A 144,179-nucleotide genomic window follows, 5' to 3' on the forward strand; every position below is an offset into this window, starting at 1 on the left:
AAAATGGTGTCTGGAGCCTGTTTTTACAGGGTGCTGAGAATGTAATAGGGGCAGAGAAGGGTCTCATTGCCTTAACATCTTTGTGCTGGCCTCCACTATTAGCCTGATAGTCTGATGAGTTTCTCTTCTGCATTTCAATGATTCATTCTCAGCAAACATCTGTTGAGCATCTATTCCGTGCCAGGCTGTTAGGTACCATAACTATATAGTGGAATCAGATATCATCCCTGTGCTTGAGCTTGTGATCTGGTGGAGGAAATAGATGCATAAATAGATAATGACAAGAAAATGAAATAAATGCTACAACAGAGAGAAGCACAGAGTGCTCTGGTAGCACAGAGCAAGGGCTCTTGATCCATTAAGATCCAGAAATGTAATTTGCCTGAGGACATACAACTAGGGAGGATTAGAACTCAGACCTATTAGATTTAAAAAGCTATTCTTTTTCCATTGTAGAAAATTGGGAGAAGACAGAAATGACTTTATGATGATGGAAGAAATTTATGTGTGTCTGCTTGGTTAAGCTGCAACTGTATGAGTCTAGGTTAAAGTTGGTTAAAAAAGGATAGTTGCCTGAGATTTGGGAAGCAGAAGTGAATCAGCAGGTGCAACTCTCTGAAGTTGTGGGTCTGAAAGCAGACACGGAGGTGCCAGCAGGTTTTAGCTTGTCTTCACTCTCCTCCACTCCACACCCTGGTCTTCCCACTGCTGACTCTCCTGGCCAATCGTAACTCCAAGTCCACTACCAGACATTTGGCTATGTACCCACAGACTTTCCCCTTAGACGTCTCCATCAGCTCCTCCATCACAGTCCCGTTCTGCAGCTGGGTGTGCTTGGCTTCTTCTAGGATTGGTGACTTCTAGGATTGAATCCGTTGGTGACTCCACTGGTCCACTTTCAGAGCTCCACTATCAGAGCTCCACTGCTCCAACTCCTCCCATATTGTATAAGTTCCAATTCCTATGATAACCCTTATCCCATAATTCAGAGTAGTTGTGCTTTCTTACTTGAACACTTACTGAAATACCGTGCTTTTCCCAAGGATGAAAATAATTGAGTAGATAGAAGAACAGACTAAGATTGAAAGTCTTTTCACCATTATCTCCATAACTCCAATACCTCTGCACTTCACTTAGCAATTCAGTAAATATTTGTTGAACTGGGTTGAATTTTTAGGTTGCTTCCAGTTCATTGGTACAGATATCATTTCAAAGAATAGCTTCTGGGGAAGAGATTTTTTTTTTAATTTTTAATTTTTTTTTTCCTTTTGCTTCTGTTGTTATTTTCCTAGGATCAATGCAAAGGTATGGAGTCCTTTATGGCTCAGGTTCTGACTCAGGACAGCATCTGTTGCATTGGCTGTATATGTTCATTTCCTGGGGTAAAATATATTTTCCTCTGGCTTCAATTTTCCCCTTTCTTCCTCAGTTTCTATCCCTTGCAAAAACAGAGGAAAACGTCACTTTTGTGCACTTTCTCCGAAGAAAGTATTTCACACTCTAATCAGATCAGAAAAAAAAAAAAACCACCCCATATATCGAGTTACCCTTATGGGAATGCTCCTCTGGCAGAGGCTGAGTTGGAAGTGAGAAAAACAAAGACATCTGGAAGTGGAGGGGCTCTGCTCACTTGGGTTGCATGGACAGCAATCAACTCTGAACCACTTAATTGCAGGGGAATTTCCTTCTTGCTACTTAGACCATTCAGCACTGGTTGAGAGGAGACACATTACATGCTCACTTTGCCTCCTGGAAAGCTGGGTTAAATGTTGTTTCAATTAGATAACCATTTATGGAATGTCTGTCCTAAGCAAGTCCCTAATGTAGCTGCTGGAGATATTGCCCTTGAGGCATTTTCAGCCAAAGAGCGAGGGAAACACGATGAGTTATAGCACAAGTTAGTTTATACTAAGTGCTAGAAAATAGGCGTAAACAAAGTACTACTAACAGCTGCTGCTAAGTCACTTCAGTCGTGTCTGACTCTGTGCGACCCCAAAGATGGCAGCCCACCAGGCTCCGCCGTCCCTGGGATTCTCCAGGCAAGAATACTGGAGTGGGTTGCCATTTCCTTTTCCAGTGCATGAAAGGGAAAAGTGAAAGTGAAGTTGCTCAGTCGTGTCCGACTCTTAGCGACCCCATGGACTGTAGCCTACCAGACTCCTCCGTCCATGGGATTTTCTAGGCAAGAGTACTGGAGTGGGGTGCCATTGCCTTCTCCGACTACTAACAGAGGAGGGAGCAATTACACTTGATGAGGGACTCTGGTGAGGGGGTGGGGGTGAGGGAAGCAAGCTAATGGAAACACTAAAGAATGTACTGACAGAGGGACCTACCATTTTTAAAGCACTGAGCTGGGTTTCAGAGAGCTAACAGTTACTGATAATCTATCCTGTGCTGGTCACCGACCTAGGTGCCATATATATGTTATAACATTAAATCTTCCCCAAAACCCATGTGGAGGAAACAAAGGCACAAAGAACTGAGGTGACTCATTCAAGAACTTAAAAGAGGTAGGACTGAATTCAAACCCAGATCTTTTTGATTTCCAAGAACATGCCCTGCTCCCATCTGCTTGGAGAATGATTCTCAAAAGACATGTGAGATGGACAGTAAAGAATAAGAAGGATTTTGATAGGCTTCAAAAGGCAAGGGGCTGCATTGAAGGCATAGGGGAAAAGCATTCCAGGCAGAGAAAGTAGAAAGAGAACAGCCCCAGGACAGAGCATGAAGGTATGAGGCCAGCTTGGCAAACTTTAGGCAGTCTGGGGTGACTGCTGAAAGACATTGCCACATGCGCATACCACTGTCCTTTTGGGTTCAACATGCCATTCAGTATTTCACTCAATAGTGCTGGGAATTTTGAAGTCAAAATCCTCAGTCCTTGCTCTCAAAGAGTCTCCAATTTAAGGAGACTCTGGTGAGATAGCTATCAGCAGATTGCCTTGTACATTTCAGGTAGGATGTGTCTGTGTGTGTGCGCGCGAGCATGTGCACGTGAGCATTTCCTTCCCACAATCATTTCTCACCACGTATATTCCCCAGGCTCTCCATAAGCACGTGTTTCTTTATTACCTCTGCCTTTAGCAAGGATTGGATTTGAACTGCTGGCCTTGACGTGATAAGTTTAAAGCCTGAAGCATCTCAGCAAATGCCCTCTCGACCAATGAGAGACCTGATCTGGTCTTCCACTAGCTCACTTAGAAAATAATGATCAATCTTAGGGTTACAAGGAAAAAAAAACTTTCACCGAAACTGACAAGAAAGCAGACACTTTCTACTATTTCTCTGCAGGCTTCACAAATGCTCAACACTTTTTGAAAGAGAATATGGCTCTGAGGCTTTCGTTCTGCTGGCTGGAGCAGAGTTTTAAAAAATGCATTTCATCTCTGGCAAATCACCGCAGAACATCATAAACAGCTGGAAACTCTCTGAGGTGAAGACAAGTTGAATATTATGTTTGGATTTATAGTCCCCTCCCCCATACCCAATGTAGCTGATTTCCATTTCCGACAGGGTTATTATTTCCATCTTTATGAAATATCTTGGATCTCATCTCAGATAATTACTAATTATCATCAGCTCCTCACCTGAGGCACCTTAGCACTTGGGTGAACCTAATTTTTTTATTTCAAAAATGAACTAGGGAAAACTTAATGTGTGAGATTATGTCTTTATTTCTATTTTCATTTGCAATTCCCTTTGGCTTTCTAATGATCAGGTCATTAATCAGTGTCAAATCACCATCCAGAGCAGACAGTATTCTTGTTACTTGGGCTCCAACATGGATTGAATGGCAGTAACTTGTGTTTTTAGGTCTGGTGCTCTCTTGTGAGGTGATGTGGTGATTATTTAGGGTACAGACAAAATCTCAGAGGCCATCTAAGGTTTTTAGCCAAGAGTGTACATCACAGCCTTCTGAAATTTGATAGAGCTTCTCAAGTTGTTCTGACAGTTACCCCCAGTTGAGGACCACTAACTGGGAATCCAATATCCCTCATTTCATTTCTATGTGTCCTACGCTTCCATGCCTTTGCTTCTCTTATTTCCTCTGCTGTGACACCCTTAATACCCTCTTCTTACTTCTCTGTCTGGTAAAATCCTGTTACTTTGTGAAGCCCAGCTCAAATGCTACCTCTGCTAAGGAGCCTTCTGTGATGGAAATAATCCTTTTCTCCTTGATCCCATAGCACTCATTAAATGCCACAATGTCATCATGGACATTCTGTGTTATTACATTCTCCTATGGTAAATAGAGCTATCTGCATATGTCAACCTTCCCCACTCAACAGTGAGGTCCAGGAGGATAATGGTTATAACTTATTCATCTTCATAATTTCAGGGCCTGACATTCACTCAAAGAATAAATTGATACCCAAAAGAAGTAAACATTGGCCTGCTGAATTTAGCCAGATCTGGGCTTCCTTTGTATTTATTCACTAGGATGCTTACAAAGAAAGATGTGCAAGGATGTGAAAGGGAAGGACCTAAAGGGCCATGATGTTGAGCTTTTAACATTTTTTTAAGAACATCATTTTCCCAACAAATACAATAACTTTTTATCCAAATTAGTAATGTAAGGCTAGATACCTACTAGAAATCGAAGATGTGTTTTCAGAAAAGCAGACAATCTTACCAAAATCCAAATCTTAATTGATTGGTTCAAATGGCAAACTTTTGCATGTGCATATCTATTCATATAATCCCCACTTAGATCAAAATGTAGAACATTTATAGCACACTGGCATGTTCCTACATGCTCCATTCAAATATTTGCTCTCTTCAAAGTATTTCACACTCCTAAAACTATAGATCATATCTGATGGCTTTTGATCTTTATATAAATGGAATTTCACAGTATGACTGCAACCTCCTAGTCTCTGAGCAACCCAGGTCTGCTGTCATAATGGGAAGGAATGAGTGTGTTTTGCATGTGAGAGGGATATGAATTGTTGTGGACATTTTCCAAAAATAGGCACAGCATCATTTCTGGCCCTATATGTTCTTTCAGAACTCTACCACTCTTCCATCAAGCAATGGAATCTATTTCCCACTTTCCCCTTGAATTCAGGTGGGCTTGACTGCTCCGGTCAAGAGTATGACAGAGAAAAGGCTCAGACTTCCATAGCTTGATCATAAAAATGATAGTTTCCTTCTCTTCAGTCACTTGTCCTTCAAATCTGGCCACATGTTGTAAGGATGCCCAGGCCACATGGAGATGCCATATATAGATGTTCCCAAGCATAATTCCAGCAAAGATTCCAGGCAACAACCAACATCAATTGCTGATCATATGAATGAATGAACACTCATATCAAGTTGCCCCAGCTCATGCCCAGATAAGTAGAGATGAGCTGTCCCCACTAAACCCTACTCAAACTTGGAGATTCATGAGCAAAATAAATTGCTCAAGCCAAAGCAAAGGTTTGTTATGCAACCACATATAACTAAGAGTCTGTAGTGTCTGTGTGTTCTTGAGAAGAGTCTTCTGGTGATATCTGACTTCGGACAATTTTTACTCTTTAGGCCATTGTAAATGGAACAATAATTACTACGTTATGGGAATTTTGAGGTTTAAATGAGGTAATACACTCCCAGGTGCTCTTTTTATAATGGGACCCAAACCACCTAAAAGAAAGCAACCTTGCACATTCATCGAAAGGACTGATGCCGAAGCTGCAATACTTTGGCCACTTGATGCCAAGAGCGAACTCACTGGAAAAGATCCTGATGCTGCAAAAGATTGAAGACAAAAGAAGAGGGCGGCAGAAGATGAGCTGGTTAGACGGCATCACTGACTCAAGTAACATGAATTTGAGCAAACTCTAGGATAGTAAAGGACTGGGAAGCTAGGAGTGCTGCAGTCCATGGGGTCGCAGAGTTGCACACGGCTTATCGAATGAACAAAAATGCTACCTAATATTATTTCAACTTAGTTTCATCAAGCTGTTCTAGATTTACTGTTTTGTACCAAGTCCCTTTCATGGTATGTGTCATATACATAAATATAAACCATCATTCTGTATACACATATGCAGGCACATCATAGTACCACAGCTTCTATGTTGCTTAGATCACTTGCTCTGGCGGAATCCAGCCACAATGTCGTAAGGATGCTCATGCAGCCTTATAAGGAGTCCGTGTAGTGAGAAACACAACTCTTCCATCACTAGTTTGCCAACCATGTGAGTGACCTACCTTGGAAGCTGATCCTCCAGCCCTAGTCAGCCTTCAGATGACTGCAACCTCTTAGAGATACAAAGCCAGAACCACCCTCCTAAGCTACTCACAGAAACTGCAAAAACTGTTGAAATTTTAAAAAAATTTTATTGTCACTAAGGTTTGGGATAATGTATTATACACTAATATTTAACTAATTGATCTGTCAACATGGGGAGGGATGCAGGGATGAAACTGATCCACGGTTGAGGGCTGCTTTAGGGTCTATGTGGAAGGACAGAGATAGTTGAATGGACTTGAAAGTGCTGATGAGGTTGAGCTTGAAATAAATCATTTTGGAGTCCAGGGTAGAAAGCAAAATCAGAGGAGGGGACACTTGGAACTGGGAGACTGAACTACAGATTTCACTGAAGTTGAAGAGCAGGCTTGGTGAGGGTAAAGGAGGAAGAAATCTGCAATAAAAGGGTTTTGATTGTGGAATACCTTGCTTAGTGATTTCAAAGGTGGAACAGTTCTGGAGAACAAAGTTCAGGATGGCAATGCTGGGGAAAGGTTTGTATACCTTTCTGGGGAGTACATGGGCCAAGCAATGGGGTAACCTAAGCAGGTATCAGCAGATTATTAAGAGTCTTTCATCCCTAGAGTTACAAAATGAGGGTGGAAAGGAGTTTGAATGGCTTGATGGTAAAAGCCTTAATATAAGAGTAGTTAGCTTTAACACATATGGTAGTGACAAATTACAAGAAAGTCAGCCTTTATTTCTGGTTCAGGATACTGAAGATGGGGGGAGAAGGAAGAACTCCATTTGCAAGCGTTTCAAGGGAAGCAGTGAACTTAAGGAAAATATTAGATTTTAGACAAGATTAAAAGGTGACAGCAGTGTTCTAGGAACAGGTTAGATGAGTAAGGATGTTTCTTTAGTTCAGCATGGGTTTGCTCATAAAAAAGCTAAAACTTTATTCTTTTTTAAAAAATATTTATTTTTATTTTTGGCTGTGCTGGGTCTTTTTTGGCTGAAGTTGCATGGGCTTCTCATTGCAGTATTTCCTCTTGTTGTGGAGCACAGACTCTAGGGCATGTGGGCTTCAAGTTTCGATTCCCAGGCTCTACAGCACAAGTTCAGTAGTTGCTCCTCAGCTTGTGGGATCTTCCTGAATCAGGGAAGTGAACCTGTGTCTCATGCACTGGCAGGTAGATACTTTAACAATGAGCCACCAGGGAAGCTCTACAATTTTATTGTTAGCATTTGTGCATGCTTAGTTGCTCAGTTGTGTCTGACTCTGTGCAACCACATGAACTGTAGCCCACCAGGCTCCTCCATCCATGGGATTCTCCAGGCAAGAACGCTGGAGTGGGTTGCCATTCCCTTCTCCAAGGTTACCTTCCCAACCCAAGAATCAAACCTGGGTCTCCTGTATTACAGGCAGATCCTTTTACCATCTGAGCCACCAGGGAAGCCCGTTGGCCTGTGGGAGCTTCCCAAGTTATATGTAGGTGACTGACATGTTTGAAATTCACAAAACTCACCCTGACTGTAGTGGCTGTATGGTGGATGTAGTGGCAAGGAATATAGAAGTTCCTTTGGAGAAAGAGGGTTGGTAAAAAGGTCCATTCCACACAAGTGATGAGGCATCACCATCAGCCTACTAAAACAATGAGGTCAGCTACTTAGGAAGTAGAGACTATAGAACTGAATGGTTAGCAGGAGAGAGGAATAGAGGCAGTTGACAATGCAAAGGCCAGATCTTTTAATCATTTTTGAACCTGTTCCAGATTGCTCAAGCTGATGCTTCACTGAGCCTGGATATGTATAATAATTGTCAGTTATCTCCAGTTTACTTCCCTTCTTTCTTTTCTGTCTCTCAAATCCACTTATTTTTGATCTACTTGATATTCTACTTTTTTTTTTTTAATTTTGGTCTTGCTATCCCCTTTTAGCACACACCCTGGCCATACCAGTGTGGTAATACAACTTTTTGATGGTAAGAATCTAAAGGTAGTGTGATAAAGTGGAAAGGGCTGGTTTCCAGTCCCACTCCTGCCATGAAATTCCTATATGACTCTGGTTAACTCACTTCACTTCTTTAGACCCCCAACTTTTTTAATTTAGAAAATGAATCTTTAAGGTCTTATCCATTTCAATTTTCCTACCCATACAATATCATAGGAGCTTAACAGATATTTTCATAATAGTGAAATCTACCATCTCCAATATAGTACTGCAAAATTAGAATGGTAGATGGCATGCATCTTGAAGTTTGTTCCAAGAAACATACTTAATCTGCTTTGTCAATAGAGGAGTAAAGTTTGAAATAGGTATTGTACTACAATACATTTCCGCAGACCAGAGGAAGAGGAGAGTGGTTCTCACTTTATTTACCATACATTTCCTGGAGTTAAAGTGCCTTCACTTGAAATCATGGCTTTGCTACTTACTAGCTTGTTACCTTGAGCAAACTATTTGGTATCTCTGTGCCTTAGTCTCTTCATCTATAAAATAGGGGTAATAATATATCTCATAAGGCTACCGTGGAGATTAAATAAGTTTACTACATATGTAACTGCATCTGTAAGAGAAAGCTCTAGATAAGTATTAGCTATTATTATGCGCTAAGCAGAAGAGTACAAACTCTCGTCCCTCTCCTTAAAGAGCTCACTCTGTCAGAAAGATTTTCATACAAATGACCGTAACTCAATGTTCTGAGTTCTGTAACAAGAACTCACTACAATAAGTGGTATAGGAGCAGAGACAAAAAATGCCTCTCTTATCCGAAAGGGAAAGGTAGGGACAGGTTACTTTTCTTGAGAGTAAAGTTTGAGTCTGATCATTAAAAAAGATAATTTAATGTTAGGAATATCTGGGGATATGGAGCAGTGAGAGGCATCGTGGGGAAGGCAGCTTCTTGCTGCGAAAGACAAATAGGTTCCGAGCAAAGGGAGGATGTGTGGTAGAGGGAGTAGTTGATGACAGAACATCATCACTTGAGAGCTTGTTAGAAATACAGGATCTTAGTCCCTACTGAGATCTACTCAATCAAAATCTGTATTTGAATAAGATACTTAGGTGGTTCACTGAACACTGAAGTTTGCGAAGCACTAGCCCAGGGCAGACTCTGGAGCCAAGGTGCTTAGGTTTAAATCCTGGCTTTACCATTTACTTATTATTATTTTTCTGGCTGAGCCACTGCAACACGGGAATTGGTTCCCTGACCAGGGATTGAACCCGTGCCCCGGGCAGAGGAAGCACAGAATCCTAACTGCTGGACTGCCAGGCAAGTCCCACCATTTACTTAGTATGTGTAACTTTAGGCAAGCTATTAACTTCCTATGCCTCAGTTTCCTCATTTGTAGTTAGAGATAAACAGTATCTACCTCATAAAAGTTTTAAGAATGGAATGAATATTTTAAAAGCTTAGATCAGTATTGGCACTTATCAAGCACAAGGATAGGATAAGCTATAATAATTCTTGACTCATACACTAATTATGGTCAGAGTCAGTTTTATAAGCAGCTTGTCTTTCCATTTTTACTCCATTACCTGTCACCTTGACATATGTTATAGAGGAAGACACTTGGAAGTCAGAAGACCTGGGGGAAAACCTAGCTCCCTTTAATTCCTAGCTTTGTGGAATAGGGTGAGTTCTTGTTCTGGGTTTTTCTTGTTCATTGTAGGGAGTAATCTTAATTAGACTTGGCTCACTAAGATGCTATGAGTCTCAAATCAAAGAATATTCAAAATCTTCTATTAAAGTTTCATTTACCATCTTTCCAAGAGTTAAGAAATTGGTCAGGAAACAGGTGATACTTTAATTTAGTAGGAAACAGATGGAAGAGAATGCATTGGAAGATTAGGGATGGGGTGGTGGGAGACTATTTGTGCCACTTCCTGACTTTCTCAAGGGACAGACTTGGGTTCCAACACTATAAAATTTTCCTGGGCCTCAGAGAGGCCCTAATGGACAAATAGTACACACATGTTGTTATTTATTATTTCTACCTGACCTACAATGGAGATCCAAGAACTTTTCTGTACGTTGTGTATCACATCCCAATAGGGTAAAATTAACCTAACATTTGTAAGAAAACTTTGTTAATATCATAAAGCAGATTAAAAACTCCTTTCCATTTGAACATTTTTTCCGGAACAGTCGTTTCCCAAAGAAAAAAATTTGAAAGAGAGGGAAATCACAAAATTTGATTAGATCTTCAACAATAGCAGATACTGGCTTCGATCTTACGGCCACAATTAACTATATATTGGGCTCCTTTTCTCATCCATTAAATAGGGGCAACAATACCCTCTTCACAATTGTTCTGTGATTAAGAACAAAGGCTAAAGGGTGAACCTACCAAGTCGCTGGGCCTCAAATAAATTCCTTCTCCTTCTTGCCTTTGACAGAAATGGCACTATCATTCCCACTTCACGGGCGGAGAAACCCGAAGTCGAGAACGCTCGGGTCCCCCTTCTCTACTTGCAACTCCGCAACCCCAAGTTCGGGTACGCCCAACTGCGGTGTCCACTGTGTCAGGTCTGGCAGCATGGATGCTCTCTCCTCGAGCTGCGTCTGGCGGGGCTGGAGGCCGTGATAATTGCTCCCAATACTCTTGAGGAATCCGAGCCTAATCCTCAACGGCGCTTCTGGGACGAACAAGCTTTCCAACCGTTCCTAACCCCGCCTAGAATAAAGGTCGCAGGGAAGCCCCGGCTCGCGCTACCGACGCCATCTTGGCCGCTACGTGTGACGCCACACGTAGCGGAACACGTAGCGGAGAGCCAGCCCATTGGCTGAAAGACCCGAGGCGAGGCGCGCGAAGCCGGGAGAGGAGGGTATGGAAGAAACTACAATCCCAGCCATCTTTGCGCGTGCCCACCGAGAGCGAAAGAGGAGGGAGTTTGAGTTCAGACCACAATTCCCAGCAATCCTCGCGATGTCTCTCCTTTGCTTTCAAAACGTGGAGGAAAAGAGGGACAGAAGAACGGCGATCTTCTGGTGTCCGTTCTTCGAAAGGCGGGAAGGGCGAACTACACCTCCCGACTGGCAACGCGCGGCTGCGCCTGCGCCCTGATACCTGTCGCCATCTTGCCCGTTCAGAGGCACCGCAAACAAACCCAATTCCTGGTGTCCCCTAGTCTTGGCGGAGGAGCCTTTTAGATGAGCTCAGAAAGGCCGGGCAGGTAGGTGACTCTCAGACAGAGTGCTGGGAAGAGCTGGCAGGATAGCCAGTCTGAAGGACCGCCGGGCCAAGCATTTGGAGCCTGGCTTGGGGCGCCCAGCCCCATCCTCCGTTGTCTCCTAACGGGATCGTGGGGCTCCCCGAGGTGGGCTTAGGGGAACTGGCAGGCCTGGTGCTGGAATTGCGAGGGTCCAGCTCCTGGGGGCCTGCCGGTGAGTCTTGGTCGTCTACCTGGCTGTCCGAGCGTCTCCTCTTTCTCTCTGTTGTCCTCTCCGCTAAGGAGGGAGCGAGGTGCTGATGCCTACCAGAGCCCTTGACTCTGGCTACTGGTCCTTACAGAGCTTGGGTCGCGGGCTTGACATTGGGCGCTGAGCCGCACGGGTGAGGAGGGTGGGCGGGCTACTCTTGTTGTGATGTTGCGAGAGAGTGCGTGTTTGGGGAGGGGGCGGGGCGGGCTAGCCTCCTTGACACTTGAGTAGGGGAAGGATTAGACAGAATTCCGTTTCCCGGAGCGGGCTCCGGCAATCTCTGCCCAGGTTTCCAGTGCGATGCGGCCCCGCAGTAAGGTCCTCTGCGGAGACGCATCGGGATGCCATGACGTGGTGCTTGATTCCGGCGGTCGCCGGGCACCTCCAAGATCCTGTCGGGAGGCGGGGACTGGCTTGTGGAGGGAGCGGATTCCTTTGGCTCTGCCCCTTCTTCCTCTTCCCCACCCCTTTTCTTTATGTCATTCTGCCGACTGGGGCGCGCAGTACGGTTCTCCTTGCTCTGGGTTGGTTCTTAGCTGAGAGGACTATGGGAAGTAGGGGGAGGGGGTTCAACTCCAGGCGTGGAGCTAGAGTTAGCAGCCCTAGCTCTTGGAAAAGAGATGGCAGTTATTACGGATCAATGCCTGACTCCTAGCCTAGACACTGAGTTCGCTCATTCTTACATTCACTCATTCATTCATTCGTGTTACTCTTCTCAGTCACTCATTTATTTAACAGATATTTACAGCAGGTGTGCTGTGGGCTAAGCAGGTATTGTGCAAGGCCCCAGCGCTGTTGTCTTTTTCTAGACCAGGGGATTACCAGTACGAAGTTTCTGACATCTAAACTTTTGGTAAAGGCTTTTGTAAAGACTTCGGGGTGTAAATTCATCTTTCATTGTTAAGGCGAGGAGACAGTTCCATTTACCCACTTAGCATCCTAGGATCTTTACATACTGTATCTCATGTAATTCATAGTGAGAAACCTGGCAGAAGTCAAGTGAATTAATTGCCCAAGATTACATAGGTAGTGGCACCTATTTATTAAATAATGTGCCTGCCACTATGATAAAAACTTCACATACACTGTTATTCAGTCCTCATAACTGGGTGATAAAACTTCTGCTTTATAGTAACACATGTTCAGGTAGACCTGTTTACCCAGGATCACACAGCCAGTAAGTTGTAAGATCTAATTAAAGCCTATAGGTGTCTGATACCTGTGTTCTTTCCATGTGATAGGCTGGAATAGTAGCTCCCAAATGGTTAAGTTCTTCATTTGTCAGAAGTTGGAAAGTGTGGAGGTGAAATAGGATTTTGAGATACTTTTACTGGTTTTGCTTCTTAACGTGTGGATATCCCAGTGAGTGGGCTTTTGAATGTACTTTTGTAATGGGCTTTTGTAATTTGACTTTTTGGTTCTTGCTTTGGTAGGGAAGACAAGCTCTTTGGGGCTACTAAAAAGAAGCAGCAATGCCTGTTGTGTGGCCAACACTTTTGGATCTCAGCAGGGATGAATGCAAAAGGATTCTTCGAAAATTGGGTATGATTTTCATTTTTGATGTTTTGTGCCTCTCTGTGATGCTTTTCGCTTTCTATTTGGATCATGACTGTTTGCATGGATGTCGTATTTCATGCTGTGTTAGAAATCCTTTAGAGGTATATAGTTCTTGTTTTACTCTTTGTTATTTCCTTAGTGCCTAGCGTAGTGCTTTGTACACAGTAGATGCATGAATCATATTAATGATAATAGCAGCTAAGAATTCTTCAGGGCTGCTGGACTGAGTCCTTTACATTCAGCATCTCATTTAATTCTCACTCAAACCATACAGGTATTTTTCTTTTTATGTCCCCATTTTACAGATGACAAAACTGAAGCTTAGAACCCAAACGAATTCTTTAGTAAGTCATGGGGTCAGAATTTCAACCCAGGGAATAGGATTCCAGTCTCACTTTAACATACTTTTAGCCTTCATGAGTGTGTGTGAATTACATGTGTGTGCTTGCATGCTCAGTCGCTCTTTGTATCTGACTCTTTGCATCTGACTCTTTGCGACCCCATGGACTGGTGCCATACTGTTTCTGAATTCTGAATTAATGTAAGCTATGCTGACTTTCCCAAGTTATATTTTATTATCAGTAATAAAACACCATTTACGCTTGTAATGAATTATTTAGTGCTTCTTTTCCTTTAGGGCAGTCTTTCTCAAACAGCATTTAGGGAGAGAATTAAGCCTTAATGCTAAGGCCTTCATTGTATGTAATGAACCAACTTTTCTTCATGCATCTAGAATGGTATGTTATGTATTATCTTTGGGAAAATTGAGAAAAAAAGAGTTACTCAAATCATTTTCTGTATTCTGTGATTCAAATCAGAATCCTTGGTTGAGAAATGTAGCCTTAGACTCTAAGATTCAAGGAGGACATTTTTGTCTTATTTACCACTATAATCTCAGACCAGCACATAGTAAGGACTCAATAAATGAAAAAAATAATTTGGAAAAGAACATTAAATGTTTTGGCAGAGGATAGCAATTATTTAGATATCTGTGATTTTGAAGGGGAAAGTGCAGACTTCGAATTCACATAGATTTAGGATCTTGGTCCTGTTACTAATGACTGACATTCAAAAACAGGTTGTTTAATCTCCCTAAATCTATTGATACTTTTGTAAATGAAGGGTAATAATATCTGCCTCATAAGTTTGTGGGTTAAGTGTATACAAAAAGGGCCTATCACAGTGTCCGACATCTGAGTATAGAGCATTTTAAGGCAGTTGCTTTCAGACATTTATTTATTTGCAGTTGAATCTTTTCTTCACAAGAAATCTTTGTTGGGAATTCCTGTGGATAAATGTGAATCATAGCTAGTCTAGCCTTAGCTGCTAATAACTTTGGCCCTTTTTATTTCCCCTTAGGGGCTACCATGAAGATTTCTATATTTTAAACTATTTCTTAGCATTGTACTTTAGAACCTTGGTTTTTTTTGGTCAATTATTCCTTTATTTTATTTTTTTAAATTTAACTTTATAAGTTAAATTTTTACTACCCATTCAAGGTTTTCTATACACTGATAGGCAATTGGTCTAACTTGCTAGCTACCATTTATAAAGTTGGATTTGTATTTATTTCATAGGTGAAATAGTTATGGAGTTATTGTGATCTGTTCAGATCACAACTGCAGTCAGTTGCTTTAGTTTCTGGGCTTTTGGGACCTCGAATCAAGAGATTATGTTTAAATACAAAAACTGTAAGCTTTAAGTCTTAAATTTATCCTTAATTTTAGTCAGAGCTGTGTAGGTAATGTTGCTGAAGAGCTGCTTCTGTACTGAAGAGAACAGCCTTCCTGTAGGGTAATGTCATCTTCAATGATCCTTCTTTTGGGAGGTGAACTTTGATAGTGATTTGCAGAATGACTTCCTCCTCACCCGTTGGCTCATTATCATAACAGTGAAACCTTTGAATTGCTTTCAGACACTAGCTCTAGATCCAGAGTTTAGAGAAGGTACTGTGTTTAAGAATTAGCTTAAAATATTTTGAGGATTAGCTTTTAAAAGATTCTTTTAAAGCAATTATAAATTATTTTAACATAAGATGCTAAACATTTATATTTTACTTGTGAAAGTGTTAGTTGCTCAGTTGTGTAGCCCACCACGCTCATCATTCCTTGGGATTCTCCAGGCAAGAATACTGGAGTGGGTTGCCATTTCCTTCTCCAGGGGATCTTCCTGACTCAGGGATCAAGCGCGGGTCTCCTTCCTTGGAGGCAGTTTCTTTACTGTCTCAGCCACCAGAGAAGCCCACATAGAAATTGGGATAGGGAATTTCTATTTCTATATGACTCTAACATGGAGCTTTATGAAATACAGTATTCATATTGAATGGTAGGTTTGTTTAAATGGAATGGGTTGAGGCTTTATTAAAAGAGTTCAGCAGATCTTTTGTTTTCTGTGGTTTTTCATGTGTTAATTATTTCATTATACTTAAGTGTCATTAAAGTTAACACTGTAACAGAATGGTATCAAAAATAATACCGGAAGTTCAACTGAGCTTGATATTTGTCAGAATCTTAGGATTCTCATCAAAATGGAAATCCACAAATGTGAGTGAGGTTGGGAAGCTAGCAGATGTTCTTTACAGTGAGTGCATTTCTCATTGAATGAAGGGCAAGTGTGCCTTGGATTGTGTAGCTGTGAGAACTGTGTTCTGAGTTATACAGTTTTGTGTGCGGTTGCCACCTCTTCTATCCATGACTTTTTAGTTAGACTTGGAATGAGACTTGAGATGTCAAAAATCTTTGTCTCTAGTTAATTTCACTTTCTAAAAAATACTGTGAAATAGTGAAATTTTGATCACCATGAATTTCACAGGCCAAAAGTGAACCTTTTCCTCAAATCACTTCTCTCTGACCTCTCCATTTCTTTTTATGGTATTGTCATTCTCCTAAATATCTTGGAAACTGAAAAACCTGGTTATTTTCCTTCTGCCATTCCTTCCACATTTAAGTTTTTGAGTCCTATCAAAAACTTTTTAGACTGGAAATAGTGGCTTTTCTTAGTCTGGCCCCAAATTATTTTTCTATTTTTATCCTTGTTAGATTTTAATCACTTTGAGGGTAGGGACCTTGTTTTGTTTATATAAAGATTTGCCTTGGTACCTTGAAGTAGTAGTAGTGTTCAGTTAGTAGTTAGGTTTGAATTAGTGACTAGCCAAGTACAGACATATTTTTATTTTTCCTAATATAAAACTCTCAAAATAGTGACTATTACTGGATGTTTAACGTCTTTATGAAACATTATATGCTCATTTGCTCTCTGTTCTTTTTGCACATTTACACATCCCCCCGCCTGCCTAGAGCACAGTTCTATTTCTGAGTAAAGCTTATACTTCTAGACTAGATGATATTTTTCCTCTCTGCCTTTACCACTGTATTGTAAACTATATCAGAATTGTCTGATGTCTTGTTTCACTGTACCTTTAGTCTAGAGTTAACTTCTTAAGGGCAGGGTTTAGCATACTATCTCATATATGTAATGGGACTCAATACTGATTTGTTGAATAAAATACTCGATAAATGAGGCATAAACATTTAGAGTATAGTGATTTCTTAAGTTATTCCCAGTGTCTTTCTGAACTCTACTTTGGGTTCTGATAAAAGCTGAAATATGTTTTTTGGAACAAAGTATTTCCAGGAAAGCAGAGTTTGTCCTTCCAGAGGGACCACATGAAACATCTACCTAATATCCAGTGTAGATTGAACATGCAGGATGTTTACACATGGAATAATACAGTTGGACAAGACATGTCTGTTTAATATGGTCAACTCACTTTTCTATATAAATTCTTTTTTTTTTGACAGAACGGTGGATAATATGAACTGAATGAGGCTACTATTTGACTGTTATTGTAGTATCTTGAATGCAGCTATGCATGCCTTAGTTATTTGGCTAACATTCAGCATCTATTCTATGTAAGGCATTGGCAAATACTGGTAGTAAGTTGGATCTATTAAGAAGATAATTGTAGTCTGGATACTTATTTCCCATCATTTTGTTTTGTTCAGGTCTACTTGTCTCATAGTGTTTATGGTTTGAAACAACTGTTTTATTATTTCTCATGATTCTATGGGTCGCTCATCTTGCATGAGCTCGCTCATATGGCTCTCTTCAGCTGGTAGCTCAGCTGGTTAGTTGGGCTCAGCTAAGATGGCTGGGCCGCTCTCTCCATGTGACCTTTCATCCTGTGCTTCTTCACAGCTTGGTGATCTTAAGGTTCCAAGAGAACAAGGCCCTGTGTGCAAGGCTGCTGTTTGCATCATGTATGTGATGTTCCATTGGCCAAAGCAAGTCACATGCCAAGTCCAGAGTCATTGTTGGAGGTACTATAGAAAGGTAGTACATGAGGAAGTACACTGAGAAGCAGGCCTGGTTCATTGGGAGCCATTGAAGGCTTTTTGGTTTTATAGTTTAACCACTACTAGGGACAACAGTTTCATTAAATAATGGTTGTTGCTGTGGAAAGTTAGTGAAATGAAACTGTCTGGAATTAGGTTTCAGTGTATTATGTCCTGATTTCTGTAAGAGCGAAAATTCATGTTTGCTAATCTGCCTTAGTCATTTCGCTGGTGGTTTCAATTTGTTAGTGGTTTCTTCAAGGTACCTTCAAAATGTCTTCTAGGAGACTAGGTAAAGAAACTAGGATCAGAGATGAGAAAGGACTTACCCAAGGTCACACAACTAATGTCAGTGCTGGAGCCAGAATCTGGTCATTTGACTGTTGATCTAGTAGTTTTTCAGTTGCACGCTACTCACAGATGGAATACAGGTTGAATTCTTAGGCAAGCTTAAGGAATTATTTCAAAATTTTATCAGTAAAGCTACCCATCAATAATACTAAGAACTTCTCTTATCAGCCTTATTATACCACTGGGAACCTATTCCCAATTATTGGTAGCATCCGAGTTGAATGTTCTTCAGTGATGATATGTAAAGCAAAATATTCAGACTTTTCTTCCTAAACTTTCACACACGTGACTTCTGTGAGGCAGTAAAAAAGAAAATAAGATTATAAAAGCCACAAACTAAACTAAACTAAACTAAGTAGATAAATTTTTTGAGAGGACATTAATGAAATATTTGCATATTGATTTTTAGGTTTCCTGCCCTGAAGTTTCACTGTATATAGCCATAGTATTAAAATATTGATGGTCTATTTTGATAAAATAATTTTCTTCTTCTAGAATTGGAGGCATATGCTGGAGTTATCAGTGCACTTCGGGCACAGGGAGATCTCACCAAGGAAAAGAAAGATCTTCTTGGAGAACTCTCAAAAGTTCTTAGGTAAATTATCATAAAAGTTTGTGAGACATGACTCTAGAAATTTCATTTTGAGGTATTTTGATACTTTTCACTCTTAGGCTGAAGACAGGTGTTCAAGTTGTTGGTACTTAGAGATCCCATCCCAGTTGTTTGCTTTGTTACAGAAAATTATGTAATTTACCATTTATTCTGTAATCTAATCTAATCAGAAAAGGTTTAAGGCAGGTTATTTTAGCTTTGGGCCAGTTGGAAAAGGGAAATATTTTTAAGCTGAGTAAAGGAAAGAAGAGCTGGCAGTGACTGGATATGAAGATCTAGAGTGGCCAAGTGGCATTTGTTAGGGGGTAGAAGAAGACACTAGGAAGTTGTTGTCTTCGTTTATAGAAATGGGTAGTGATTCCATAGTCATATCATTAGGGACAGTTGATCCCTTCAGCTTCCCACTAGTGTGGGACTTCAATTCATTAAAAAAAAATCTGGTGAAAGGGGTTCTTTGATACTTTGCCTTGATCCATTCTTAACATCTTGAGCTTTCTCAGAAAATTCAGTTCTAACTGAAATTTCCTTTCTACATTTAAGACCATTGTGTCCTATTTTTAAAGTGAAAATAGGGAAGAGATTTTTTTCCCCTGCATTTAATTAACAGTAAAGTAGATATGTTATTAAATCCTGTCTTAATGCCTGCATGCTTAACAATTTATATTTTTTGTTTGTTGTTTATATTGCCTCATAAATTCTGCTTTTAAGCCCCTTAAATATTTTAATCAATGATATAGATTTAGCTTAGCAATAAAGATTACAGTTTCAAGGGTGGTATTCATTTTATTGAGTATTTATGAATGGAATGGGTATAGCCTTTTTTTTTAGCTGTTTGGATTTAACTGTACATATATTTAATCAGAATCAAATCAGAATCAACCTAAGCACATTTTTACCATAGTGGTGACATGATATAATGCAGAAGACACATAGCTTCAGTGTTGAGTAATAAAGGAGTAATATCCTGGCGTCAAGTTTCATAGCATATAGCTATAGGAAACATTATCTTGTCACTTTTATTTCTTTATTATATTCACTGAACATAAAATTTTAGACTCTTAAGCTTTAGAAAGAACTTTCTTTTGAGGGCCAAAATCTCAGTAACCATGATTAGAGGTCATTCGGTGGTTTGTATTTTTAGATAACAGGAACCTCTGCTAATCTTGACTATTTGGACATTAATGACTTCATATCAAACTGAATTTGTCTTTTTGTGATTTGTAATTTGTATAATTTGTACAAATTTATAATTTTTAATTTATAATTAGAATTAGGTACAAATTCTCTCTTCAATTGTAATTCTCTACAATTACACAGAATCAGTCTGAATCCTTTTCTATGACTTTAATTAAAGCATTTGAAGATATATATATTAGACCCTTGTCTTTATCTCTTTTACACATCAATTCCCCTCCTCCCCTACAAACAAAATGTTGGCTTAAGCATTAATAAAAGTATAGAGAAGAGCTGCCTGCTTGGCAGAGTTCTATAATGGCTATTTTTTTTCATAGCATCTCAACAGAACGCCACCGTGCTGAAGTTCGGAGAGCAGTAAACGATGAACGGTTAACAACAATTGCACATAAGTAAGCCATTAGTCATACCACCCCTGATTTTTCACGACATAGTATACCATAGTTTTGAAACAGTCTTCCTATTGTGTAGAGATTCCTGAGTCTTTTATCTTGATAGTAATATCTCTGTACTCAGGTATCCTAACTATAGCTGTGTTAACTGTTTATTCTGGTTATGTTTTGCATTTGGTTAGGCAAGCTTCAAGTACTCAGGTCAAATCCTGTTACAATGTAATCTCTGTGTACCTAAAGGTCTCCACAGTTTAGCAGGTGATTCCTTTACTTGAAACAAAGTTTAATAACAAAGTAGCGTGCTCCCCAAATTTGACAGCCCCTTAGAGGTTCTTTGTAACAGTATTTGATATGTATACATATTGCTTTATAAATAGGCATTATAAATTTTTTGACTAATATTTCATGTATTTTGAGAGTCAGAAAAAAGATTGTAACATATAGCCTGGTTTTAAGAAATATGAATACAGTGTATTTTAATTTACTTAGAAAAGTCAACAAAATAAAATTATAAAGGATTCTTATCAAATTGCTTTCAGATCATTATAACTATTTGATAGATGGGGTGGAGGGTGGTACAAGATAGGGACTGAGCATTAACGGAGTATGTATGGAGAGAGTGCCTCCTGAAAAACAAAAAAGAGCAGAAATTATCCTTTAAATGTTAATGCAAGATGGTAGGAACATTTTATAAAATAAAGTATGTTATAGAATAATTCATTTGCTTTTTATTTTTGTCCTGATGTGAAGTAAAGCTAAAAGAAAAATTTGGGTACCTTTCCATTCTGTAATAAATAGTGCTTTTAGCCCAATTGGCAGTATTAGTATTGACCCTGAAGATCCATTAGCTTCATGTTGTACTTCTCTGTTCCTCATTTTACTTGACTGATAAAATGGGGTGCTACCTTTTTAACTGTGTAGTTTGAAAGATAAGCAGTTTGAATTTGGAGATTTTTCAGTGGTAGATATCTATGCACTGTAGAAATTTGGAAATTTTCCTCTAGTGACATTAAGTATTTACTTGTTAGGCCAACATGGCTGAAACATTTAAATATTAATGTGCTCCTTCTTTTAAATTTCCTTAAACTTTTAAATTAGAATACTCTAAAAATAGTAACTGAGCCTAGATTCTAATTTGAGAACTGGTAATAGGAAACTTATGTGCTAGATAATGAAGTAGTGAATAGTAGTTTGCATTCAGAGGCACTTAGAGACAAAATTAGTACCTTAAAAACATTGGAACAATATTGTGGGGCAATTAGTTATAAGTTGATGCATCAGTTTCATACTTAAAGATAACATTTATTTAGTCTCCTTTTCCTTTTTTCCCCTTTAAAGAATGAATTTATCCTTATATTTGGGTGAAAGACCAAGTTACAGGTATGCAAATAGGTTATTATTATTTCAGGCTTTTTCTTGTATTTATTTCAAAATTAAAGCTCTCAATTATTCAGGGGCACATACGTCATTACGAATTAACCGAGCCCCTTGCTTTTCCTTCTCTTCTCCTCCCCTTCCTCATACTGCCCACCCTTTAGCTATTTTGCTGCTTGAAAGTAGTCAGAGGGTGGGAAGGGAGAGGAGGTGAAAATTTTAATTAGTCATTTTACTACTTGTTAGTTGTTCTGGAAAAGGTTTGATGGAAGAAATTATAAGTATTTGCCAAAGTATTTTTGGTTAATATGTGAGTTTCTTTAATCTGTTTGACCTCTCCCTTTCCCTCCTCTCTCTATTAGCATGGATAATTGAGAGTTGGCTTCTACTACCTGTTTCCTCTTTTTTTCTCTCCTTTTCTGATTTCTTTAATACATGAATTTAATTTTTTGAAAAACGTTTACTTCAGTGTATAATTTTAAGCTTCTCAGGCCTTTCCATACTCCTGTTTTAATATTTTATATTGTGGTTTTAGTTGACCAGATGTTGTATTTACTTGTGGAGCCCAAGGGGCAATGAGTGGGTAATGCTGAGGGAGACATAGATCCCTCATTCTGTCCATCTCCTTTGCCCTCTGTAGCAACAGAACCTAGTTCTAAAGATTATCTATAGGAGGGTTTCATACTCTGAGCCTGAAAAAATAACTTGAGCCAAGGAGGAATGCATCTGAACTGACTGCATTCCCTTTCTGCTCTCCCTTCCCTCCCCCACTCAAAACAGCAGCTTAGGCCAGAAGGAATGTTTGAAAGGTGAAAAGAAAGCCAAGAAGATTGAGCACAAAGGAGGTGGAAACAAAAGGAGTCGAGTGTCTGGGATCAAAGAAAAGCCTTGCTTGAACCATAACACGTTTTTATTATTTGATACTCTAATTCAGTTTTGAAACATGTCAGAATATTATAGTATTAAAGCCTGGAATGTTAAGAGGCCTCACAGTTTTTAATTGGGCCACTCTTGGCAGCGTTGTATCTAAAGTAGCTATCCAGAATTACTGATCTCTTTACTCCTTCCCCATCAGCTAGACATTCATGGATACTGTGTGAGTCTCTCTGTGAGGATTTCGTGCTGGTGCCATGCACACCAAAGGATGCAAGGGCCAAGGTAGTTCTACTAGTGTCAGGCTTCTCAGAAAAGGGGCTTGGAGCAAGGTTTCCACCTGCCTCTTGCTATATTTAGTATAAATAAAGAGATGTTCTCTGAAACTTAGGAATCCTAGGGAAGCCATGGAATAAGATATTTACAGAAACCTGTAAAATTCTTTTTAGATGATTTTGTGCAACTAATGCATATTTACACCCTCATTAATAAGTAAATAGAAATTTTTAATCTAATTCTAACATGATGAGTAATTTTTCACTCACTTAAAAAAATTTGAGCACGTTTGTGTGAGTAGAAATTTGGAAGATTTATAGATCTTTAGTTGCAGTTGTGTTTTTTGCACTGCAGAATCTGTCTTTTCAATAGCATATATATTCATGTGTTTAAATTATTAATCTTCCATAATTTCTGCCACTATTTAACAGTGTACCAGGTAAGTGTAGACATCATTTTATTTGTGTGGTAAACTTTCATCAAGCAAATTTATTAGTGACATTCTAGTAAAATGGTAGCGACATTCTAGTAAAAATAGGAGTAAGCCAAGAAAATACTGAATAGCTTTTAGAATTTTTTCCCTTTGACAATCAGTAACAGCCCTTTTCTGTCTCTTGTTTGTACCATTCTCTGTTTCAAAACTAGCGTCAACTTGGAGATTACATGATAACAGATTTGTGAGGGTTATCGGGGTCTTAGGAACCCCTCTTTCCCGTGTCTTAGGTGGGACTGTGTTAAACCATAGGGGGTTTGCAGATTTCCAACAATAACTCAGTTGGATTCATCAACTCCTAGAAATTCTTTTCTTAACTGAATGTAAATTCTTCTCTAGTTGTAATTTGTTTCATTCATTGAAAGTTTGTAGATTAGACAACAGTGTCTAGTTAGTATAAATCAAAGGCAAAAGTTAGACATGAAACACATTTGAAAATTTTTATACCTTCTACTTGTGGTGTGGCAGTTCATTTCAATAGCACGATGTATGCTTGTTAAAGGAACTGTTTAGTAACTGTGTGACCCTGCTGCTGCTGCTGCTGCTGCTGCTAAGTCGCTTCAGTCGTGTCCAACTCTGTGCGACCCCATAGACGGCAGCCCACCAGGCTCCCCCATCCCTGGGATTCTCCAGGGAAGAACACTGGGGTGGGTTGCCATTTCCTCCTCCAATGCATGAAAGTGAAAAGTGAAAGTGAAGTCGCTCAGTCGTGTCCGACTCTTAGCAACCCCGTGGACTGCAGCCTAGCAGGCTCCTCCGTCCATGGGATTTTCCAGGCAAGAGTACTGGAGTGGGGTGCCATTGCCTTCTCCACTTTGTGACCCTAAGCAAGTTATTTAACCTCTTGGTAACTCAATTTTCCCATCTATAAAATGGATATGATAATATTACCAATTTCACAGGATGGAAAGAATTACATGCGTTAATACAGACAAAATATTTAGAACAATATCTCACATATACTAAGTGCTAATTGATGTTAACTATCATCATCACCACCATCATCATTATTCCACTATCCACTAACAAGGGCTTTTGTGTACTCTGTCAAGAATCAGTGGACATACAGAATCTTAAACTCTAGGCTGGGTTGTAGAATCTTTGGTTTTGAAAAAGGTGCAGAAGTATTTCCAACTTAGTGAAGAAATTGATTGATTCTGGGTGAATTTTAAGCCTCGACAGTCACCATTAGTTAGACCACTGCCTTTATTGAAGCCAAGCAGAGGGAAGCAAAAAGCTGTCTTTTCATGCTTCAACCTCTGTTTGGACTCCTAGGATAAAATTTGCTCAACAAATTTAGAGTAAAATCGAGAATAGTGTCTGCTAAGGAATAGAGTTCAGTTGCCGCAAACATTTCTAAGAGTGAAGATTGATAAAATTAGTAAAATAGTGGCAGATTTCTTCTAGTGTCCTCAGATCTAGTCTATTTTTTTTAATAGAAAGGATAATAGTATAACGCATTGTCAGTGACACCTGCAGTGATATGTACAGCTTCACACCTCCCAGTACCTAGTCTCCCTCGTTTACTGCTTCAGTTTCCCTTGTTTGAGAGCCTTAGAACCTCTGGCCATGCAGGCAGTTAGGATAATTTTGCAAAAATTCAGTGAATTTCATCCTTAATTATTAAGGAAAATCTAATTTTTGAAACTGAGTGATTTTTACCTTTTTAGCCTAATTACAACGTTAAGTTCTAAAAGTTGGTAGAAATACTAGTTTTCATCTTCAATACCAGATTTAAGCTAATGAAAATAATGTTGATGTTATTTGTAACGCATGGGACAGTTTTTCACAGTTTCAGAGATGTTCATTATAAGATTCAGATTATCGAATAAAATGTGCGAAAACCTAAGTGTATGTTAGATTCCTTAAATTCTGATTTTTATTCATAGTTTTGATCTTGCTTAAAATAAAGCCTCTCTTGTTCACTCAGGGTGCTTTTTTATAATTCAAAGAGTTATATTTGAATGTATGTATTTGATTCAGTTTTAGCTATCGAGAACACTTGTAGCAGCATTTTCTTTTTTGTTTAGTATGTCTGGACCTAATAGCTCCTCAGAATGGTCCATTGAAGGTCGTCGATTGGTACCCCTGATGCCCCGGCTGGTTCCCCAAACCGCCTTCACTGTAACAGCTAATGCTGTTGCCAATGCAGCTGTTCAGCACAATGCATCTCTTCCAGTGCCTGCAGAAACAGGAAGCAAGGAAGGTGAGTAAAGAAATGTTTCAGTGTGTAGAGATGACTTTTCTTGGATTCTTCCAAGAAAAGTTATCTTATTTTTCATCTATTTTTGTCCCAGTATTTAGAGGCTGTGAAACGTAGTGAATAACTCTTGTTCTGAAACTAGAAACTGCCACGTTTTTAGTCTCAGCCAAAATTAAATATCCCTTTTGTTCAAAGTGTGAATTACATTAATCACAAAATTGCAAAAAGCCTTGGAATGAATTTTTTTATATGAACCTGTCTTGTTAGAAGTGGATAAAAGGCCTTAATGGGTGACATAGAAAATTAATAAGGCAATAGGAGTCATTTATAATAGCTACTGGAGAAAGATGCTGAACTGATAACTTTAGAAAATAAAATTCTGCTTTTTTCTTCTGGAATCAATGGTATATGCTGCTTCTCTGTTCCAGTCAATGTGTTGAATCTGTTAGGAGTTACATGGCCATTGGAGAAGGCTTTCTTATTGTTATTTAATCTAGTCATTGACACATGCTTTAAAATTCCTTGGAGTCTCCTAAGGTCACCAAGAGTAATATTAAATTTTAGAGTGCATGTTTGAGTTGACTTCAGTAGCTTAGTTTGGTGTTATATGAAAATGACCCTGAAAATAATGCAGTTGTCAGATTATTTTGGGGAATTATCTTTTTTTGACTGTCTGTGGACTGTGGAACAGAATGAGACATTCCTTTCATACATGCCAGACTCTGTTTTACACATAAGGAAGCTATATTTAGGGAGAGACAGTTATCAGTGTGCAAACTTGGCCTTCATTAAATTCCTGTTTTCTTTGTTGCAGGAGAGATATCTTTCTTCTTTGCCCTCTTTTATCTTTTCTGTTTACCACCTCTCTGATTCAGTGGAAAGAATATAGAATTTTTGATGGTTCTAATCTAGGTTTGAGTCCTCATTTGTCATTGCCTTGCTTTGTGACCTCCACCCAGTCTTTTAGCTTCTGTGAGCCTTGGGTTCCTCATCCTTAAAATGAGGATGTGGTATTGTGAGATTAGTGATAATATATGGGAAGTATTTAGCATAATCCATGGTACTTATTCCTGCTTGTTGCTGTTATTCAAGCAGTTAAAATACCGTGTTTTCATGACCTTAGTTATTATTTCACTGTTTAGATGGCAAGTGACTAGTGAGTTGTTTATAAGAGAAACTTACCTTGGTTCTCTCTAGGGGCTAAGTTGGAAATTTCTGTGGTTAGGGAAAAATGATCCATCACTCCATCATTGATACTGCTATTAGTATTAGAAAAGAATATAAGTATATGCTTTTTGTTCATCTCCTGCCGTGAATGAATAATGATTTTCATTTTTTTCAGTTTTGAGCTTGGTTTCTTTGTAACTGTGCTCTTCTCTGTTGTCAATGCCACCTGTAGACAGCTGCTAAATACCTGGGGACAACCTAGTTAAGTGATGATTTTCAGGAAAGGTTATTAAATTTTTTAACCTGTGGACCTAATTCCTAGTATTGGCTGCTAACTTCTGGTTATATGAAAATGTTACAATTGGCCTGCAGTAAAAATTATCTTTGTGTATGCGTGGACAGTTCTGGTGAAAGTTAACAGCAGACTTTTTTATCGTTCCTTCAGTAGTGGTTTGCTATTCCTACACAAGTACCACGTCAACCCCAACCTCTACCCCTGTTCCAAGTGGCAGCATAGCAACGGTTAAGTCTCCAAGACCTGCCAGTCCTGCCTCCAATGTAGTTGTCTTGCCAAGTGGAAGTACTGTTTATGTCAAAAGTAAGTGATATTCTCAGTGTTATCAGGGCCATCTTGGCTAAAAGCTGCAGCATAGGCTCTGATTAGATCTGCCTTCCTGATTAATTCATTGGCCCACTGTCTATTAGCAGTGGTTAGTTTTTGAAGGTTGTAAAGAATTCCTTTCTTTACATGCGACTAGGTATATATTGCTTTTTTAATAATTTATGGGGGTTGACTAATTATTCCTTTTTTGTTTTCTGTGGGGAATCTGCTTTAAACAGTGCTATCCTCTTTAAGTATTCACTTGTTCTGATTTTCATGGAATACAAATGTGAATAGAAACGAAAGAAATGTGCTTGTCATTTATTTAGTGTTTATTCCTATAATTGTAGTCTTTGTAGTGTTTTTAAAAATTATGCAACATATCATCTAATTGTTAAATTTCAGTGAAGCATTCTAGAGCATCTTTCTTTCATATTTCTAGTTGACTGTAATTTTTTGAGGTTTATTTGCAGTTGTTAACCCTTTGATTCTACCCTGTGAAGCACTTTGATGTCCATTTCATTTTTTGCTTTCAGTGTCTGTTATGTCAGTATTGATTTGCTTTTAGTGTTAACTGGAGATCATTACTATTTGACTTTCATTTTTCTCAGTATAGTTATAAACTTAATTTCTTTGTAACTTTTAGAGGTGGACTTTGCTGTTTTAGACAGAAATAATTTTAGGTCATTGTCAGTCTTGGTTAGAGTCTAAAACTTGAAGGTATAAGGAGTTACGTTTTATCGCCAATTCCATGAATCATGCTGCATGCTTTTGTAAATGTCTGCTTTATAAAGATTTCCTATGTATATTGCAAAATTTTATGTTTCTCATTTGATTTTTTTTTTTTTAAGTACAAGACAATTGAGGCTTTAGTACATAAAGAAAAATTTTAAACTTTGGGAGTATTATACCTGATTTCTGTGAATTTAGCCAAAATGGTCTTTTAAAATAACAGTAGAGGTCTATTTTTTAGTTGTTTTTAAATGTTGAAAGTGAATCCCAAACATGAAGAAAGCATTTCACATAATATATAGCTTGAAGTAACTGAAAGTTTATTGCTTTATTCTCAGAAATCACACAGGCAACATTAGTTTGAGATATAATCATTCATTCTCTTAACTTCATATGTGCAAAGCACTGTACCAGGGAAACAAACCAGTAAGACTGAGTTGTTGCGCTTTGAGAGCCCCTTAATAACAGGAGATGTACAGACTGACTGCCACATTGCCATGGGATAAGTGATACCGAAAAGAATGTATGAAGTGCTTTCCAAGCTCAGAGGAGACATGGATTAGCTTTGTTTGGAGTAAGGGAAGGCTTCACTGTGGAAATAGCTTACAGGATGATGATCGCTGGATGATGAAGAGGTCATGATGGTATGTGGTGTTCCCCAAAGAACAAGAGTATATACTCTTGTATATACTCCACATGGAGATTCCACATGGATAGAGTATGTGATAAGTTGGCTTTGGGGAATGGTGAGCATGTCAATTTGCAAGGATTATAGGGTGGGTGGAATAGGGTATTGTGTTCTTAGAAAGATATGGGACATTGAATGAGACAGTAATGATTTTTGTGCCTTGTCTAGTAGGGAGGTAAAACTAAAAGATTTGAGGCAGGACACTGGCATGACTAGATGTGAGATTTTTATAACTTGTAGTAGGTTGAAAGGTAGAATGGAAGTGGAGAAATTAGAAGCATGTACACCTTGTAGGAAGTTGTCGCTGAAATACAGGCAGGAGATGAGGAGGCCTGACATGGCTGTAGGGTTAAAGAAAGTTGGGAAGATATTCAGAGATAGCTCCCCTAAGGGAGGATTGATAGAACTGTCTGATTGGACATGAGGCAAAGGGAGAGGTCAAGGATGATTGATGACACGATGATTTTAAAATGAAGTATAAAATACAAGGTTAGACCGCTATAAAATTTACCAATGTTGTGATTGCCTTACAGGTGTTAGCTGTTCAGATGAAGATGAAAAACCCAGAAAACGAAGGCGAACAAACTCTTCTAGCTCCTCCCCTGTTGTCCTTAAGGAAGTTCCAAAGGCTGTTGTTCCAGTCTCAAAGACGATCACTGTGCCTGTGAGTGGCAGTCCTAAGATGAGCAACATCATGCAGAGCATTGCCAACTCCTTACCACCCCACATGTCTCCTGTGAAAATAACCTTCACCAAACCGTCAACACAGACGACAAACACAACAACACAGAAGGTATGTGGTAGAGGAAATCTCTGTCTGCCAGGTACTGTTTTAATCTCTTTCAGTCAGTGTGATTCAGATTTAGCAAACATGCCCTGAGTGCTTACTATGTGCTTGGCATTATGATGGGAATGTTCACATCTCTTTCTTTAATTCTACATATAAAGCTTTGGGTTAGATATTATTATTTTACTTTTTGTATATGTTTTTGTAGATGAGGCTCAGAGATGCCACATGACTTGCCTGATATGACACAGCTAGCAGATCTTCTAAGACTTCCATTTATTTCACTTTTATGGTTCTATTTGGGAAAAAAAATTAAAATATAGAGGATTCTTTTAACCTGTATTTGGATAACTTTACCTTTAGGAACTCAGTATTTATGTTGCCAGAGTAATGAAGTTGTCAGACCAGAGTTAGGTGTTTAATAGAAGAAAGGAAGGATATGATTAAGTGAATAATTGTTATCAACTTATTTTTTAATTCTTGAAAACTATCATTAATTCATTTCTAAACTCTTCTCTCAGTATGTTCAAGTCATCAGTATTTGGTCAATTTTGTTATTAGAACCCTCTACTTCCCACACTAATCTGGAAACTGGTGGTACCCTAGGCTTGTTGCACACTGCTGTGTCTAAGGTCTCCCTTCACTGTCATTCTGATCTTCCTCTTTCTTGGTTTATTTACAAATTTGCTGAAGTATATCCTCCAGTAGCTTCTTGGTATATGGGTGGGGTTGAAAGTAGAGTTGTTAAGACCTTGTGTGCGTGTGTGTGTGCGTGTGTGCACACACGTGTGCGTATGCTCAAGTTGTGTCCGACTCTGCAACCCTGTGGACTGTAGCCCTCCAGGCCCCTCTGTCCATGGGATTGTCCAGGCAAGCATACTGGAGTGGGTTCTCCTCCAGAGGATCTTCTTGACCAGGGATCGAACCCATGTCTCCCACATCTCCTGCACTGCAAGTGGATTCTTTACCACTGCACCACCTGGGAAGTCTTTGAGACCTTACATGGTAGACTGAAAATTTCTTTATTCTACCCTCCTACTGTCTTGATGTCAGCTTAGCAAGGTAAGTATTCTAGGTGGGAGGTCATTTTTCCTTGAGAATTTTGAAGATGCTGCTTCATTGGCTGTTGGCTTATAGTATTGCTTTTGAGAAGTCCAGTAATGCCATTATAATTCCAGACCCTCTTTTTCTCTTGGAAAGCTCTTAGTAACTGTCAGAGTTCTGAAACTTCAAGGTAATTTTCCGTGGTTGTGGGTCTTCATTTTATCCATTGAATTGTATACTCAGTGGCCTCTGTTATTCTAGTCACTCCTATCCTTCAATTCTGGAAAATTTCTTGAACTATTTCTTTGATTTTTCTCTGTCTTTTTTTGGATCACCTCTTATTCTGGATATTGAATGCCTAGATTGATTCTTTAATTTCAATCTTTCTCATCCCCTATTTCCATTTGTTTGCTTTTTCTATGGTAGTGAAGTACTTAAAAGCCTGGATTTTAGAAGTAGACTTCCTGAATTTTGAATCCCATTTTTTGCTACTTACTAGCTATATGACTTTGGGAAAACTAAACTCTAGATGTAAGTTTTTCTGTTGTAAAATAGTGAGAATAATATATCTATTTTATAGGGTTTTAGGATGTAAATAAATGAGATAATAAATGCAAAGGCATAGGATAGAGCCTAGCATATAGTAAATGCTCTGTAAGTATTATTTTCTTTTTTAACTTTATCCTTCATTACTTGTCTGGAATTTTTCATTTTGGTTTTTCTGTTTAAAATTTCTAGTAACTTTCTTGCTCTCTGAAAGTTCCTTTTTTTTTTTTTTTAAATAGTGTCTTGCTGTTTCATGGTCACTGTGTTCTCTTTTCTAACGATACGATAATTAAAAAGAATTTTTTTTCTTTCATATTTTCTCTCTTACTTGTGAATTTCTTTTACCTATTTGTTTTGATCTCTGTCTTTAATTTCAGTTTCCTTAAATGTTGGCCACATCTATATATGGAAATGGGCACTAAAAAGCTGATGAAAGCTTTGTGAGTTGGATCGGACGTAACTGGCTGGTGACTTTCGTTGTGGGTTGACTTAGCTGGGCTGTTCTGTTCATAAACACTCAGTACCACTTTACCTCCGCCAGTTGTCATTCTCATTAAGGCTTTTTCATGGACTGGACAGATTCTTTAGAGAAGAATCTCCTAGTCTTCACCTACAGTAGTAAGCCTGTCTTGCCAATATTTTGGAAATGGAGGGAGGGAGAGGGCTGGATAGTCTATAATCATTCAGTACGTAGACTTTACTAAACCCCTCTATTTTTCAGCGTATCACTTACTCTCCTCAGCCTTGTATCATCAAATTCCCTTGGATTCAATCTCTCCCTCAAGAGAATAAGTTTCTAGTCTTCCTTTAGGATAGGGGAGGATAGCTGGGGATCTTAATGCCACTTAAACAGGTTTTCAACTGACTTCCATTTTTTTAATCCCTCTGTTACCCCACTTCGGAAGCATCTGATACTCTCAAGTTCCTGAGTCTTTCTGGGATTCTCTGAAAGTTGTCTTATTTTTTGTTTCTCTGCTTGCTGGTCTTAGATGTTCAGTTTTTTGAGTATGCTTGATTGGTTATTACTTCTCTGTTTTCCACTTTTCAAAAACTTGGTAGCTGTTATCTCCTTTCCATTTTAACCTTTTGGATTTATGTGCCTCTTCTGAAAAATCCCTTCATACTCTTTTAGAGGGATTTGGGGGAAGGAGTAGAAGTGAATTCTTGTCTTCAATAGTTGTCTTTCCTACTTTAAAATTTTCAGATCCATGATAACTTTCATTTACAGAAGCTCCTTGAGTTTCTTGGAAAGATGTCATTATATAATATATAAAATTTTAATTTTCTTGATAAACTAGAAATGATAATGAGTTGATCTGTGGAATATAATTTTGTCTTCAGTCTTAGTATGAGGCATTATAGTTTAGTATTAAAAATCAGGTGAGGATTTTTGTAGTCAAAGGGGCCCGAGTTAGAACCCCAGCTCTTCCAGTATGACCTGAGATAAATTAGCCTTTGTAAATCTGTTTATCCATCTGTGAGATGAGGATAATGCCAATTTTATAAGGTTATTGTGAGGGTTAAATGAGACTGGGTACTTTAAAGTACACAAAATGTATGTATTCAGAAAATGTTACGTCCCTTCCCTTGCTGGTGTTTTAATGGAAAGCAGTGTCACCTAACATTAACTTTCTAATCTTTTTTAGTAGACTTACATAAAAATATTTTACTGGAAGAGATAAACCTATAAGTCAAGTCAGTGAACTTTAAAAAAAAATTTTACCTATACTATTGGGAATGAACTGTTCCAAATAATGAATTTATTTCACTAAGCTTCCCCCTTAATATATAGAAATTGACTATTTTTGCTGACTTCTTAAATGTTACACTGAACATAATTTTTGTATTTGTATTTGGTGGCTCCAAGGTAATCTTTCTGAATATCAATTTTTATACATTTTAATTATTGTTTTCTGGGCTAGCTCTATATTAGGTGTCTTTAGCCTGCTATACTCCAAGAGTATTTTAATCTACTTCTGTAAATTTTTACTGCCTTCTTTGCTGGATCCATTTTATCAGTAATTCTCTTCTTGTCTCCCTCTTCTCTTCTCCTCTTTTGATATTTGAGAAATAATGTTGCAAAGTTATAGCTAAAAGAGCACCCACCTCCAGTCCATGTCCTTTTATTTCCTTATTCTGTTTTATTATACTTTTATTCATTATGCTTATGACTAGTTGACATTATGTTACTTACTTGTTTATTTTCTATTTCTCCCATACAGTATAAGTTACTGAAGGTAGAGCCTTGGTCTTATTCAGTACTATTTCCTAGTGTTTAGAACAGTGCCTGACATGCAGTAGTTAGCTAATATTTGTTGAATGAATAAGTATATATGGTTCTAGTAGTTGCTCTCAATCTCTCTTGAGCCTAAGTTTCTTTTAAAAACAAAGATAATAATAGTGCTTACTACTTAATTAATTGAGATGATTCGTGGAAAGTACTTAACATAGTACCTGTGATGAATACTCAGTAAATGTCACCTGAGATTTAAATTAACTTTCCAGTCTTCTTAGTAAACCTATATAAAAATTCTTATAATAGATGAGGGCTCACCTATAAGTGAAATTGGTGAACTTTTTAATATTAATTTTTCCTTTTCTTCTGAATTGTCAATTGAAAATGGATAGCTGAGGTTGTCAGACTTGTAATGCTCATAAGAGGACACATTTATCTCCAAAGTCATGCATGAGTCATCGCATAATATTCCAGGCTTAGAACCTTAGATTTGCCCTACTGTGTTGAAAAACATGTAAAACAAATTAAATTGGCTTTCCTGGTGGCTCAGTGGTAAAGAATCCACCTGCCAGTGCAGGAGACATGGGTTCAATTCCTGCTCCCAGAAGATCCCACATGCCATTTAGCAACTAAGCCCGTGTACCACATCTACTGAACCTGTGCTCTAGAGCCCGGGAGCCATAACTACTGAGTCCACATGCCACACCTGCTGAAGCCTGCATGCCCTGGAGCCTGTGTTCCACAAAAGAAGCCATTGCAATGAGAAGCCCATGCACTGCAACTAGAGTAGCCCCCACTTGCCACATTGAGAAAGCCTGCCCAGCAATGAGGACCCAGCACAGCCAAAAAAAAATAAAAATAAAGACTTATTCATTCCACAAATATTTACTAAGTATCTAGTATCTATTTTGTTTTAGGTGCAAAACTATATTCTTTTACTTCATGTGTATTCAGAGCCATTAATTTTGTTCTTGGAGAAGCTGAATGTGGGTAGGACTAATAGATATGCTGGATTTTTGGTATGTTTTTTGTTTTCCTTTTGCTGGATAATTGGATTTTTTTGAAATCTCTATAAAGCTGTTACCATTATTCTATTCACCTTGGATTTCTCACAAATCCTATGGAAGTCAACTTAGGAATTTACATTAAGTATAATTATTTATGAGTTTGTGAACTTGATTCAAATTCAAATAGGTCATGTATTTTCAGGGTAGACAAATTTCCACCTGTGTTAATGTGGTGCCTTCATTTTAAGTATAACATTGGTACAGCACTTATATAAACAAAGCAACAGAATATAGCTTTATGCTTTCACATGCTTGATTGATATTTTTCATTTTATCCTTAGGGTGCAAGTCCCAGCACTCTTAAGGAGTTTTTGTGAGTGCTAGAAGGTCAGTAATTTGAATTATGGCCTGAGTAAACACTGTTTGGTTCTCTTGGTTTCAAAATCCCTTTGTTTCCCTTATTGTAACACGTAACTGAAGTATAAGTAAATTTTCTTCAAGGTGGATCTCTAATTATGGATAACCCTTTTTCAGATCAGAAATTAGCTTGCAGACTGAAAAAATCTCAAAATATATTTTATCATTTATACCTATAATCTAAAACATGCTTTCAAAGATTCTATATTTATTTTGCTGAAATGTTATTGTCTTAATGTTAGAAGTCTACATGTATACTCTAGTTCTAAAATTAAAAATATTTGACCCAAGTGTGAATGCTTCCCCTTCCCTACCCATGACAGATATTGCCTGTTAAGTGTGGCATACTTTCCTGCCAAGCCTTGGCAAATCCTCATCTGTCACAGAGTCCATCTAAAAACTGTACTCTAGGAAGGTACTGCTATTAGTTTAGAATTGGCAAATATGAAACCTACCATTGCTATTACTACTATTAATTGGCTTGGCTAGTTGGTAGTAACTGTGAGCTCTTTGGATTCTCAGGGGTATCAGAATTTGGGAAAAAGATATATAAAATTTTTTAATGAAACAAAAATAGAGTACATTAAAATAAATTTCCACATTAATTTGATGTTAAAAAATTAATTTCCAGATTGATTTGATCTATAACAGCTTTACTGATATCCTTCTAACATTTATTAAGTAGTAATAATAAGATACTATTAAGTGCCATTTGTAAACTGCCATTTGACCACCTGCTATGTGCCTAGCACTATGTTAGATGCTTCACATCATTATCTCACTTAATCCTTATAATGATTTGTAAGGTAAGTATTATTATCCCTATTTTATAGATGAAAATTGGAACCTAGAGATTTTCACATATCTGGGGCTGTACCATTTGTTAGTAGCAGAGTTCTCTACTCAAAGAGTTCTCAGGTTCATTGACTCTTAACTTTGGGTCTTTTTACCATATTGGTCTACTTCTCAGTTTATATGACGGCTCATGGTTGTGTTTGTAATAGTGCTATGTAGATGTTTGCTGATTGAGTCTATATAGAAGTATGCTGGTCAACTCTATAGAGGTTTTTGCTGGTCAAGACTTGTATGTCTCTCTTGACTCCTCAAATAATCAACAAACTTCTTAAAGTAATAGACACTACTTAGAATTCTCTAACACTGGAATATATAATAATAATGATATGACGTCAAAGCTTCTTTGAGATGTCAGTACTGAGTACAGACGTCAGTAAGTTTGACTGACTGTTTTAATTTCAGACATTCTTTAGGACTGATATAGAAATTAAAAAAAAGAATTTCTCCCTTAAATTCTTTGGGTTTTTCAAAACAATTTTCTGTCCTAGGTAGGTAAAAAGTAATTCTGGTTAAAGAGGAAAAATTCACTCAGTGTCGTTTGGGGTATCACTAAACTACCATTATACTTGCCCAGAATAAAGCTGATACTACAGATTTATAAATGGTTTTGTGTTCTCAACTGTAAAATGGGGATAATAATAGTAATCTCTGTGGTAAGATTGTTGGGAGATTTCCATAAACCAGTGTGTATTAGCTCTAGAAGCTAATCTTGATTCTCTTCGTTTCCTCAACTCTGCCATTTCCATACATCAGCAAGTCCTGTTGACTCTATGTCTTAAAATAATCTGAATCTGATCACTTCTCTTTATTTTAACTACTAACACCCCAGTCCGAGCAGCCTCTACCATTTCTTGCCTAGTCCTACTGCAGTGACTTTACTAGTCTCACTACTTCCACTCTTACCTCTCATCACCTAGCAACTAGAAAGATATTTTAAACTATAAATCAGGTTTTGTTGTTTCTTTACTTAAAATCTTCCCGTGGCTTACCATTTTCCTTAGTATAAAATTTAGATTCTTTACTCTGGTTTGCAAATTTGATCTGGCCTCTGCTTACTTTTGTAACCCTTCCTTGCCCTATATGCTTTTGCTGCACTGGCTCTCTTTTCTGTTTTTAAATACATCAGACTAATTCCTACCTTTGATTTTTGCGCCGTCCTGTTCCCTCTGTCTGAAATGCTTTCTCCTCTGTCATCTACATTTTTCAAGTCCTAGTGGTTAACCTCTATCCTGCCTCTTTTTTTCCTCCATTTTCTGTATCTGTGAGCAAATCCGATTGGTTTTACCTTTAAATATATTCAAAATTTGTTCACTTTTCGTCAGTTCTACTACAGACATTTTGGTCACCATCTTCTCTGCTTGGTTTATTTCAGGAGCCTCCTAATTTGTCTCCCTGTTTCTGCTGTCTCTGCCTGGCTGTACTTTTCACCTAGCAAATTGAGTAATGCTTTTTAAAAAAGTACTTTATTTTTTAGAACAGATTTGGATTTATAGGAAAATTGAAAAAACAGTACAGAGAGTTCGCATATACTCTGCATTCAGTTTCCCCTGTTCTTAACATTTTGTGTTAATATGGTACATTTGCTCCGATTAATAAACCAATATTGATGCATTAATATTAATAAAGTCCATGATTTATTCAGACTTCTTTAGTTTTTACCTATTGTCATTTTCTGTTCCAGGATACCGCATTACATTTTCTTGTCATGTCTTCTTAGACTCCTCTTGGTTGTGAAGGTTTTTCATACTTTCCTTGTGGACCTTGACAGTTTTGAGGACTAGTCAGATATTTTGTAGTATGCCCTACTTCTTCAATTTATCTCATGTTTTTCTTATGGTTAGATTATGGCTATGGGTTTTTAGAAGGAAGACCACAGAGATAAAATGCCATTTTCATCATATCATATCAAGGGTATACATATCAACATGAACTTACATCATCTAGTCCCCTATTACTTTTCTAAGCCAGTCTGCTACTGCTCTCTGTCTTATAAATTCCAATCCTATTTATTAGGTCCTTGAGGTTTCTTGAACATACCAAGCTTGTTTCTCCCTCAGGAGCTTAGTATTTGCTGTTCCCTGTTCCATTGGATGCTCTTCCTCTAGGTAACAGTGTGATTCAACCCCTATGTCTAGTTTCTGCTTAGTTGTCACCTTGTCAGAGAGATCTTCATTGAACATTTTATAAAAAACCGTATACCACTCCCTTTTTCTTTTGTTTTCTACCCTGCTTTATTGTGTCTCCCATTTATCTCAACATGACATATATTTACTTTTCTATTTGTTTACTCTTTTTCTCCCCTTACTGGACTGTAGTTTAATGGAAATTAGAAAATTTTCTGCTTTGTTCATTCCACTAGCCTCAGCCTCTAGAACCATGCCTGGCACATAGTAGATGCTCAACAAATATTTATAAATGAATGACTATCCAAATTATTTTCTAGAAAAATTATGCCAGTTTATACTCCCTGAGCAGTATATTGAAATGCTGCATCTTGTACAGCATTGAATGTTGTCTTTTAAAATGTTTGGTTGGTAAAAGTTGTTTCTTTTAAATATATTTTGATGATCACTAGTAAAGGAAAGTTTTCATATATTTTTAGTTGTAAATTTCTTTTCTTGAATTGCTTCATTGTGTTTCATAAGCTATTTTTAAATTGTATATAACTGTGAGTCTAGATACATTAGTAGTATGATAGGTACATGAAAATAACTTATTTTACCTTCCTTAGGTTATTATAGTGACCACATCACCAAGTTCAACGTTCGTGCCCAACATTCTCTCCAAATCCCATAACTATGCAGCAGTCACTAAGCTTGTACCAACATCAGTCATTGCTTCCACAACCCAGAAGCCACCAGTGGTTATAACTGCTTCACAATCCTCTCTGGTCAGTAGTAGCAGCAGTGGCAGCAGCAGTTCTACACCATCACCTGTTCCTAATACAGTTGCAGTAACAGCTGTGGTTTCTTCCACACCATCTGTGGTCATGTCAACAGTAGCACAAGGTAAGTGGTAATTCATCATGAAATTCTGTCCCTGTAGTGTATGGTATTTTTTTTCATAATATTTTAATTTTATTGGAGTATAATTGATTTACAATGTGTTAGTTTCAGGTGTACAGCAAAGTGATTCAGTTATACATAGATTCATTCTTTTTTAGTTTCTTTTCTCTTACAGATTATCACAGAATATTGAGTAGAGTTCCCTGTGCTATATAGTAGGGCCTTGTTGATTTTCTATTTTATATATAGTAGTGTTCATCCCAAGCTTCTGATTTAATCCCCCCCCCCAACACACACACATTTCCCCTTTGTGAAATTGTTATTTGAGAAAAGAGAGGTATTTCTCTTGTTGTTCAGTAGCCCAGTTGTGTCTGACTCCTTGCGACCCCATGGACTGCAGCATGCCAGGCTTCCCTGTCCTTCATCATCTCCCAGAGTTTGCTCAAACTTGTGTCCATTGAGTTGGAGTTGCTATCCAACCATCTTGTCCTCTGTCGTCCCCTTCTCTTCCCGCCTTCAATCTTTCCCAGCATCAGGGTCTTTTCCAGTGAGTTGGCTCTTTGCATCAGGTGGCATAAGTATTGGAGCTTCAGCTTCAACATCAGTCTTTCCAGTGAATATTCAGGGTTGATTTCCTTTAGGATTGACAGGTTTGACTGGTATTTCTCCTCATTATTATTGAAATAGCTTTAGGCAAAATGAATATTCCATGCTTCCGTTTTTCATTCTTACTTTTCTCCAGGTATTTTCTGAATCTCTTGGGAACCTGTGACTTTGACTTCCCTATTTTCTCCTTTGTTTCTTAGGATCCTGTATCTCTTTGAGCCTTAAATCGTTATAGGGGAGCTAGACAAGACATCTCAGAAATTTCTCCTAAATTCAGTGGAATTCAACAGAGCATGAGAGATATAAAAGTAAACTATCCAAATGTAGATACTCCAAGGAAACTGTATGATTATTTTGAGTTTTTGTTTGAGATATTTAATTTAGATATAAATGCTAAGAAGTTAAGGCATTTTCTTACAAAAAGGTAAATGTTAGCAGAAGTGGTAATATATAAACTGCAATTGTGATTCTGAGTGCAGGGCTTCTTTAGTAGCTTCTTTGTAGGTACCTGGGGCACTGTGGCATTCACTGTCTGCTTCTGTTGGGGCCTAAAGACAAACTGTTTCAGAGCTGATGTATCTGTTTCTGGTTATTCTTCTAGGGGCAGCTGGTGGTGGAGGGGGAAGAGTCTTAGTAACAATAAGACCTGGTGGAGGACTCCATGTTAATAAGTGTAGTTGTTGTTCAGTCGCTAAGTTGTATCTGACTCTTTGTGACCCCATGGACTGCAGCACACCAGGCTTCCCTGTCCTTCACTGTCTCCTGGAGTTTGCTCAAGCTCATGTCCTTCACTGTCTCCTGGAGTTTGCTCAAGCTCATGTCCATTGAGTCAGTAATGCTGTCCAGCCATCTTATCCTCTGTTACTCACTTCTCTTGCCCTCAGTCTTTCCCAGCATCAGGGTCTTTTCCAGTGAGTTGGCTCTTCGAATCACGTGGACAAGGATTGGAGCTTCAACTTCAGCATCAGTCCTTCAAATGAATATTCAGGACTGATTTCCTTTAGGATTGACTGGTTTGATCTCCTTGCAGTCCAAGGGACTCTCAAGAGTGTTCTCCAGCACCACAATTAGAAAGCATCAATTCTTTGGCACTCAGCCTTCTTTATGGTCCAGCTCTCACATCCATACGTGACTACTGGAAAAATCATAGCTTTGACTATGTGGACTTTTGTCAGCAAAGTGATGTCTCTGCTTTTTAATATACTGTGTAGGCTTGTCATAGCTTTTCTTCCAAGGAGCAAGCATCTTTTAATTTTTTGGCTGCAGTCACCATCTGCAGTGATTCTGGAGCCCAGAAAAAGAGTCTGTCACTGTTTCCCCATCTATTTGCCATGAAGTGATGGGATCAAATGCCATGATCTTAGTTTTCTGAATGTTGAGTTTTCAGCCAGCTTTTTCACTTTCCTCTTTTACCTTCATTAAGAAGCTCTTTAGTTCCTCTTTGCTTTCTGCCATTTAAGTGATATCATCTGACTGGCTCTAAAAGTAGAGTGTAGGGGAATTATGTATGGTTGGCTCATGTGTATGGAGAGGAACTACGTATTTGGAATATAAGAAGTCCTAAATTCTACCAATTAGAATGTTTATACTAAGTTGGTCATCTATGAAATAGGATAACTGAAATTTTCTTTTTTGTTATGGAAAATTCCAAGCACATAAGTAGATAGAATAGTAAAATGAACACCCATGTGCCCATTACCCAGCTTCAGAGATGAGCAACACATGGTCAGTCTTGTTTCATTTATAGCTGCTATTTTCCTCTACATATCCCTGACCCGGAATGTTTTGAAGCAAATCCTAAATATCATAATTTCAGTTATAAATACTTCAGTATGTATCACAACATGATTCTTCCCTTTTATCCCCTGTAGTTTTCATACAGTATTTATCAGACTAGAAGTCATAAATAACCTTTTTTATCTTATCTCTTAAATTCATCTGACTCTCTCTCTTTGTTAACTGAAGAATGGACTATTATTTATTACTCAGGTTGATTACTATTATTTTTCTACTTTTTATTGTTTCTCAGATAAATCCTGTTGTCATTGTGTTTTCTCTTACTTTGGTAAGAGAAATTACTTTTGTCTTATTCTTCTAATAATGTTTTATAGACTTGATGAATTACCTTACCCAATATTGTGACAGTCTTCTGCTTTTATTTTCCTCCTTGATTGCACTTCAACCTAAGTACCATGGTACTTCCTATTTTATTGTATCCACTAATACTCCTGTTCTCTTTACTATATTTATTTTTTTAGTCTGGCCCTGAACGCAATTCCCATTTTCCATTTCTGTTTCATGAAATCCTCTTCTTATGAAATTCCCCAACCCTGTCAATTCAAATGTGGTCCTAATAAAAGGATGTAGAGCACACAGATTAGTTAGGAAGTTACTCGTGTGCACAGTTTACCTCAGTTAATACAAGAGTTCATAATGCAATATAAAGGTTAAAGTTTTCAGATAGTTTAAAAATACTGTCTTTCACTTGAATAACACTTTATATTCATTAAGTTTTAAAACGTTGACACTTGAAAGGGGGTCCAGAGATAATCTAGTTTAGTAAAACTAAGCAATATAGCAAACACATTTTACCAAAATCCTAGCAGTCAGGGAGGGATGGAGGTGAGCAGGGTGGGAGAATAATGTGTAAATAAGATGAGTAAGCTCTCCAGCTGATTCTAACTTCATCTTTCTTTTGTCTTCTCTCAAAGTATTCTTCAGTCTGTGGTTTTACCTGATCCATTAAACAACCCTTAGAGAATTATAGTGCAGGGTAAACTCAACATATAGGAAAACTGAGAGAGTCAGAGTGTCTTAAGATTTCTTCTTTGTTTTTATTCTTCTCCAGAAACATTTTACATACAAATGTGATATTTAAATTTTTTTTCTGTAATACCATATAAATGTCATTATAGGGCTGTGGGGGAGGAAGGTGTGAAATAGCCTGTTTGATAATTAAATTTTTATAATTAGGCTATTAATTTATCAGTTTCTCTTCATTACAGATAATAGTCCTATTGTGTTGTTGATGAATTGTAACATTACTGATGAAAAATCTGGGAAAGGGAATAATTTTTCTCAAATTCGTAACATCTGTAGTGAAAATTGTCGGTATTTGCTTCCTGTGCATGCTTGCTAATACTAGCATTGCACTGAAAAATTTCTTAAAATCTCTTATCACGAGACTTTTTGCTATGGATATATTAAATAGTATGCCCACTTGTACCTTTCCACATGATTATTTAATGACTCAGTTCTCAAGAAACAACTGATATTTACTTTATTGGAAATGAGGTACAGAAAAGCTGCTTTGCCATGCTAAATAATTCAAAAGGTGAATGTTTCAGTGTGAATTATTTTGTCTAATGCCATTTTTAAATTGACTCATTAAAACCTGAAAAGCAGTATTTAAAAAACTGTATTCAAAACTTAGTTTGCAAAAAACAAAACCAAACTTAGTTTGCTTTTGTTCTTTTATTCACATTGAGAACCTATATTTTCTAAGAGAAAAACCTATTGAGAGATGTGTGAGAATATGTTGGCTGATGTTTCTTTTGTTTTGACTCTTCACCAAGGGAAAATGAGTTAGGTTTTTGAGTGTTGGAGCAATGATGCCTCTCTTGCAAAGTTTGAGGACTAGATGTCAGATATGTAAAATACTGCATACATTGTATCTGATACTAGGTGTTGAATAATCATTGTTTTTATTGATTTACCTAGTTTTAAACTATTACCTACTATAATAACCAGAAGTAGCTTTAATTATGTTTTACTTTTAAATGTTCTTTTCCTTACTTTTCTATAGGTGTATCTACATCAGCAATCAAAATGGCATCAACCAGACTTCCTTCTCCCAAAAGCTTAGTGGGTGCCCCAACTCAGATTCTTGCACAGTTTCCTAAACAGCATCAGCAGTCTCCTAAGCAGCAGTTACATCAAGTGCAGCAACAGACACAGCAACAGGTGGCCCAGCCTTCTCCAGCATCTCATCAGCAGCAGCCTCAGCAGTCTCCTTTGCCACCTGGTATCAAGCCTACCATTCAAATCAAACAGGAGTCAGGTAAATGGAAAAATGTTTACAGGAGATGGTGATTCTTCCCCAGTCACCAGTTCTCTGAAGCTTGTCATAATATGTATGGATTTACTTCCACACATAGGCTCCTCAAGCACTAGAGTTTTAATTCCAAAGTATATTCTGAGGCCCTTCTGTTGGAGATATTTATATAGAGAGAACTGATGCTTGGGAATAGAGAAGAATGAAAAAGCAGTTTGCACAGCAGGAAGAGGTTTTCTTCAGTGAACTTTGAGGAGAGATAAAGGAAGCAGAGGAAATAAACCAGATTTTATTTTATTTTTTTTATTTTTATTTTTTAATAAATTTATTTATTTTAGTTGGGGGCTAATTACTTTACAATATTGTAGTGGTTTTTGCCATACACTGACATGAATCAGCCATGGGTTTACTTGTGTTCCCCATCCTGAACCCCCCCCCACCTCCCTCCTCATCCCATCCCTCTGGGCCATCCCATTGCCCCAGCCCTGAGCATTTGTCTCATGCATTGAACATGGAATGGTGTTCTGTTTCACATATGATAATATACATGTTTCAATGCTATTCTCCCAGAACGTCCCACCCTCACCTTCTCCCTCAGAGTCCATAAGACTGTTCTATGCATCTGTGTCTCTTATTCTGTCTCACATATAGGGTTATCGTTACCACCTTTCAAATTCCATATATATGCATTAGTATACTGTATTGGTGTTTTTCTTTCTGGCTTACTTCACTCTGTATAACGGGCTCCAGTTTCATCCATCTCAATAGAACCGATTCAAATGTATTTTTTTTTCAATGGCTGAGTAATATTCCATTGTGTATATGTACCACAGCTTCCTTATCCATTCGTCTGCTGATGGACATCTAGGTTGCTTCCATGTCCTGGCTATTGTAAACAGTGCTGCGATGAACATTGGGGTACACGCGTCCCTTTCAATTCTGGTTTCCTCGGTGTGTATGCCCAGCAGTGGGATTGCTGGGTCATATGGCAGTTCTATTCCCAGTTTTTTAAGGAATCTCCACACTGTTCTCCATAGTGGCTGTACTAGTTTGCATTTCCACCAACAGTGTAAGAGGGTGTCCTTTTCTCCACACCCTCTCCAGCATTTATTGCTTGTAGACTTTTGGATAGCAGCCATTCTGACTGGTGTGAAATGGTACCTCATTGTGGTTTTGATTTGCATTTCTCTAATAATGAGTGATGTTGAGCATCTTTTCATGTGTTTGTTAGCCATCTGTATGTCTTCTTTGGAGAAAGGTCTGTGTAGTTCTTTGGCCCATTTTTTGATTGGGTTGTTTATTTTTCTGGAATTCAGCTGCAGGAGTTGCTTGTATATTTTTGAGATTAATTGTCTGTTGCTTCGTTTGCTATTATTTTCTCCCATTCTGAAGGCTGTCTTTTCACCTTGCTTATAGTTTCCTTTGTTGTGCAAAAGCTTTTAATTTTAATTAGGTCCCATTTGTTTATTTTTGCTTTTATTTCCAATATTCTGGGAGGTGGGTCATGGAGGATCCTGCTGTGATTTATGTCGGAGAGTGTTTTGCCTATGTTTTCCTCTAGAAGTTTTATAGTTTCTGGTCTTACGTTTAGATCTTTAATCCATTTTGAGTTTATTTTTGTGTATGGTGTTAGGAAGTGTTCTAGTTTCATTCTTTTACAAGTGGTTGACCAGTTTTCCCAGCACCACTTGTTAAAGAGATTGTCTTTTCTCCATTGTATATTCTTGCCTCCTTTGTCGAAGATAAGGTGTCCATAGGTGCGTGGATTTATCTCTTGGCTTTCTGTTTGGTTCCATTGATCTATATTTCTGTCTTTGTGCCAGTACCATAGTGTCTTGATGACTGTGGCTTTGTAGTAGAGCCTGATGTCAGGCAGGTTGATTCCTCCAGTTCCATTCTTCTTTCTCAAGATTGCTTTGGCTATTCGAGGTTTCTTATATTTCCATACAAATTGTGAAATGATTTGTTCTAGTTCTGTGAAAAATACCATTGGTAGCTTGATAGGGATTGCATTGAATCTATAGATTGCTTTGGGTAGTATACTCACTTTCACTATATTAATTCTTCCAATCCATGAACACAGTGTATTTCTCCATCTGTTTGTGTCCTCTTTGATTTCTTTCATCAGTGTTTTATAGTTATCTATATAAAAGTCTTTTGTTTCTTTAGGTAGATATATTCCTAAGTATTTTATTCTTTTTGTTGCAATGGTGAATGGTATTATTTCCTTAATTTCTCTTTTTGTTTTCTCATTATTGGTGTATAGGAATGCAAGGGATTTCTGTGTGTTAATTTTATATCCTGCAACTTTACTATATTCATTGATCAACTCTAGTAATTTTCTAGTAGAGTCTTTAGGGTTTTCTATGTAGAGGATCATGTCATCTGCAAACAGTGAGAGTTTTACTTCTTCTTTTCCTATCTGTATTCCTTTTATTTCTTTTTCAGCTCTGATTGCTGTGGCCAAAACTTCCAAAACTATGTTGAATAGTAGTTAAACCCAGATTTTAGAACTATACTCTGGAGCCCACTGGGGTTATGAGAAGTGAGCAGTGGAAAAATTAATCTGGGGAGTCTTGTGTTAGAGGTCATATTGTGAACTTGGCATGAGTTGCTAGGTGCTAGGCAGAGGTCTTAAGATTAAAAGACACTGTGTACAGTGAAGAATGTGGCGTAACAGTTTATTGAAATCATCTCTAGCACAGTGGGAACTCAGGGGTAGGAGGCGATAACTATAAGTTAACTGAATCATAAAGGTATTGAATAGAAAGGCAGATAGGATAGAGTCTTAGATTTAAGGAGATTAAAGGCCTCTTAACATAGTTAATATCTTTAAGAAAAGAAAATGGATTTTTGTTTTTCTCCATGGAATCTATATTTTATTTCAGGGTAGAACAGGACTTTGGGATATCCTGATATTTTCAATTTTTTGTTTACTTTTTTGATAGGAACATTTTATTATTTTTTAAGATGTAATTGATATAACATTGTATTAGTTTTATATGTAGCATAATGATTTGATGATATATGTATATATTGCAAAATGATTACCACAGTAAGTTAGCATCATCACCACACATAGTTGCAGTGTTTTTTCTTGTGATGAGAACTTTTAAGATTTACTCTCAGTTCAGTTCAGTTCAGTTGCTCAGTCGTGTCCGACTCTTTGCAACCCCATGAACCGCAGCACGCCAGGCCTCCTTGTCCATCACCAACTCCCGGAGTCCACCCAAACCCATGTCCATTGAGTCAGTGGTGCCATCCAACTGACTGTGTCGTCCCCTTCTCCTCCTGCCCTCAATCTTTCCCAGCATCAGGGTCAGCTCCTCACATCAGGTGGCAAAAGTGTTGGAGTTTCAGCTTCAACATCAGTCCTTCCGATGAACACCCAGAACTGATCTCCTTTAGGGTGGACTGGTTGGATCTCCTTGCAGTCCAGGGGACTCTCAAGAGTCTTTTCCAACAGCAGCTTGCAAATATACAATGCAGTATTGTTAGCTATAGTCATCATGCTATACATTACACCCCCAGCACTTGTGTATCTTTTAACTGTAAGTTTGTACCTTCTGACTGGAAGTTTGTACCATTTGGCCACTGCCTCACAGCTAGTATGAGGTATGGATAGTACAATTTATCAGTAGTCACAGAGAAATTGATCTCTTGTTTTCTTTTTGCCTGCAGTCTCTGTCAAGCTTTAGTTTCAATGGTATATGTGCTTTCAAGAAAGAATTGTAAAGTTTTCCTTTTCAAAATGCTCTGGAATTTTTTTTTAAAAAAGAGCTTTATTGAGAGAGAATTCACCTACCCTTCAATCCATTTATAGTACTATTTAATGGTAGGTAGTATATTCACTTCCTTGGTGGCTCAGATGGTAAAGAATCTGCCTGCTATGTAGGAGACCTGGGTTCAGTTGCTGGGTCAGAAAGATCCCTTGGAGAAGGGAATGGGTACCCACTCCAGTATTCTTGCTGGAGAATTCCATGGACAGAGGAGCCTGGTGGGCTACAGTCCATGGGGTCACAAAGAGTCGGACATGACTGAGCAGCTTTCACTCACTCTGTATGTTCACAGATATGTGCAACCATCATCACAGTTGATTTTTAGAATATTTTCATCACTTTCAAAAGAAGTCCTGCCATGACAACCTCCTAGCCTTAAGGAACCACTAATCTACTTTCTGTCTCTAGATTTCTATATTCCGGGTTTTTATGTGAATGCAGTCATTTAATGTGTGATCTTTTGTGACTGGCTTCTTTTACTTCACAATGATTTCAGGGTTTATTTATGAAATAGCATGTATTAGTATTTCATTCCTTCTTATGGCCAAATAATATTTTCACATTCTGTTTATCCTATTGTCCATTGATAACACTTGTTTGTCCCTGATTTTTTGATTCTGGTAACTGTAGTTTGTGTGAAGTGATATTTCATTGTGGTTTTGATTTGTGTTTCTCTGACGACTAATAGTGTTGAGCGTCTTTTCATGTGGTTATTGGCCCTTTTTATATCTACCTTGGAGAAATGTCTATTTATATCCTTTGCCATTTTTAAATTGAGTTATTTGTCTTTTTATTATTGAATTGAAAGTGGTTTTTTTTGCTATACATATTTTAGATATTAAGCCTTTATTAGATACATGAACTGCCAACATTTCCTCCCATTTTGTGGGTTGTTTTTTCATTTTCTTGATGTTTTTTGAAGCACAAGCGTCTTTAATTTTGGTGATGTACAGTTGATTTTTTTCTTGTGTTGCTTGTACTTTTGGTATCTTATTTAAGAATCTTTTGCCAGATCCTAGGTTATGAAGATTATGCTTATGTTTTTCCTAAGAGATTGGTAATTCTACCTCTTAAATTTATATCTTTGATCTATTTTGATTAATTTTGTAATGGTGTGAAGTAAGGATCCCACTTCATTCTTTGCATATTGAGCTTTGATTATCCCAATACCATTTTTTAGAAAGACTGTTCCCGCTCCATTCGGTGGTCTCAGTACCCTTGTGGAAAATCCACTGAAAACATGTATGACTTTATTTTGAGATTCTCAATTGTCTTCCATTATATGCCTGTCTCTGTGCTGATTTGATTACCATTGGTTTATATTAAGTTTTGAAATCAGGAAGTGTGAATATTCCTGTTCTGTTGTTTTTTAAAAGATGTTTTGGCTGTTCTGAGTCCCTTGCAATTCTGTATGAATTTTGAAATCAGCTTGTCAATTTCTACAAAGGAGAAAGCTGAAAATCTCATGGGTTTGCTTTGAATCTATGGATCAGCTGAGGAGTATTACCATCTTTATAATGTTAAATCTTCTGATCCATGAACATGGGATGTTTCTGTGTTTATTTAGATCTTTAATTTCTTTCAAAACTGTTGAAATGAATGGTTTTCAGTGTATTAACTTTACACTTTTGTTTATTTATTTTTAAGTATTTTATTTTTCTAGTTATTTGGGTTAGTGTAGAGATGCAACTGAATCTATTGATTTTACATCTGCAACTTAGCTAAACTCACTTTTAGTCCTAATAGTTTTTAGTGAATTCCTTACGATTTTCTATATGAATATCAAATCATCTGCAAATAGAGATAGTTTCTTCTGTTATAATCAGGATGCCTTGTGTTTCTTTTTCTTGCCTGATTTCCCTGACTAGAATGGTAAAATTGTGAATATAACTGGCAAGAGTGAATATCATTGCTTTGTCTCTAGCTCCTTCTATTCATAGAACTTCTTTCAGTGTCTGTTGCAAGGTGGTCGGTTAGCAACAAATACACTTCATTTTTAATTTATTTGGTAAAGACTATTTCATCTGCAATATTTGAAAGACAGCTTTGCTGAATATCAGATTCTTGGTTGACGGATTTTCTTTGACACTTTGAACACATATTTCTACTGCCTCCTGGCCTCCATTGTTTCCACTGAAAACTCAGTTTCAAACCTTGATGCAGTTCCCTTGTAAATGGAAAATTGTTGTTCTCTTGATGCTTTGAGGATTTCCTCCATGTCTTTGACTTTCAGCATTTTAAGTATGGTATGCCTGTTTGTGGATCTCTTCGTATTTATCTTCTTTAGTATTTGTCCAGCTTCCTGGATGTGTAAGTTACTGCTTTTCAATAAATTTGGGACATTTTCAGCCATTATTTCTTTGAATGTTCCCTTTTCTCTCTGTTCCTTCCTTTTTGTAGTTACATTACATATGTGTTGTGCACTTAATGGTGTTTCACATTTATGTTCATTTTTTTCATTCTTTTTTCTTTCTATTCTTCAGCTTGCATTATCTGTAACTGATCTATCTTTAAATTTGTTAATTCATTTTTCTGCCAGTTCAAATCTACTCTTAAACCCTTCTAGTGAATTTTTTATTTCAATTACTATACTTTTCAGCTTTACATTTTCCATTTGGTTCTTTTTGTAATTTCTGTTGCTTAATTAATATTCTTTATTTGATGCAACTTTGTTATCATACCTTCCTTTACTTCTGTAATCATGCTTTCCTCTAGTTCTGTGAACATATGTGTAATGGCTGTTTTGAAGCCTTTTTGTTGTTGTTAAATCTGACACGTGGTTGCTCTCACAGTTTCTGTTGACTGCTTTTTTTCCCCTGTGTGGGTCATATTTTCCTGTTTTTTTGCATGCCTCCTGATGTTTTTGTTGAAAACTGGACATTTTAGATATTTACATTGATATTTTAGATTGTATATAAAGATAATAGGCATTGTATGTTGTAACTGGGTACAGGTCTTCCTCTACCCTCATTTGTGATTTGTTACTGTTATTTGCATGGTTATTTGTTGTTTAGTGACTGGATCAATTATTTTGTTGAAGGTAACCTCCACTGTTGTTCCTTAGGGAGGTATAGCTCCAGGTATGCCCAGTCATTCTGAGGTGACGGTGGTATTGGTATGGCTCTTTCTTCTTTTTTCCTGACCACATACAGTTGTTAAACTTCACTAACTGATTTCTCTATTGTATCCAGCAATGCTCTGAAGCATAAGTTGCTCTACAAACTGTTGCAAATTGTGGCTTCTTTGAAGGAATAATTTCAAAGGTCTATTTTTGATACTTGTTCTGACCACAGGAGGGTTCCTCTCAGCTTCCTTAGTATTCGGCTCTCTTCTACAAACTATCTGGCGTATAGTGTATCTTAATTAAATCCATGATTCTACTTATGGAATTGCCTTTCATCACATCTTCCACTGTTTTGAGATACCCTTAGGCTTGAACTTCTCCACTGTTTTTCAGTTGCTAAGTGGAGTCCGACTCTGTGACCCCATGGACTGCAGCATGCCAGGCTTCCCTGTCCTTCACTATCTCCCGGAGTTTGTTGAAACTCATGTCCATTGAGTTGATGATGTCATCAAACCATCTCATCCTCTGTTGCCCTGTTGCAGGAATGGGAAACCCCTTCCAGAGCCCGAAAGTGGTCTCTTGTCTAACACTTGGAAATCAATTGTCCAAGGAGACACATGAGCTGACAAAGCAAGAGATTTTATTGGGAAAGGGGTTGCTTGGCAGAGGGCAGTAGGCTAAGGGAACCCAGGAGAAGTGCTTTGCCATGTGGCTTGCAGTCTCTGGTTTTATGGTGATGGGGTTAGCTTCCTGGTTGTCTTTGGCCAATCATTCTGACTCAGAGTCCTTCCTGGTGGTGCCAAGGATTGCTCAGCCAAGATGGATGCCAGCGAGAAGGATACTGGGAGGTAGTTGGACACATGGGGTCTCCTTTTGACCTTTCCCAAAGTCTTCTGATTAGTGGTGGCTTATTAGCTCCGTGTTCCTTGCGAGGACCTCCTGTCATAAAATAACTCAAACAGATGGTTACTATGGTGCCTGGCCAGGGTGAGTGATTTCAGTCAATGTGCTTCTCCTAACAGCCTTCTTCTCCTCCTTCCCTCAATCTTTCCCAGCATCAAGGTCTTTTCCAATGAGTTGGCTCTTCACATCATGTGACCAAAGGATTGGAACTTCAGCTTTAGTATCAGTCCTTCCAATGAATATTCAGGGTTGATTTCCTTTAGGATTGACTGATTTGATCTCCTTGCAATCCAAGGGACTCCCAAGAGTCTTCTCCAGCACCGCAGTTCAAAAGCATCAATTTTGTGGCACCCAGCCTTCTTTACGGTCCAACTCTCACATTCATAAATGACTACTGGAAAAACCATAGCTTTGATTGGACGGACCTTTGTTGGTGAAGTAATGTCCCTTTTTTTTAATACACTATCTAGGTTTATCAAAGCTTTTCTTCCAAGGAGCAAGCATCTTTTAATTTTATGACTTCAGTCACTGTCTGCAGTGATTTTGGAGCCTAAGAAAATAAAGTCTGTCACTGTTTCCATTGTTTGCCCATCTGTTTGCCATGAAGTGATGGGACTGGATGCCATGATCTTAGTTTTCTGAATGTTGAGTTTTAAGCTAGCTTTTTCACTCTCCTCTTTCACTTTCATCAAGAGGCTCTTTAGTTCTTCACTTTCTGCCATAAGGGTGGTGTCATCTGCATATCTGAGGTTATTGATATTTCTCCTGGCAATTTTGATTTCAACTTGAGCTTCATCCAGCCCCACATTTAGCATGATATACTCTGCATGTAAGTTAAATAAGCAGGGTGACAGTATACAGCCTTGACGTACTCCTTTCCCAATTTGGAACCAGTGTGTTGTTCCATGTGCAGTTCTAACTATTGCTTCTTGACCTGCATACAGATTTCTCAGGAGGCAGGTCAGGTGGTCTGATATTCCCATCTCTTTCAGAATTTTCCAGTTTGTTGTGATCCACACAGTCATAGGCTTTAGCATAGTCAATGAAGCAGAAGTAGGTGTTTTTCTGGAATTCCCTTGCTTTTTCTATGATCCAGTGGATATTGGCAGTTTGATCTCTGGTTCCTCTGCCTTTTCTAAATCCAGTTTGTACATCTGGGAGTTCTTGGTTCATGTACTATTGAAGCCTAGCTTGGAAGATTTTGAGCATTACTTTGCTAGCATGTGAAATGAGTGCAGTTGTGTGGCAGTTTGAACATTCTTTGGCATTGCCCTTCTTTGCAATTGGAATAAAAACTGACCTTTTCCAGTCCTGTGGCTACTGCTAAATTTTCCAAATTTGCTGGCATATTGAGTGAAGCACTTTCACAGCATCATCTTTTGGATTTGAAATAGCTCAGCTGGAATTCCATCACCTTTACTTGCTTTTTCGTATGCTACTTCCTAAGGCCTGTTTGACTTCACACTCTAGGGTGTCTGACTGTAGGTGAGTGATCACATCATCCTGGTTATCTGAGTCATTAAGACACTGTTTTGTATAGTTCTTCTCTGTATTCTTTCTATCTCTTCTTAATATCTTCTGCTTCTGTTAGGTCCATACCATTTCTGTCCTTTATTGTACCCATCTTTGCATGAAATGTTCCCTTGGTATCTAATTTTCTTGAAGAGATCTCTAGTCTTTTTCATCACATCCTCCACTGTTGTTGAGAGCACCCTTAGGTTTGAACTTCTCCATGCTCTGTTACAGATGAGTTCAGTTTCTCTGAGAAGAGGCTAGGGAGCTGTCTGTTTTAAGACCTGTTTTTATCCTCAGGCAGCTCTGGAACTCTGAGGGTAGGGTCATGGCAGGCTTCTCTCTGAATGTTACCCCTGCTCTATGAGCTGAGAGCACTCAGTGAAGTCAAGTGTGGGAGAGTGGGCAAGCAGCCTGAGATCCTCTCGGCTTGCTTTCCCCGGTGGTGGAGCCACTGTCTTACAAGCCAGAGCAGGAGAGGTCACAAGCCCAATATTCTCAGAGGCTTTTTGCCCAAGATAGAGCCATGGATTGGGGGCTGGGCAGAAGGAAGTAGCCACCTCTTAACTGCAGTGGCCTGTGACTTAGCAGTAGGTACCAGGGAGCAGGATGAGATAAGCTGAAGTCCTACTCCTCAGAAGAAAGCCCTCCAACTAGGAGCTGGAGAAGGAGGAAACCCTGTGCCCTTGACTGTGGCAGTCTGGAGGAGTCCTTGCTTCACCTGTAGGGAGGGATGAGGAGGAACAGGTCTTAGTTTAAATACTGTAGATCTCTCCTGTCTTACCAAATATTTGTATGTATTCTTGAATAGATGTTTTTCATTTGGTCTTGGGACTGTTACCAAAGCCTTTCATTGGTTGGTTTTATTTATTTATTTATTTAAAATCATTTTCACCAGTTTCATTGTCAGCAGAGCTCCTCCTGCTTTCTTGTCAGAAATCAATCTCTGCAATGGTTTTTGTCACTTGCTTATTTTAAATTGAGGTATAATTGACATATAACATATTATTAGTTTGAAGTGTATAACATAATGATTGATATATGCATATATTATGAAATGACCCCAATAAGTTTAATTAACATCCCTTAGCGCACATTTGGCTTCCCAGGTGGCTCAGTGGTAAAGAATCTGCCTGCCAGTATAGGAGACACAAAAGATGCAGGTTCCATCCGTGGGTTGGGACGATCCCCTGGAGAAGAAAACAGTAACCCACTCTAGTATTCTTGCCTGAAAAATCCCATGTAGAGAGGAGCCTGGTTGGCTACAGTCCATGTGGTCGCAAAATGTTGGACATAACTGAGCAATTGAGCACACCACACAGTTTGTTTTGTTTTGTTTTTTTTTGGTGATGTTAGGGCCAAAATCTTGGCTTTCTTTGCCCTCTGAAGCCAAATAAAAACATATGAAGACAGAGTTTGGAGGAATTAGAAAGGTGGCTTTAATCCTCAGCCAGCAGAGGGCAGAGGAACCTGGTAGGCTATAGTCCATGGGATCGCTAAGAGTTGGACACAACTGAGCAACTTCACTTTCACTTTTCACTTTCATGCATTGAAGGAAGTGGCAGCCCACTCCAGTGTTCTTGCCTGGAAAATCCCAGGGACGGGGGAGCCTGGTGGGCTGCCGTCTGTGGGGCTGCACAGAGTCGGACACAGCTGAAGTGACTTAGCAGCAGCAGCAGAGGGCGACACAACAGCCTCATGCCTCAAGAACTGTGCCTCCACTTCCTTCAGGAATCTAGGGGCTTATATAAGATGAGGGGTCGCAGTCAGGAGTCAATGATGAGGAAGAAAGGTGTAAGGATCTTGTATTCTTCCTCTTACATTGTTTCAAAAAAAATGATAGGGTGGCATCAGGTAACCCAGTAATTGAATCTGGCAGTTTGGTAGCCCTGTGGCCTTCTTTCTGTAGTGCAAAAAGAGAAGAACTATGAGGGATGGTCTATGAAGCGAGTGTTATAAAGGTGATCACCAGATAGAGGATATAATTCACACAGAGTCAAAGGATAATAGGTGCAAAATGTAGCTCATGTCAAGTTAGGGGGCAGAAAAGCAATCTTAGTTACAGACTAGAGATTAGGATTGATGCTTTTGAATTGCGGTGCTGGAGAAGACTCTTGAGAGTCCCTTGGACAGCAAGGAGATCAAACCAGTCAATCCTAAAAGAAATCAACCCTCAATATTCATTGGAAGGACTGATGCTAAAGCTCCAATCCTTTGGCCACCTGATGGGAAGAGCAGGCTCATTGGTAAAGACCTTGATGCTGGGAAAGATTGAGGGCAAGAGGAAAAGGGGCTGACAGAGGATGAGATGGTTGTATGGCATCACTGACTCAATGGACATGAGTTTGAGCAAACTCTAGGAAATAGTGAAGTACAGGGAAGCCTGGCATGCTGCAGTCCACGGGGTCGCAAATAGTCGAACATGACTGAGTGACTGAACAGCAACAACAGATTAGGAACAGTTAAAGTAAAAAGTAGGAATGATCAGGCCTGCTCACTGTTCTCTTTATCTTCTTTTTTCAGGAAAGGGAAAGAAAAAACTTAATTCCTCTTTTTTCCTGTTCACTGCAACAATGAGAGTAATGGTTTTAAAAGCATGGGAGTTATCTTCTTTATGTACCTTAAGCATTGTTGTAATTCATTAATGAGATAGTACTAGAAATCATTTTTCCCCTACAGCTTTATAGTTTATGATTTATTATAATCAGAATTTGTTTATACAGTAGTAATACTTTTTTTATTGAATCCTTGCTATGTATTAGGCAATTCACAATTTTCCCATAATTAATCTTCACAACAATCCTAGAAGGTATATATATTAATATTATCTTTATTTTATGAATGGAAAGCTGAGTCATAAAGATCATTAAATAATTTAACTAATTATGCCTAGATGTTATTATTTTAACTTATTTGTTGGGTATAAATATTTTATAATTATTTAAGGCTATTAAATAAATATATTTGTTTGCTACCTCATATCTTAACCTAAATCACCATCCAAAAAAGTAGTAAAAATTTTAGTTGTCTATTGAAGTATATTCTGTTCCATGAGTTATTTCAGTGAAATTTAGTGGGGAAGAAGTGCTACCAAAATTTTCCTTCCTTAGTTAGCAGCTGTTAGGACTTAAATTTATTGTTAGCATGAGAGATTTCTTTTAAATAGACATGAAATTTGGAAAGTCAATGTAACAGTAACATTTAAATAAATTTGAAAAATGTATAAAAAATATAATATCACCACCCAAATATTTTAATTTTATTTTTATATATTGTTTTCAAATTCTTGTCCACATGTATATTTTATGTAGGTTCAATAACAGCATATTCTTTACTTTTGACAAAGTGAGCTATTTAAATACTTTAAAATAAGTCAGTTTAAAAATAAAAGGTTCAAAAAGAAAATGTTCTTGCTTTTTGTACTCTTAAGAGGTTAGAAAAATCTTTGATAGAGTAGAGAATATATAAAAGCTACATTAACTTTTATTTTTGTCTTCTTATCCTAATCCTTTCATCCCAAGTATTTGCATGGAACACAGATTGTCTGTGAAAGTTAAGATCAATGGCTAATTTGGTTTGAAAGCTCTCATATGATGTAATCATAAATAAAAGTCAGTTTTCATTAAGAACTTGTTAAATGGTTTTTGTAGTATTTTAATTATATTCTTGAATCAAAGAAATTTGGAAAGATAGGAGTCTGAGGGATTAAAGTTAAAAGAGTATAATTCATCAGTATGAAAGAAAGCTTCTTTTTAGTCAAGACTCAGTAAATGTGTATAACTGCTGCCCTCTTGGGTTGATATAAAGCACGTTATTAAAAAGTAATTTGTATTGAGATTTATCTTTCTTCTTTCAAAGGTGTTAAAATCATCACACAACAAGTTCAGCCAAGTAAAATCTTACCCAAACCAGTGACAGCAACTCTGCCTACCAGTAGCAATTCCCCTATTATGGTGGTTAGCAGTAATGGTGCAATTATGACAACTAAACTGGTAACCACTCCTACTGGTAAGTTATCTTGAGCATCAGTCCATTCATTCATCATACTCACTGAGTAATTTCTCTGACCCAGTAATTTGCTTAACATTGGGAATATAGAAATTCAGGAGACAATTCTTCAAAGAGGGCTCTCTTGACTCTTCCCTCCTCCCAACTCAAATTAGCTCTCAGCTGTTGTCATGATTGTCTTCTTTTCTTTGGTAACACATACTACAATTTCTAATTACTTAGGTACTTTTTTGTCAATTTGCTTGATGTTAATCACTTTATTAGCTCATGAGCTCCATGAGGATAAGGGACCATGTCTGTTTTATTCAGAGCTGATCTGTAAGTAGGTGTTCAGTTAGGATTTGTTGAGTGAATGAAAACAGTCCCAGCCCAAGAAAATCTCACCCTGATGAGGCTGAGAGTCTTTGTTACATTGTTGTATGGTAAGTGTTGGTCTGACTAAGAGAAGCATTGGATGCCATTTTACCCAGTTATGAGAGCATCCAGACTATGGCCCAAGGAAGTGACAGTATAGAACAGTTTAAATAGTACCATCCTTTGTGACTTTGACTAGTTTAATTCCTCTCAGTCTTTTCCGTTGTCTATTTCAATGTGATCATAATACCTTTACTAAATCTGGTATGTTAAGTCCCCAGGAGAGTGCTTTACTAGCCATTACTATAATAGCCATTACTATAAATTAATGTTAGAGTTAGTATTATCCATTGCTGTTATTTTAAATTTGTGTAACTCTTACCAGACTCTTTGAAGAGGGCCAAATTTAGATGATGAGATTGTTGGATGGCATCACTGACTCAATGGACATGAGTTTGAGCAAACTCCAGGAGATAGTGAAGGACAGGGAAACCTGGCATCTTGTAGTCCATGGGGTTGCAAAGAGTCGGACATGACTTAGCAACTAAACAACAACAAATTTAGATGATAGAATCTGAAGAGTATAAAATAATTCCTTTCTCAAGTTAATAAGCTATCACCTATTGGCCATTATGTAAAAGTGTGTATAAACATTACCCTTAATCTCCCTTAGGCTTTAATGTCTCCATTTTCAGAGACAAAACAGAGACTTAATGTTAAGCAGCATCACACGGCCACACAGTCTATAAAAGACAGAACTGGAATTTGAATCCAGGTCTGTTTGACTCCCAAAACTTTTTTAAAAAAGGTTGTGATAAAATATAGATAACATGAAATTTATCATTTTCACCATTTTTAAGTGTACAGTTCATTGGCATTAAGTACATTAATGTTGTTTTGCAACCATTACAACCATCTAGCTCCAGAACTTTTTTTGTCTTCCCAAACTGAAACTCTCCCCATTAAACAATAACTCTCCATTCCCACCTTCTTCCAGTCCCTGACAACTGCCATTCTATAATACTTAATCTTCTTGCAAAGCCTATGCCTTAAAAACACTGTTTTTCTTGTATTGAATCTATCATTCTTCACCCAAAACTTTTCTCCATTTGGTACAAAGATATGATTCCTTATGTTAGGGAAAGGTAGAGAAAAATAATGTATGCTTATGTATCTATATTAGACTAAGTATTTCTGCAAAGTTTAAAACAAAAGCTAAAGTTGAAATATTTTCCAGTTATAATTAATTCAAGCTATGTATCTTCATAGCATATTTATTTTGTACTAGATTTATTTTTCTGATTTAGATGTATGTTTGTAATCAATTTAAACTAATTCTACTTAATGTTCCTCCGCTTCTTCCTTTTTTTGGGAAGTGATTGTATTTTAAAATGGTAAATACTAACTGGATAAAACCAATTTTAGGGAGGTTTTGAAAATGATTATTGCAGTGACTTCTGAACCTAATTATGAAAAAAATGTTTTCAGTTGAAGAAAGTGTTACCTGAATTATCTTCTTTCTCCCCAAAACTAACTGTTCTTAGGATCAGTTTTAGAAACTTAGGAATAGTGTTTCTGAGTTAACAGATGTGTAAGAAGCTACAGTAGGCTAATCTGGTTAATTTTTAGTTCCTGTTTGGAGCAAGAAAAAGTCCTAGAAATAGTGGAGAAGAGTGTAAAATCTTTTGAGAGATATGAAGAAAAATATTCTAACAGGTCAGTTAAAGTTGAGGAAATATGTAAATAGTGAATTTTCTCGGTAAAAAAATATTCCTGGAAACTCTTGGCAGCTACAACTTTAATCTCTAGTAAAATGATGGAATAACTCTTTAATGATAGAAATGTATTTAGAGGGTAGCAGAGTACAAAACAGTAAGAGTTTATAAAGTTTTAGGAAAACAATATACTGCCTTATTTGCAGAGTGCTGAAATTGGGTTTGGCACTGAGACAGCATAAAACAGATGCAGAGACCTTGAAATCTATAACAGAAATATCTAAAATGCTCTGGCAGGAAAGATGATTAAATTTAAGTTTGTTTTGGCACCAAGCTAGTGGAAGAAGGGTAGTAGAAGAAGGGAACAGAGTTAGTTATACTTTTTCTTGAGGTTAGTAATTTGATGCAACACATCACAAAATTTTATGTGTAAAGTTAATTCAAATTGAGTTGGCTGTAGTTCTTGCTATGTGCATTGAAAACTGGCTGTAAATTGTTACTTAATGGCTTGACACCTTGAAATTCCATTTTCAAGTTGAAGCAATGTAGATTACATTGAATTACAGTTAAACTGTATAAATTGTCATTCTTCTAAAAGTGATGACAAGTTTTTTTCTTGGCTTTTCCCTTTTTATAGGCACACAGGCAACCTATACTCGGCCAACAGTGAGCCCATCTATAGGTCGGATGGCTGCAACCCCTGGAGCTGCAACCTACGTGAAAACTACCAGTGGTAGCATTATTACAGTAGTACCCAAATCATTAGCTACCTTGGGGGGCAAGATAATTAGCAGTAATATAGTTTCTGGTAGGTATATCTGAAATATGTTAAAGGTATAGGTGACCAATAAGGGGAAAAAACATTTCACTGTCAAAGGATACTGTTTGATCTCAGTTTTCTGCTTAGGAATCTAGAACTTTGTTTTTAGTCCTTATGTCTAGTGATTAAGTATAGTTTTTTAGTTCCAGTATAAAATCTTTACATGTTAAGCTTTTGAGAGTTTTAAAATAGAAAGGACATTTAGTTGCTCTTAATCAGAATGGAAGGATTATAGTTTACATTTGCATAGAGATGTTTCATTTACAAAACATTGTCCCATCTATCAATTCATTTCTACCTCAAAACTCTGAAATAGTTGGTATCATCTCCAGTTTATAGCTATAGATGTGTTTTACATTTTGAGAGATGAACTTGACTTGTACAAAGCCACATAAACTAGACAGTGAAAGAACTAGTATTTATTTGTCTAAATATGTTTGCGGGATCATAATCTCCTAGTTTCAATTACTAATGTCACTTTAGCTTATTAAAAATAAAAATACTTGAATATTTTTATTTGCTTTTCACCATTTATATTGGCTATTTACTTTTTAAAAATATTTAACTCAGATAATGAAAGCTAATATTTATTGGTATTTTAGAACCTTACCTGGTTTTTAATGGCTAATTTATTCCTGCAATATTTGAGTTGTGTACCCTGAAGTGGAATGTTAACATGGTATCTATTTTCATTGATTATTATTTTTTAATTAAAATGATGTGAATAATCTCTGACCAGGCAAGCCCTGTGGACTTTTACTGTCACCATTTTTGTAGAGTAGCTGTATTTTGTATGCCCCCGGTGAATTGTTCTGACATTTTAAAGTGAAGGAATTGAAGTTCCTGGCAGTAATATGATGTTGCTGATAACTCAAGGAGTGAAAAAAAAACAAGGCAGGACGTGGTATTGGCATAAAGCTCTATATTTAAAGCTGCTAATTTTGGCTCTACTTTTTAAGTGTAAGTGAGAAACTTTGATGTTTGCCAAACTAAGGAGGGTGAAACCAGTTGGGCAAGAATCATCATACTCCAGCTTTTAAGAGGATATTTTAAATAACACAGTTAAAACTCAGATTGTAATTTATTACCTGACAATATCTTTAAATAGTATAGAGCACAGACTTAAACATTTTTCAAAAAGTAATCATGTTTTTTATTAGTATATAACTTTTTATGACCATAGGGTATTTCTTTACTTAGGTATAAGTTCTTAATACCATATAGCTTGAAGGAATGTTGTGAAGCCTCTTGTTTTCAAACCTTATTTATGATTTAGCTGCTTTGTGTGAGGTTAGAGCGGGATACACAAGCACATTTTCCTAGAAGCAAAGAGGCAGTGAGGTATATACCCTACACTTGGAAACATATCATCTACCTTTGTTCTAAAATATAAAGTAACTGGTTTATATTGCTATTTAGTTGCTATTTCAAGTGTATAGATATATAGAGGAAGAGTTCTTAAACTTTTTCAGCACTGTAGGATATAATGGACTCAGAGTTGAAATAGCTTTATTCATTGCATGGAGCTCATTTTGCCTCTACCTCTACTTCGCTATTTGACACTTTCATTCTAAAGAACTTCTCTCATTTCTGAGTGCTTTAAGCTAATCCTTATGTTACGTGTCAGTGTTTCTTCTTATATTCTTGTTCCATGATACTGAGATTATTGGTCAGTTTATTTAATTTTCAGTCCCTATCTTTTCACAGTAAACCAACAAGCCAGGTTGAATGAATTTAGACAGTTTTCTATCTTCATCCATGATCAGATGCTGGATGCTAGAGTCAATGCCCTCACCACCCCCACAACAAAAAAGAAATACTTTTCTTAAAATACACTCATACATCTGGCTTCACCCCCACAACAAAAAAGAAATACTTTTCTTAAAATACACTCATACATCTGGCTTTAAGAATAGAAGGCTTTAAAAAAAAATAATACTTTTTTGTTTATTGTGGGGAATTTGGAAAATACAGAACGGTATACAAAGAAAACTAAAAACCTATAATTTTTGACATCTAGGGAAATAATCTGTGTATATTTCTGTTTATTCCTTTTTCTATTTAGATTTCTATTTAGATTTAAATGTTTTTGTGCATATATGTCTATTTTAAAAATTAAATTTAGATCTATATAATCAGTTTTAATCTTTTTTCATATAATAATATCATTTTGTCATTCCGTTAAATGTATTTTGATACCTCACACCCCAGATTAATGACTATACAATATTATCTCCTATAATGCACCATAATTTAACTGTTTATTCATTGCTTAATGTTTTAGGTTACTTAACAGTTTTTTTCTCATTGATAATCCTCTGAAGAAATTATTATACATAAATTATTATATGAAATTCTGATTTCCTTTGTATAATATCCTGGAAGGCAAATTCATTCTTCCAAAGTACTTTCTAGAAAGATCAAGTTTTTATTTTTATTAAAATAAGCAGTTAAGTTGAAGGCATGACTTTTTTGCAGTTATTTAATTTATATCTTATGCAGTCAAATATTTACTTATATGTATATATATATATAGAGAGAGAATTATCAGATATGTAAGTCTATTGGTGAGCTTTGTTGAAGGTTGGTTGAAAAATCGTGTCTATTTCATGCAGAAGATGGATCCTTTAGAGGTAAACTCATTATCTTGAATCTAAGGACATTATGAGAACCTGTGACAATGGCAGGACTTGATTTTGATTCCCCTTATCTTTAGTACAATGTCCAGGCAAGGGGCTAGTGTTTGTATATTAGTTCATTCATTCATTTATTTGCTCATTCTTTGAGCAGAGTAACATATAAAAAATTACCCCCAAAACCAAAATTGCCAGAGTGATTTAAGAATGAGTGAATAATAAAATCTAGGCCAATTAATTTGTGTTCTTTAGGCCTACATTCCATAATGCTCAAAGTTTTACAGGCATCTTATTTTTGAATAGGAATCTCTGGAATGCATCAGTGTCATAGCCTATGATCCAAATGTGATTCACAGTTACTTGCACCTATTGTATTTTGACTCTTTATAAGTAAAGACTGTATGTCTAGGTGAGTTCTCTAATATACTGTGAGCTAGATGTGGGGTTGGGTGCTGTGATATGCAGTGATGTACACAAGGGACATTCTGTGCCCTACAGAATGCTAAACAAGTGAACTTTATACATTCTCTTGTAACATGAGAATTATAGGCTGAATACTCTGAAAGCATAGAGGAAGACTTTTTTTTAATGAGTAATACTTCTTCAATATAGTAGATATCACCTGAGATACAAAAATATACTATTAGAATTTTAAATTTTCATAATTTGATAGTTCTAGTTATAAATCGTATTCTATCTTAATATAATGCTTTTCCTTATGTTATGCCTTTTTCTTCAGTTTTCTAACACCTCACGTCCCATTTTGTTAAGCTAGTGAACTTGGTTTGCAGCTGTCTCAAAATTGATACATCTGTAATAGAAAGGATTTGATATTTTCATAGTTATAAAGATAATTCATTTGTTAAGTAAGTTTTGTCAAAAATGTGAACCTTATACTTTGCTATAAAGTTAAAGCTTGGTTTACATTTCCTTGAGCTAGTATTTAATGCTTACTTTCTAAAAACACGTTTTTATTAACCAAATATTTGGTGAGGGAACATTGTCAGAGAAGGCATCATAGTCAATCACATATGAGGATTGGAGTTAATAAGAGTTAAAGTTGATATAAGTAAATAATAGGCAGCTTGGGTTTTGTGGCTTTTAACAGCTTACTATTCACAAGACCACAGATAAAGGAAAAAATATTTGTGAAACTGGCCCATGGACAAAAGTGCTTTTTTACGTAACCTGAGCATATTACCTCAAACTGATGAGGTATTAGATAATGGCAAGTGTATTATATTGTAACAAGATTGCCAAAAATTGACACATAACTAGAACATTCTTAATATTATCAATCTTATTTTTAAAACGAGTAGAGAATGCTAAGGTTTCCCAGTAGAAAAGAATAAAATTTTAATTTTTCTTCTCAAGAGTGTATTAATCAGTCATGTATTTAATGTGTATCCATTCTGTGCTTAGTCATTTGATAAATGATGTGCAAGCCTGTAGAAGAAAAATATGACTTGACTGTTTGCATAGCCAGAGGAAATTATAGGTACAAAGGGCACATTGGGTCTAGTATGCTCAAGGACTGATGTGGAAATCAGCACACTGAAGAAGAGATATATGTTGGGTAATCCTGAAAATTAAAGTCTGATGGAACCTGGAGGGCTAAGCTAAAGAGTTTGGTCTTTGTGTGGTAGATAATAGGAAGCCATAATAAAAGAAATTACTCGTTAAACTATAGAGTTTATGGTGTACATTGTGCAGTGGGAACAAAAAAGATCAAATTATAAAGGATTTTGAAACCCAAGAAGGGAAGTTGAAACTAAATACAGTGGGGATTTGGAAGGTTTTTGACCAGTTTCACATGTTGTTGGTTCATGACATGATGAAATAAAGTGGTGTTTGTTTTTTTTTAAGAATGTTTGCTATGGCAGGATACATCAGAGCTATTTGCATGACAGAGAAACTTGAAATAGGGAGAAGATATGGGAAAGCAAAAGAGATGTGGGCCTGTCGAGCTGACATTGATAACATTTTGAAAGAAGACATTTGTTATGACAAATTTAGTTCATTCATACACTCATTGAATGATAACTTGAGTAATTGCAATATGGTGTGTGCTAAATGCTGAGGAGTCAGTGGTATAAAAAGATACAGCTGGAGCTAAGGGGCTTCATTTTGTTAGAGGATGCAGAGTGAAGACAAGGCAAGAATCAAAGATTTGCACCAGAATTTCCAATTTGAACAATTAGAAGAATATAGGGTATGAATATGATAGGAAGATAAATTTGATAGAAGAGAAACAGATTGTGGAAGGATGTGGGGCAGAGGGTAAGATACTAATATGTTTAGATCGGTAGATATATATCTACTATATAGATCTTAATAATTAAAAATATAAATTTATATATTTAAGTATATAAATTAGGGTTTCATCCTCAGACTTTTCAGAGTGTTATAAGAGTACACGTTTCATCTGACTTGGTCTGTGACTAGTGTTTATTTTTCTTTTTGTTCACATAAAAATCAATGACATTTCTTTTTCACAAATTTTCTCTACAGTCTAGTGTTATATGAGAATTTTGATATACATTTACCCTTTTTTATGTTCTTTTTTTGAAGCGTTTTCCTATCATACTAGTCACATAGGTAATACTATTGAGTTTGGGAGAAATGTCTGTCATGAAATAGTCTAATTTGTTTCAGTTAACTAGTCAGAAGAAGAATATCGATAGGGAAGCAGATTGTGATATATTTAGATTCTGAGTTTGCTATGTAGGTCTTCAGATTCCAAAAAGATGAATGCTGTAAGAATCAATTCTTAATATTCTTTAATTCTAGGGCAACTTGTAATTTATTATTCCAAGGCCTTCATTTTCATCCTCATGACAGCTTTGACATCATCTGGGGTGACACTGACTACATGTATTTAATTGTGTACAACATAAATAGAAATAACCAAATATCACTAGTCCTTAACTCAGGCCTCCTTTTCTCCCCTCTTCTCTAAGGAACGACTACCAAAATCACTACAATCCCCATGACTTCTAAGCCCAATGTGATTGTTGTGCAAAAGACTACAGGAAAAGGAACGACCATTCAAGGCCTCCCGGGCAAAAACGTTGTCACAACGTTGCTTAATGCTGGAGTAAGTAAGAGCTTGAACTGCAGACTCAGCAGTCCGCTAAGGATTTTAAAGACCAGCTATATAAATATTTGTCTAGGGACTTGAGAACTCACAATGGCTAGAATGGCTTGATTTACTCCTACTGTGATGTAAAAAACACCACCTACTGATGCCATTTTTTATAGTAATTTCTAAAACATGTTACTCATAGCTATGTTGCTTATGACCATGATTTCTATCTTAGCTTGGTTCAGATGGAAGATTCTACCAGCTTAACTCAGAGGGAGCTCTGTCAGTGGACAGTTTTATTCCTGCTTATGGCCAGTAGATACCAGTCTAGTATTGGACGTAGGCTAGGCAAAGAGAAATATTTGCTGCTAAGACTAAATTAATGACAAGGATTTGTTACTTTCATTTTTACTTCTTTGAGCTAGTGGGAAAAAAAATCAAGTAAATTAGAGATGCATTTATAGTTCTGAAGGCAATTGTTACGAGGTTAAGAGATTTGAAGTTAGCCAAACTTAGGCTTTGTCTCTGAGTATCATAGGTGTTTGGCTAACTTATTCAACTTCTCTCATCCATAATTTCCTCATTTGTACATTGGGGATGATGATCTCTACCAGTGAGTTTGTTGAGTAATGAGTATCTAACTGGTAACTGTTTTAAAAGTGCTTAGAACAGTACCTGGCACATAAGTCCTCAATAAATTGTTTTTTCTTACTGTTATTACTCTTTGTACTTAACTATAGAGGCTTGGTAGTATCTCTACTTTGTTAGAAAAAAGAATACTATACTTCATTGTAGTTGATCTCTAGTGACTTCCTTGGCATCGTAGTCTTTACAGTGCTGGTGGGTGTCTAGTATTAGATTTTTTCATCACATAGGAAAGCGTAGTTCCTAGCCTCAGTTCACATAGTAAGCCAAAAATAAAGCCAGAATTAGAATATAGATTTTCAGAAATTACATGGTTTGTACTTTCACGGAACTTGATATTAAAAGAGAGGGGTACCATGTAATCTAGGTCCTATGGTCATATAGATCTAAAAATAGTATGTGTGAGTACTAGCTGCCATATATATCTAATAGCAAAAAGTTTGACACAAGAAATGGTAGTCAAACAAGAAGATCAGGGTATAAGACCATTCTCTTCACCACATACATACATGCACCTATACTCATAACTTGCTTACCTGTGCATGTACACACACACACACACAACCAGAAGAGCTTTTTCAAAAAATAAGCCTGCTAGTTTGTTTTGAATGGGTCTTTATAATTATACTTGGACAGGGCCCATTGAGCTTCTTAGTAGAAGGGCACACCCACTTGCAAACTAGCAGCTCTTGGCAAATACTATAGAGCTCTTTCCAGAGATGCTGCCATGAAGGGTGTGTTATGTATTAAAATAAGTAATCACATGGTTGGCAGACACTCCATGTTTTCCTTAGACTATTGCCGCAGATATTTAAACTTGTGAAGTTTGTAATCATTTAACCTAAATTCACAGAGTGATTACCTTTTTGCCAGTTCACCTAGGTGTTTTGTTTTTACTGGCTGCTAAATTTCAGTGGCCACACATTTAGGTGATGGTGACTGAAAAGAAAAACTGATAAGGTGAAAAAATTTTAGATATTTTCCTTTTTAATTTTATGGATTTTAATTTTTAAAATTTTAGTACTTTAGTAAAATGACTGTATTTGAATTTAATTTGTTAAGCTCAAGTATTGACTCCATAAATGATCAGAAAATAGTACTTAAGAATAAAGCAATGAAAATGTAGAAAATGGTGAAAAGTTAATGGGCTTAAACTATCTAGTTAGTAGACTAAAGTGATATTAGTAACATGCTAATGTGGGAAATGTCCTGAGTTTTTTCTTTGTATTTTCCAGTGTAACCTCAGAAAAGTTAATATCGCTGCTGATTATATTTCTTGCCCATACCATTATTTCACATAGACATTCTGCTATATAGCCTTATATCTTCATATTTGGGAAACTTAGTTTATTTTGTATGTGAACATTTAGCTATTGGTAGAATACACAGTAATTTTTTTATTACATATATGTTTATTTCATATAAACTGTCACATAAAGATGAATATTGAGGGAGCACGACCTGTAGTTTCAACACTTAGAGATAACCATTGTTAACATTTTAGTATTCTATAATTTTTGGCTCTTAGTATGTACATTCTGTGAATGACAGAGAATACTAAGTATTCTTAAATAAGGTGATTTTTAAAATTCACTCACCAAGAAATATTTACTGCCTTGTTTGGACAGAAGGTTGGTCAGATGACTTCTAAAATCATTTCAACTAGGTCTAACATTTTTGATCACCGGGAAGCCTATACTTTGTTGCACAATTTGCAACCCTTTCCCCATCATCCTGGTAAAAGTTTTCTATGATTTTTCAGTAAAAGGACTTTTTTTTCCCATTTAAATGTATGTAAATCTCATGTATTTACTGACTTCAATTTAGGGAGAAAAGACTATTCAGACGGTGCCAACAGGAGCAAAGCCAGCTATTATCACTGCTACAAGACCCATCACCAAAATGATTGTAACTCAGCCAAAAGGTATAGGTTCCACAGTTCAACCAGCAGCTAAAATCATCCCAACAAAAATTGTTTATGGGCAGCAAGGGAAAACACAGGTATGCTAAGATATGGTGATTTTTCTTGACTCTGGTATATTTCAAATTCCTAAAATTCCAAGGTAGAAATCTGAACAAAAAGATGAGTAACATTTAAAGAACCAGATTATTAAAAGTTATGATTGAATGTTTATAACCATCTGTTTTCAAAACCTGTGTTTCTCTTTTCAGTACTTAAAATAAATTAAATATTTGTGTCATGTCATGAGCAAAATTTAGAGAATAGAATCCCCGTGGAGTAAAGTTTGCTGAAGGTGTTTGTTGTTATTTGAGAAGTAGATGGTTGACAGAGGATGGTAGTTATTCATAATCTGTCAAAGAATATTTTTGTATAAGCTTATATGACCTCTGAAAGCACTTTAGATATTTACTTATAAAATTTTATTTCCTTGAAACCTAAATAATGGAGAAAGTAGAGATCTGTTCATTTTTCAACCAGTAAATGATAAGGGAGCTTTTCTAGAAATTTACCTGGGAAATTGAGGCTCAGGATTTAATCTTGTGTTGCTGGGCTACTGTTTATTTTGCAAGTACTTTACTTTTTTGAGAATATCAAAGGAAATGATGTCAGCTTTGGTTGAAAAATGCTATTTTAGAATTTTTGTAAAAGATAATAATTTATCTATAAACTAATAGTTTGCCTTTAGAATCAGTTCCCTCAATATTATAGCCAAATAGTTTATATATCAAAACCATTAGTTTTGTGATTTTCTAATAAGGTCAAATTGCTTTAAATTTCAGTGGTAACAGTTACATTTGCTCCATCATCTTTGTCATAACCCATGTTTTCATTCTTGAATTTTTGGAAATGGGTGACTTAATTGAGTCTGAAAGACTTAGATTCTTATAAATGGAGAGGTAAAAAATAATTGTGGTGAAGTAACATTTTCATTCCATGTACCCAATTGAAGTTAACTCCTGGAGTCCACACTTTGAATTGAATGGTTCAGTGTGAAACTTTCTTCCCATTTCACTTGTTCTACTATCTGTGGTTTTTACCTTTGCCAAGAGTTGATCTCTCACATGTTCCATATTGACTATTGTAGTTGTCTAAATTGTGGCTCAGCAGTAAAGAATCTGCCTGCAATGCAGGAGATGCAGGAGACGCAGGTTCAATCCCTGGGTGGGGAAGATCCCCTGGAGGAGGGAATGGCAACCCACTCCAGTATTGTTGTGTGGAGATTCCCGTGGAGAGAGGAGCCTGGTGGGCTACAGTCTATAGGGTTGCAAAGAGTCGGACACGACTGAGCATGCACGCACACCCAGTTGTCTAAATTAGTGTTCCTTTGGAGATTTCTTAAAAGATGACTTAGGTCCTAAGCAAGATTACTTTGTGCAGGTGTGTTAATTAGAAATTTCATTTGTTTGCTAAAAAGAAACCTGAAGAACAGTGGCTTAAACAAATTAGAGTTTTATTTTTATTATATTGATAAATATTTAGAGGAAGGAAATCCTGGATTGTTATTGTGACTCAAAAATTCTCCTAGGAAATCTTTCCTCTTATGCTGACTATGTATAGTATACCTAAATACTTAAATTCTATCCCACACACAGACACACACACTTTCCCTGGGAATCTAGGCTCCTTGTGTCATTCTGTTCTGCCGTCCTTAGCTTGTGACTATCATTCTACTATATAACTGCAGATTGTAAAGTGACTCCGGAAGTCATTATAGGCAAGAAAAAACAGGGCAAAGGCTCTTGTCAAGATTGTAGTTGTTGTAGCATGAAATGTATATGTGGCCTGGTGTAATTGATTCATAGGTTGAATTTGTCTGTGATGATCAATGCTATGCCCAAAGTATAATAAATAGAGTACTGTTTTCCATGTCAGGAAAATATTTGTTTTATTATGATCTAGAAGTTAAACATACTTTAAATGCTCAAAAATTTATACAGATTGTATTTCCACTTGTCTTCTAGGTTCTTATTAAACCCAAACCAGTGACATTTCAGGCCACAGTTGTTAGTGAACAAACAAGGCAACTGGTCACAGAAACATTACAACAAGCATCCAGGGTGGCAGAGGCTGGTAATTCATCTATTCAAGAAGGAAAGGAAGAACCACAGAGTTATACAGATAGTAGTTCCTCTTCTACAGAGTCCTCCCAGAGTTCCCAAGGTAAGACCCATTTTACTTCTGATTTGTATAATTATTGCTGAGATAATGCCCTAGTTCTAAAATAGTTGAATCTAAGGATCTCAAACAAACATGTATACTTTGACTTGTCAGTTCTTTTTATTGTCTTTTGTTTGATGTGAGCAGAAGTTTGGTTTTTGGTAAGGCTTACCATTCTTTCTTGCCTTGCATATGTTCATCAAATAATTCATAAACTAGATGATGATTTTGGCAGATAGGTATTATCAAACTGGATAGAGCTGTGATTCCTTTGGTTTGCTTTGAGTAAGTAGAAGTGTGCAAGAAAGTGAGTGTGCCTTTTGAAATGTTTTTTGCTGAACCTTGAGAAAGGATCATGGTGGCCAGAGATGGGCCTATAAGTGGGCTGTATGTGGGTGTTTATACATTGCAGTTTGCATGGGATAAGTCTTAGTTTATTTCTGTTCTAGAATAATAATAGCATTTTCTTTCACTCTCATAGGTGTTCCAGTTTAGATGATAATTGTGTGGTTGTCCTAATTATAAGAAGGTGATATGAAGCCAGGCTGCACAGTAGGGAAACTAGTTATAGTTAGTGCTATTTTAATTATGTTGTTCTAGGGAGTCAATTGAAATAAACTCAATGATCGTAAGCTTTGAGATTTTCTACAAATCTAGTACCTGTGTCTGTCAGTTACCTTAACCACTCATATTGATCATAAACTTTGAGACTTTGTACAAATCTAGACCCTGATGCTGGGAAAGATTGAGGACAAGAGGAGAAGAGGGCAACAGAGGATGAGATGGTTGGATGGCATCACTGACTAAATGGACATGAATTTGAGCAAACTCAGGGAGATAGTGAAGGACAGGGAGACTTGGAGTGCTGCAGTTCATGGAGTTGCAAAGAGTTGGACATGACTGAGCAACTGAACAACAACAAATCTAGTACCCGTGTGTGTGTCAGTTACCTTAACCACCCAGGTAGTATATTTATGCCTGTACTTATAAGCTCTGATATATCGAAACAGAACTGTTTATCTTTCTTTGATCATTCCTCACTCACTCTGTTTCCTCTCCTCACGTCCACATTATTCTCTCTGGAATGCTCTCTTAGCACCTTCACTTTTTCAATACAGTTTCTTCATATTGTACAGGCATTATTATTTTAACTCTTTAGTGGAATCATCCCAGATTAGTCTTACTAATGATTCATATTGCTAATTATTCCATTAATTCAATTTGAACATGTATTTTTGAATTTATACTATGTAGTAAACTTTATGAGAAAGCTTCATGAAGGAGGTAGCATTTGAAATGGTCTTTGAAAACTCGTTGATAAAAAAATAAATTAAAATATTGATTTTAGCAAACAGTATGGCTCTCATTTTAGAAAATGGATAATTTTCTTCAGCATATTATCAGTAATAGTAATACTTTCTGAATCAATTTGCTAAGGTTTAATTTATCATTCTATATTGGTTATGAATCAGTTTATGTCTGGTTACAGTGGGGTGATATTTACTCTATTTCTTTTAGACTTACAGATTTGATGTGTATAGATTCTGTTCTTAAACTAACAATAAGATTCTTTTTTCCTCTTTTATTTCTAAGTCTGTACTTACTTGAATAATTCCAGCTCTTTTTTCCTTTGAGAAATATTTTCATAAAAGGCAGGTAAAATGTTTAGGTTATGAATTGGTGCTGAAATGGGAACCTGAACAGTAATGTCTATATATGCACAATCTCAGGTTACCTTTGAAATTGCTGTTTTTTTCCTAAGGGAGCTATAAGCCAGTCATTACTTCCCTAACATGCCATTTCATTAGGGAGCCTTTAGTTTTCATTCTAAGAAAGGGACAAAAGTTTGACTATTTTTGGAAGTGATTGAGTGTAAAGTTTCTTGCTCTTTGATCTGTTATTATATGTGGCATCATTTATTTTTACTTTTGTTATTTATCTTTCATTGCATATTACTTCTTTTTAAAATATTTTATAATACAGAAAAAATCACCAAAGAGGAATATCTAATATAGTTAACTATAAAGCCAGTTTTAAAAAATATTTCTTTATTTGCTTTTTCTTTGGCTGTCCTAGGTCTTAATTTTGTCATGCAGAATATTCATTGTGCTGCATAACTCTCTAGTTCTGACACACAGGCTCCAGAGCGTGTGGGCTCAGTAGTTGTGACATGCAGGTTTAGTTGCTCCACAGCATGTAGGATCATAGTTCCCCGACCAGAGATCAAACCCATGTCCCCTGCCTTGCAAGGTGGTTTCTTAACTACTGGGCCACCAGGGAGGTCCCTAAAGCCAATTTTTATAATCTTCATTTACTCCTCTTCCCATTTCACTGTATAGTTTCTTAGTGCATTCTCCAAAGACAAAGGACTAGGAATATATATGCTGTGTTATAAGAGAAAGGGATAAAGGTTTTGCTAAGTCTAAGACTCAAGTTTGGTTTTCATACCTACTGGGAATATAAGCACTATGTAACAGTCTATTTTTTTCTTTATATTGTTTTTGTAGTTTTTAGCCCACCTCTGTTTAGTACTTTTAATGTAATTTCAAATTTATAAAAAGTTGCAGGAATAAAAAGAACTTCTGTGTATAGTCTTTTACTAGATTCACCACTTATTTATATTTTGCCCTATTTACTTTGTTGTTGATTCTCTTTCTATGCCGCCCCCTGTGTGTTTATAATTTTTGAATTTTTTAACCGTTTGAGAACGAGTTGTAGATGTCATGCCCTTTATCTCTAAATACTTATATTTGTCGGCTTATATTTCTTAAGGGTGAGTCTCTTCATAACTAAAATACAGTTATCAAAACCACAATTTAAAGTTTTAGTTCTATAATGTACAATCCATTCAGATGTCGTCAACTGTCCAGTCATGGTCTTTGTAGTTTTGCCACTACAACAACCTACCCCCACCAGTCCACATCAATATTATGCATTACATTTAGTTGCATTTAATTGTCATGACTCTTTATTTTCCTTATATTTGGATTATCTCCCGGCCTTTCTTTGTGCTCTTGATCTTGACTTTTTTTTTTTTTTTTTTTAAGATTATTTATTTATTTGGCTGCGTGGAGTCTTAGTTGCAACATGTGGGCTCTAGTTCCCTGACCAGGGATCAAACCCCGGCCCCTTGCATTGGGAGCTCAGAGGCTTAGCCACCGGGCCACCAGGGAAGTCCCTGATCTTGACATTTTTGAAGGAAATAGATCATTTACTTTGTAGAATAGTCTTCAATTTAAAATTGTCTGATGTTTTTCATTTGATTCAGCATGAATTCCACATATGTGGTGTATCTTTAGCTTTATCTTATCAGGAGGCACTGATGTCAGTTTGTCCCAATATTGATGATGTTAATGTTGATCTCTTGGTTAATGCTGTCCCTTTTTTTTTTTTTTTTACATTATGAAATTACCTTATTTCCCTTTGAGATTAATGGTAATATATTGGGAGATGGTTTGAAACTATATATCATATCCCTCATCTTTATCTACTGGTTTTAGCATCCAGTGATAATTTTCTAAAGTCTATTATTTGTTACCTAGTTTATAGTTGGCATCCTACTGTAAGAATAGATGAACTTTTCTTGACTTCGTATCCTTTTTCTAGTGACTTCCTTTATACAAATCTTAGAATAAAGATGTCTTTTTATGCCAAAGGATTCCCTGATTCTTTTTTTTTTTTTTTTACGGTCATAATAAAATTTTATTGAGAACCAGTACATTAAATCCTTTATAGAACATAGAAATACGTACAATTCCAGCCCTTTCCAATAAATGGCAATGTAACATTGGCATAGGATTCCTGAATATCCCAAACGCTTTGTTTTGTACCTGTAGGAGAGAAACAGTTCTTCTACCGCTTAACAACACAGAAGTGGGGTGCTCTGACCTATTTAGGGTGGGCAGCACCGGAGACAGAATTCGGCATGAATAAAGAAGGACTACAAATGAGTTCAAGTAGCTGAAGGAGCAGATGAATAAATGTTCACTCTTCTCATTTTGTATTTCAAACTCAGTCAAGAGAAGGCAAGGCATTATAAAATCAGACACAAATTAACTCGAGGACATGAGCAAAGCATATCTCTCAATTAAGTTATGCTGCTGCTGCTACTGCTAAGTCGCTTCAGTCGTGTCCGACTCTGTGCGACCCCAGAGACGGCCGCCCACCAGGCTCCCCCGTCCCTGGGATTCTCCAGGCAAGAGTACAGGAATGGGTTGCCATTTCCTTCTCCAGATTCCCTGATTCTACTCGTGGTTTCTAAACTTCCCCACCATTCCCTGCCTGAAAGGAAAAGCAGTTTGGGCCTTATACCTTAATTTCTGAACTCTCCTCACAGGCTAGAATAGAGACCTTCATCTTCACCTTGTTATGGCACTTTCCTTAATCGCCCTGGGAGGGTTCATTACTCCTTCTCTACTAGGCTTCCAAAATTGCTTTGTACTACCAGCTAGTTTATCATTGATCATTTTATTTTGTACTTTTTTTGTTTGTTTAATATAATTATTTTCTTTTCCACTAGGCTACTAACTTCTCAGAGGCAAGCATCATACTCATCTCTGTATATTCAGAATTTAGTGAAGAGGTTAGCTAGCTCTAAGTAGACACTCAGTAAAAGTTTCTCTGAATGAACAAACAAAACAGCAACTGTAACAGCAACTGTGACACAGAGTTAAGCTTCAGCCTTATAAATTCATTTTTGTTGCCTGAGTCCAAAACATATTTTCCTTTCCGGGGTTTCTCCTAACCTAGTGGGTGGGCCTTTTAAGTTCTATACACCTGAAGTATTTTTACATACTGATAGACAGCTAGATGACCAACTCTAATAGTTCAGGGTCATACTTGCCTAGGTCGCTAAATGAAAATTGGGCCACATGCCTTCCACAAGTCTTCAGCTTTCCTTCCTATTTGGATCTTCTTTTTTTCCCTTTTTCACTTGGGAACCAGGTTATTGGGCTTATTGGTTTGCATATTTTTTTAAAAAGAAAGAAAAAAATGTTGAAAGAAAAATTTTATTTCCAAAAACGGTTTTAAGTAGACTAGCTAGAATACAAGATTATGTGAAGTAAAATGGAAGAGAAAAAGGAGACAAAACCAAGGGTATGGATTTAAGATAGAACATGTATGAGGCAAATACAAAAATGCATCCTGTAAAGGCATTGTTTTAAGTAACTTGGTTTCTAGGATGATCAGCAGGTGATGGTGAAGGTAAGGAATGAATGAAGGTTAAGCAAAACATACCAATACTTATTGCAGAACTTTTGAGAGTCATTATGTGGTGATATATATTGTGAAAGATGAAGAGTGGTGTATATAATATAAAATGCCCCCCAACTTTTTTGAGCATGGAACCTTTCTTTTGCAAAACATCTTAAAGAACTAATGTTCTTTAAGGAACATTTGAGAGAAAGCTGTGTAAGCAGTTAAATACTGTGAAGGTCTTGTTTTTTATGACAGTATTTCAGAGGGAAGATACCTATTACATCATGGAAAAGATACAGACAGCTTGGGTTTAGTATAGAATAGATGGATTAGATGCATGCAGCATCTGGGAATCATTTTTATGAAGAACTGTAGGTGGAGACAGGACATTTATCATAGAGAAGAGAAGATGAAGATTGGGTTGGGTTGTGGGGGACACAGGAACTGTTGTCAGTTATCTTAAGGACTGTGACATAGAAGAGGGAAAAGAATTGGTCTTTGGTAGGTACATGGGCTGGAGAAGGCAATGGCACCCCACTCCAGTACTCTTGCCTGACACGACTGACGCGACTTAGCAGCAGCAGCAGCAGGTACATGGGCAGAACTAGAACCGTTGAGTAGCAATCAGAAGACCTGTTTCCACCCCATATAAGAAAATTTTCAAATTGTCATAACTGTGCAAAGATGGAAGGAAACTGCCTTGGAAAACAGTGAGTTCTCTAGTGCTAGATTCCTGGACTGGTGGTGATATTTTGAAGATTTTAACATAGGATCGATGATAGTATTAAACATACATTTAGATTTTATTTTTTCTAGCTGAGAGATCTCACATGAAAGTTGAAAGTAGCTCAGTCGTGTCCGACTCTTTGCAACCCCATGGACTAATATATAGTCCTTGGAATTCTCCAGGCCAGAATACTGGAATGGGTAGCCATTCCCTTCTCCAGGGGATCTTCCCAACCCAGGGATCAAACCCAGGTCACCCGCATTGCAGGTGGATTCTTCACCAGTTGAGCTACCAGGGAAGCCTGAGAGGTCTTACAATTCTATGCAAATGTGATAGAAGCTTTTTATAGTAAAGACATAAGAGACATTCTTCCATAGAGATGCCTGAATCTGCCTTTGGATGTAACAGTATAGTGTATATCTCTAGTACATAACATGTAGTATATGCCCAGTAAATATTTGTTAAGTGAAAGTGAAGTCGCTCAGTCGTGTCCGACTCCTAGCGACGCCATAGACTGTAGCCTACCATGCTGCTCTGTCTATGGCATTTTCCAGGCAAGAGTACTGGAGTGGGTTGCCATTTCCTTCTCCAGAGGATCTTCCCAACCCAGGGATCGAACCTGGGTCTCCCGCCATTGTAGGCAGATGTTTTACCATCTGAGCCACCCGGGAAGTGGTAAATGACCTATGGGGAAAGATCTGTGGGTCAGTAGGCCACCATCACCAAGAGAGATAGGGAAGCCTGGATGGATGCACACTGCGTAATCAAATGGAACTGTTGTATCAGGCTCCTGCTGTCTCAGTCATTGCACTCTGACCTCAGCATCAGATTTGGTAGGCAGTAGATTTATCTAGTCTAAGTGAGAGCCAAAAGTAGAGAGCAAAATCACTCAAGGAATGTTTTTCACGCTTAGGTTCACGCTCATTCTGTGTCACAGCTGTTGGGGTTGCTGCAATGATGCTTTGTATGATCAGCTGCACTTTCTGTGTATGGGCAAAAAGAGAAAAAACAGTCTTCCCAGTCCCTATGGGATGATGTTATGTGGGGTGATGTTTCTGATTACGTGCTCCTTGTAGAAATGTGTTTTCTTTTTCCAGTCTTATTTTACCTTATCTCTCTACCAATGCAGTTTTTGCTTTCTTCTGGGTATTTAATATGTGTGTTTGACAGAGTTGGGTTGCAAATTCATTCTTTGCCTATAGGTCCTTTCCCCTAACCAAGGGGTACTTATAGCATCATGAGAGATCCTTGAAATTGAGAACTAAGTTTATATAAAATGAATGGTTCCCTAATATAATCAGTTCTCTTTAAGTTTTATTTCTTATATATGCTCTTAGAATTAGTAAAGAAAAACTGCTATAGGCCTCACGTGGCATTTGATATTACTACATGATGTTGTTCTTCAATCATCTAGATTTTTTTTTGAAAGTTTAATGGAAATTCTATATTCCTGGTGTGGCATATAGTCTATGTAGAGTTTAGAGGATAAGGTAGGGAGCGTAAATACAGTTTTGTTTTTATGGTAAATAAAAATTCCAGATATTTTGTATATTGATTTTGTTTTTTGGGAAAGATAGGTATTTTTGGTTTTGTTTTTGAAGAGTCATTCCTGCTGCTTCAACCTTTTTGAACAACTTTGTGGTTTTTAAAAATATAAAATTCATAGCAGGGTGAACTGAAGTTGTACTTATTCTTAGTTTTGGGGCTGAATGAATTATTTTCTGTGATACTTTCACTGACCATTCCAATTCATAGTAGTCTTTTTCTTTCTATTGTATAATTGCCCTAATCATTTGGCTTTATCCCAGGATACAAAGCTATACACACACATTTTATGTCTCCTCCATTAGAATCTAAACTTGGGAGGAGTCATGCTTTTATAGCCTATGTAATTTCTATGTTGTATCTTGGACCAAGGAGTTTAGGAACTTAACAATAGTGTAGTATACTACACTTATACTACTTATTCCATCTACTTATTCTGTAGATGGAAAACTCAAATAATTTATTGTTTGATTTGATGTGTCTTAATATTTACATGCATACTTATATAGCATGAATATAATAAGCCTTGAGTTAGTTAGGGCTATAATTTCTTTTGAAACTAACAAAAAGGCTTAGAATTGAGAAATTTTCAGGCCACAACCAGAACAATAACAACAAAAATAAAACATTTCCATTGTCCTTCATAGTTTATAAAGCTCTTTTACGTATATTATTTCATTATATCCTCAGAAATCCTGTGAGGTAGAGAGGTAATTTTAGTGTTGCCATTTTAGAAATAATGATACTAAGACCCAAAGAATCAACTTGCTGGTAATTGATAGAGCTGGGACTGTAACCTAAGACTTTGAATTCTGAATGTTATACGTGTCCTATTATATCATGCTGCTTCTAGATCATTTATCCATTTTTCTTGTCAGTGGACAGGGTTTCCTTTCAGTAACTCTAATAAGTGTTGACTGAATGCTCAGGTTGTAATACAGAACACATTTTTAGGTGCATTGGGGAAAATAAGACTCATATAGCATTTCGTTCTTATGGTGCATGGACATGCACCCACCTACAGAAATGCACACCTATTTATTATAGCAGTTATAACATTGAACTGTAATTTGTCTCTTTACATGTCTGTCTCTCCAACCAGATTGTGTGCTTCTTGAGCATCCTTTGATTATTTTGTGAGCTCCGTTATATCCTCAGTGCCAAATGTAGACTGGCACATAGGTGCCCAGTCTGTTGAATCAATGAATGAATGAATAAGTGAATACAGACATGAAAGACAGTATGCCCTCTGGGAGCTTACAGTCTTTTGGGGGAGATAAAGCATGAATTTTGTAGTAAAACAAAGATTTTTTAAAAAGAACAAATTGTTTTTTTTTTTTTTAAGAGAAACTTTGTTTATAGGGTTTTTTTTTTTTAACTAATATAAAACAGATTCCCAGCCTGTAGTTCATGTAATTGCTTCCCGGCGTCAGGATTGGTCAGAACATGAGATTGCAATGGAGACTAGCCCCACCATAATTTATCAGGATGTATCCAGTGAATCACAATCAGCTACTTCAACAATCAAAGCTCTGTTAGAACTCCAACAGACAACAGGTATGAATTCACATGCTCAGCTGAATGAAGCATGTTTTCTCTGGAGATGGGTTGTGCTAAACTACTACTACTGTTATATTTTCTTTGTTATGATTTGAGCACATTTCCCCCCTCTGGACTTGTCTATAATCATTGGTTCAGTCTGTTTACTTGTCAGTTCATTAAGATGTTCACAGGAGTGCTGAAGGATAGATAAACTGTAGTCTATTGTTTCTATCAGAAGAAAGAAGAAAAAACAGCACAGTTCTTTTCTTCTCTCTCTCCTGCTTAAAATGGACAATCCTGTTGCCTTTTGTCACCAGAAAGGAGTAGGTCTATTGATTTCTAAGCGCAAAGATAAATGCAGTACATTTGCCAGTTCTGTTCAGGAATAGTAGAAGACAAATTGGAGGGCCCCTGCCATCCTGCTTGATATTGGTGGAGCAGTTTTGTGGTCATAAAACATTAAGGGCCTTGCTAACATTCTGATTTGTTTTTTTATCTTCATACTTCTTTGTATAATTTAACAACCCAAGCTTCCATGCAAAGCTGTTCTCATTTAGCAAGATCCAATCAGTATTTCCAGTTACTAAATATCTTCTATAAACTCTAGGCAAAACTATGTTAGTTATACTGACTTTTCTATTATCATAGATGAGATATTGTCAGAGTTCTTAGGGGACCTTAGTGATGATCTTGTCCAACCATTTCATTATGGATAAACATACTGAGACCTAGAGAGGTTATACAGTTGGCTAGTGGCAGAGTGAGATTCCATGTCTTTTGATGCCCAGTTCAGTGTCCTCTCTACTTGTGGGGTGACTTTTGTATTCCTTTGGTTTTCTTTTACTTTCTTTAAATGATTATCTTGATTTTATCACATTTTATGCTTGGTGAGAATAATCTGAATGATTGCTTACTGGACTTAATTACTGGTTACTTTTTGTTGTAATATCCACTCTACACTACCCAAAGAATACTAGCATTTATTTTAAGTCTTTGATTTTTTTATTGGTGTTATTTTTGGCTTTAGGCATTTCCTTAGCTCCTTATCTTTGACATACTCAACTATTTCCGTTAATGCCTTATAGAGGGTGGAAACCAAATAATTTTGTAGAAAAAGTGATAATTTAGAAAGTTATTCTATCCATGGAAACCATTCTTGATTCCAGACCATTCCATAGACATTTTTTCAAGAACAGAGAGACCATATTTTCCTAACAATGAATATTTTTATTCTTCAAGAGTCATAAAAATGTAACATTTCTTTGGGAATTATCTTGAATTTTTAATAGATCAAATTAAACTGGTCACTGTGTTGTGCTCTTCTGGGCAGTTATGTCCTGGAGCAAATAATGCTGTGTACTGCTTACTCACCCTTTGTTTCCAGGTTGGTGAACTCAAGAATACCAGGTACTGCCTTGACTAAGGGTAAAGGAAATGTTCTAAAGGGAGTATGTACAAGGGAAACAGATCCAGTTGTTTGACCTGGTGATAATAGGGGGGAGATTTTAGTCTGAATGCATATGAGTTCTTGCTATGCTACTGAGTACGGTTGTACAAGTTGTGCACTCTATAGCCATACAGTAGTCTGCTCTTTTGTTTTCAACTTCCTGTCTTCTTAGTCACTGCCCATGTGGCACCCCAGAGGTCTTGTTCATTTTTCCATGGACAACTCTGGTTTTAGTACTTGTTTGTAATAAGGTTAATTTTTCCCCTGACTTTTTTATACAGTGAAGGAAAAATTGGAATCTAAACCAAGACAACCCACTATTGACCTGAGTCAAATGGCAGTGCCTATTCAGATGACCCAGGAAAAGAGACATTCTCCTGAAAGTCCATCAATTGCGGTGGTAGAGTCAGAACTAGTTGCTGAATACATCACTACTGGTAGGTGTCCTTTTAAAAAGTAGTATTAAGGTAGGAGTGCTACCTTTCTGGATTTCATGGGATGGGTGTTTGGGGGAAAACATATTTTTTATATTTCTTGATCTTTTCCAGTTTTCTCTGAGAGCAGAGTCACATTGTCTTTGGGATTTACCCTGTCTTTAATGATTAGGGGGAGAAAATTGATAGATTTTACAAAGTTTGCAAGTAATATAAAACTGTAGTTGGCCTTAAATAATATCTGTGAACATCAGGCAGCACTGGTAGTGAGAGGATAGAATATCTTTTATATGGGAATAAATACTCATATGCATTTGAATTTTTTAGTTTTGGGGAAGGGGAGGTGGGTCAAGGGAGAAAGAATGTATAAAATCCAATCCCCTCCCCCTTTTTAATGTAAAGAAAAAAATATGGAAAATTTTAAATCCTTGTAAATAGTTAACAGTTGTGATGGAAAGCACATTAGGTATTTATGTGGTCTGGCAGCAAAACACTGATGATACTTTTGGATGGCATATGTAGAGAAGTGGAGCAGGAAGTATAATAGATTCTTTTATATCCTGGTGAGACCACACCTGGAATACTGTTTTCTGTCTTGGGTACTCTATTACTTCGAGATTTGGAGGAGTTCAGAGAGTAGTAACATGAATAATTAGGGCTTAGGAGAGATGACTTATGAGGCAGAATATGAAGAACACCTGTCTTCTGTTTTCTTAAGCATAAGAGAACATAAAGTTGCAAATATTTGAAGGATGAAAATACCAAAGTGGAAAAGGAATTTTTTGGCATAATTCTAGGAGATATTGTTAAGACTAGTGGAATAAAATTGCCAAAAGGGAAAATCCAATTAAAAATTATGTAAAGCTATCTAGCATGTTTCTTTAGAGATACTTAGCAAAAAGCAGAGGGCAGTATGTTGGGAAAATCAATAATAACCTCTGGGGATAGACTAGATTATCAAACGGTAAATAGATAAAAAGACCTATGATATCTTCCCTTACTTATCCTTTTCAGAACGCACTGATGAGGGGACAGAGGTTGCTTTTCCCCTTCTAGGTAAGTGGTGTGCATCCATTTATAGTAAAAGTAACTGAAGGTAAAAGATGATTGTTTTGGGGGCAAACCACTTTAATGGATGCGCTCTACTCTGATCTGGTAGAGGAAAGGTAAGCTCTACTCAGTAAAAGGGAGAGAGACTTTCCTTTTGCAGGGTAGTGGGATTCTTTCTCAGAAATGAGCAGTTTGACATTGGAAAAATAAGAGTTGTTTAAAGAAATAAGTGACAGTTTTATGGTGTTTGCATGGCCCAGTTAAAGGTCACTTCAGCTGTTTTCCAAATATCTACTCTGTGACCTCCCTTCTATAATCTTCTCCCATCATATCATCAGCCTTACTGAGTGGTTTTTTTTTTTTTTACTTCAAAGCCAACTTCTGACCCTCTTGTATTATTCTGCAGTGGATGTTATTTTTCTTTAACTTACCTGCACTCCGGGGAGTTACTATGAAGAGATTTATAGTATCTTGAGGATTATTCTTAAATGGTTTCAGTAGATCATCTATGAAATCCACTTCATTTCTTAATAAATGTAATAAGTATGAAGATTAGTGTGGGCAGCAAAAATGTCCCATATAATCTGATAATTTCGTCAGAAATTATATTTATTATTTTTCAAATGTCATTCATTTCTGATGATGCTTCTGTCAGTAAAAAGCTTCATTGATTTGCTTGCTTAGTTTTAATATTATTAATATGATTTGTTTTTTCTCTTACTCAGTTATATTGTAAATGATTTCAGTATTTGTTATTTTAATACAAACCATGACTCCCTTTTTTCCAGTTTCGTTGAGCACATATGAAATATTTTATTAACTCATGTAATTTAAAATGTATACATAAACTTATTGTGAAATGCAGTAAGATATTATAGTGCATTTATAAAACAGTACTAGTGGTGCTGCCTGTAACCTCATATCACATGTAGGCGTATATATAGCAACAATAGAAAAACTGCATTTGTGGGACTTCCTTGGTGGTCCAGTGGCAAACACTCTGAGCTTCCAATGTAGGAGGCCTGAGTTTAACCCCTGGTCAGGGAACTAGATCCCACATGCTGCAACGACGATCAAGGATCCTGCATGCAGTACTGGGACCCAGTACAGCCAAATAAATAAATATTAGAAAAATGTTAAAAAAAAAAAGAAAAATGGCATTTTTGAGTATAAGTAAAATGTGTTATAAAAATGAAGCTTATTCATATTTCACTGGATAGTTTTAAAGTTCTATACTCACAATGGCACTTTCACATTGATTTTATAGTGATCATCTTATCCTTGGGCATTTGACTATGACTTTTCTAAGTATGGAACCACTGCTACTTGAAATTGTAGATCAAGATATATGAGAATTAGAACCATGGATTATTGAGAGGTTTTAATATTCTCAAAATCCTTAGCTAATTTTACAGATTTATTTTTATCTGTTTCTGATTCAAAAAGTTGGTTTCCAGTAACTATAAACATTTTTAAAGCTCCGTAGAATAAGAAATGTTGAGTGTTTATACTGTTTAAAAAGTTGAAATTGAAGCTGATTAAAAGTGATAGTTTGGCATCAACATAGATGTGTAATTTAAATGTATAGTTTACTCCATGGGACCTTCCAGCAAGAGACTAAGAGGTGGAGTTATTTCCTGAACTGTACTCTTACTCATTTGTTTTGGATGAGCTGAATTTGAGAAGATGAAAGAACACTGACTTTTCTGTTACTTTGTTAACTCTATACTTTACTTAACAATCTAAGGACCATTTTCAATTCATTACTTCATTTGGTCCTCTTCTAAGAAATAAAATTTTATCCCAATAAAAAACAAAAATAAACAAAATAAAACCTCCAAACTTTAGAGATTAATAACATAGAGTTTAAGTGACCTCTTCAAATTCACATAGCTGATTGGTGGCAGAGTGGGACAGAATCCAGTTGTGACTGTTGATCCAGTTCTCTTTCTGCAGTATCACCTTGACCTCCTAAATCTTTAGAATATGAGAGAGTGTCTTTTGTATATAAAGGAGTGAATGCTTCTGGTTTTTGTGTTACATTTAGAACTAGGATCAAGAGGTTAAAAACTTGTACTGTCTCACTATCCTTAAAAATATTAGTCTAGGATTTGATTGCAGAAATTGATTGTTGTTTTGTTACCTTAATGGGGTAAAGGTCACTGGAGAAAGAGTACAAATCACAGGAGGATATAGCTTTAAGGGATTTGTTCCTCCTTTGTGATAATAGTTTTCACAGTGCTTCCACATACATTTCTCATCTCATCCTTATAATAGCTCTGTTATTCCCATTTTACAGATGAGGACACAGAGTCTCAGAGAAGATAAGTGACTTTCTCAGAGTTTTACAGCTCATAAATGGGCAGGCTCTGGTCTTCTGCCTCCTAGTACCACACTTTCTCTCTGTGATGCAATCTCACAGACAATTGTTTAAAATGACTACTGGTTACAGATGCTGTGGTGATTTCTGGAGAAATATCATCACCTCCTCTATTTTCAGTCAGCCACCGCTCCCAGCCTCAACAGCCCTCCCAGCCTCAGCGGACCCTTCTCCAGCATGTGGCTCAGTCACAGACTGCAACACAGACATCCGTGGTGGTGAAGTCCATCCCAGCTTCTTCCCCTGGAGCAATCACCCACATTATGCAGCAGGTTGTATTTCTTTTTCCTTCTACCTTCTGTAGCTGCTTCCTTCCCAAAATAAGATTCAGTTTCATCTCCTATTAGAAGAGGGGAAATAACTGAGTTAAAGAGTGTTAGTGTAGTTCTTTCATCTGTGAGGGGTGAGTAAAGGAAATGAACTGATAGTCTTAACACCAGAAAGTAATTAAGAAATAGTATTCTTGGATCTTATGTGAACTCTTAAGATTTCAAAAGGATAAAGCTGGTCTAGATGAATCTGTGACATCAGAATTGGTCACTGTTTCCATGTATTTTCTTGTTATGGAAGGGTTTATCACTGAGGCAAGATTTTCAAATGAAATAGAAGTTGGCTTGTTTAAGCTGTTTGATGCTGAGTTTTTCATTTGTTTTACTTTTTGCTTTCATAATGAATCCTTATGGGAACATTAAAAATAACTAGGTAGATATTATTGGACTTCTTTTACTGAATGTGACCAATTGAGGAAGAGACTGAACAGGAAGGAAAAATGAATTAACATAAAACAGAAAATGTGGTACCAAGGGTAGTGGGGAAAAGGTAAAAAACACATTGATATATTGATTTTGTGCCAGATACTGTGCTTTGAGCTTTAAATGCTTTAACTTATTTAATTCTTGCTATGAGCCTGCAAGGTGATTGTATCATCCCTCTTACAAATGAGGAAACTCATGCCCATAGAAATTAAATAACCTTTTCTGGATGGCAGAACCAGGATTTAAATCTAAAGAATCCTGCCTCTATTATAAAGTGATATCATAAATATCAGATTTAAGCGTGACTTATCATTAGTAGCCACATAAATTATCATTACTCAACTGGTAGCAGTTGACCCTAATTACAGGCAAACTACTGGAAAGGCGTGAAGAAATTGTTGTATTACAAACCTGTATGTGTAAGGTCATTATGAGATAGGGGAGTTTCAATTGAATCTCAAAGTTTTAAAGTTTAAGTAGATGTGTAGCATTTGACAAAGCAGTGGGAAGGATGGGATTGGGATAGATCTTCTGAGGGAAACCAGATGGCCAGAGATTTTGCTGGGTGTCAGCTGTCAGCCTGGAGTCTGGCCCTCATCTGGCTGTCCTGACATTGACTTTTCTCAAGACACCCAGGGAGGTTGGACAGCTGGCTCTAACCATGTCACTCAAGATCACTGCTGCCTCCCAACACTATTATAACTGATATCAGGCCATCTCTGTTTCTCCTAACAGGAGTGCTCTTATTGCTGCCACAGTTTCCTACCTTCCTGGGAGGGAGCCGGGTGTCTGAAAGCCTTCCCTGGTGGACGTGGAACCTGGGCGAGGAGGGTTGGGGTAGAGGGCAGATCACTCAGACCTTGGTAGGCCTGGCCACCCGTCTCCACCCTTAGCAAAGAGGCCCTCTGCAGAGACTGGGATGGGCACGGCCCTCAGACAATGCCTACCTTCTGGACTGTGCTCAATTGGGTGCACAGCACAAGTGGGCTTCTCTGAACCTTGGATTTTCTCTGGATACCTCATGTCTGGGTTGCTGCGTTCTTCCTTTGGGCAGATGAACAGCTCTGATGTCCAGGCCAAAGAGCTGTGTCCTGAGCCAGGGAACCTTTTCTTTTCCCATCTTGTGCTGTGCTTGCAGAGCATCCTTATTTTTCTTACCTTTAAGTTCTGGGCCCTCTGAGACTTTTCTTAACTACAGTACATTTGCCAGTTTTTGCAGTACTTAATGTCTAAGAGTTGAAGTTTTAAGAATCTCAATCTAAGGCTGCCTTTAGATTTAGAAACCTTGAGGGTTTTTTGGTCTTCTTAGGTTCTCCCTTCTGAAAATTTTGAATGATTCTCATAATCAAGTCTCTTCCAATTTGAGGGAAATGTAGCAATATAGGTGTTTTTCTTATTTCATTCTTACTTTGTGCCTTTTTTACTTAGGCATTAAGCAGTCACACTGCTTTTACCAAACACAGCGAGGAACTTGGAACTGAGGAGGGAGAGGTTGAAGAGATGGACACTTTAGACCCTCAGACAGGTCTGTTTTATCGATCTGCCCTGACTCAGTCACAGTCAGCTAAACCGCAGAAACTTAGCCAGCCACAGCTGGAACAGACTCAGCTGCAAGTGAAAACTCTGCAGTGCTTCCAGACTAAACAGAAGCAGACCATCCACCTGCAGGCAGACCAGCTCCAGCACAAACTCCCGCAAATGCCCCAGCTTTCCATCAGGCATCAAAAACTCACCCCTCTCCAGCAAGAACAAGCACAGCCCAAGCCAGATGTACAGCACACACAGCATCCCATGGTGGCCAAAGACAGGCAGCTTCCTACCTTAATGGCACAGCCCCCACAGACTGTAGTACAGGTGCTTGCAGTGAAAACCACGCAGCAGCTCCCTAAACTGCAGCAGGCTCCGAACCAACCAAAAATCTACGTGCAACCCCAAACCCCCCAGAGCCAAATGCCGCTCCCAGCCTCTTCAGAGAAACAGCCGGCAAGCCAGGTAACGGAATATTGATAGCATGCAAAGTTAAACTTCTCTGTTCACGGAAAAAAATGAAAACATCACGACCCTATCGTGATTAGCGGTGCATTCTCCTGGGAAGAGGAAGCTCAAAAGCCTCATTATGCTGGTATTACTTTACTCCATCAGAAGGTTGACACTAGGGAAGAAATGTACGCATTAATATAGGAAGAAAAAAAGCATAGCACTCAGAACTTGAATTTCCAGGCAGTTTTTAATGAAATAACTTCAGCATTGATCAACAATGCATAGATATACCTAAATTATTTTTATTTTTTAGGCATAAAGTATTTTATTTCCATGCCTGTAAACTCTTTTATTTCTGTTGAAATAATGCTAATAAGCAAACTACAGTCTTTTAAGGAGCTTCATTGACCGTCTTCCTTTTTAGTTTACACCACCATTTGGTTAATAAATTTATCTTCTAGATTTCAGAGGATTAACTGTGAATATTGAAAAGAAAAATTATATTAGGGAAAATTAGTGGCTTTGGAGTGATGTATGTGTATATGTGTGTATTATAAATACATATATATAGAGAGAGAATATGTTTGTATAAACGTATTTTGAAGCAAAAGATTGAAAAAACCCTACTTTTATTTTAAAAAGCTGAAGATTATTTGAAATGATTTGAGATGGGTTTAAGGTATACTGTGTGGGTATGTAAATCCCAAGGAAAACAAGGCTGCTGTGACTTTTTCCTTGACTGCTATGAACCTTGGCTGGCTGAACAAAGGTTCTTTTGACCCCTCCTCTTTCGCTAGGTTTCTTAAAGGTAACCAGATACTTTCCCATCAGCCCTCTTATTGAAACACCAAGCTTCAAAATATCTTCCTAGTATACCGCACAAATGTTTCTTTTGCCATTATTGTCTGGGGTGTTTGATAGGTTTTCTCAAAGATATGTAGCTGTAACACACACAACCCCAATTTGTTTTCAGGTGGAGCAGCCAATTATAACCCAAGGATCCTCTGTTACAAAGATAACTTTTGAGGGGCGCCAGCCTCCCACTGTTACAAAGATAACTGGTGGCAGTTCTGTGCCTAAGTTGACATCACCAGTTACAAGCATATCTCCCATTCAGGCCTCTGAGAAGACAGCAGTGTCAGACATTTTGAAAATGTCTTTGATGGAAGCTCAGATTGATACAAATGTAGAGCATTTGGTAGTGGATCCCCCAAAGAAGGCTCTTGCCACTAGTGTGCTCACTGGTGAAGCAGGATCATTACCCTCCACCCATGTGGTGGTGGCAGGGATGGCGAATTCCACTCCCCAGCAACAGAAATGTAGAGAGTCCTGTTCAAGTCCATCTGCTGTTGGCCCTCCCCTAACGACAAGGAAAATCGATGCACCAGGAGTGCCTGCGACAGGCCAGTTCATGCGTATTCAGAATGTAGGCCAAAAGAAAGCTGAAGAGAGCCCAGCAGAAATTATCATCCAGGTAAGAATCAGAAGGAACACAAGAAATCTTGGGTGTCTTGAGGGTTGTGGTTTGGTGTGTTTTGGGATGTCACAGGAAGAGTAAAGCCAAAATGGCGAAGAGATTATCAAATTTGGTTTATTACCTATTACAAATATACAAATTTATAATTATTTTCTGAAACAAGAGTCCTAGAAAATTGATAGATATTGTCACAACAGTATACCTTAGAGACAGTCAAGGGCCCTGAGCCCCTGTGTCCACTTGATTCATAGATGCAAGCCACACTTGCCAGTGTTGACTCAGCAGTCAACCTACAAGATCAGCAACTTTCCAGGTCAAATTTTGGGCTTCTCAGTCTTTGCCCAGAGTATAAGTAGTTTGTACTCCTTGGATATAACTGGATTGTACTCCTATTTCAAGTTAATTTCAGAGACCCTTGTAGAAACACAGTTCTTGATCTTGATCCAAATTTATGGTTTTCAGGACTGTAAAACCTTAATTAACTGAAATGTCTAGAGAACCATGTTGTAAGAGAATGTTTCTCAGTAATTTAATTTTATAACTAACTAGGGATTAACCATAAAGCTTTGCTTTTTATTTCAATCATTATATTATTGAAAAACCTTATTATGATTACTCTCCTGCCTTGGTAAGTACAGGCTAGTGAACATGATGGATTATTCATTGACAGTAGATTTTCCTATGCCTCACATTCCCTTCATTCTAAAACTCATCTGTCATCATATATAATCCAGACTGAAGAGTTACTGGGTCCAGACTAGCTTTTAGAAGTTGTGTTTTATTTCCCTCTTTGCTTGCAAGGCTTTAGGTTGTTTTCTTGACATTTGTCCTTTTTTGCTTGGAAGGTATCAGAGCAGCATATTTTAGATAATTGAGAATTTGGATTTATTGAAATGTGGATAATCTAGTATTTACTATGGATGGTAGTATTTATTGTACTATATTGTGTGACTTAGACGATTCTGTAGTAAATTTTGCCTTTCCTGTGATCCCAAGCCATGAAAGAATGCAAATTGACCGATATTAACCTAGATAGGATTTACCTTAGTATAGGGGAAATGCTTAAACGCAAATAGATCTGGCCATTGAATTATTCAAGCATTTTGTTCCTGTCAAAACAGTGAACTAAATAATCGTTGACCAAATGGATTTGTTACGTGTTTTTTCCCCCTTGAAGAGGTAGTATGCGTGCTAAGTCAATTCAGTCGTGTCCAACTTTTTGCAACCCTATGGACTGCACCAGTCTCCTCTGTCCGTGGGATTCTCCAGGCAAGAATACTGGAGTGGGTTGCCATGCCCTTCTCCACTGAAGAGGTAGGGTTTGGTGGAAAAGGAAGTTTCATGGCTCTGCTATTCACTGTGTGACTTTGGGCAAGACTACTTAACCTCACTGTGCCTTAGTTTCCTCATCAGTAAAATGGGAATAAGGAATGCCTACTTTACGTGATTGACATAAGGATTATATAAAATTGAGATGAAGCACGTAGCACAGTACCTGGCTTGTAGTGATTGCCTAATATATGGTAGCTATTCCTATTTTTACTAAAATTTACTGTGGCTCCTGAGAGTTTAAGTTCTTCAAGTTCGTATACTTACTAAATTGAAAATTATTTTGAATAGCTTATGTGGAAATTATTTTCTGTACTTAATGAACAGCGGTGAAAATGCAATTTGCTTCATGTATCAAAGATGATAGCTAATGAATAGGTTCTCTGCAAGAATACTGAGCTAATTTTTAGCATGTACTGTATGCTGGGTTGATGTGTCACTGTGTCAGAGGGAAGAGCAGCATTAAGGACCAAGCTTTTGGAGTCAGAAATATCTAGATTTGAATCCTGCCTGTAATCCTTACCTACTTTGTGGCTTTGAGCAACAGTTAACCTCTGTCCCTGTGATGAAGGGGAAACAATAACAGCGCAAAGAGTTGTTTTGAGGATTGAGTAAATATCTGGTTAAGTGTCCTATATAGAGTAATACTCAATAAGGATAGCTCCTGTTGTTATAATCATCACTAACAGATTGTTAGAACATTTATTTTCAGGTCTCACTAGTTATGCCTAGCTTTGACCCAAAGTATTGGTTTTTACTCATTCAGTAAAATACCTACTGGCTTGAGTGAAGGAAGTCTACAGAAGTTCTTTGATTTCTTGAAAAATGTTCTGTAAAAATTCAGCGTGTTTAGTATTAAGTGCTTTGTAGACAGATAATCCATATTTCTTTTATTCATTCATTCATTCATTCATTCATTCCACATGGATTATTTGACCTCTGTGTTCCAGGCACTGTGCTAGGTGTAAGGATAGAGGAGTAAACAAGATGAATGTATCTTCTGTTTTGAAGGAGTCTATATGTATATGGAATTCATAGAATTTAGATCTGTAGGGATATTTAAAGCATATCTTTTCCAATTATCTTATTTTACACAAAATTAAACTAAAGCTTAAGAAGGGAAGTGACTTATTCATAGTGCCACAGCAAGTCACAGCTAGAGCTGAACTAAAATTCTGTCCCCACCAGAGACTTTTTCACAGTGATCAGCTGTATGGAACAAGGGCAGGAGGGTGAGGGAAGACAAAAAACTTTACCACTTTAGAATCAATGCCTAGGCATCTTACACTGTTTTCTTGATAGTATTAAAACTAAATTTGCATCTCCCCTCAGTAGAAGGTTGTTTTGGTTAGGTATATTTTCAAAATGCTTATATTCAACTTTGCTCCTGGGTTCTTTATGTTAAAGACACATTATTCATTGGGAAAATTAAGAATCCGCTGGCAATGTAGGAGACCTGAGTTCAGTCCCTGGGTTGGGAAGATCCCCTCCAGAAGGGGAAGGCTGCCCACTCCAATTTCTGGCCCAGAGAATTCCATGGACTGTATAGTCCCTGGGGTCGCAAAGAGTCGGACACGACTGAGTGACTTTCAGTTTCAGAGTGTGCCAGACCCTGTTCAAAGTTCTGGGTATCTAGCAATGAAAAAGATAGTCAGGATCTGTGCTCTGGTTCAAACTGTCTTGGATCTTACATTCTAAGGATGAGAAGAAAACAAAGAGGTGATAAATCAATGAAGAAAATGTTACAGAACATAATAGGGGTTAGGGGTGGGATCGACCCAGCACTCTGGTTTCCTTTCATAGAAGGAAGGCTTCTCAAAGCCTTTTACTTGAAGCATTTGAGCTAAGATGCAGATGATAAAAATGGAACCAGCCATGTAAAGATTTGGAGGAAGGATATTCCAGGAAGAGGGGAAGAACTAGGGCACACACCCTATGGTACAAGTGAATTTGGCATAAGGCTGGAGACATAATAAGGTTTTTGATTTATAGCAAGAACAATAGGAAACAATTGTAGAATTTTAAGTAGGGGTATGATATGAACTGATAATACCTTTTAAGAAGGTATATAATAAAGTTAAGAAAGAATCTGACAAGGCAATATTGCCTAATATGTGTTTATCTTTTGGTGCTTTTATTGTTTAAAAGACTGTCCTCTCTAGCTTTATTTTCAATAAAGATTGTTACTATGTGACCCAAACAAATAAGTTCACCTTTGAACTACCAAAGGGCTTAAAAATATTGTGGTATCAGTGGGTTAATCATTCATCTTGCAGAAGCGAAATCTGATGCATTTACATTTAAAATTTGCTTAATGACCAAATTAAAATATCCTCAGAGTCTGTCTCGAATTAGGCATGGACTTCAGCTTCCTTTGTTAGAAGAGGCACCATCAAGGAGTGGAGAGATCACTCCTTGTAGAGGACTTGGATTTGAATCCTGGCATCCTAGCATTAACCCTGACCAACTGTGTGACCTTGATTAAGTCACTTACTATCTTAGTTTCCTCATTTGTAAAATGGGAATAATATTAAGCATCTAGCATAGTGCCTGGCATCTAGTAGTTGTCCAGTTAATGTCAGTTTCCTTATTTCCTTCCTTGTTATATTGTTGAGGACATCCTTCTGTTATCTTTTTTTTTTTAACCATGAAGCTTCTCTCCTCTGTCTTCTCTTCCAGGCCATTCCCCAGTATGCTATTCCTTGCCACTCAAGCTCCAACGTGGTCGTAGAGCCCAGCGGGCTCCTTGAACTGAACAATTTCACCAGTCAGCAGTTGGATGATGATGAGACAGCCATGGAGCAGGACATAGACAGTAGCACAGAGGATGGAACTGAACCCAGCCCCTCTCAGAGTTCTGCTGAGCGATCCTAGTGTTTTGGACACAGGAGTGCACTTTAAAACCTACTTGGTTACCAAGTGTCCAGGGAAGCCGTTGTATTTTGATGTCTAAAGAGAGCACTTTGCCCATGCTTAGACTGTGGACCCTGAAACAGCAGTGTTTCAACAAGAATTGCTGCAGGAGTAGCATTTTAAAACAAGATAAAACTCACAGGGGAATGTACTTTTTTTTAGAAAAAGAAAAAAGATGCACATCTACAGTGACATAAGACCTGATATTCTTTCTCTATTGGACCATGGCTAATGGAAAACTTTGTCTTGCAGTGGAAAGAGACTTTTCCTGTGAATGTTCCTCAACTGGTTTCTACTGAGCAAGCACCATCAAAAAAGGAGAATGTGAATAGTTTGTATTTTGAAACAGTGTGTCAGGAACAGTTTTTTTGTTTTTTTTTTTAATCTTGTATGTTTTTGCAAGTCCCTGCAAGTGCTGAATTGGTTAACATTTTTACATCTCCTCAGTTTATATTTTATAAAATAATTCTTTGATACTGGCATTAAAGAATCCTTGTTAGATGGTGGAAATCAGGTCCCTAACCAGTGGGAAGTGCTTTTTTGGGTGGCTTGTACATTCTCACCAGTTGTATGCTAATTTATTGTGTTGTCATTCCTTTGTGCTCTAGGCAGCACACTTGCTTTCTATTTATTTAAATGTAAACATTTCAAAGCAGGCCATATTCCTTCTGACAAATTTCCTGTAAGCCAGGATTGTCTACCCTTTCCACCTCCCACCTCCCACGCCCCCTTTCTCCTTTAAGAAAACTTATGAGAAAATGTTTCATTGTGAAACAGAGGAAAAGAAATATTTTCTAGTCCAAAGGAAATGTTCAGTTATGTTCAGGAAAACAAATTATTCATATGATGCTATCTTAACACTGAAATTGCACATTCATGTTGGACTGAGACTTTGAAAATAACTTTTACATACCTTTGTTTAACCCCCTTTGAAATGTATAAACAGTTCATTTACAGTTCTAAATGTAATGTTTTTAAGTATTCTACCTTTTTAGGACATGATTTGTTTAAGCAATATGTTTGGGTCTTGTGATCACTGTCTGTCACAAGTAGAGTGAAGAGTAAGAGGGTGGGAACGGGTAAGAGTCAGTTTTGACAAGTTGTGGCAAAGGAAACTATACTTTTCATTTTTTAAAAAAATGTAAATAGAAAAGTTTTTAACGGTTTTATATAGATTTCACTATAAATAAGCATTTTAAGACTGACAAATGTTGAACTGTATATACATATATCAGCATAACTGCCCAATTTTTTGGTGCTGAAGTACTGTAAAGTAGAATTCATCAATGGCCTCCTAATTTTTACATCTATATCTGGAAAAAAAAACAAAACTGTGATCCTATAGTTAATAAATTCCCACTAGAGTGACACTGAAGATTTAAACACAGGCATTCACAGATGCACTGATTTCTCGTAGTTGTCATTATTTCTGCTACATGATAATGACTTATACCCATAGATGGAGCTGTTGGGTATTATTTTATTGTACAAATTCCTGTTTAAAAGACTTTGTGACTGTTTCTAGTTAAGTAATTTTTTTAACCTTTTGGGTCGTAGACTTCTTTGAAAATCTTAATGACACTTTGAACTCTCACCAAAAAGAGTAAAAACTCTCACATGCCAATATACATGTTAGGTTTTGCAATTTTTAGGGGTTCATGGGCCTCGAAGCCTATCTATGTGTTCCAGGTTAAGCCCTCTGTTAACGGTCAGTCTATTACTTACAGATGTAAGTTTTTATAAAATAAAATATCTTTTAAATATTCGTGGATCGGGTAACAGCAAACTTGAATAAAGTCATTATGTTCTACTTCTGCATATTCCGGCACCATAGCATACCTGTGTCCCTTTGAGAATTTAGCCTTAATATGTTTCAGCAACTGAAATGGCAAATGAAATTTCCATAGTGTACATTTTTAAAAATTAGTATATATTTTAACAAATTATCAAATGAGGGATTTAATTTTTTTTCTTTTAAAAGCTGTTAATCTCAGGACAGCATGAATTTCAGTTTATTTGACAAATACTAATTAAACATCTTCCATGTGCTAGATGCTAGTCTAAGCACCAGGTATGTACCACAGTGAATAAATAGAAAATCCTTCCCTTATGGAGTTGACAAGCAGGGTTACCGGCTGATGAAATGGATATGAAAGCTAAAGGAAAGAAGAAACAAGAGTGGCTCTTAGGTTTCTTAATTTAATGGGTGGATGGTAATGCCATTCATTAATCTCTAGGCGTCCTTTTACTGAAAATCTTAGCATTAGATCTTTTACTATTTCATATGTTTAAGTTCATAAGTTTAAGTTTATGTCATCCATGTGAAAGATATTCCAAGATTACAATGCAAATGCTACAAAATTAATAAAACCCTAACAATTGTTACAAGCAGTGATAAGAAAAATCTGTTTGGTTTAAAGGAAACTGATAAATGCTTCGTACTAGCAGTTGCAGTTTATAGTGAAATTACAGAACTTAAAAAAAATAAGCAGTTTTACTGAGATTACTTCATGTCATACCATTCACTCATTTAAAGTATTACAGTTCAGTGGGGTTTTTTTAGTATATTTAGAGTTGGGCAGTCATCACAACAGTCAATTTTAGAGCATTGTATAACCCCCCAGAGAAACCCTGTATGCCTGAAACCACCACCACCCTGGCCCTAGATATCCTCTAATCATTTCTGTCCCTGTGGATTTATCTGTTCTGGACATTTCATATAAATGGAATCATATAATATGTGGTCTTTTATGACTGTCCTCTTTCACTTAATGTAGTGTTTTCAAGGTTCATTCATGTTGTAGCGTGTATCAGTGCTCCATTCCTTTTTTATGGCTCAGTAATAGTCCACTGTGTAGATATACCACATTTTGTCCATCCATCAGTTGATGGGCATTTGGGTTGTTTCTACTTTGAGGCTCTTATGAATGATGCTATTATGAACATTTGTATACAAGTTTTATGTAAGTTTTCAATTTTCTTGTGTAAATAGGAGTACAATGTCTGGATCGTGTGGTAAGTATTTTTAACAGTTTGAAGAACTGCCAAACTCTTTTCTACAGTGACTGCACATTTTATATTCTTGCCAGCAGTGTCAGAGAGCTCCAATTTCTCTGTGTCTTGGCCAACAATGGCTGTAATTTTAATTGTAGCTATGCTAACATATGAAGGGTCCTGATACATATTTCCCTGATGGCTAGTGATGAGGATTTTTTTCATGTGTTTATTGGCCATTCATACATCTGTGGAGAAATGTTCTTTGCCTATTTCTTAATTGAATTATTTTCTATTTTATTATTTAAATTGAGAACTTTTGAAGTATAGAAATATTACTACTCTTAAAAATAAGTTGTTTTCTGGAAATTAATTCATCACCCTTAAAATCTTAATCAGGTTCTTGTTCTTCATCTCTAATGTGGCAAAGTACTTAACATTCTTAAAAAGTGTATGGAGCTTAATAGTTGAAAATGTTTTTAAATACATTTCAATACACTGCTGTGATAGGAGACCTCAGTAGCACCTGGGATGATGCAAAGGAAATAGTGGTTAGGTTTTGAGTTCCAGGCTCCTCTGTTTATTCATCATATGAACTTGCTGCTGTTGCTGCTAAGTCACTTCAGTCGTGTCCGACTCTGTGCGACCCCATAGACGGCAGCCCACCAGGCTCCTCCGTCCCCGGGATTCTCCAGGCAAGAACACTGGAGTGGGTTGCCATTTCCTTCTCCAGTGCATGAAAGGGAAAAGTGAAAGTGAAGTCGCTCAGTCGTGTCCGACTCTTCGCGACCCCATGGACTGTAGCCTACCAGGCTCCTCCGTCCATGGGACTTTCCAGGCAAGAGTACTTGAGGAAGTCACATTTTCCATAATTCTGATCCCGTAGAATTATTGTGAAGATTGAATGAAATTGTTTATGTGAAAATGCCAGGCACAGTTGTGCTCTCTTTTGTAAGTCTAAGTTTGGTGATCTGTTTTTTTAAGTCTAGTATTTGTACCACTGCTGCTGCTGCTGCTAAGTCGCTTCAGTCGTGTCCGACTCTGTGCGACCCCATAGACGGCAGCTCACCAGGCTCCGCCGTCCCTAGGATTCTCCAGGCAAGAATACCGGAGTGGATTGCCATTTCCTTCTCCAGTGCATGAAAGGGAAAAGTGAAAGTGAAGTCGCTCAGTCGTGTTTCTACCACTACCACTTAAAAAACTGAGGGCTCAGAGACAGGCGATGTACCAAATCTCACAGGTTAAATGCTAGTAGGCATCATGCTGAGCCATGAGTTGGTACTTTCTATAGAACAGTATGTTTGTGCCACCAGACAGAGGACTGACCTTTGGAAGGTCAGAGGAACTTGGCGTTGGTCTTTAAGATGATCATTACGCCAGCCTAACATGCCTTCACTGAGAGGTGCTCAACTTAGTTTAATTATGTGTCACAAACTCCTGATAAGAGGAAGTGGAGTGAAAAAGCACCATATGGGCAAGGCCTTTCCAAGAAAGGACAGTGAAAAACAGTCTTTTGCATCTGCTTGCAGGTTTATAAGCTTTTATGTAAGTGAGGTTTGATGACCTATATGTATATATATTGAAAAAAGAAACACTGTAGATTTGTACTTGTGAGGAGGCCCACTCTTGCCTTTTTCTCTCTTCCTTACTTACGTATACACTGTACCTGAAAACATGCTTGCTTTAAAAAAAAAAAAGCCTGAGTTTGATTCCTGACAAGCTATGTGAGTTTAGACAAGCTCTAAGGGGAGAAGCCCTTGTCCTCATGGAGCTTCAGCATAGCAAAGGAGACAATGTTCATCAAAGATCACACCTAGATCTATTCAGTGTTAAATGCTGTGACAGAAAGTGCCATGTTAGCATATAAGTGGGGAGGTTGGGGAGTTTTCCTTCAGGAAAGATTGTTTAACCTGTAATCTGAAGGAAGAGGACTGAACTAGGCAAAGAGGAGGGCAGCAGCTGTCTGGTAGATGAACAGCAGATACAGAAACCTTGTGGTAGGAGGGGACTTTTAGGCCAGTGTGGCAGCAGTTTGGAGAGCAAGGGCAGTGAGTACGGTGGGAGTGGAAAGTAGAGACCAAATATATGGATCTTACAGCTTGTTACAAAAGTTTGAATATTTTTTATAAGAACAATGAGAAGTCATTAAAAAGTTTTAAGCCATTAGAGCCAGTAAAATGACTTAATACATTTACAAAATATTTGGAGTTAACGTTGGTTCATTGGAACAGAAAAACATTTAACATTTTTTTTTGATGCCAGTCTCATCTCTTTATGTCCTTCTTCTCTAACATTTACAATGGTTCCCCAGTACTGTGGGATAAATCTGGTATTCAAGGTTTTTAGCCATAGCTTCAGCTTAGGTTTCTAGATTCATAATTCATTTCACTACCCTGGCCTGTTACCTATGTACCCCACCACACACACAGTTTATTCTGTGTTAGAAAGTCTCACTCATTCCTCAAAGCCCAGCTTGAATTTCACCTTCTTCACTAAGACTGCCCAGAACTCTTCAAGGAGAATTCATCCCACCCCACTGCTAGGTTCCTCTAGCATTTTGGGAGAAACACGTGTTTACTAATCACTTATCATTAGTTACCTACTGCAAACTGTTTGTATTGCATGTGAATCTTCCTTATAGACGTCTTTTGGGGAGGAGATCAGTACTTACTTCAGTTCAGCTCAGCCGCTCAGTCATTTCCGACTCTTAGTGACCCCATGGGCTTCAGCACGCCAGGCTTCCCTGACCATCACCAACTCCCAGAGCATGCTCAAACTTAAAGTGTTGCCAATTTCATTGATCTCTTCTGATAAGTGACTTCATTGATTCTATTGATTTTCTTATCTCTGTTTAATTTATCTCCATTCTGTTCTTTATTATTTACTTTCTTTGGCTAGCTTTGGTCTTAGCTTTTCTTCTTTTTCTAATTCCCCAAGATGTAAAGTTAGGTTATTGATTTTGAGACCTTCATTTTTAATGTAGGCATTTACAGCTATAAATTTACCAGATGCATTACTTTTGCTATATTCCACGCATTTGGATTGTTGGGATTTTTTTTTTCCATTCATCTCAGGCATTTTGTAGTTTCTCTTGTGATTTCTTCAACCGTTGGTTATTTTAAAATGTGGTTTAATTTCCACGTGTTTGTGAATTTTCAGTTTTACTTTTTAAAATTTTTTTTTACTTTTGGCTGCACTGAATCTTTGTTGCTTCACACAGACTTTCTCTAGATGCAAGGAGTGGGGGCTACTCTAGTAGTGATATGTGAGTTTCTCATTGTGGTGGCTTCTTTTGTGGAGCACAGGCTCTGGGGCACACAGACTCAGTAGTTAACGGTACACAGGCGTAGTTGCCCCATGACATGTGTAATCTTCCCAGACAAGGGATCAAACCCATGTCCCCTGTATTGGCAGGCAAATTCTTAACCACTAGACCACCAGGGAAGTTCCAGTTTTATTTCTTCTGTTTTTTTCTTCATTCTACCATAGATATTCTATCCATGATTAATGAAAGTGGTGAACTGAAGTTTCCACAAGTCTCTATTGTTGTGGAACGATTTCTCCCTTCAGTTTTTATTAGTATTTGCTTCATGTATTCTGGAGCTTTTTTTGGTGCATATATCCTTATAATTGTTTTACATTCTTGATGAATCAACCCTTTTATCATTGTATATTGTGCCTGTTTGTCTCTTAACAGTTTTTACTTAAAATCTATTTTTTCTCATATTAGTGTAGTCACCTTAGCTCTCTTTTGGTTACCACTTGCATGGAATATATTTTTCTATCCTTTCACTTACATTCTATTTTACCTTTAGATCTAAAGTGAGTCTCTTGTGGCCAGCAGATTGGATATTTTTAAATTTAGTCTGCCAGTCTTTTTGAAAGAGTTAAATCCATTTACGTCCATGTAGTTATTAAGAAGGAAGGATTTACTTCTGCCATTTGGTATTTGTTTTCCAAATGTCTTATACCCTTTTTATCCTCCATTTCCTCCATTACAGTCTTTATTTGTGTTCAGTTGATTATTTGTAGTGAAATGTTTTGACTCCTTTCTCAATTCTTTTGTGTATATTTTTTCGATATTTAGATATTTCCTTTGTGGTTACCATGGGAATTACATGGAATATCTTAAAATTACAGCAATCTAATTTGAATTGATAATTTTGATAGCATACAAAACTCTGCCCTTATATTCATTTGCCTATGTAGTTATTGGGTATCTTTATTTCTTCATATGTCTTCAAGTTACTATCCAGTGGCCTTTTGTTTCAACCTGAAGGACTTTAACATTTCTTTTAGGGAAGATCTATTGGTAATTAAGTCCCTCAGCTTTTGTTTGTTTGGAAATGTCTTAATTTCTCCCTTATTTTTGAAAGTTTTGCCAGATATTGAAATCTTGATTGAGTTTTTTTTTTCATTTAGCACTTTTAAATATGTCATCCCACTTTCTTCTAGACTATGGCTTCTGGTGAAAGATTGGCTATTGATCTTATTGTAGAGCCCTTGTACCTGATAAGTTGCTGCCCTTTTGCTTCTTTCTAGATTGTTTCTTTGTCTTTTGAGAGTTTGATTATGATGTGTCTTAATGTGGGTCTGTAAGTTTATTCTACTTGAAGTTCACTGAACTTGAATATGTAGATTCATGTCTTCATCATCAAACTTGGGAAATTTTCAGTTATTATCTGTTCAGATATTTGTTCTGCCCTTTCCTCTCTTCTGGGACTTCCATAATGCATATATTGATCTGTTTGCTGGTGTTCCATAGGTGTTTTAGAATCTATTCATTTTTCTTCCTTCTTTTCTCTTTCTGCTCCTCAGACTGGATAATATCAGTTGTTTTATCTTCAAATTCACTGATTCCATCTTCTGCATTTTCAAATTTGCTGTTGAACGCTCCTAGTGAAGTTTTTAAAGAACTTACCAGCATACCCCCCCCATTTTCCCAGCCCCTGGCAACCACCATTCTATTCTGCTTTTATGAGTTCTACTTTTTTAGATTCCACATATATGTGAGATCATGCAGTAGTTGTCTTTCTGTGCCTTGCTTATTTCACTTAACATCTTCCAGATTCATACAGATTCATACATGTTGTTGAAAATGAGTTTTATTCTTTTTAAAAGCTGAATAATATTCCCTTGTATATGTATAGAAGAGAGTTCCAGAAAAACATCTATTTCTGCTTTATTGACTATGCCAAAGCCTTTGTGTGGATCACAATAAACTGTGGAAAATTCTTAAAGAGATGAAAATACCAGACCACCTGACCTGCCTCTTGAGAAACCTGTATGCAGGTCAGGAAGCAACAGTTAGAACTGGACATGGAACAACTGACTGGTTCCAAATAGGAAAGGCTGTTCCAAAACGTCAAGGCTATATATTGCCACCCTGCTTATTTAGCTTATATGCAGAGTACATCATGAGAAATGCTGGGCTGCAGGAAGCACAAGCTGGAATCAAGATTGCCGGGAGAAATATCAATAACCTCAGATATTCAGATGACAGCACCCTTACGGCAGAAAGTGAAGAACTGAAGAGCCTCTTGATGAAAGTGAAAGAGGAGAGTGAAAAAGTTGGCTTAAAGTTCAACATTCAGAAAACTAAGATCATGGCATCTGGTCCCATCACTTCATGGCAAATAGATGGGGAAACTGGGAACAGTGGCTGACTTTATTTTCTTGGACTCCAAAATCACTGTAGATGGTGATTGCAGCCATGAAATTAAAAGATGCTTACTCCTTGAAAGAAAAGTTATGACCAACCTAGACAGCATATTAAAAAGCAGAGATGTTATTTTGTCAACAAAGGTCTGTCTAGTCAAGGCTATGGTTTTTCCAGTAGTCATGTATGGATGTGAGAGTTGGACTCTAAAGAAAGCTGAGGGCCGAAGAATTGATGCTTTTGAACTGTGGTGTTGGAGAAGACTCTTGAGGATCCCTTCAACTGCAAGGAGATCCAACCAGTCCATCCTAAAGGAGATCAGTCCTGAATGTTCATTGGAGGGACTGATGTTGAAGCTGAAGCTCCAATACTTTGGCCACCTGATGCGAAGAGCTGACTCATTTGAAAAGACCCTGATGCTGGGAAAGGTTGAAGGCAGGAGGAGAAGGGGACAACAGAGGATGAAATGGTTGAATGGCATCACCAACTCAATGGACATGGGTTTGGGTAGACTCCGGCAGTAGGTGATGGACAGGGAGGCCTGGCATGCTGTGGTTCATGGGGTCGCAGAGTCAGACATGACTGAGTGACTGAACTGAACTGGACTGTATATGTATACAACACACACACATGCTTTCTTTATCCATTCATTTGTTGATGAACAAATGTCTTAGCTATTGATAATAATGCTGCAATGAACATGGAGTACAAATATCTTTTAGAGATACTCTTTTTATTTCCTTTGGATATATACACAGTAATGGAATTGGTGCACCATATGATAGTTTAATTTTTAATTTTTTAAGAACCTTTATACCTTTTCCATAATGTTTTCATTTTAATAATTATATATTTCATCTCCAGAATTTTTGTTTGGTTCCTTTTTATAATTTATTGATATTCTCCTTTGTTTAGACATCACTTTGCTTTATTTCCTTGTCCATGTTATTCTTTAGCTGTTTGAACACATTTAAGACAGTTATTTTAAAGGCTTTGTGTAGTAAGTCCAATATCTGAGTTTTCTGGGTGACTGTTTCAGTTAATTGATTTTGTACTGCTGAATGGATTGTACTTTTTATTTATATACTTTGATTTTTTTGTTGAAAAGTGAACCTCTGAATATTAAGATAATGGCAACTCTATAGACATCAGATTTTCACTTTCCCCTGGGATTTGAAGGGTTTTTTTTTTGTTTGTTTGTTTGGTTTGGCATTTTTTGTTTTTTATTTTGATTGTTAAAGGCTATAGTGGTTCACTTGTCTAGTGACTTCTCCTAATTTCTTCTTTTTTCCCCCCAGAAACTGTTCTCTTTTTCATGTATGGTCACTGAAGTCTCTATTCCTCAGCATGTATTCAACTAGTGTTTTGACAGAAATTTCCTTGAACCCTAAGAGCTAAGCAAATACACACACACATACACACCTCCTTGTATTTGCAGACTGACTTTGTGCTGTGGCTCTTCAACACTTAACCAGACTTCCACTGAACTTAGAGACCATCCTAATGTGAAGCTTGAGGTCTCAGTCTTTTTCCTAAGTATGTGCATGGCTTTCTAAATTTCTCCTAATATACAGGTGTTTTTGAATGCCCTAATTTCAAAAAAACAAATGACTCCCTAGTCTTTCTTCCCAGTCCTTAGGTGATAAATCACCTAAGGTGATGGTTGATGTCTCAACCAAATCTTGTTCTGCAGGTGTGTGTAGGTTGTCTTTCAGCCATACCATGTTTTCAAGCAATGTCTGCTGCTTTTTCAGCCTGAGTGAGTTTTTATTTAAGGGAGACAGCAAAGAGTGCCTTGCTTTGGTCCTTCAAATAACCCTGAGGCAGCTTAGAACAGATGTACACAGTAATTTGCAAATACGGTTTGCTGTCCTCCTCCCAGAACCAGGGACCAGGCCCCTACACTGGTAACTTGACATCTTTAAGCCAAGTCAGGGAGAGAAGGGGATGAAGGCTAGTAAAATGCCATAAAGCCTTCCTGTTTTTTTTTTTTTAATCTCATTTTTAAAAATTCTGGTAAAACATATAGAACAAAATCTACCATTTTAAGTACACAATTCGTTGGCATTATGTACATTCAGTTTGTTATACGACCACTACCACTATCTGTCTCCAGAACTTTTTCCTCATCCTCAACTGAAGTTCGTTACCCATAGTGTAGTAACTCCTATTTCTGTGCCCCACACCCAACCCCTTTTTAACCATCCTATACTTTTCAAGTTGCCATTTGCTTGATTCATCATTTGGTTATTGCTGTAAACCTTTGACTATATTCCAGAATCTGACAAATTGGTTCTGACAGTTTCTGCTTATTTTTCAATGTTTCTGTGGGACCCTGGGAACTTGGAATTGACTATCGTTTATCTGCCGTCACCATCAAGATTTTGTCCTGAGCAGTTTGGAAGAGTAGAATAGCCATTAACTGAAGTAGGAAAGACTTTGGGAAGATCAAATTTTGAAAGAGGGTATCAAGAGTTCAGTTTAGCATAAATTAAATTCAAGATACCTGTAAATAGGAGAACAAAAGAGGTACAAGGGCTGATCCCTGGGCAGTCCAGCACATGGGGTCAGGAAGATGAGGCAGAATCAGAAAAGAAGACAGAAGAAATGACCAGAAGGATGGGAGGTGAAGCTGGAGACTGAGGTAGTAGTATCTAGGAAACAGCTAAAGAAAGCTGCTAAGTCAAAATGAGAACTCACAGAGCTAGTCATATGAAGGCACTGGTGACTTTGGGACAAGCAATTGTGGTGGAGTTAGGGACAAAACCTAGAGAGGAATGTGAGGAGGAAACTGAAGACTGAGAATAAAGATAATGAGTTGCTATAAAGAGGAGCAATTGCTAGAAAGGCAAGTGAGGTCAAGAGGTTTGTTGTTTTTTGTTTTGTAACTTAAGAAAATAGGATTCCTGATGGGATTGATCCAATGGACAGAAGAAAGTTTATAATGCAGGAGAGAGGAGAATTGCTAATGCACTGTTCTTGACTAGTGGGAAGAGAAGGGATTTGTGGAGGTGTTGGGTTCATCCATTACAACATAAGAGAAGTAAATTCAGGAACAGGAAGGTAGGTGGGGAGATAACATTTGCTTCAATTTTCTGCTGAGTCTCAAATCCATATCTATAATATCTCTTCCCAGAGGGAAAACCCACTGCCTTGACGCATCCCCAACTGGATTTCCTAAAAGTGCTTCAGCCTCAGACTGTCCCAAACCAGAATAGATCAATTCCTTTTCTTTTAATTTATGGTTTCATTCATTAGCAACCCCAGAGCTGATGCTGGAAGGAGGGTAGATATCCCATGGGCAAGAAAGTAGGAGAATGGGATAGGTAGATAACCCAAAGATGGGGTGGGAAATTGGGGTGTGGGGTGACTAGGGAGCAGTGAGCTCAGAGCAGGCCCCTGGAAGCTATTACACACCCAGAGGTCAACAATGCATTCTGTCAGGGTCTCATGGAGTTATCCATGGTCTTTTAAATGATCTAGAGGGCTATTTATCTTCAGTTTTTCTCTGTAGCATTAGATTGTTAACCAGCTAGAAAAACCTGATAAGCCCTTTTGCCTCCTGGGCCTTGTATTCCTTCCTACTACACTGTACTTACCCCTAATTATTGACCAGAACCCCTTCTCACCCTCCATCCCCAAGGTCACTTCCAGAGATATATTCCCAAATTCTTCCCACATTACTATTTAATCTGTCTCCTTTATAGCTCTTCTGAATTTTCATTATGGCTTCCAATTTTTGCTCCATGAAAGTTTTGCTCTGAGAATTGAATTCCTCTTCATGTCCCTAGAATAGGATCTGGCATGGATGAGGCATCAACAAATTTGTTGATTGTGTAAAAAAAATTCAGACCATTCTGGTCCTGGGTCTTTGCTTACAGGTGCACAAATGCTTATTAACATTAAAATGCACAAGCAAATCCCAGAAATAACATCCTTATTGCAGGCTGTTTTTGGATGAGGATGTTATTGTTGTGAGATATTTGTGTATCAGCCTCTCTGGACTCTGAGCACAGTGCCCTCATCTGCTGTCATTTGTTCTGTCACTTCAAAGTGCAGGAAAACCATGGGTGGTGATTTTAGAATCTTATTCAGAACCCTCAGGGAATGAGTCATTTCATACTGACGACTTTTCCGGATTGCCACAGTTCAAATAAATTAAGCAACAGGACATTGTTGTTGTTGTAGTTATTGTTGTTAATTTTAACCTCTTTAGAAGGCAAATTTCAGAAATATATTATCATACCATCCTGAACATGATCGTACCATCTCTTGTTTCTTCACAATCTTCATTATGAACATAGTTATAATGATTTTCCAGCTCAGCAATGAGAGTACACAGCCTTGCTAAAGGAGTGAGAGGAAGCATAAGTCAGGCTCAGTCTCTCCCTGGAGCAGATCCAGACTAGAACCCCAAATATAACCTGGAGGCAACCAAACTGCCCCAGGAGTCAGAGGGGTAAGTGACAGTGGGGACAGGGAAGGGCAGAGGCAGGCTCTGACCTGAGCACAGGACCAGTGGATCTCCTGCTGTTTTGTGCATTTGAACTACGTGAGGATTTGTTAAAATGCAGTTTCTGAGTCAGTAGATTTGGATTCAGTTCTGGGCTGGCATCTGAGTTCTGCATTTGAAGCAAGCTCTCGGATGATGCCAGGGCTGCTGGACCACAGACCACACTTTCAATATCAAGTCTTTTGTTGACCTACCGGAGGTTTGCTTGTAACCTTGTGTGGGTTTTCTTGGGAAGCTTATCTTCAGCATGTCTTCCTCCGGGGCGTCTTACAAGTACCTGATGGCTCCTGGCAGCGTGTGCATAGTGCTCTAAGTTCACAGGGCGCTCTCACAATAGTCCTGGGAGGTAAGTTAGCACCATTTTCCCAATTGGGAAGTCAGTCCCTGACAGCTCACAGTTCACAAAAGGCAGAACCAGGGCTCATGGCTCCACGTTTCGTGCTCTTTTTGCAGCTTCTTGCTGCCTACACGTCATCTGCACCATATGCCTCCCGCAGCCCTGTGGACTCAGCGCAGTGGGGATGCGCTGGGGAAGATGGTTGCATGTGCATACACGTGTGTGCCTGTATTAAAATCAAAGGCTTATCAACAGCTGGAGCACACGGGCCCGTGCAGTCTCACTTAGGACACCCCGACTGAGAGTGACGTTTTCTCTCCCCTCAAATCTCCCCCTCAGACAATGACCTCACCTCGTATTGTATAGACTAAACCCTGAACTCAGAAGTGGCAGTGACCCTCTGCGGTGTATACTGAGATGCTGTTGGCACCCCACACATTGCTCCTTTAAAGCCTTTGCATTTCAGGGCCGGCTGGCCGGGCTCCTCCTGCCGGCATCAGCCTCTCCACCCACCCAAGGACTTTCTCTGCCACAGGGACCTGCCTCTGCCCCGTGCAGGTGCTGAAATGCTGGGAAATTTACGGCCCTCCAGTGAACCAGGGACTGATGGGAGTGGATATAAAAAAAATAACCCAGCTCTCTCACCTCTTAATTTGGGATAACTTAAGGGCATCTTCTGCACGTTAAGGCCCAGTTACCCGCAGTGGTAACTGGCTTGGTAATGCTGCCTTTATTTGCTGCCCTCCCCTCCCTACCTCACTCCCTGACTCCTGTGATAATGTTTCCCGGGGCCCCCTCCTGAATGAATGACTTACACGTGATGACTCCTTGTCTTGTGCTCTGCTGAGGGAGCCCAAATTAAGATACTTCTCCCAACCACTATTTCTAATGACCTACTTCCATCTGGGCCCACATGCCTGCCTTCCCTCTAGTCATAATGGAGAGAGCATTCCAGTTCCTTAGTAAGGTCACACCATCTCCCGGGGACCTGGATGTCATCCTCCTGCTTATTTTATTGAATGCTGATTGGTGCGTGTGTGTGACAACACTATCAAAGACAGGGGAAAGATCCACCTGGAAGGATTAGAGGAATTAGTAGCTGTCACTCACACAGGGCCAGGAATAGAGTTGGTTCCCACCAGCCAGCCTGGAAAGCTACTTAGTTCACAAGGCTGCAGGTAGAGTGCTCAAAAGAGTTTTGCCTCAGTCGTGGGGAATCATAAGTCCTGGACGAACTGACGTTTTTGTCCTGCCTGACACATCTTAAAAGAAATACCCCAAGAAGATCAAACTGTTTCAAACCCATTTAAGTGCATCCCAGAACAAAGCTCAAGAATCTTTACAGAAATAAATATCTAGCATTCAACAAGGTAATAGTCACCATTACTTGCATCGAATAAAGATGATCAGAAATGCAAATAAGCAGGAAAATACAACCTACAGTGAGAAAAATCAAATAAAACAGACACAGGCTTACCCCAGATGTAAAAACTAACAGAGGAGAACATTTTAAAATGTCATTATCACTACATATATGTATTGAAATATTAAATGGAGACATTGAAGATATGAAGATGCAAACGTAACTGTTAGAGGTGGAAATTGTAATATCTGAGATATATGTTGAGTAGGATTAATGGCAGATTAGGCATTTCAGAAGAAAGATTATGGTGCTTAATGACAATAATAGAAATTATCCCCAATGAAACACAGAGAGTGAGAAGAAGACATCTTAAAATGAACAAGAGCATCAGTTGACTGTGAGAAAATTTTAAGCAGTCCAGTATATGTGTATTTTGGCAAAGAGAAGGAGAGACAGAAGAATACCTGAAAATCATGACCAGCATTTCCCCAAACTTGATGAAAACTATAAACCCACACATCTTGGAATCTCAGTGAGCTCCAAGGACAAGAAACATGAAAAGTGTACCTAGACATTTCATAGTCAAATGCTCAAAACCAATGATGGAAAGGAAAACTTAAAGCACTAGTGTGAGGAAAAAGACACGAAGGAACCGGAATAAGGACAATAACAGATTTCTCTTAAGAAACAGTTCAAGCAAAAAGACAGCAGAATGATACTGGAAAGTATAGAAGGAAAATACCTATCAGCCTAAAGTTCTGTAGCCACTGGCTGCAAGTTTCAGTGATGGTTTTTCACAACACACTGTGATTATGTGGGATTTTGTCCTTAAGGGAAGCCAGTGAGCATACAGGGGAACAAAGAAGAGACAGATCAAATCACAAGACAATGGATTTAACCCTAACCATATAAAAAATCTGGGCTTCCCAGATGTACTAGTGGTAAAGAACCCATCTGCCAGCGCAGGAGACATAAGAGATGCAGGTTCGATCCCAGGGTCAGAAGGATCCCCTGGAGAAAGGAATGACAACCCACTCCAATATTCTTGCCTGGAGAATCCCATGGACAGAGGAGCCTGGTGGGCTACAGTCCATGGGGTCACACAGAGTCAGACACAACTGATGCAACTTAGCACGCACTCATATAAATAATCACATTAAATATAAATTACCTACTCTCAACTAAAAGGCATAGAGCATTAGATTAAATATAAAAATAAGACTCAACTACATGCTGCCTCCAAGAAACTCACTTGAAAAAAATCATAAATAGTTTAAAAGTAAGTGGATTGAGGTACAAGCTACTATGTATAAAATAGCGCAAGATTATAGAACAAAAGAATCGGTCATGACTGAGCGACTAAACACACACACACTGTACATAACATGGAATATAGCCAGTATCTTGTAATAATTTTAAGTAGAGTATAACCTATAAAAACATTGAATCATTATGTTGTACACCTGAAACTAATATAATATTGTACCTCGAGTATATTTCAACTTTAAAAGTAAATGGAGGGACTTCCCTGTTGGTCCAGTGGTTAAGAATCCGCCTGCCAATGCTTGGGACATGGGTTCAATCCCTAGTCTGAGACAATACCACATGCAGCAGGACAAGTCAGTCCTGCACCACAACTACTGAGCTCATGTTCTAGAGCCCATGCTCTACAACAAGAGAAGCCACCACAATAAGAAGTCCATGCACTACATCTAGAGAGTAGTTCCTGCTCGCCACACTAGAGAAAGCCCACCCATAACAATGAAGACTCAATACAGCTTTTAAAAGTTAGTTAAAAAGTAAATGGATTGAAAATATATATACTATACTATCAATAGTACAAAAAGAGTTGGAACGGCTCTATATGTCAGATAAAGTAAATTTCGGAGCAAAGAATATTATCAGAAATAAAGAATACCATTTCCTAATAAGAAAGAGGTGCCACGTGCATGCTCAGTCATGTCTGGCTCTTTGTGACACTATGGACTGCAGCCTGCCAGGCTCCTCTGTCCATGGGATTCTCCAGGCAAGAATATTGGACTGGATTGCGATGCCCTCCTCCAGGGGATCTGCCTGATCCAGGGGTCAAACCTCTGTCTCTCGCGTCTCCTGCATTGGCAGGTGGATCCTTTACCACTGAGCTTCCAGGAAAACCCTAAGAAAGAAAGAAACTCATCAAAAGCACGTAATTCTAAAAGCATATGCATGTAATAAAAGAATTTCAAAGTGTATTAGAGGAAAAAAGCTGCTAGAATTGCAAGGAAAAATAAACAGATTCACAATTACGTGCAGAGACCTCAACATCTCTTTCTTATTAATTAATAGAAAAGAGATAAAGAAAGAAAGCGTTTACACTGAAAAATGGGGAGCCCAAAGCAAAAACGTTATGCTAAGTGAAAGAAGCTAATCACAAAGCACCATATACTGTATTGTTGTCGTTGTTTAGTCACTCAGTCGTATCCAACTCTTTGCGACCCCATGGACTGTAGCCCGCTGGGCTCCTCTGTCCGTGGGATTCTCCAGGCAAGAATACTGGAGTGGGTTGCCATTTCCTTCTCCACCATATACTGTATGATTCCATGCATATGAAGTATACAGAATAGGCAAATGCATACAGAATGTAGATCCATGGTTGCCTAGGGCTTGGGGTTTTGGGTAGTGACTGCTATTGGGTACAGAGTTTTTATCTTTTTTAAAAATATGATACAAATGTTCTAAAATTGTTTGTGGAGAAGATTGTGCAACTCTGTGAATAAAAAAATTGAATTTTCACTTTAAAAGGGTGAATTTTGTGGCTTATGAATTATATTTCAATTAAGCTGTTATTTAAAAAGTTGTCCTAAATTTTGTAACTAATTCTTGGGTTATGTGTCAGACAAGTGCCTGATGGCTTCTCACTGCTCTTAGGATGATTTCCCACCCCTAACCCTGGTGCAACTGACCCTATCCAGCTCATCTCCTCCTTCTCTTCATTCTTGTGCTCCAGCCACAGTGGGCTTCTCTCTGTTCCTGGACATGGCAAATTGATTCCTGTCTCAGGACCTTTGTACTTGCTGTTACGTTGATCTTGAAGTCTTTTCTACAGAACCGCTTCCTTGTCATCAACCATGTTTCATCTCAAGTATCATCTTCTCTGAAAGGCCTTCCCACATTGTCCTGCCAAAATCCTACTTCTGATTCCATGTTACCTTATTTTATCTATTTCATGCAACTTAGTTCCTTAAACAACCTTCTTGGTTTATTGACATATGTGTCTACCTGCACTAGAATGTAATGCAAATTCTTTGAGGAATAGGTTTCTTGTCTTGTTCCTGCTGTATCTACAGATTTTAGAACAGTGCCTGGCTCATGGTTGCTAACTGAATAAGAGTTACCCAGATCAAAGAAAATCACCAGAAATACGCACTGCTGGTAGAAATAATGGCACTAAGGAGTGAGACATGAAGGGTAGAAGGAGTGGATGAAGATCATGCCTAAGTGACACCAAGGGGGTCAGGATGACTGCTCTCTGTAGGTTAGCAGGCTCAAGTGCTAGCACTAGAAAGAAGCTAATGCAGTAGGAATAGATGTTTCTATACTTTTCTTTAACAATTTTTAAAATTAGAAATATATAATATATACAGGCGAGTATATAGTATTTTTATATAGTTTAAAGAATAATTATAAAGCTTCCCTGGTAGCTCAGATGGTAAAGAATCTGCCTGCAATGCAGGAGACCCAGGTTCGGTACTTGGTTTGGGAAGATCCCCTGGAGAAGGAAATGGCAACCCCCTCCAGTATTCTTGACTGGAGAATTCTATGGACAGAGGAGCCTAGTTCATGGGGTTGCAAAGAGTTGGACATGACTGAGCAACTAAATACAAACATTCATGTAGTTACCACCTGAGTTAAGAAATGGGAACTTGCCAGTCACCCTGCAAGTCTGTGTGATTCTTGTCACATTCCCCTTCTCAAGACAAAACCACTCTCCTGATTTTTAAAAAAATTTTTATTTATTTATTTAGCTATGTTGGGTCTTTGTTGCTGTGTGTAGGCTTTCTCTTGTTGCAGTGAATGGAGGCTACTCTCTAGTTGAGGTGCACGGGCTTCTCATTGCAGTGGCTTCTCTTGTTGCAGAGCAAAGGCTTTAGGTATGTGGGCTTCAGTACCTGTAGCATGTGGCCTTTTTAGTTATGAGCCCAGTAGTTATGATGCAGGGACTTAGTTGACTTGTGGTATGTGGGATTCTCCTAGACCAGAGATCAAACCCATGTCCCCTGTTTTGGCAGGTGGATTCTCAACCACTGGACCACCATGGAAGTTCCACTTTCCTGATTTTTATTATAGTTATGCCCTTGCTTTTTTTTTTTTTTTTTTTTAATATTTTGACATCTACTTGTGCATCATTAAATAATGTTTTTTTTCAGTTTTTGAACTTTATATAAATGAAGTTATACTGACTGTACCTTCTATGATTTGCTTCTTTTACTCAACACTATGTTTCTAAGCTATTTCTATGATGACAGATATGGCTGTTCATTATTACTGTTGTATAGGACTCCATTGACTGAACATACCACAGTTCATTTTCCAGTCTACCGAAGAGGGGTGGCTTCTAGCTTTTTGCTATGCTAGAAATATTTTTGTATATGTTCATATTTTCCCAAGCCCAGTATGTGTATACTGTTTTCTCTGGAGAACCCTGATGTTATACTCAGTTTATTTATTCATCTGTTGAAGGACATCTTGGTTGTTTCCTATTGAAGCATTTATGAATAAAGCTACTATAAATAAACATTCATGTAAAGAATTTTGTATTTACTTAAATTTTCAATTCACTGAAGTCAATACCCAGGAGTGTGATTGCTGGGTTGTATGGTAAGTCTATATTTAGCTTAAAAGAAACTACCAAACTAGCTACACCATTTTGCATTCCCACCAGCCACGAAAGAGTGCTCTTATTACTTCACATACTCATCACCATTTGGCATTGTCAGGTTCTTGGACTTTAGCCATGCTAATAAGTGTGTAATAGAATGTCATTATTGCTTTCATTTGTATTTCTTTAATGACAAATTATTTTGAGTGTAATCATATTTTTAACTTTCACTTTTCTGATTATTATTAAGGTTGAGTTTATTTTCATATATTTGTTGGCCATTTGACTTTTCTCTTTATGAAGTGTTTGTTCAAGTGTTTTTGCTCATTTTTTTCAATTTGATTTTTATCTTTTTCTTATTATTTCCTAGAACTTCTTTATATATTCTGGGTGTAATTTCTTTTCTGGTGTAAGGCATTGCACATGTTTTTACTTACTTTATGGCTTGCTTTTCACTCTACGATGCCTTTTGATGAACAGAAAACCTCTGTATTCGAACTAGAGCCCAGGCTCTAGAGCTCTTAGTGTTGCGTTGTGCGGGCTCTAGAGTGCACGAGTTCATTAGTTGTGTTATACTGGTTTCTCTAGTTTTGCACATGGGTTTATTTGCCCCTCGATACTTTGAATCTTAGTTCCCCAACCAGGAATTACCAAGGAAGTCCCCAAAATTAAATAGGTTTAACTTCTTCTGCCTAAGTCCCGCTCCCCTCCCTGCTGCCCTCTGATCCCATTCCTCTGTACTTACCCTCCAACCCTATTCTCCATTCCCAAAGGAAAAGGTCCTACCTGGCATCTCAAGACCCTCCTTACAGGGTAAGGACGGGCAGAACTGAGAGGGAAAACGTGTAGTCTTGTTGGTGGTAGGAGTTGTTAGGACAAGCTCTTGAATGCTCATATGTTAATCTTTTTTGTCCTGTCACAGCTTTAAATCATAGTAGTAATCTGGATGGAACAGGGATCACTAAAAAGAATCTACCGTGCCCAAGGGAATCGTATGAGGGACCCTGCCGTTTTCCCCTTTATTTTCCCTGTTGCTGGGCAAGAGGCCAAGTTGATTCGCATAGTAAAGTCCTGGGGTTGAGGGGAGGGAAAATGAGAAAGAACTGAATAGCTTGGGGTTGGAGAAATTTTTCAGGGCATTTGAGGTGAGAGGAGCCAAACTAAGAAGAGGATAGAAGTGACAGGAGGAGAAAGCGGATTCTCAGAGCATTGCATGGAGTGTATTTAGATTCATTTTTCTTTTCAACGGAATCAAGCAAAGAATGAATTGTTCTAAGACACCACTAAGATGGCAGCTGCTATAAGGAAGGTGGCTGTAGAATATGTCAGTGTTACTTTTGAAGGTAAACAAAAGACACATTTGCACAGAATACAACTGGAATCCCAGAACTGAAGGAAGAATTAGAAGTAAAGAAGGAAACAACTTTGAAATTTGGAAGATGCTTGTCAGGGCATCATGCTTGCAGATGATGACTGCGTAATGATATCAAGATGATTTAAAATTGATGTTTTCATTAGCTAGTCTCAGTAATGAGTGCAAGAAGTGTCAGAAGAAGCAAAGAAAAATTTCCTAGAAGAAACTGATGCTTTAGAATCCAAACTGGGATCAGTTCAGTGGGTGTTAGACTCGAAAGTTGAGTTATAATCAAGATTTGACAGCAACATAAGCCCTGAAGTGAAGTGAAGTCATTCAGTTGTGTCCAACTCTTTGCCACCCCACGGACTGTAGCCTACAAGGCTCCTCTGTCCATGGGATTCTCCAGGCAAGAGTACTGGAGTGGGTTACCATTTCCTTCTCCAGGGGATCTTCCCAACCCAGGGATTGAACCCAGGTCTCCCGCGTTGCAGGCAGACGCTTTACCATCTGAGCCACCAGGGAAGCCCACTCTTTGATACCCTATGGACTGTAGCCCACCAGGCTCCTCTGCCCATGGGGATTTTCCAGACAAGTATACTGGAGTGGGTTGCCATATCCTCCTCCGGGGAATCTTCCTGACCCAGGGATTGAACTTGGGTTTCCTGTGTCTCCTGCATTGCAGGCGGATTCTTTACTACCGAGACACCAGGGAAGCCCAGTTTATTTGCTTATTTTATACATAATAGTTGTACCTCTTAATCCTACACCCTCTGCTTCCCTCTCCCCACTGGTAAACATTAGTTTTCTCTCTATATTAAACTTGAATAATGTTTAAATTGAAATGACTTCTTTAAAAAGAAGAGGATGAATTATTCTGCTGGCTTTATCTGCTGGTTTACTTCTTAAATGCAATGCTAGTCTGACACTGAACCCTGAGTGTCTTTGGCTGCAGAAGGACTTCACTGCCTGCTTGCTATGGATGTACAAGGCTGCGTTAAGGACTTTAAGGATGAAGAAACTGAGGGTCCGAGGTGGTCGGTGCCTTGCCCCTAGTCACAGAACTAAGAGATGTCAGAGCATGGACACAAAATCCAGCTAGGTCCGACTTTCTAGCGTGAGGTCTTTGTCTTGCTGCTCAGATGGCTCTCCTTTGATCGGCCGCTGACCCTAGCTCATTCCTGCCCCCTCACACTTCCTGTTCCCCCCTCCCCGCCTTCCCCTCGTTGTCCACAGGGCCAGGCCTTGCCTCAGGGCCCAGCTGAACCTGTACCCTCTCCAGCTCCTGTCATATCAGCCTCTAGAGACATCTCCCCCTGCCTCCTCAGTGAGAAGGAGAGAAAGCTCTTTGCATCCCGACACTCTCCAGACAGCCAGGCCCCAGAACTTGCAGCCAAGTGGAACCCCTCCGGGTGCCCCCAGCCTGGGCTCTGGGTGCTCTCCCCGTCACAGCCCAGGAATGTGGGCATCCGAGTATCAGCAGCAGACACGCTGGCTGTCAGCCGAGCCAGGGCCCCTGATAACTGACAGGAGCTGAAAGAACCATTAGAGAGGAAGACTGGGCCCAAGGGGCACATTTCAGGGTTGCTGGGCTGGGCAGAACAGCACAAAGCAGCCAGGGCTGGCAGCCTCAGAGAAGCCACTGCCTAACAGGCCTCAGTTTCCCCATCTATAAAGTAGGGATGATATTTCTTTTTTTTTTTAAATTCATTTTATTTATGTATTTATTTTTGGCCATGCTGGGTCTCTTCGTGGCTGCTGAGGCTTTTCTCTAGTTGCGGTGAGCAGGGGCTACTCTCTAGTTGTGGTGTGCAGGCTTTTCATTGCTGTGGCTTCTCTTTTTACTGAGCACAAGATCTAGGGCACGTGGGCTTCAATAGTTGTGGTGGGAGAGCTCTAGAGCACAGGCTCGGTAGTTGAGGTGCATGGGCTTAGTCGCTGCATGGCCTGTGTGGTTCTCCCAGACCAGGGATCAATCCCCTGTCTCCTGAACTAGCAGGTGGATTCTTTATCACTGAGCCAACAGGGAAGCCCCAGAATACTTCTTGACCTGCCTGGCTCACCAGGCAGCTGTAAGGAAAGGGATGTGATTGATTACACCACCCGATTTTATTGCCTACTCCAGCCCATCTCAGAGAACCACAGGGGAAACTGAGGCCCGAAGAGCTCGGGTTACACCTGGAGCTGTTAGCAGAGCCAGGCTCAGCCTCCAGGCCTCAGTTTCCCCAACCGAAGCTCTTCTCCCTATTCTCAGTCCTCTCTGTCCTGAACACACTCGGGTAGAAAGGATAACTTCCTGCATGGGGGGCTGGGATGAAGCAGAGCTAGTCCAAGGACCCGGGACAAGGCCAGGAGAGCCGGGCTCCTGGCTTAGGCTGTCATTGACTTAATGTGAGAAACTGGGACAGGATTTCTCCTCTCAAGGCCATTCTTCATTATAACGTGGGGGCATCACCCTCAAGAGCGCTTCTTAGACTTTCATGTGCTGGTGAATCACTGGGATCTTGTTAATAGGTAGATTCTGATTCAGCAGGCCTGGGGCAGGGCCTCAGAGATGGCATTTCTAACAAACTTCCAGAGCCTGCTGATGCTGCTGGCCCTCGGACCACTTTTCTTTTTCTTCAGCTAAGACAGCAAAAGAAATGATTTGCTGTACACATTATATTCAGCCACAACTGACAAGAGAACTAGTTCATAATATCACAAGTCCAGGGCAAAGAACCAAAAGGGATTACTTTGATACGAGCATGGTGGGTCTCTCAAAGGTGGTCGAGGCAATCAGAACAGCCATAGATACTCCAGATAGATGTCCCATTGAGACAAGTTCTAGATGGTAGGCATGTAGTCGAACAATTTGTACCAGCGTCCCTGGCGATTCCCTGGAGAAGGAAATGGCAAACCACTCCAGTATTCTTGCCTGGAGAATCCCATGGACGGAGGAGCCTGGTAGGCTACAGTCCACGGGGTCGCAAAGAGTCGGACACGACTGAGCGACTTCCCTTTCCCTTTCCCTTTCCCTGGCCTCTGGCTTCCCTTGTTTCTGCTTCTGTGGCTTCCATGATGTACGAGTTTACTTGGACCTCTGCCTCATCTTTCTTCTTTTGCGCTTCAGCCTGCACATTCATTTCTTCCTCCATTTCCCTCTCAAGTTGCGGAGGTTTCTCCAAAAAAAGCCCCTGGACCACTTTTTAAGAGCAAGAGCCTGAAGGAGCCCTAACGGCTTCCGGCCCGGCCTTGGTAAGTGTCTGGGGCTCTGGGATGTCTCCTTCCCTTCACCTCAGCAAACCCGCACCCCTGGGCTGTCCAGAGGTTCCTGACACTCCGCCCGGGGAGCACTTCCTCTCCTCTCCGAGGCTCTTCCCTCCATCCACTCCATCCACTCCTGCTTCACCTTCAGAATCAAGAAGTCTCAAGTTGTTCCTTCCTCCAGCCAGGACTTGCCTCACGAAGACCCTCCTCCAGCCTTTCGTAGGAGCCAGAGCCCCGTCTCTGTTGAGGATGTGGGGAACTTGTTACACAGCTTCCCAGCTCCACGGGGAAGGCTGGGAACCCTTAGAGAGCAGACTCCCAGGAGCCCCTCTTCCCGAGGCCTGGTTCTTGTCTCTGGAGTGGGGCCACCTGGGCTTTCCTGCCCTCAACACCCGCCCAACAGCAGCAACTTCTGCAGTAAGATTTATGTGATGCCATTGGGGTTTTTTAAAAAAAAGAAAAAACAGGGTGTGTGTTAAGAAGGAAGGAAGAAACCCAACATTTATTAAGATCCTATTGTGTGGCAGGCATATTCACAAACATCTCTTCCTCCCAACCCTTGGCCCTGGAAGGCACTTGCCTGAAGGTCATGGTGAGGATGGAAAACAAATGAAGCCTGTGAAGCTCCTGAGTGACTTGTCAGCAGTTTGAGGAGTGGATAGAGGCCAGCCTGGTTTCAGAGCACAAAGAAAGAGGAGGCTGGGGCAGGCAGAGGAGGGGCATCCAGCACTGGTGGGGCCTGTTGATCACAGATGGAGTGGAACTTCTCTCTTTGAGCAGTGGGAGCCGGTAAGGATTAGGCAGATTTGGGGCCAGATCAGACTGGGTCTCCAGAAGGGCAGTGTGGCCACTGAGTGGAGATATGTGGAGGGGGCACTGCTACACGTGGAGCCTCCAAGGAGGTCCTTTCCCGCCCTGCGATCTTGAACTGCACAGGCTGTGTAGCGGTCCTGTTTATCTACATCCTAAATATCTCTATGGCATGTTCTTGTTCACAGCCCGAGTTCCCTGTCAAAATCCCCAGGAGGGGGCAGCACAGACTTCAGTCTCCCCTTTGGGAGACAAGGTCCAAGGACCGCCAAAGGCTTCCCCGAGACCCCCCTGGGATGAGTCACTGGGCAGGAGTTGGAACCCAGGCTCCCACAGGCTATGTTGCTGCCAGGACTCTGGGGCCTGGGAGGGAGAGAGACCGGAAGGCTGGGGCCCAGCCCGGGTCAGCCAGCGTCCATCACCAGGAGCATCACCAGGCTGGCCAGGCTCAAAATAGCTCTCCAGACGCAAGGAAATATTTTATCCTACTCTGTTTTCCCACCAAAGAAAATAAACATTCCCAAATCTCAATGGGGCCAGACTCCAAAGAGGGGGAAAGGGAACGAGAACAGGCCTGGCCGCCCACTGAGAAGTCGGGTTTCTGTCCTTTTAGTTCCTTTCTTCAGGGTCAAGACTTTGCTTTGTGACATGAGTGTGGCGACTCCCACGACTTTCCCAGTGGTGACTGGCTTTCTCTTGGTGTCAGACTGCCCTTTCCCAGGGGTCGCTCATCTCAGACATGATGACACTACTGGACGGCTGCAGAGACCATGCTTGGGAGGGTATAAGTATGAATTATTTAGGACACGACTCTGCCCTTAAGGGGCTTACAAGCTATTGGGTGGCAGGGCGGGGCTTCCTCTCTCCTTGAGAAGCTCTTGGAACATTTTCCAGATGAAGAAACTGAGGCTCAGTATGGGCATGAAATCTCAAGGTTTCATGACTTGTGAATGATGCATCTAGGATTGAATCCTATGTTACGCAGTTCTAAGACTGTCCTTTGCATCCTGCTGGCTCTTGTGGGGCCCACATGGAGGCTGGCCTGTGGATTGAATGGCCTGGACACACTCATGTACAGAGCTCTCTCCTTCTCCCTCTGGCTGTGGGAGCCCTAGGTCCTGAGACACAAAGACCTGATCAGGAAGACAGAAATGAGGCTGGTGTTATGTTATGGATTGAACTGTGTTCTCGCCAAAGATCTGTTGAAGATATAACCCTCATACCTGCCAATGTGACCTTATTTGGAAATCAGATCTTGGCAGATGTAGCCAAGTTAAGAAGAGGTTGTAGGGTGGGCCCTAGTCCTCTATAGCTAGTGTCCTTATAAGAAGAGGAAAGATTGTCATGTGAAGACAAAGGCAGAGATTGGAGTTATGCTGCCCTAAACCAAGGAATGCCTGAGACTACCGGAAACTATAAGAGGCAAGGAAGAAGGATCGTCTTCTGGAGGGCTTTGGAGGGAGCATGACTGCCAGCAACTAGATTTTATAATTCTAGCCTCCAGAACTGTGAGATAATACCTTTCTGTTGTTTTAAGTCATCTAGTTTGTGGTCCTTTGTTATGGCTGCCTTGGCAGACTCCTATAGCTGAAGTCTGCCTGGTGTCCATCTTGGCTTCCTTAGGAAGCAGGCAGACGAGAACCTGTGGGAGAGAAGAGCTCAAGTCTCAGCTCCATGAGGGAAAAACTTCCTCCAGTCAGAATGAGCCTTCAGTGGGGGCTGCTTCAACGGAGTGAGGGTCCCATCATAAGGTGTATATGTGAAGGAGTAGATGGATCTTCTATAGGAATATTTAGTTGTCTCTTTCTTACTGCTTTTTTGGGAAGTCATAAGCATATATATAGATATAAAAATAGAAAGGATTGGCCTACTGATACATTTGCTATGTATTTTGCAAACATGTTTTCTAGTTAAAGGCTTGTCTTTTCATGTCTTTGTGGATCTTTTAAAGAACAGAAGGTCTTTGTTTTAATGTTGTCAAATCCATCTTTTCCTTTATGCTCTGTGCTTTTGTTGTCTACTTCTAAAAATCCTTGTTTCATCCCAAGGTCATGAGAGAGGCTCCTATGTGTTCCCATAAATTTTAAATGCTACCTTTCACATGCATCTTTAATTCATCTGGAATTGATTTTTGTGGAGGGTGTGAAGTAGGGCACTAGTTTTTAAAATATAGATAAGCAACCACTCAGCATTCTTTATTACTCTGCAGCACCCTCTCTATCTCATATTTAACTCTGCAGCAATATCTTACAATGTTAATTACTGGTGTTTTAGGGTAAATCTTAATATCCAGTAGGGATTCCCAGGTGGCTCCCTGGTAAAGAATCCACCTGCCAAAGCAGGAGATGCAAGAGACACGAGTTTGATCCCTGGAAGATCCTTGGGAATAGGAAATGGCAACCCATTCCAGTAATCTTGCCTGGGAAATTCTGCAGACAGAAAAGCCTAGCAGCTACAGTCCATGGGGTTGCAAAGAGTCAGACAGGACTGAGCAACTGAGCGTGCCCTTGTTTAATGTCTGGTGGAGCAGAACTTCCCCATCTGCACCTTCTTCTTCTGGAATGTCTTCACTATAGTTTTTGGTATTTATTAAAAGTCATTTAAAAAGTCCTTATCCCTGCCCATTTGTATTAAAGTTCTCTTAAAATAATACTAGTATCACTATTAATCTGAACGATTTACTTTAAAATTTGTATAACTATTTGCTTAGTAAAAGTTTAAAAGTTTGGGATACAGTCATAAAAATTTTTAAGTGTAGATAGCAATATACATACAATGTATTTATGTCTACATTATGATGAAATCATTCTTCATACACTATTCAGCCATTTGACTATTTCACTTAGACATGTGTTCAATGTATTTTCATGTCATAAACATCAAACTGACAACCCACTGACTCTGGAAGAGGAAGACCCCATGGCTGGGGCTGTTGCAACCATGATTGCCCAGTCAGTGGCCTGAATCAAATAGTCATCAGAATGCTGGACAAAGAGAAAAAAAATAGAACTGCCTCATTTAAAAAATGGTCACAGGGTATCCCATTTAGAGAAGTACTCTAATCTGGTCAATCAATTTCTTGAGGTACAAGGATACTTTCAACAAATCATTAAAAAAAAAAAATTCTAGGGACTTCCCTGGTGGTCCAGTGGATAAGAATCCGCCTTCCAATGAAGGGGACGCAGGTTTGATCCCTGGGTGGGAAACTAGGATCCCACATGCCTTGTGGGCAAATAAGCCTGTGCACCGCAACTAACACCCAAGGCAGTCAAAAATATATAAATAAATAATTTTTAAAAATTATACTTTCCTAAACAAACTACTTTCCAAGAATTGTAGCCATTATTTACACTCCCACTAACCCTGGATCACAGCGCCTGTGGGATTATAGTCACCAACACACGGTGTTTTCAAGAAGGGAATTAGATAGATACTGTAAAAATAGAGCAAAGAACATAATAGACATGTGCACATCACCCAGCTTTGCCCCATATTTACTGCATGAGCTATTTATTATATTTCCTTTGGAAATTAAAAAGAAATTAAGGACATTTCACACATAAGTGAAAGTGGAGTGAATGAACCCTGACCATCTTCAACAGTTACCAATTCATGGCTAACTGTGCTCCATCTAGACTCCCAACCACAAGTTAATGAAACAGACACCAAACTTCATATAATTTCACCTGTAAATTCAGCAAGTCTTTGCAAAAGATAAAGTTTCACACCTTAAAAATGAATGATTTTAAGTATAATATATAATATGTGTATTCATTTATATTTATTTTTCTCTTTGTATATATATTTGCTTGAATAAGTATCCAAAGTAAGGTCCAGGCATTGCTTTTGATTGTGTCTCTTAAGTTTTTCTTTTTAATTTTGAAACAAGCACAAACACAGAAAAGTGGCAAGTACATTACAAAGAACTTCCCTTCCCTTGAACCTTTTGAGCGTGAGTTGTGTACCTGGTTTCCCATCACCCCCTGAGTCTGTACTATTTCCTACGAAGACTGTCTCCTCTGTAATACAACCAGCAACACCAGGAGGCTAACAGGGAGTCATTGCTACTATTTACTCCTCAGACCTCCTTCAAGTGGCCAATTGCCCCAGCAGTGTCTTGTCTAGTCGGAGGACCCAGTTCAGACACACTCGCTGTATTTAGATGTCATGTCTCTTTAGCCTCCTTCAGTCTGGAAAAGTTCCTCAACTTTTGACTTTTAAGACCTTGACATTTGGGGAGTGATTTTCTAGATGAGTAGGAATTTTTCTGACATTTCCTCATGATTATGCATTGTTAGCAGGAATAGCCCAGAAGTGACCCTGTGGTTTTCTCATTGCATCTTCAGATGGAGTGTGATTTTGACCGGTCCCTTTACTGATGAAGATAGAGGTGATATCTGCTAGTCTTCTCCACGGTGAATTTACTCTTTTCTCTTTTGTGATTTCTTAGAGGAATACTTTGAAACTGTGAAAATGTCTCGGTTTTCATCAAGCTTTCAATTTATTCATTTGTTTATATCAGTGTGTACTTATGGTTTTCTGTTTTATTCGCTGGGCTGTATTTAGTTTTGTGATCAAATTGTTCCTAGCTTGACCAGTCCCTTCAAGCTGGGTCATGTATCCTTTCGAAAAGTCCCCGTCATTCTTGGATACTTCCGTAATTTCTGGCACAACAAGATCTCCAGGCACATCTTGTACTCTTCCTGCCCCTATCCTGTGATCAGGCATTCTCTAAGGAAATGCAAAATGGTGACATTCTAATTCTATTATTCTTTCTTTGCTTACTAGCAAGGATTCCTTTATTCCAAATAAAATTGAAAAACTTCCTTTTCATCAAATACATGAGTTCATTTCTTTGAGGTAGTTTCAATAGCAAGTCAAAATAAATGTCTTTCCCTTTACTTGTCAGCTTTCATAATAATAAGTTTATTTTCTAACACCCTCTAAAGTTGATCAATAAGACCTTTTGCTTCCAGTTTTATTGACATATAGCTGTTCTAAAGTTTAAGGTGTACAGCATAATGTTTTGATTTATGTATAGCATAAAGTGATATCATAATAAGTTTAGTGAGTGTCCATCATGTCATATAGACATGTAATTAAAGAAACAGAAGGCAATTTTGCCGTGAGAACTCAAGATTTACTCTAACTACTTTCATATATAACATACAATGGTGTTAATTTCATTTATTGCATTGCACATTTCACCCCTAGTACGTATGTATCCCATAAGTGGAAGTGTGCACATTTTGACTACCTTCTTCCAATTCCTTCTCCCCCAATTCCCCACTTGCGGTTACCACAAATCTGATCTCTTTTTCTAAGAGTTTGTTTAGTTTTGAAATATAATTGACCTACAACACTACATTAAGTCCTGTTACACAACATAGTGATCCAACATTTCTATACATTTCAAACTGATCACCATGATAAGTCTATTATGATATGAACAAGTATTGTTATGAACTTGGTGACTTTTAAGTATTTCAATATATTTGTCATTATTGTTATGAAGTTCAGATGGTCCCATATTTGGTCAGTGGGAGCCTGTCTTGGTTTGTTTTTCCATATGAATCTAATCATGAGGAAACAGGAGAAATCACAAGCAAACTGAATTCTTTCCCAATGAAAAAGGTCACTGGGAATTTTGTTTGGGATTGCACTGAACCTACAGGTCAGTTTGGAGAAAACTGTCATCTTCAAGATAGCAAGTCTTTCTATTTATGAATGTGATATACATCTCTGTTTATTTGGTAAAGAACCTGTCTGCCAATGCAGGAGACTTAAGAGATGCGGGTTTGATCCCTGGGTCAGGAAAATCCCCTGGAGAAGGAAATGGCAACCCACTCCAGTATTGTTGCCTGGAGAATTCCATGGGCAGAGGAGCCTGGTGGGCTACAGTCCATGGAGTTACAAAAGGACAAGACTTAGCGACTAAACAGCAACAGCAACAATGTCTTTCAATGAAGTTTTATTAACAGTCCTGCACATCTTTTGTTAGATTTATTCCAAGATACTGGACATTTTTATTGTTAGTACAAATCATATTCTTTTTAAACTGTTTTTTCTAACAAAAAATGAAAAAAATGGTAGTATATAAAAGTGCAGTTGACTTTTGTGTATTGACTTTAACCAGACAAATTGCTAAACTCTCTTATTAAGTTTAATAATTTGACTCTAGACTATTTTGCTTTTCTAGGTAGAAAGTCATATTAAATCATAACAGTTTTGTTTATTCCTTTATGAGCCTTAATTTTATTTCTCTTTTGTCTTATTGTGTTTTCTGGAACTCCTAGTGCAATGTTTAATAGAAAGGGCAGTAAGTACTCTTCTTTATCTTATTCCTATTTTTAAAAGAAGCATTTTTATTGTTTCAGAATTTAGTAAAATGCTTCCTGTAGATTTTTTTTGTAGATATCAGGTTTAGAAAGTTTGTTTATGTTACTAATTGCAAAGAATTTTATTTAACCCCAAATGGCTGTTGACTTTTATTTTTTCTATTATTTATTAAAAATAATTCTATTTTTTCTCTTTAATCTGTTGTTAAAAATAATTCATTTATAGATTTTTCTAAAGTTGAACACTGTAGTCAGAGAACATGGTTTATGTGCTTCTTTGGAGTTTGTTGATACTTGTTTTATAGCCTAGTCTATTATCAGTAGGCAAAGGTAGTCTACGTTCTTTAAAACTGGGTTTATTGTCCAGTCATTGGATACAGGATTCTAAATGCAAGCATTAGATTGCTGAATTCTTACTGATGATTTTTTTATGTGATCTAACAAGTTCTGATAGATCTCCCCCATATATGTCTTTTTTAAAGCTCTGTTTTCATATGTGTATGAATTAAACAGTTTTATATCTTCCTGGTTAATTGAAATATTAATTATTTTGTGATGGCCCACTTTATCTCTCATCATGATTCTGTCTTCAGATCTGTTTAGTCTGATATTTATTTGGCTACACCATATTTTTTTTTTTTTGCGGTTAATATTTGTTTCATCCTTTGAATTTTCTGTGTTCTTACAGCTATTTTTTTTTTTTTTAACTTTCTTTAACCATCTTCATTTTGCTATTGTGATTCAAGTTATTTCTACTGTATAGCACATAGTAGGTACTCAGGAAACCCGCCATTGTCACCCTCAGGTGTCTTCGAGGCCTCCTGGGGGTAGGGGACTGGGAAGGGAAGTGAGGTCTCGTCTCACTATTACCCCTCAGTCTGGGGGGCCTACAGGACATGGTTTTTCCTGAGAAAAGCATGGCGTTTCCAGAAAGACCTGGCTGAGAAAACCCCACTAGTCTGAGGCCACATAACTGTTTCCTAGAAACTAGATGTGAGTGAAACTCTGTTGGTGCCCGAGTCACAGCATACGTTTCCTGTTTTTCATCCACGAGCTAATAAAGTTATTTCCTTCACATGCTGCACTGCTGAGCAGGAAGGCCCTGCTGCCTCAAGGCTGGAGGCCGGCCCTTATCCACCTCGCTCCAGGCGAGGGAGGAAGTGGCCTGGGCTCTCCTGGGGGAGGGGCTTCCTCCCGGGCAGGACTGCTGTCAACCCTCCTCCCCATATACTCAACCCCTCAGCTGCAAGGAGGCATCAGAGCCAGCTCTGCCCCAACAGTCCCCAGGGCTCTGTCCCGGGGCCTAGAGCCCTCCGTGGGTCTCCTGACCATCTATCTGGTTTTCTTGGAAGACCCCTCGATGTCTGAGCAGCACCTCAAATTTCATGTGTCCCGCACAGATCTCTTGCCTCGTGCATGTCCTTCCTCACAGTCCCCATCTCTGTGGTTCTCTCACCATCCACCAGCTGCTTAATCGAATGAAGGGCATCACTGGAGCCCCTGCCCAATCTGTGTAGCCTGTTAGCCAGATGACTTGATCTGGGCTCCCTGGCCCCAGCCTAGACTCCATGCCCAGCAGTGTGGAGAGGGCTTTTGGGGGGGTCCCCAGGGCACGGATGGGTTGGTGTCATCTCTTTGCCCCAGCACAGTGTGGCGTGGGGAGACTACTCCGGAAACTGTGTTGAACGGTGGAGTGAATGAATGAGTGAATGTATGCACAGGGCCCTCTGGAGTCTTCTTCAGGACAACAGCCTGCTAGGCCACCTCTTCTAACCATCCTCGCTAGTTGTAGTTTCACCATTGCCCCCCACTCCTTCCTCCAAACTTGCTCCACTTCTCTCCCACATGGGGAACCTGGCTGCAGACATAACCCTGGTCGCTCCTCCGGAGCAGGGCTCTGGGGGTGGCATGGTCTTGCACAATGTCAGCTCTAGGTGCCAAGGATACTGCACTGGGCCCTTTGTTTCTGATTCACTCAGACACTTCTGGAGCCCAGAGATGTACCATCCACTTGGGATATGACATCCCACAGATGAAAAATTCCTTCACTTGAGACTCACTCACCAGACAGGGAGTTGAGGACCCATAGCACCCAGTCACCAGTACGTCCAGGTGAGCTGGGGCATCTGAGGGTGGGGTTGGTGGGTACAGCCATGCAATAACAGGGCAGGAAGGCTGTAGGGAGCTTGCGCAGGTAAAAACCTGGACAGCAGGCCAAGGTGCAGGGCTGAGTCCAGCTCACAGAAGGATGGAGAGGGATGGCCCCGGGGAGCTGGGATCCACTGCTGGTGACCTAAACAGACAGTCGGTGAGATTTGGAAGTCAGGCAGCCCCGACACACTGAGGAAGCCGCTCTCTGAGCCCCAGTTTCCTTTTCTGTAGCGTAGATGTTAACAACCCTTGTTTCACTAGAGGATGAAATGAAAGCACATCAGGCAGGCCCCTGGCACCTGTGAGGGGCCAAGCTGGGGCCGTGGGAGGTGGAAAGCTGTATCAGTCTTGGAACAGGGGACAGGGGCCAGAGCTGCTCAGAGCCCCTTGCTGTCTTCTGCTCAGGGGCTCTCAAAGCTAAGACAGGGGATGAGGCTTAGGGAGAGGGGCAGCAGAGGGCAGATTTAGTCTTGAGTTAGGCAGTGTACAGAGAAGGCACTGGCGACCCACTCCAGTACTCTTGCCTGGAAAATCCCATGGACGGAGGAGCCTGGTGGGCTGCAGTCCCTGGGGTCGCTAAGAGTCGGACACGACTGAACGACTTCACTTTCACTTTTCACTTTCATGCATTGGAGAAAGAAATGGCAACCCACTCCAGTGTTCTTGCCTGGAGAATTCCAGGGGCAGAGGAGCCTGGTGGGCTGCCGTCTATGGGGTCGCACAGAGTCGGACATGACTGACGCGGCTTAGCAGCAGCAGCAGCAGCAGCAGTAGGCAATGTACACACATGAGTACAATGCTCACGAGCTTCAGGTGCAGTGGGTATCACCCTGAGGAAATGGAGGCTCGGAGTGGAAGTGACCTGCCACAGGAGACGGGCACAACTGGGCTCCAACCTGGATGTGCAGATTCCTGTGCTCAGTCAGGCCCCTTTGTCTTGCTTGCGCTGAGGTTGGCGACCTCACTCCAGCCCTCACCTCCTTTCTCAGAGTCACGACTCTGGAGCCAGCTGATTGGTAGACCTACCGCTGCATTGTTGAACCTCTTATCCACCCTGATCGGCTCATCTTTTGTTTCCAATCCAGCCTCGAAGCCTGCAGATGCCCAGTGGTCTCCATTCTGCTCCTCACTGGGCCCCTCCGTGTCTTGGATTGGCCTCCCTGCTGAGTTCTAGGGGGGCTGGGCCTCATCTCTGTGGCACTAGCACCCAGCCAGGACCCTGGCACGGGGCGGAAACCAAGAAAAGGTTTGCTGAAGAGGAAAGAGGTAGAGGGTAGCCTGCGTTACCAGAACGCTCTGAGTGGGTGAAATTTCCCCACCCCGAAGAAGGGAAAGGCCCCCAATTTTGGTGCCCCATGGTCTTAGGTACACACTGCACCTTGGCCATTTGTTTCCAAATTGCAGTCAAATATACAGAATATACAGTTTACCATTTTAGCCCGTTTTAGCCACAACTTGGAAGTATTAAGTAATACACGTTGTTGTGCAATCATCACCACCATCCAGCTCCAGGACTTTCACGTCACCCCACACCCTTGGCTGTCTTTTTCTTGTTTTTGGCTGTGTTCTCCCGGGGGAGCAAGCGCCCTGCCTCGGAGCCTCAGCTGCTCATTTACACACCAGGAAGCACGGCTGCCTCACGGCTTGTTGTGAGACTAAAGGAGGTGGGTGTGGGCCATGCTTCCTGGGTCAAGTGGGGTGCACCCGGGAGTGGCTGATACTCTTCCCATGTTGGCACAGGCCAGCTCCTCAAGGGCACTTCCTAAAGGCCAAGGTTGCATGTAATGAGTATGATAATTGCGGCCCTACCATGACAATGAGGCATGAAAGAGAGGACGCCAGCCAAAAGAGAGCCAGGAGACCTAAAAATTCTCTGCTGTGGACTATTTGTGGCCTCACCCGTATCCCTGCCCCTCCTGGGCTCCACTTCCTCCTTGTACACAGGGGCACACAGAGGGCTCTTTCTTGTGGTACCGAAAGCTGCTTCTTCTCTGTCACCAACCTCAGGCCTCCCCTCACCTGGGCCAGGAGGCTGGGTGAGCAGTTCCCTGTGCACGCAGAGGGGAAGTCAGTGCTTCCCAAGGCTCTCTGCTCCCTGAGCATCTTGTGTGCTTGTCCACCAGACCACAGGCCCCTCGAGGACAGAGGCCCTGGCTTTCTCTCAGCCATCCATTCATTCACTCACTCATTCACTTGTTCATTCACTTGTGTACTGTATGAACTCTTGTCTGTGCCAGGCCCTGTGCTGGCTGCCTGTGCGGGCTCCTGGTCTGGTGAGAGGTCAGAGCCAGACCCGGACAGGGTGGTACAGTGCTGGGCCTGCAGGGACAGAATGGTATTCCCAGTGCCCTGTGCCCGGCAGAGGGTGGGGTGGGAGCGGTCTGCGGCGCAGACGTGCTGGGGCAAGTGCCCGTCTCCTACAAGCTCTATCTCCTTATCTGCAAAGCAGCCGTCCCAGAAGAGGGTTGTGAGGAGCCAAGGAGGGGGGTGCACGTGGAAAAAAAAGAGTACAGCTGCTCAGTGAACATGGTCTCGTGTGAGCAGAGACCACGGTGGGGTGGCCCCACTCGGGAAATGCTGCTCCTATGTCTGTCCATCTGTCCCTTAGCCAAACCCTCCCAGCACCTGTTGGAACAGAGTATGGCAGACATCACACAATATGGGCTGTCACTTCTGTGAGGTACTTCTTGAGAACCCTTAGAGATGCTTATCTTCACTGAGCTGGGGTTTTCAGAAGGGACCTGCTGCTGGTTGAGCATGAGCCTTGGGTCCGCAACACAGAAGCACAAGCCCCAGGCCCCGCCCTCCAGGTCCTCGGTCTTGTGGGGAGAAGTCAGGTGTGACACTGCAAGCGACCTGCTCCCAAGTGGGGTAAACGGTGGGACCCCAGGCCCGTGTTCCAGTGGGGGTGGGGCGGTGCTGAGCACAGGGATGGACTCAATTCATGGATGGGGGATAGGATTGAAGCTGAGGTAAAGGACTGTTTGGGCCAGTTCTAGGTTTAGTCTCAATAGCACCACCCCCCGCACACACACACACACAATTTAGTTATTATATCCACAATCCCCATTTTACAGATGTGAAAGCTGAGGCTTACTAAAGTTACTCCCTCTCCAAGGATCACGCTGTTGGCAGGTGGTGAGGCCTGGACTTGAATGCCATGCCACGCCCTATTGCCTCACACAGTCTTTCTCTCTCTCCTTCTGGGGACCTGCCCTCCCCTCTGCCTCCTTCACCATCCCATGCTCTGACCTCCTCCAGGTTTCACCTTAAAAGCCACAGTGCCCAGAAGGCTCCATCTCGTTTCCTGCTACAGGCCTCCGAGTACCTGGGTGCATTCCGCGGGAAAGCCATAACTTGGTAAATCCCTACTTCTCCCACAGCCCAGGCCTGGGAATGTCTTCCTAGCTCTGGGAAGGCCCAGGTACACAGGCTCCACCCTAGGGTGTGGGCACGGACAAAACCTCTTTGTTCCATTGTCTGCCCCAAGGCTCCACCTGAGCAGGAAGCTGTGCCAACTTAGCATGGGTGTGCTGATGAGGCAGCGGGGGCCACGGATCCAGATTCAGTACCCGGGCTCTCATCCCCACCTGCATGTCAGTATTACCTAGGAGCTGATAAAAAAATCGCAAGGCAGGGCCCCACCCCAGACCCATTACACCAGAATTTCTGGGTGGGGCCTAGGCATCGGCATTTATGGCAACTCCTTATGGAAGTCCATCTCATTGGGCTGTCATGTGGTCCTGATGGTCAGGCAGTGGGGCTTAGCCTGGATAGCAATTTGCATTGAGCCTCAAACCTCTCCTCCAACAAGTTTTATATTATTCCTATCTCATGTTTAATGTTGAGTTTTGTCTCCCTGCCCACCAATTCATGCATGTGTGTGCTAAGTTGCTTCAGTTATGTCTGACTCTTTGTGACCCTATGGACTATAGCCCACCAGGCTCCTCTGTCTATGGGATTCTCCAGGCAAGAATACTGGAGTGGGCTGCCATGTCCTCCTCGAGAAGACCTTTCTGACCTCTGGATCCAACTCACGTCTCTTATGTCTCCTACACTGGCAGATCAGTTCTTTACCACTAGAGCCACCTGGGAAGCCCCCACCAATTCATATAAAGTCTTAATTCCCAGGTTCTCAGAATATAACCTTATTGAGAGATCAAGTCCTGATAGAGGTTCAGTTCAGTTCAGTCGCTCAGTCGTGTCCAACTCTTTGTGAATCTATGGACTGCAGCACGCCAGGCCTCCCTGTCCATCATCAACTCCTGGAGTTTACTCAAACTCATGTCCATTGAATTGGTGATGCCATCCAACCATCTCATCCTCTGTCATCCCCTTCTCTTCCTACCTTCAATCTTTCCCAGCATCAGGATTTTTTCAAATGAGTCAGTTCTTTGCATCAGGTGGCCAAAGTATTGGAGTTTCAGCTTCAGCATCAGTCCTTCCAATGAATATTCAGGACTGAGTTCCTTTAGGATGAACTGGCTGGATCTCCTCGCAGTCCAAGGGACTCTCAAGAATCTTCTCCAACACCACAGTTCAAAAGCATCAATTCTTTGGTGCTCAGTTTTCTTTATGGTCCAACTCTCACATCCATACATGACTACTGGAAAAACCATAGCTTTGACTAGAGGGACTTTTGTTGACATAGTAACATCTCTGCTTTTTAATATGCTGTCTAGGTTGGTCAGAGCTTTTCTTCCAAGAAGCAAGAGTCTTTTAATTTCATGGCTGTGGTCACCGTCTGCGGTGATTTTGGAGCCCCCAAAATAAAGTCTGCTACTGTTTCCATTGTTTCCCCATCTATTTGCCATGAAGTGATGGGACTGGATGCCATGATCTTAGTTTTCTGAATGTTGAGCTTTAAGCCAACTTTTTCACTCTTCTCTTTCACTTTCATCAAGAAGCTCTTTAGTTCTTCTTCACTTTCTGCCATAAAGGTGGTGTCCTCTGTATATCTGAGGTTATTGATATTTCTCCCAGCAATCTTGATTCCAGCTTGTGCTTCATCCAGCCTGGCATTTCCCATGATGCACTCTGCACATAAGTTAAATAAGCAGGGTGACAATATACAGCCTTGACATACTCCTTTCCCAATTTGAAACCAGTCTGTTGTTCCATGACTTCCCTGGTGGCTCAGAGGTTAAAGCATCTGCCTCCAATGCGAGAGACCTGGGTTCGATCCCTGGGTCGGGAAGATCCCCTGGAGAAGGAAATGGCAAACCACTCCAGTATTCTTGCCTGGAGAATCCCATGGATGGAGGAGCCTGGTAGGCTACAGTCCATGGGGTCGCAAAGAGTCGGACACGACTGAGCGACTTCCCTTTCCCTTCCCTTTGTTGTTCCATATCCAGTTCTAACTTTTGCTTCTTGACCTGCATACAGATTTCTCAAGAGGAAGGTCAGGTGGTCTGATATTCCCATCTCTTTAAGAATTTTCCACGGTTTATTGTGATCCACACAATCAAAGGCTTTGGCATAGTCAGTAAAGCAGAAGTAGATGTTTTTCTGCAACTCTCTTGCTTTTTCTATGATCCAATGGATGCTGGCAATTTGATCTCTGGTTCCTCTGTATTTTCTAAATCCAGGTTGAACATCTGGAAGCTCACGGTTCACATACTGTTGAAGTCCATCTTGGAGAATTTTGAGTATTACTTTGCTAGTGTGTGAGATGAATGCAATTGTGTGGTAGTTTGAACAGTCTTTGCCATTGCCTTTCTTTGGAACTGGAATGAAAACTAACCTTTTCCAGTCATGTGGCCGCTGCTGAGTTTTCCAAATTTGCTGGCATATTGAGTGCAGCACTTTCACAGCATCATCTTTTAGGATTTTAAATAGCTCAACTGGAATTCCATCACCTCCACTAGCTTTGTTCATAGTGATGCTTCACAAGGCTCACTTGACTTTGCATTCCAGGATGTCTGGCTCTAGGTGAGTGATCACACCATCGTGGCTATCTGGTTCATGAAGATCTCTTTTTGTATAGTTCTTCTGTGTATTCTTGCCACCTCTTCTTAACAGCTTCTGCTTCTGTTAGTTCCATACCATTTCTGTCCTTCATTGTGCCCATCTTTGCATGAAATGTTCCCTTGGTATCTAATTTTCTTGAAGAGACCTCTAGTCTTTCCCATTCTATTATTTTCCTCTATTTCTTTGCATTGATCACTGAGGAAGGCTTTCTTATTTCTCCTAGCTATTCTTTGGAACTCTGCATTCAAATGGGTATATGTTTCCTTTTCTCCTTTGCCTTTAGCTTCTCTTCTTTTCTCAGCTATTTGTAAGGCTTCCTCAGACAACAATTTTGCCTTTCTTTTTTCTTGGGAATGGTCTTGATCACTGCCTCTTGTACAATATCACAAACCTCTGTCCATAGTTCTTCAGGCACTCTGTCTATCAGATCTAATCCCTTCAATCTATTTGTCACTTCCACTGCATAATTGTAAGGGATTTGATTTAGGTCATACCTGAATGGTCTAGTGGTTTTCCCTACTTTCTTCAATTTAAGTCTGAATTTGGCAATAAGGAGTTCATGATCTGAGCCACAGTCAGCTCCCGGTCTTGTTTTTGCTGACTGTATAGAACTTCTCCATCTTTGGCTGAAAATAATATAATCAATCTGATTTCAGTATTGACCATCTGGTGATGTCCATGTGTAGAGTCTTCTCTTGTGTTGTTGGAAGATGGTGTTTGCTATGATTGGTACTTTCTCTTGGGAAAACTGTTAGCATTTGACTTGCTTCGTTTTGCACTCCAAGGCCAAATTTGCCTGTTGTTCCAGGTATCTCTTGACTTCCTACTTTTGCATTCCAGTCCCCTATAAAGAAAAAGACATCTTTTTTGGGTGTTAGTTCTAGAAGGTCTTGTAGGTCTTCATAGAACTGTTCAACTTCAGCTTCTTTAGCATTACCAGTTGGCATAGACTTGGATTACTGTGATATTGAATGGTTTGCTTTAGAAATGAATAGAGATTATTCTGTTGTTTCCAAGTACTGCATTTCAGACTCCTTTGTTGACTATGATGGCTACTCCATCTCTTTCAAGGGATTCTTGCCCACGGTAGTAGATATAATGGTCATCTCGGTTAAATTCACCCATTCCAGCCCATTTTAGTTCACTGATCCTAAAATGTCGACGTTCACTCTTGCCATTTTCTGTTTGACCACTTCCAATTTGCCTCGATTCATGGACCTAACATTCCAGGTTCCTATTCAATACTGCTCTTTATAGCGTTGGACTTTACTTCCATTCCCAGTCATATCCACCACTGGGTGTTGTTTTTGCTTTGGCTCCATCTCTTCATTCTTTCTGGAGTTATTTCTCCACTGATCTCCTGTAGCATATTGGGCACCTACCCACCTGGGGAGTTCATCTTTCAGTGTCCTATCTTTGTGCATTTTCATGCTGTCCATGGGGTTCTTAAGGCAAGAATACTAAAGTGGTTTGCCATTCCTTTCTCCAGTGAGCCACATTTTGTCAGAACTCTCCACCATGACCCATCTGCCTTGGGTGGCCCTACATGGCATGGCTCATGGTCTCATTAAGTTAGACAAGTTTGTGGTCCCTGTGATCAGTTTGGTTAGTTTTCTGTGATTGTGGTTTTCATTCCATCTGCCCTCTGATGGATAAGGATAAGAGGCTTATGGAAGCTTCTTGATGGGAAAGAATGACTGAGGGGGAAACTGGGTCTTGTTCTGATGGGCAGGGCCATTCTCAGTAAATCTTTAATCCAATTTTCTGTTGATGGGCGTGGCTGTGTTCCTTCCCTGTTGTTTGACCTGAGGCCAAACTATGGTGGAGGTAATGAACATAATGGCAACCTCCTTCAAAAGGTCCCATGCACACATTGCCACACTCAGTGCCCCCGACCCTGCAGCAGGCCACCGTCAACCCACATCTTGGCCGGAGACTCCTAGACACTCACAGACAAATCTGGGTCAGTCTCTTATGGGGGCACTGCTCCTTTCTCCTAACCCTAACCCTGGTGCGCACAAGGTTTTGTTTGTGCGCTCCAAGAGTCTGTTTCCCCAGTCCTGTGTAATTTCTGGCAGCTCTATGCTGGGGTTAATGGCGACCTCCTCCAATAGGGCTTATGCCATACTCAGGTCTGCTGCACCCAGAGCTCCTGCCCCTGTGGCAGGCCACTGCTGACGTGTACCTTTGCAGGAGACACTCAAGCACAATTCTAGCTCAGTCTCTGTGGGGTCTCCGGGTCCTGGGGTGCACAATATTTGTTTGAGCCCTCTGAGCGTCTCTGGCAGGTAAGGGGTTTGATTCTAAACATGATTTTGCCCTTCCTACCATCTTGCTGGGGCTTCTCCTTTGCGTTGGACATGAGATATCTGTTTTTTGCTGGGATCCAACAAAACAGTTGTTTAGCAGCGAGTTGTAGTTTTGGAGTTCTTGTAGGAGAAGATGAGTGCATGTCCTTCTACTCTGCCATCTTACACCATTGCAAAATATTAGAAGCAATCTTTATCACCAACAAGCCCTTATGTTTTCCCAATGCCAGCTTGCATAAACAACATCTATAGGAGGCACTCTAATTGAAGAAATACAGAATCAGCCAGGGGAGAATATTTTAGAAAATGCCAGGATTTCTTTCCTTCTGTGTTCTCCTTTGATGCCTTCGGATGCCACTGCAGCTGGGACTTCAAACTGCAGAGGTAGTCAAGGTAAAACAAAGTCATTAGGGCAGGCCATAATCCAGAATGACTTATATAAAGGGAAAATTTGGAAGCAGACCTGCCAGAAATGCTGGGCTGGATGAAGCACAAGCTGGAATCAAGATTGCCAGGAGAAATATCAATAACCTCAGATATGCAGATGACACTACCCTTATGGCAGAAAGCGAAGAAGAACTAAAGAGCCTTTTGATGAAAGTGAAAGAGAAGAGTGAAAAAGTTGGCTTAAAGCTCAACATTCAGAAAACTAAGATCATGGCATCCAGTCCTATCACTTCATGGCAAATAGATGAGGAAACAGTGGAAACAGTGGCTGACTTTATTTTGGGGGCTCCAAAATCACTGCAGATGGTGACCACAGCCATGAAATTAAAAGATGCTTGCTCCTTGAAAGAAAAGTTATGACCAACCTAAATAGCATATTAAAAACCAGAGATGTTGCTTTACCAACAAAGGTCTGTCTAGTCAAAGCTATGGTTTTTCCAGTGGTCATGTATGGATGTGACAGTTGGACTATAAAGAAAGCTGAGCACCAAAGAAATGATGCTTTTGAACTGTGGTGTTGGAGAAGACTCTTGAGAGTCCCTTGGACTGCAAGAAGATCCAGCCAGTCCATCCTAAAGAAACTCAGTCCTGAATATTCATTGGAAGGACTGATGCTGAAGCTGAAACTCCAATACTTTGGCCACCAGATGCAAAGAACTGACTCATTTGAAAAGACCTCGATGCTGGGAAAGATTTAAAGCAGGAGGAGAAGGAGATGACAGAGGATGAGATGGTTGGATGGCATCACCGACTTAATGGACATGAGTTTGAGTAAACTCCAAGAGTTGGTGATGGACAGGGAAGCCTGACGTGCTGCAGGCCATGGGGTCACAAAGAGTTGGACACGACTGAACAACTGAACTGAACTGAGACCTGCCCAGAGAAAACACCATGTGACGACAATGGCAGAGATTAGGGTGATGCTTCTATAAGCCACAGAATGGCGCCGATTGCCAACAAAGCAGCAAAAGCTAGGAGAGAGGCGAGAACCAGATCCTCCTTCTCACCCCTCAGAAGCACCCAACACTGCCGACACCTTGACCTTGGACTTGTAGCCTCCAGAATTGGGAGACAATACGTTTCTGTTGTGTAAGCCCTCAGTTTTTGGCATTTTGTTACAGCAGCCCCAGCAAACTAGCCCATCTCGTTTTTACAGATGAGCAAAACCAAGATTGTGAAGTGACTTTGTGGAGGTTACCTGGAGGCAGTGGACCTTGTCGACTGGTTGTTATTTTTCTGCCACCTCTTACATGCTGACCCCCGACACACCCCAGTCTCAAGCCCTCAGCTCTTGAGGATTTCATCCATCCATGCATCTCTGAGACATGCAATGTCCTAAGCACAGGGGCCTAGCAGAGAAACAAACAGATACACAAACAAACAAACACAAGCTCCCTGTCTATCCCCACCCACCATGGGGAACAGATAGTGAATAAGGTAAGTGAGGTGTAAGTTAATAGTAGGATGCATGGTCTAAGGGCCATGGGGAGAAATGAGGCAGGGGAAGGGTGTAAGAAGTATGGAGGGCTGGAGTTTTGAACAGGTATTTGCTGAAGGCTCACCAGGAAGGTGACCCTCCTGGCACCATTGCACCCACCCAGGCTGCAGCCTCTCCAGAGAGACACCTCTCAGTTCCTGCTCAGCTTGTCCTCCCCAGGGGGCCTCTCCCTTATGACTTGCACCACCCGACCCAAACTGTGCTTCCCACCATGTGCACAGCCATCCACACTCAGTCGCTCAAACCAGAAACCTGGAAACCAACTACGTCTCCTGCCACCCTTGTCTCCTCACCCCATCTGAACCTGGGAGCTGGAGGTGTCCCCTCCAGAGGTGCTGGAGTCGCTGGCGCAGCTCCCCCTCAGCATGGGGGGACTAGTTCAGTGAGAGCCAGTAGGAGGCTGTGGGCAGACTCCCAAGAACAACATCCTGCCACGATCAAGGAACCAAGTTTCTTCCCTTTCTGGGCCTCAGTCTCCCCATCTGTATAACAGGCACAAATCCCTGCAGAGTTAACCTCTTGTGTTATCTTGGCTGAACCAATGAATGTGAATGACATTGCTCTGAACAGTGTGCACCCATGGACAGGTTAGGGTGAGGAAAGGATGAAGTGGGATGCTGCATGTCTGATGTGGACAAACCAGAAGGCAGCACCTGTGGCCATGGCAGGAGCAGAGTGATCTGGGTGAACCCAATCCTCGCATGATGCTCTCCCACCCATCCCCCCAGTTTCCTCTCCAGGTTTCTCTCCTCCTGCTGTCTTCTGTAGGAAGGTTGTGGCAAAGATAACCCCTGCCTCTGGGAAGACACATTGTGCAGTGGGCAGGTCTCTTCCCCCACATAAATAATAAGATGGGATGAAATCAATTGATCTCTGGGATCCTAGAGTTTCCACGGAATTACCAGGGATGCTGGGGACATAGAAGGAACACATTCCTCAAATTGGAACATTGGTTGAAGCCTCCCTTTCTGAGGTCCAGGTCAGAGCTGGGGGGTGGGAGAGAAGGTCAGACTTATCAGATTCCACCCTCTGGTCCCAAACAGAACTTAAAGCAGGCTGGATGCTCAGGAGACAGAAGCTGTGTATCTGAGGCTGGAGGACAGTGAATGGACTTGGGATCTTATATGATTTTCTAACCATGTGCCTCAGTTTCTCCATCTGTGGAAGGGAGCTGCCCACCTAGTCCTCTATTCACATTGAATGGAAACCTCTGCTCTACTATGTTCATGCATAAGCATGCACACATGTATATAGAAGAGTGGGAAAAGAAGGAGAAAAGCCGCATCCTCCTGATCAGTTCAGTCCAGTCGCTCAGTCATGTCCGACTCTTTGTGACCCCATGGACTGCAGCACGCCACGCTTCCCTATCCATCACCAACTCCTGGAGCTTGCTCAAACTCATGTCCATCAAGCTGGTGATGCCAACAAACCATCTCATCCTCTATCATCTCCTTCTCATCCTGCTTTCAATCTTTCCCAGCCTCAGGGTCTTTTCAAATGAGTCAGCTCTTCGCATCAGGTGGCCAAAGTATTGGAGTTTCAGCTTCAGCATCAGTTCTTCCAATGAATATTCAGGACTGAGTTCCTTTAGGATGGACTGATTGGATCTTCTTGCAGTCCAAGGGACTCTCAAGAGTCTTCTCCAACACCACAGTTCAAAAGTATCATTTCTTTGGTGCTCAGCTTTCTTTATAGTTCAACTGTCACATCCATACATGACTACTGGAAAAACCATAGCTTTGACTAGACGGACCTTTGTTGGCAAAGTAATGTCTCTGCTTTTTAATATGCTGTCTAGGTTGGTCAGAGCTTTTCTTCCAAGGAGCAAGCATCTTTTAATTTCATGGCTGTAGTCACCATCTGCAGTGATTTTGGAGCCCCCAGAAACTAAAGCCTGTCACTGTTTCCAGTTTCCCCATCTATTTGCCATAAAGTGATGGGACTGGATACTATGATCTTCAGTTTTTGAATGTTGAATTTTAAGCCAACTTTTTCACTCTCCTCTTTCACTTTCATCAAGAAGCTCTTTAGTTCTTCTTCACTTTCTGCCATAAGGGTGGTGTCATCTGTATATCTGAGGTTACTGATAGTTCTCCCAGCAATCTTGATTCCAGCTTGTGCTTCTTCCAGCCTGGCATTTTGCATGATGCACTCTGCACGTAAGTTAAATAAGCAGGGTGACAATATACAGCCTTGACGTACTCCTTTCCCAATTTGGAACCAGTCTGTTGTTCCATGTCCAGTTCTAACTGTTGCTTCTTGACCTGCATACAGATTTCTCAGGAGGCAGGTCAGGTGGTCTGGTATTCCCATCTCTTTAAGAATTTTCCACAGTTTGTTGTGATCCACACAGTCAAAGGCTTTGTCATAGTCAATAACTATAGTCAATGACTACATCCAGAAGTAGATGTCTTTCTGGAACTCTCTTGCTTTTTCAATGATCCAACAGATGTTGGCAATTTGATCTCTGGTTCCTCTGCATTTTCTAACTCCAGCTTGAACATCTGGAAGTTCTCAGTTCACAAGCTGTTGAAGCCTTGCTTGGAGAATTTTGAGCATTAGTTTGCTAGCATGTGAGATGAATGCAATTGTGTGGTAGTTTGTCCTTCTGATACCACCCATCACAAGCTTGACAGGGAAAGATGGAGAAAAAGCTGTCGCTGCCCACCCACCTTCTGGTTCCCCCAAGTCCATATGAAGGAAGGGTGACTGAAGGGCTCTCCCTGTGTGCCTCTCCCTTACTTGTTGAGCCAGAGAGGAGGTCCCTGAGTTCATCGATTCTAGGGTGGGGAGTCTTCTTTCACTCTTCTGTGCCCCTGGGGTGGGTTGGGCTCCAACAGCCCTTCAGTTCTGCAGGGTGGCTGAGTCCACATGCTGCTGTGTGAACTTGTGCAAGTCACTTGATTTCTACGAGCTGGCCTCCTCATTTAGCTCCCAGTTTGTAATAGTACATTCTCCCAGGGTTGCTGAGAGGATTAAATGATATACCATCAGTTGTTGTTGTTCAGTCGCTAAGTTGTGTCCGTCTCTCTGTGACCCCATGAACTCCAGCACTCCAGGCTTCCCTGTCCTTCACTAGCTCCCTGAGTTTGCTCAAACTCATGTCCACTGAGTCAATGATGCCATCCAACCATCTCATCCTCTGTTGCCCCCTTCTCCTCTTGCCCTCAATCTTTCCTAGGATCAGGGTCTTTTCCAATGAATCAGTTCTTCCCATCAGGTGGCCAAAATATTGGAGCTTCAGTTTCAGCACCAACCCTTCCAATGAATATTCAGGACTGATTTCCCTCAGGACTGACTGGTTTGATCTCCTTGCTGTCCAAGGGACTCTCAAGTGTACCCAATCCTTATCGTTAGCTCTGGGTCTCCAACCTGGCTGGCACTTGGCACCAGGGTTGGCCCTCTTCAGTCCTACTTGGAAAACTAGCATCCTCAGATGCTCTATAACTGTGGGCCCCATCCCCTGGGCTCTATAACTGCTCTCCACCTCATAGCCACTAGCCACATGCAGTTATTCAGTGTCTGAGGCAATGCCTTGTCTGAGTCAAGTTGTGCTATGTTTTATTATTATCATTATTATTTTACACAGAATTTCAAAGACAATATGCAAAGAGGATGTAAATATATCACGAATGATTTTTACTTTATATTAATTACATGCTGAAATGATGAATAGTTTGAATATATTAGGCTAACTAAAATATATTATTAAAATTAAGCTCACTTGTTTCTTTTTACTTTCACAGTGTGACTACTAAAGACATTTAATTACATATGTGGCTTGCAGTATATTTTATTGGGTGACACCGCTCTAAAAGTCGGAAAGGGCACTTCCAGAGCATCTTCCTGGTGCCTCCCCGGAAAAGCAGCCTTTGGAATTCCCACTGAATTCCACTCAACCTCAGCCACTAAAGAATGTCTGCTTCCCAGACAGTGCCTGGGTTCCAGAAACCACTCAGGGTGGCCTCACTCACTTCTCCCCAGTTCCCCACATATCATGCAGCCAGCCAGGCGGCTCTGAGCCCTCCAAGGACCTGAGTGTGGCAACAAAGCCCACAGCCCCTTCCTCCAAATTCTGACTGCTTAGAACCTCGACTCTGTGTGGGAATTTCCCCGACGTCACTTTCTCCCTCCCTGCAGCCACCAGAGAGGTGGCTTCCTTGTCTCAGGCTCTGAGTCAGCTCCAAGGAATCCTCTCTCCTCTCCAGGGGGTTCTGAGGGTGAGAGGCCGGCTACATGATGCTCAAGACTATGGACTCAGAGAGATCTGGATGGGAATCGAGACAGCTAAATGTCTGGGCAAATCTCCTGTACTCTACATCTAAGTTTTCACATTTATGAAATGGGCACAATTATTGTACCTGCCCTATGGGGTTGTTGGGGATTAAATGACATTGTCAGTGTGTGGCCCTGGCACAGTGTCCGGATTGTCATAAGTGGTAGTTGTTTAAGGACAGGAAGGAGGTGGTGGGACTATAGTTCCCTTTAGACTTTGGGCTATCAGTAGCCAAATGTACATCCTTCTGGCCCATTTTCAGAAGGGGCAATTGAGGCTCACAGAGGTGAAGTGACTTGCTCAAGGAGGGGGCTGCTTTGCTTGAAACTCCTGCTCTTTCTCTTACACTGCATCCTGAAGTCTGAGGATGGTGGAAGTGGATTCAAGATCATTTGAGAGGAAAGTTAAGCTGAGATGGCCCCCTTTCCACTAGTGATGTCAAGTCTTTGAAAGAAATTTTCCACAGCTCCTGTCCTAAACTGGGATCCCCCAGCAAAACTTAAGCCAAGAAGTCAGGTACAGTTAGTTCCTCTAGGTAGGAGGTAATGCCAGGAAACACAGTGAGGGGTAGAGAAGTGAGACCTGGGAGGCAGAGATCCCAGGAAAATGCATCTGATGAACAGGACACCACTGTGGGCACCTGAGGTCAACCCCATTGGGCGCCCTTTGAGCGGGTGTACAGAACACACAGGCTTCAACAATATGTCAACTGTGAAATTCCAGATGTTCAAGCTGGTTTTAGAAAAGGCAAAAGAACCAGCGATCAAATTGCCAACATCTGCTGGATCATCAAAAAAAGCAAGAGAGTTCCAGAAAAACATCTACTTCTGCTTTATTGACTATGCCAAAGCCTTTGACTGTGTGGATCACAATAAACTGTGGAAAATTCTGAAAGAGATGGGAATACCAGACCACCTGACCTGCCTCTTGAGAAACCTGTATGCAGGTCAGGAAGCAACAGTTAGAACTGGACATGGAACAACAGACTGGTTCCAAATAGGAAAAGGAGTACGTCAAGGCTGTATATTGTCACCCTGCTTAGTTAACTTATATGCAGAGTACATCATGAGAAATGCTGGGCTGGAAGAAGCACAAGCTGGAATCAAGATTGCCAGGAGAAATATCAATAACCTCAGATATGCAGATGACACCACCCTTATGGCAGAAAGTGAAGAAGAACTAAAGAGCCTCTCGATGAAAGTGAAAGAGGAGACTGAAAATGTTGGCTTAAAACTCAACATTCAGAAAACTAAGATCATGGCATCCAGTCCCATCACTTCATGGGAAATAGATAGGGAAACAGTAGAAACAGTGGCTGACTTTATTTTTGGAGGCTCCAAAATCACTGCAGATGGTGACTACAGCCATGAAATTAAAAGATGCTTACTCCTTGGAAGTAAAGTTATGACCAACCTAGACAGCATATTAAAAAGCAGAGACATTACTTTGCCAACAAAGGTCCATCTAGTCAAAGCTATGGTTTTTCCAGTGGTCATGTATGGACGTGACAGTTGGACTATAAAGAAAGCTGAGCGCCAAAGAAATGATGCTTTTGAACTGTGGTGTTGGAGAAGACTCTTGAGAGTCCCTTGGACTGCAAGAAGATCCAACCAGTCCATCCTAAAGAAGATCAGTCCTGAGTGTTCATTGGAAGAACTGATGTTGAAGCTGAAACTCCAATACTTTGGCCACCTGATGCGAAGAGCTGACTCATTTGAAAAGACCCTGATACTGGGAAATATTGAAAGTGGGAGGAGAAGGGGACAACAGAGGATGAGATGATTGGATGGCATGAGTTTGGGTAAATTCCAGAAACTGGTGATGGACAGGGAAGCCTGGCGTGCTGCAGTCCATGGGATCGCAAAGAGTCAGACACGACTGAGCGACTGAACTGAACTGAACAGAACACACACCAGAATTTTCAACCAGGGAGCTGAAGGCCGGACCAGTGTTGGTCCAGCTCTCGCCGCTCACAACTGAAGGGTGCCCATGGGTGTATGGAATCTCTGACATTTCCCTGCAGAGGCTTCCTTGGCACTGGAGGAAGCCCTCAGGTAGAGAGAGAGAGAAAGAGAGATGGAAGCTGGACTGATATGGGCAGGGAGTCCATGTGCCAGAGCCCTATGCCTAGAGATTCCTCTTGAGAAAAACTTTCAAACTACAATGATATTCACGAAAGTTTAAAAAATGATAGATGATAGATAAGAATATTTAGATATACATGTATTTATATAGGTATATAGAGAGATATTTGAAGTTGTTGCTTAGTCACTCAGTTGCATCTGACTCTGTTGTTACGCCATGGATTGTAACCCGCCAGGCTCCTCTGTCCATGGGATTTCCCAGGCAAGAATACTGGAGTGGGTTGCCATTTCCTTCTCCAGGGGATCTTCCCAACCCAGGGATTGAGCCCATATCTTCTGCATTAGCAGGTGGATTCTTTACCACTGAGCCACCAGGGAGGCCCCGTAGAGATATTTAGAAGTAACCTAAATGTCCAGCAAAGAGTCGGACACAACTCGGCAATGGAACAACAATGACAAATGTCCAGCAAGGGGGGACTGACTCAATAAATTATGGTGCATTCACAAGGTAAAATATTCTGCAGCCAAAAATGAAGACTGAAGCAACAGGGAAAATCATTTGGGAAAGAATGTTACATCAACATGGCATGTGCACATGGCCTGTGCCATGGATGGTGCATCAATCAGGGGCCCGTTAGGGAAGCAGGACCAGTAGGAGACACACGTTATAAGAGTTATTGCCAAGAATTGGCCTTTAGAGCTTGGGGACTGGTAGGCTAGTTTGAAGGACTCAGGGTCTGGGCTTGCCTGAAGCCATGGAGCCACAGGCATCCGGCATCATCAAGCTGATCCCACTCCAGCCTGAGGCTTGATCTTTCCGGCACCCCATTCCCTTACCCTCCTTCTCCTATCTGAAGATGTAAGGTGGTGGGTGGGGATCACTTTCTCTCCTGTCTTTCAGACTTGGCCTCAGCATTCATCATCCCTGGGCTGAGTGCCTGACTGACACATCGAAACCACCCCCCCCCCCCATTACCTCCCAGGGCCTCCTGGGGCTGGGTGGGGCGGGCTATAGGGGGGAACAAGGCCTAAACACGTGGATCCCATCAGTGACCTCACTCTGACTGGTCATGGCTAGATTTTCCCTGGCCTGGATGTGTGATCTGTACAGGTCCCCCAGGACGAACCAAGACAAAGTAGGAAGTAAGTCAGGCTATGAGTAGCTGTACTACCTTGGGCAACTCCCTGCCTCTCTTGGGCCTCTATGGCCACCCCTGATTCTAACATGGGAAGTGTTTGATTATGCCAGTATTACCCTCTGTGCGTCTTGGGGTCAATGTCCAGAGCTAAACTGCCCAAAGCAGGGCTGTGTAGACATGGGGGCTGGGCCTAGTGGCACAAGAGGGAGCCCCCTGGTCTGGGGCCTGGAGTTGGATCTGCCCCTACTGGCCCCACACCTTATGCCTCAGGCCTGGGCTGAGCCCACCAGACCCAGGCACACTGTAGGACCCACTTCTGAGGCATCAGTGCCCACCCCAGGGTTGGCACAAAGGAGGCAGAGAAAGGAAAGAGAAAGGGAGGCAGGGAGGGAGGAAGACAAAGATA

The 144,179-nt window shown here is 39.5% G+C and overlaps 1 protein-coding gene, 1 long non-coding RNA gene and 1 pseudogene across 51 annotated transcripts; 2 read left to right on the forward strand and 1 right to left on the reverse strand.

Moving 5' to 3' along the window:
* Nucleotides 1–7,153: 7,153 nt before the first annotated feature.
* LOC145527059 (uncharacterized) lies at nucleotides 7,154–10,870 on the reverse strand. Its single transcript, XR_014069436.1, has 3 exons — nucleotides 10,528–10,870; nucleotides 7,705–7,823; nucleotides 7,154–7,328 (listed from the first exon to the last, which is right to left on the reverse strand). It is a non-coding gene; the product is annotated as an uncharacterized LOC145527059 (long non-coding RNA).
* A 398-nt stretch (nucleotides 10,871–11,268) lies between these two features.
* Nucleotides 11,269–94,242, forward strand: EMSY (EMSY transcriptional repressor, BRCA2 interacting). 50 transcript variants are annotated; one of them, XM_081544300.1, is made up of 22 exons: nucleotides 11,269–11,353; nucleotides 13,034–13,142; nucleotides 18,338–18,437; nucleotides 19,967–20,041; nucleotides 21,380–21,421; nucleotides 25,088–25,263; nucleotides 26,873–27,025; nucleotides 28,982–29,241; nucleotides 38,072–38,348; nucleotides 42,757–43,011; nucleotides 56,122–56,271; nucleotides 58,978–59,148; nucleotides 64,757–64,893; nucleotides 67,354–67,527; nucleotides 69,451–69,649; nucleotides 78,510–78,674; nucleotides 80,388–80,543; nucleotides 81,555–81,596; nucleotides 84,091–84,245; nucleotides 86,154–86,717; nucleotides 87,679–88,179; nucleotides 92,191–94,242. In XM_081544300.1, exons 2-22 carry the CDS (start codon nucleotides 13,073–13,075, stop codon nucleotides 92,383–92,385), a joined length of 4,017 nt encoding a protein of 1,338 aa, XP_081400426.1. In that variant the 5' UTR covers nucleotides 11,269–11,353; nucleotides 13,034–13,072; the 3' UTR covers nucleotides 92,386–94,242. The 50 variants fall into 50 exon arrangements, with proteins under 50 accessions (XP_081400426.1, XP_081400427.1, XP_081400428.1 ...); XM_081544301.1 differs by having other exon boundaries at nucleotides 84,091–84,242; XM_081544302.1 differs by having other exon boundaries at nucleotides 26,876–27,025.
* A 19,194-nt stretch (nucleotides 94,243–113,436) lies between these two features.
* On the forward strand, nucleotides 113,437–115,029 carry LOC145525282 (prefoldin subunit 4 pseudogene; annotated as a pseudogene).
* The last annotated feature ends 29,150 nt before the right edge of the window (nucleotides 115,030–144,179 follow it).

Source organism: Giraffa tippelskirchi, chromosome 11, assembly GCF_054371585.1.
Source record: "Giraffa tippelskirchi isolate mGirTip1 chromosome 11, T2T-mGirTip1v1.2.pri, whole genome shotgun sequence".
NCBI classification, from domain to species: domain Eukaryota; kingdom Metazoa; phylum Chordata; class Mammalia; order Artiodactyla; family Giraffidae; genus Giraffa; species Giraffa tippelskirchi.

Excerpts from the sequence above, each read along its gene's own strand:
- EMSY (XM_081544300.1), top strand. The coding sequence starts at position 13,073 with ATGCCTGTTGTGTGGCCAACACTTTTGGATCTCAGCAGGGATGAATGC. Across the intron at positions 64,894-67,353 it reads CAACGTTGCTTAATGCTGGA|GGAGAAAAGACTATTCAGAC; the intron begins GTAAGTAAGAGC and ends ACTTCAATTTAG. Across the intron at positions 80,544-81,554 it reads TGCTGAATACATCACTACTG|AACGCACTGATGAGGGGACA; the intron begins GTAGGTGTCCTT and ends TATCCTTTTCAG.